Source organism: Oryzias latipes, chromosome 8 (genome assembly GCF_053564925.1).
Source record: "Oryzias latipes strain Hd-rR chromosome 8, Olatipes_Hd-rR_3.1".
In the NCBI taxonomy this organism is placed as follows: domain Eukaryota; kingdom Metazoa; phylum Chordata; class Actinopteri; order Beloniformes; family Adrianichthyidae; genus Oryzias; species Oryzias latipes.
This window is the reverse complement of record NC_136244.1, coordinates 3,005,182-3,111,491: the sequence shown is the minus strand read 5'-3', so window position 1 is coordinate 3,111,491 and position 106,310 is coordinate 3,005,182. Positions and strand designations below refer to the sequence as shown.

The window sequence follows — 106,310 nt, the reverse complement described above, 5'->3', positions numbered from 1 at the left end:
CCTGTACCTGAGTAGCATGGCCATCAGCGACCTGCTGATCCTCTTGCTCCTCCCCCTGGACCTGTATAAGGTAGGGATGGACGTTTGTTAGTGTTGGTGTGGCTGCAGCGGCAGGAAGTGGGCTGTTTGAAGGAGGGAAATGTTTGTTTCATGCTTGTTGTTCGGGGCAACAGGCGAGGCTAGCATTGCAGGTCTAAACAAGTTATCCCCTCCATCCCCTCAGGGGGGGTCCCTGCTTTCAAATCATGTTTTGTTGCATTAAAGGCTGAGTCGTACTCCACAGAGATCTCAATTCTCTCTTCTATCATTTCCTTTTCCTTTTAAACCCTTGTGAAACAACAATAAAAAGCTAAATTGAGGTTAAAAATTGAGATACGCTGATTTACTTTATTGGTGAAGACAGAAGAAAACAAATTCCTTCTAAAGATCAGACTTTGATTGGAATAAAAACAGAGGATTTGCCCCCTATGCAGCATGGAGGGGGAAGAAAATCACATTTATTTAACACAAAAACATCATATTAACTGCAAACAAACTATAGTTTTTTGCTCTGATGTCTTTTTAACTTGTTTTTGATCATCCAAATTTTTCTAACGTGGCTTTTTTCTGTACTTCAAGTTTTTCAAGGCATAAACCGACCAATCAGATGCCTCAATCAATAAAGGCGGTCAGAGTGTTAGAAACATTGGATTGACAAATTCTCCTGAGCCCGCTCTCGTGGTAGGTAAGGTGGCCTTCCAACAAGCTCCCTCCTGATTGGAGAGAGCAGTTGCCATAGGAACGATGAGTCAGACTGACTTGGATCAACATAATTGACTTTGGAGTAACCCATTTCCTCTGGATGACTCGATCCAGTTCTCAGATTCAGTCAACGGTGGGCTCACTTTTGACAAATATAGACTATAGTGCATAGCGTTAGAACCATTTGCCATACTTATCTTTATTTTTGATCATCCACATTTTCATCATCATAACACAGTGAATCCTTAAATAGTCCTTTAAATATATTTTTAGGTTTTTACCTCAGCATTATTAGTAGTGAGAGTGTCTCAAAACTGCATTAAAATCCAGAGTATTGGGTGCAAGACACGTTTACATTTAAGATACAACAACAACAAATCCCAGTACAAATGAACAAATACTGAAACACAACAATGAAAGCTGCTTCTAACAGAAAGGGACGTAATATAAAACCAATAGTGTATGATTTTTTTAAAATTATTTATTACTGTTTTCTTTATGTGGACATTATAAATACATGAAACGCTGACTTACCGCATGCAGCTCAACAGCAAATCACAGACGCTGTCGTAACGTCACTTCCTGTATGAAGGGTTTTCCCTTTCCGTCAGCAGCTGCCCGCTTTCCTTCGTTTTTTCTCCATCTACTCGTCGTGTTTTGCTTAACGGCTTAACGGAAAGGGAAACCCTCAATGCCGGAAGTGACCCAGAAACTTTACCTTGCTAAACATTGTTATTGTAGTAATACAATTTAAAAAAATGCTTTTGGACTCTCTCACATATTTAAAATGTCCACATAAAGAAAACAGTAATAAATAACTATAAAAAATCATAGACGATTGGTTTTATATTACGCTCCTTTCTGTTAGAAGCCGCTTTTGTTGTTGTGTTTCAGTGTTTGTTCATTTGTACTGGGATTTGCTGTTGTTGTATCTTAAATGTTAACGTGTCTTGGACCTCTCGGCCGCCGTAGGAAAGGGAATCTAGACACAGCGAATGTCTAGTAAATGAAGCGGAAAGTTTGAATTTCTAATATTTCATAAGATAACAGATTCCCAAAGCCCGTGTTTAACCGTGTTTGATCCCCAAATCCTTGTCTCCTCTCCAGCTGTGGAGGCCTCGACCTTGGCCTTTAGGGGATCTCGCCTGCAAACTGACCATGTTCCTGTCGGAGTGCTGCACCTTCTGCACCATCCTTCACATCACCTTCCTCTCCCTCGAGAGGTACGTGGCGGTCTGCTGGCCGATCACAGCCAAAACCCTGGTGACGCGGCGCAGAACCAGGGCCATCATCGGCTGCCTGTGGCTGGGAGCCGCCGTCAGCGCTGCACCGGTTCTGCTGATGGTGGGGGTGGAGGACATCGGAGGAGATGAGGTCGGATTCAACCAGTGGAGAGAAGAGGCGGGGTGGTCGGGGAGGGATGGGGAGCGTGCTGAATTAGTTATCAGCGAAAGGGAAGGAAGAAGCTCTCACCTGCTGGATACGGGGACCACGTTTGGGGAGAAACCGGGTCAAGGATGGAGAGACGGAGGACAGGAAGTCCAGTGGTTTGAAGACAAAGAGGAGAGTGATGTGAGAAATGAAACCCAACAAGAAGAAGTTTTAAAAGAAGAAGAAGAAAGAACCGAATTTAAAAGAGACCAGCGAAACAAAAAGAAGGAAGACGAAGGTGGGGGTGAAGGCGGGAGCTCTGAAGGAAGCCGTGAAGGAGAGGCTGACAGGAGGGAGTGCCGCTGCACGCAGTACGCCATCTCCTCCGGCCTGCTGTCCGCCATGATGATCCTCTCCAACTTGTACTTCCTGGTGCCGCTCAGCATCCTGGGGCTGGTGTACAGCCTGATTGGACGAACTCTTTGGCTCCGCCCAAAAAGCAGCCGGAAGGAGCAGGGTCACAGGAACACAGTAAAGATGCTAGGTGAGCTTCAGCACGCATCTGTCCACAAGTTCTAATAGACAATAAACTAAAAAATAAATAAATAAAAGCTCAAATATCGAGCTTTTAATCGGGGTCTGCCACAGACCCCAGAAGGTATCAAAGGACGGGTTTGTTCTCAAAGGTTGTAGTAGAGAATCGCATAATTAGGTGCATTTAAAACGTTGGCTAATCAATGGGGAATCATTAATCACTTCAAAAGATGCTGTTTTTGTTCTAACGGGTCAGACTATTTCGTTTATTTAGTGATATTTTCATGAAAGTTCCTCCTTTGCTGCAATCAGACCAAACTTTATCCTACAAGTTCTTTTTACAACTAAATATAATCTCCTTTCAATCATTTTTCAACAGAATTCTGTTGAAACCTGAACTTCCGAATAAAAATTGAAGTCATTCAGAACATGGATGGCAGTGATGTCCGCCTCCAGAACCATTCTGGAAAACCTGCAAAAGACCGTCAGAAGTCCCTCAGAGCAGACAGGGTCAGGAAACCTCTCCCTTCAGCCATCCAGCCTTTATTTTCTTTGGTAGAGTTCAGGAAGACCAAACAACAGATTAAAGTGGCTCCAGGAGTTCAGCTCTCCTTCTTGGTTCTTTACAGATGACACATCTTCCAAACATTTAGCGGCACAGCAGAGGTGAACCTGTGGGTGTCTCTTTCCAAAATGTAACTTGTAATTCTCCACCATTGCTAAATAGAGATCTACAGACAAAAATTCAGATGTTGGATGCAGAGCGTCCCTTCATGTTCCTCACAGAGTCACACACTGTTCTCTTTCTTCTGCTCCTCTTCCTCCTCCAGGAGTGATTGTCTTGGCCTTCGTCCTGTGCTGGCTGCCCTTCCATGTTGGCCGGACCATATTCTCCCTTTCCCTTGGCAGCGTTGGCGACAGGCAGGAATCAAACCCGAACGCAGACGTTCTTGCAGATGTCTTTGAACCGTCCAAAGCTCACTTCCATGAGCCGCTCTCCCAGCCCGGTGAGATGGCCGCACGCCCTCTGACGGACGACAGGCTCTGTGACAAATGTGCTCGGACCAAAGACAGAACCGGCCCTCAAACGGGCTCGGACCAACAAGCACGTCCCCGTGTCGTCACACAAACTGAACCGCCACGGGAGAACACACGAAGCACAGAGACACACACTAACCCAGCACAACGAGACACACACAGTGGCACAAACCTTCACCAAAGAAACACAACCCTCTCCATGCAAGACACAACTGCTGCTATGACGACACAAAACGCGAGCAAATCAGAGCAAAACACAACTTCACCCGCCAACGACACTCTTCTCCACGACCCGCTCTGGCCCTCTGACATGCACGGCTACTTTTTATACTACCTGTCCCAGTATTTTAACCTGGTGTCCTCTGTCCTCTTCTACCTCAGCGCCGCCATTAACCCTTTGCTCTACAACCTGATGTCTGCCAGATACAGACTGGCTGTGCGCAGCCTCGTGCGCGGGCCCTCGCAGACGCAGGCGCAGCACCTGCGCACGCTCACGGTCCGCCAGTCCACCACCACCGTGTGAGGGACAGTGGTCACATCTGAGCTCTTTGGTGGGAAAAGCGTCGACTCTATCAGAGAACTGGACTGAGCAGGTGTGACGTCACCCACAGCAAATAACTCACATTCCGGCTCCAACCACATGTAGGCAATTCAGGCGCCATTTTTTGGTGATACAGGCGGCATTTTGGAGCCAGAAGCAGTGATTGGTTCCAGTCGGTCTGAACCAACATTTTTTTTGGAACCAGCAGGTACTTCCTGTTAGGAATGCCAGGGGGGGAGGAGGAGTCACACACTCCAGTTCTCATTTACAGTCAATGGGCAATCTATTATCTGTTTTTGTAATGCTGTAGAAATTTTGATTTGAAGCAGCAAACTCTTTAGGGAACTCACAATCAGGTTTTAATGTCAGTGTCTGTCAATGTGATTGAAGGTCATGCACAGAATGAATGATATGTAAACTATAAGTATTAAGTTATTCCCATCAGGGATTTTCTGACAGCTTTTTTTCTTCCCATAACAGACTCTTCCTGGTTTCAGTAAACAAAAGCAAAAGAAACGGTGCGTTGGTTGGACCTGCTGCTCCTCAGCTTGATGTCATAAACAGGAAAATCAACCTTCTTTAAGGTTTCCTGGTGGAGCTCTAATTTCATGAAGTCATTCAAGTCATGTCTCTGAAATGTTGTGATAGTTTCAATGCTTCGAGTCTCACACATTTTTTAAAATGTTTTGGTGTCATTAGTCCACATTTATCTGGAAACGCTATTATCCCAAAGGGGAAAAACTGTTTGTTTTCTTTTGTGTCAAAAGTTTCTTTCAGCAGACCTTTTCTCATTTGGACAGCTATTGTCCTAAACTGGACCGTAGAATATTGGGAAACCTTGTCTGGTCTGATGAGTCTCCATTTCTGCTGCCACATTCGGATGCTAGGGTCAGAATTTGGCGTCAACAACATGAAAGCATGGATCCATCCTGTCTTGTATCAACAGTTCAGGCTGGTAGTGGTGGTGTCATGGTTAGTACCAGTCCAGTTGAACATGGTTCCAGTGCCACAGCCTACCTGTGTGTTGTTGCTGACCATGTCCGTCCCTTTCTGACCACACTGTACCATCTTCTGATGGCTACTTTAATAGCACATTCCAACTAATTTGACCATTACAAAAAATATGCATGAAAACACTAACAATACCCCCCCCCCCCCCAAACACACACGCATGCAATGTTTACCTAATGAGATGCAAAGTACAAATCTGGCTGTGTACCGAAGTGGGGAAACAGTATTTTGGGGACCTGTCCATACCAGTGACACTCCCCCCCCCACACACACACACACATACACACATGTTCACAGAAGACACTACCACAGGACCCCCCAGATCTAGGCAAAGAGTCAAACTGAGGAGATGCCACTGCAAAAAAAACCTTCACTGAGAAGGCTCAACCGTCTTGGTGAGTGAGGACAACATGTAAGGGTAAGTAAGGGTGAGGTAGGTGGGAGGCAGGAATGTTGTACAGGTTCCTGTGGACTCCCTGCATGCATGCAGCCTGACTGAGCTTGCAGGCACATCCTACAGGCGCCCTTTGTGCACTCACGTATCACCTGCACAACCTGTAAGGACCCAGTGAGCGCACCTTACTAATGACTAGAGTGTGGCATAAGGAACCCATTTGACAACATCCCCTGTACGCCATAAGTGCGTGTACTCATGAAATCCAAATACTTTGTGATATGCTTACCACACAAACGACGATGGTTTGTTCCATTTTCCTGGTTCAAGTTCTCAACCATCCAGCACTGTCTTTATTCCACCTGTCTATCCATCCGTCTGTCTGTCTGTCTGTCTATACTGTATATCTGTCTACCTGCTGGTCTTTACATGTACAGCACCAGCAGACATTTTACCAGCTGCGGATCATTTTGGAAAACGTTTCTGCTCCTTCTGCCTCTCCATCATGGGTGTTTGTTGTAGTCATCGTGAACGATGTGGTGCAGGTTTGGAGGTTGGGCTCTGCTGTTCATCTGCAGTGTGATGTGTTTTCTGTATCCCTTATTGCATTAGGCGTGACGCTCTCCAGTCCAGCTGTGGAAGTCTTTATTCGATTCGCATGCGCATGAACCTGTATTTCCTCCTCATCCAATGCCTTCCTCTCACGCCTGGAAGAAGCACACGGACGCTTCACGCGTGTGTGGCCCGAGGCAGAGAAACGGCTGATCTGATTGTTTTTTTTCTGTTTCTTACTCAGGTCATTTCTGAAGGGAGGTCTAAAATATGACCTGAATAAATCTCAGAGGTTTTCTCACATTAGGGGGGGCTGAACTCATGACTGTTACTGCTGCACCTTACTGTAGGAACCAGGGGGAGGACGGGCTTCTTTGGTTTGTTGTGTAACGTGTTCTGACGTAAACTTGTGTTTATGAAAACGTAGATTGATTTAAAAACGTGTGCTGCGCCAAAACACTGCACATTAATTGTTGATAAAGAGTAAAAGATTTTGAACAGATTCCACATTTGTGTTAATTTAAAAAATTTTCATTTTACTTGTTTTGATAAAATTGAGTAAAATCGCTTAACACTCAAAGCATTTCCTCAATTAACCAAAATTTAAATAAAAGTTCAAACAGCACAAAAATGAAAGATATTATGTCACAATTTTTCTTGAAATAAAAAAACAAGTTTAATAGGCTGCTGTTAAGAAGAGCAGGAATTTTTAAGTTTGAAGTATGTAGCGAATCAAATAAATCCTTTTGTACATTTGACCGATCGGATGGAGCCCTATATGCTAGATTCTCGCCTCCTATGTGGATGAGGTTTAACTCTTGTTTAAATGAAACTGCTGTAGTGAAATGGAAATGATGTTTTTGGTTGTTTTGCTGTTTGTTCATGTATCGCAAGTTATACAGTCATCACAACATTGAGTTTTCCTCATATCGTGCAGCTCCAGTCGCCGGTCATCCATGTTAGCACGTAGCTGCCAGTCCTCGGAAAATACATAACAGCAGTTTTATAACTTTACAAAGCCCTGCTAAAACAAAAAGCCAGACTTCGGATTGGGCTTTAGTTTGCTTACCGGTCTTTCAGGGAGTCCAAAGCTGCTGCCCCCTGCTGGACTGGAGAAGCAACACAGTGAATGAGGAATGAATGAAGTCCCAAAGGAATTTAGAGGAAGCAGCCATGTTACTTGAAACTGCTAGACATTCTTCTTTTTAAAGCTGAAATAATAGTTTTAATCATCTGGTTTTAAAAATACTGATGTAGCTTTTTGCTACACACCTCCTCAAAGCAGCTACTTTTACTTCAATTGGGCTTGAAAACAGTGACAGATTTTCTCAATCTGTATTTAAATAATACTAAAAGCAATGCGAATGTGTCACGGAATAGAAATAATGTGTTTTATTTCAATCTTCTGACAGACAGTGAAAGAAACTCTCCACCAGATGGCATCATTCTCCACCAGAAGGTGTCCTCAGGTTGATGCAGCTGAACATTTTCTCTTATCATTTAGCACAGTGATGCTGAATCTGTAAAAATAAAAACCAACACATTATTCTGATCTTTAAAAACCGCAATTGTGACAAGTGTGAGGTTATAGTGGCTGCCAGATATAGTTTTTAAAACTGTGTAAATGTTTTAAAAAAAAAGATTTTCTGAATTTATTGAATTATTCCCTGACTTTTGTGGGTTGTCATGCTTGGAGAGGGTAGTCACACCATTGTGGATCCATGGAAAATTTTGGAAAGTTTGGAAAATTCAAAACTAAAACAAGCTGAACAGGATTTCACTAAAACAACCACTTTTCAAAGATGTTCCACCAAAAGAATGGGCTCAAAACCTCCACAGCAACATCTGCAGGAAGCGCTCCAAGGTCCTCGGCTCCTCAAACTGTGCAGTTTCTCCATCTTTTTATGGACCCACTCTTCCTCTGAGTTTGCTTCCTTTGCACTGTTGTGGGCAGTTTCACATAGTTCAACAACGTACAGCGAAATAAGAGGCTATCCTAGAATTAACCCAATAATCCTGAGAGCAAAATCACACAAATGAATGCTTGTAATTAGTTGTTTATTTGGCCTCTGCGCTGTTTCCTGTCCAATTAAAGTCCGAGAGGGCTGAATAACAATTAAGAAAAACAATGTTTGTTTCAATGCGGTGATCCTAATCGGTGTGAAATGTTTACGCACATCCCTCCTCTTACAGACGTGCACCTGAGGTGCACCGTGCCGTCACCTTAACGTGTCTTTGTTTGCACAGACCCCAGACATTAAAGCGCGTCCATGCAGTAAACTCAAACGTCTGCCTGCAGAGCACGCAAACGTTTGCACTGCAGCCCGTGATTGAACGGTCTAATAATGAAGCTGGGAAAGCGTCCAGTCGGCTTTACGGCCTGGAATTCATTACCTGTGCAGGAGGAGGGATTTCAGCTGAGACCTTTAAACGTTTGAGCAAGATGCTGAGCTGAGTTTGGAGGTCAAACGTTGAAACTTTTGGGCCAACAGCCCTTCTTTTGCTGATTAAAGTCTACAGGCCAGATGATGTCTCTCACCCATAATAATTTACAGTGAAAAAGCTGAGTCTTAAAAAAAAAAGTCTGATTTTTACAAGAAAAAATAATCTTATTAAAAAGTTTTTCGAAAGTAAAATAATCTTAGTTGGAAAAACATGCCTTAGTGAGTAGAATTTTTTCTCAAAAAAATTTTTTCGGTCTCTTACCCTGTTGGCAGATTTTTATTTCTTTTCAAATGTGAAGAAATTTTGGCTTTTTTTCTAAGGAGCCTGTTTTTGCAGTGTACCTGTAAACCCGCAGGAGTCAAATTCAATTCAATTCAATTCAATTTCATTTGCATAGCCCAAATTCACAACAACAGTCGTCTCGATGGGCTTCGTATCGGTAATTGAAAAAGTGAAACATGAACTCAAAAGGATCATGAATACAATTCAGCATCATAGAAGGAATTTAACTCAACAAATGAACCCAAGCAGGAAAATTCAAGGTGAAAAAGAGAGAAAAGGAGAACCACGACATAATCCAGGCTCTGAAGCAGGAATGCCTCGAGGGCCGGCGTTCTGGTAGGTTTACAGAAACCCTGTCTTATCTGCTGCTGATCACCTGGATCAGGGGCGTTCAGCCAATAAAGAGCTTCATCAGATGGGATGGTTATAAAACACGTAGGATGCCAGCACTCGAGGCATCCCTGCTTTACAGGAAAAAGAGGGATTTTCAGAGGATCTTTCTCCAGATTCTCTCCAAAAGTGTCTTTATGCAAACTTCACAAAAACACGATAAACAAACCTGACAGATTTATGTCAGACGGCAGGATTTCTCTAAAACGGTCACAGAGAGATTGCTGTTTCCTGTCTGGACGACAATCTTCCTATTGGGGGGGAGGGGGGGGTGCTGTTTTTCTTCTTGTATTTTTCCAATGTGCCTGCAGCAGGCGTCCACCTGCAGGTGTCTCACACATGTCTGTGTGACGACGCCTCGTTGGAAGAGCTGGTGACGGTGGCTGAAGAAGATGGTTCAGACTTTATACAGGCAACGAATCAACAATTTTCCATCTAAAGTACGAAATAAAAAAACCTGCATCTCATCTAAAGTGAAAAGATGTATAAAATCTTAGCGGGTTGCCACTAAGAGCTCATTTATTCAGCAGAAAAGAATAAAAAGGCGCCTTGTTTCCACCAAGTACAGGAAATCTTTCATCCATCAAATCCAAACAATCCTTTTCTCAGTCTAAAGTTGTGTTTTGCAAACTTTACACGATCCATCAGTCCTAAACATAATTGAGGTTTTGAGTCCGTGGAAACAATGATCCGTCAGTTCTCCTGCAAAAACCCTCATTTCTAGGCGCTGTGGGTTGAAGCTAGAAGCTGAAACTGGAGATGAGCACAGACCCTCCCAGGCCACCGCACGGTGCAGATGCAGGGTCTTCTTTTCATTAGTCTGTGCTGACCTCTGCTCTGGGCGTCTGTCTGTTTGGGTCTGCGCCTGGATTGAGCGCCTCAACCGGGTCAGCAGAGACCCACGGATGAATGAAAGCGGATCTGCAGGCAGCAGAATGACTACACCTGCTTCCTGTCACCTTCTACACCCCGCACTGATGGGTTTTTATTTCAGCTCGGACCGCTCCTGACTCGTCTGAAAGGAGGCCACAAAACAGATTGTTTGTCCCCGGGTCACCCAGACCCATCAGTTTAATCTGATGCATGGCAGTTTTTTGAGGGGGGAGATGGCTGAGAACATCTGACTAAAGACGTCTGCTCGTTCCAAGTCTAAGTGTTGGAGCACCGTTCTTCTTCTTTAAGAGGAAGTTTAAACTTCCACAGACATTCAAGGTTCTCTCATCTGCAGGTGTTTCTCAGGATCAGTGATGAAAACACTTCACACACCTGAGCAGATTGCTCAGAACCCCCACGGCCCGGATCCCTTCACCTGGACTCTCCCTGACGCATTGTCTCTTCTGCCTTCGTTGAATCCTTGCTTGTTTTTATTGAACTGTTCTGATTGATGCAAAGATCAAGTTGTTTTGGTCCTGAGTTGCTCATTCTGGCCTTTCTTAATGAGTTTCAGTGAAATTCCCCACAGCCTCAGTATCAGTGATCCTTTTTGTTCAGGGAACTGGACTGAGTGACCCCTCCCCCCTGGCGTTTCAAACAGGAAGTACCAACTGTTACTATTTGTCCAAAGAACAATTCTTGCTCCGATACCTTTTTTTCTTTAGACATCTTCTTGATGATCTTCATTTTTTTCAAGTTATGAACGGACCAATCAGATGTCTCAATGAAAGCATGTGGTCTGGCATTGAAGCATTTGATTGACCACTTCTCCCGAGCCGGCTTTCAGTGGAAGGGGCGTGGCTTTCAGCGTGCTCACTCCTGATAGGTGAGAGTGGAATCCATAGAAATGAAGACTTAGACCGATTGGGACCGAGCGTGCAAGCGTGGATTCTCTCTGGCTTCCTCCCACCATCCAAAAACGTGCTTCATAGGTCAATTGGGAACTCTAAATTGTCCCTAGGTGTGAGCGTGAGTATGAATGGGTGTGTGATTGTGACCCTGCGACAGACTGTCCAGAGCGTACCCTGCCTTCGCCCACAAGTGGCCAGGATAGGCTCCAGCAGCCCCGTGACCCCAAAAGGGATAAAACGGCAGAAGATGAATGAATGAATGAAGTAAATAAACCTGCCAATGTGGTAAGAAAATTATCAAATCAAGAATTCTTATTTAAATTAATTTGCCATTAAAACTTTCTTGATAAGATTATTTTTCTTGCAAGACAGAAAATAGAACATTTACTCTTGAAGTAACATTCTCAACCTTAAATAACCATCTGTATCATATTTGATATACACATTTCTGAGACCCCCCCCATCTCACCAGCATGATCCAAACTAACCTTTTCCATGGAACCTGGTCCATGTTTTCTGCCCTGCAGTTCAGCATCATTCCACTAGGGGCAGCAGAGGGTCTTTTCCTGCTCAATGGCTTCTTCTATGAAATCTCAAAAACAAAAGCTTTTGTTAATTTTCAAACTTTACGCAAGACTAATACATCTATTGTCTTTCATGTTTTAAATGAAAGACTGGAAAATCTGTGACTAATTACTTTTTTACAATACAGTGACAGTAATGTTAAAAATGTGTGTCTCAAATTTGAGACAGTGAGTAAGTAAGGGGGTTTTTAACTGAACACTTTTGTCAAACTAACATTGTTTCGAACAGAAATGTGCCAAATCATCCAAAGTGTTATAATTGATAATTATTTAAAAGAAATATTGAAAAATATTGCACATTTTTTGTGGATTTCATCAAAGGATTTAAAAAACATCTTAATTCCAATTCCTGTCAATTCTTTGATGTCATGGAACTCACAAGGTTAGGATTCAGTTCTGGCCGTGAGTTTTTATATTTAAGCAAATATAAAGCAATAATAAAGTTGATATTTTAGCTGCCAGCTGTGTTCCTCTGTCCAGTAATTCAATTTCTTCTCCTTTCTTGTCAGTAAACCTCATGGATTTCTGTGTGGCCATCATAAGCGTGGCATCTGTGCTGAAATGACCTGTCGTCTGTTTAGCTGTGAGTCACAGAAGCATCACAGAGCGGGGATTAAATGTGACTGACATTTTTCTTTGGTTTGCAGTCATGCAGAGGTGCAGCGTTGCTGCAAGCTGCAGCAGAATGGAGTGTTTCCCAACAAAAATCAAAGGAAACGATGCTGATACACTGTAAAAGCAGGAAATAAGTCCAAAGTTATCTTACTCCACTGTAGGGGTGGGGGTATCGATCTGAGTATCGATAGTATCAATATAATGGTGAAGTATTGATACTAGCATGCTGAGATCAATACTTTTGTTGCAGTTTTTCTTCAATACGTACAGTAAAGAGCTTGAATTTACAAGTGCAAGTGCAGCGTCCGGACGGACAGACAGACAGACAGACATGCAGGCAGGCAGGCAGGCAGACAGACAGACAGACAGACAGACAGACAGACAGACAGACAGACAGGCAGGCAGGCAGGCAGACAGACAGACAGGCAGGCAGGCAGGCAGGCAGGCAGGCAGGCAGGCAGACAGACAGACAGACAGGCAGGCAGGCAGGCAGGCAGGCAGGCAGGCAGGCAGGCAGGCAGGCAGACAGACAGACAGACAGGCAGGCAGGCAGGCAGGCAGGCAGGCAGGCAGGCAGACAGACAGACAGACAGGCAGGCAGGCAGGCAGGCAGGCAGGCAGGCAGGCAGGCAGGCAGGCAGGCAGGCAGGCAGGCAGGCAGGCAGGCAGACAGACAGACAGGCAGGCAGGCAGGCAGGCAGGCAGGCAGGCAGGCAGGCAGGCAGGCAGACAGACAGACAGACAGACAGACAGACAGACAGACAGACAGGCAGGCAGACAGACAGACAGACAGACAGGCAGGCAGGCAGACAGACAGACAGACAGACAGGCAGGCAGGCAGGCAGACAGACAGACAGACAGACAGACAGACAGATAGCAAAACACACACAACCACACACAATAAAATGACAGTTCATAAAATAAAATATCAGTTCATATCTGGCAGGTTCATTAAACAGCCTGATAGCTGAAGGGACAAATGAGTTCTTTAAGCGTTCTGTCCTGCAGCGCAGTGAAAGGAGCCGTTTACTCTGTGTACTCCTCTGTGCAGACATCGTGTTATACAAAGGATGTCTGGGATTGTCCAGGATGCTTTGCGTTAAGGCCCTCATCCTCTTCTGCAGCACAGTTCCCATAGAGTCCACCCTCCTCCCGATCACAGATGCACACCTCTTTATCAGTTTGTCCAACCGATTGCATCCCCTTGAGGTCATACTGCCACCCCAGCATACAACCCTGTAGAAAACAGCACTCGCCACAACCGACTGATAAAAGAGGAGGGGCATGTCGGTACACACATCAAAGGACCTTAGCTTTCTCAGGAAGAACAGCCAAAATACGCACCCAGGGTTCTTATTACAGTGTTGCTTTCATTTTTTAATGCCCTTTTTAAAAATATTTGATTGTGGTGCTGTTATACTAACATTTCTGTTCGGTATCGGTATCGGCTATCGGGCCTGTAATTACTTGGTATCAGATCTGCCAACCATTGTCTTCAAAGAATTCTGGTTTAAGAAAATGCTCTGGTCACTAACACATTTTTTCAAACTGAGACCAGAGACTTTACTATAGAAAACTTTCTTAATAAGGTAATTTTGTTGCAAGACAGAAAATAAAACAATTTTTCATTAAACTAGAAGGATCTGCATTTCCAGAAGAAAATGGAGGGTTGAATGTTGTAATGCTGAGCGGACATGAAACTTAAAGTGTATTAATTATTAATTGGAAAAATAAATAAAAATAAAAAATAAAAAATGATCAAGGTTGATCATAAATAAAGTGAAAACAGCACAATAACAAAAAAGATATTTTTTTCTCCAGGAAAATTCTGAAAATCCTGGAATTTCTTGAAAAGTCCAAGGATTTAAAGGACCAAAAGTTATAGCTGGAAAAAGCTGAAAGAGCTGAACATTTTAATAATTGAACGGTTAAAATAGCTGAAGAATTGTAGGAGTAAAGCGCCAAAAAATGGCGGAAGATACTATAATAAAGAAAGAGGAACGGGAAAATAATGGATTGACGGCGTAAAAGCTTTGAACCAACAAGGATCTTTTTACTTTGTTAAAACAGTTTGCAGGGCAAAAACAACAAAAAATGTTCAAGTCTCTCACTAAACATTGATTCTCTCTTTTTTTTTTTTGAGAAATGTTTTCATGGAAATTATTTTAATTCAGAGTTTCAGAAGAATCCAAACAGAAACAGCCGATCCCTGGTCAGGCACGGCAGCGGAAGTGTTATGGTTTAAACTCAACGTGCTCAGTAGACAGTCGGGCCGGCTGTTTGACAGTTGAGATTGGATCAAGCGTCAAAATGTGTGACCCAGCAGAACCTTTTATTCTGAATTATCCTGCCTATTGTGTCCACACCGATCCTGACACAGGAGTCCACTGTTGATGGAAATGAGGCTTTCATATGGAGGTTTCCTCAGAGATCTTTTTAGTTTCCATCAGATAAACTTCTCACTTTTTCGTCATGTTTGTTGCTAAATGTTCAAACTTGTGACTCTGAGGACGGTTGTGGATTCTTTTTTGTGCGTTTCATTTGCATTGTTGATGAACGACAGACTTGTGGTGCTGAGGATACTGCTCTGGTCTTCAATGGACCTTAATTAATTGAAAAGAGGCTCGTTGCACCTGATAATTTTACCCAAGCTTCGACAAAAAGGGTGAAGGAGGCAGAGAAGAACCTGGACGTTTCCCATCAACGGCTGATTAACTGGAGTTTGATTGAGGGTCAGGTGCTGACCCCGAATGGGAAAGTTTCAACAAACAATAAAAAGCTAAAAAGAAATAGGAAAAAAAACAGAATCTGCAGTGTGGAGGCACGTTAATTTTTCTTATTTAACCTTTATTTATCCAGGCCAGACAGATTAAGAAAATACATTCTTATTTTCAAATGTGGCCTGGCAAAAGGCAAGACCTTTACAGAGACAAAAAGATAAAAAAAATTAATAACTAGTTATAGTTAAAATATGTGTTAAACATAACTTTATTAGAAATGTAGAGTCCTAATTTATTCAGTGAATGTGTGCAGCTATTCAGGGCATCTGATGGTGAAACAGGCTCACATTACATGAATATTTCTTTAAAAAAAAGCCAAGGTTATAAAAGAAGACAAATTGAAAAAGTTAAAAAGTGAGCTGGATTCTGTAAAAAAAAACTTGAAAGGTTTGTTTTTTTTCAAAGGTTTTGTTCATTAAATTTCATTTTAGTCAACGTCTGATGCATGAATCAAAGACCCGATTTGTTTTTACCACCACAGAGGAACATATGTTCGTGAGTATGGTGCACGGTGGTGTAGTGGTTAGCACTCTCACCTCACAGCAAGAAATAGAAAATGGCATTTACTGGTTATGCGCTTTTCTACCTTCCTCAAAGGCCCAAAAGCAGGAAGAATCTCCACATAAAGTGTTTGCTCTTTCCTTCTCTGAAATATTTTTTTGTTATTTTTTTTTTGTGGAAATATATATATTAAAAAGAATTGGAGATGCATTTTAAAAAAACGTTGACAGATCTTTTCTGTGTCTGGACATATCTGCACAGAAGTGCAGAACAAAAACGTTTTCTGCAAAGTTTGATGCTCCGATGGTCTCGTTCAAACGTGACCTTTCCACTCAGATGATGCCGTTTTTAGCCAGAATCCTCCAGGACACCGTTTCCTGCAGAGCGGCACGAGTCGTTGGGAAGTTCACCTCCGGGTTGAGGGCGGGAACGTTGGTGTGGAGTGAGTCCGCCCCCTTTTTTCATCATCTCCTTGTTTACACTCTCTTCTGCTAGCTTACAGCCGTCCTCCAACCTAACATCATTGGTGCAACAGAAAAGGTGAGCCATATTGGAGCTGTCCAGACATACAGTTCCGATCCAGATTCCAGATTCTGATCCAGACTCCTCAGACGAGCAAAATCAAGGACGTACATGTTTTGTCTGCAAGTGGATGCATCAGGATGAAGCGGAGCAGGAAGACTTTGGCATCCTGGTTGTAGTTTTTGTACATAACAACTACAAGCAACCCTGCCCCCCCCCCCCCCCCCCCCTCTTCTCCCCATTTCTGTACAATCTTTTTCCAACAGAAATACTCAGAAATGCAGTTTATAAAAACACCAAAAACACCATTTTCATGGTAGTGGATCTTTAAGCAGAAAAACCTGCAAAGATAAAAATCGTACTTTCCTGGCTTGAAGTTGAAAAAGTACTTTCAAACCTGCGGCTGAATTCAGAGATGTTCTGAAGGAGTCCTGTCCTTTTCCTCATTCATTTTCTACACTAATCCATCCTTGACAACATTAACTCAGTGCACATGATCAGACACCTTTCGTGGTATTATCTGCCTGACATATGCGTGCAAAGCGTATTAGTTTGTGTAATGAGGTATTAGTGAACAATCATTCTCCGTCTGATCCCCCGGAGTGAATTATCTTGTCTTCGTTTCTGCATTTTAAAGAGCTCGAGCACTCTCTTCCATCCTTCCCCAGGCTTGAGTTCTGACAGTAAGCCTGTCCACCTGGAGTCTAACCAGAACCTCGGCGTCCTTTGGAGAGGCCTGTCATCCTAAAGGTCGAGGGCAATCTGAGCTCTTAATCCTCAGAGTTTGAAACCAGATGAATGAGTTCACATGAAAAAACAACAGTGATGAGAATTGCATCATATTTAACCAACTAAAACCTAAGATAATGTTTGCAAACAGACGGTAAAACCAGGAATTCTGGTGGGGTTTGTACTCTGTGGCTTGATTCAGTATTCCTGTCAATTTACATTCATTCATTGACATGAAAGTCTGATGGATAACTTTCTTAATCTTAGTTTTTCTGGATCATTTAACACCAATAATTGTTCTGTTTCTGTGTTTCTGCTTTGGCGCATTTCCTGTGTCAAAGGGCTCACAATAAGCTAAAGATATAGTGAAAAACTCAGTGGATGTCGTAAACACAGTGTTTGTTTCACTTCCCAGATTTTCATAGGCTGTCAGGTAATTGTATTGGGGTGATAGACACACCTCATTGAATGTTTTCCACATGATGGTCTCACTGGGTTCAGTGTGTCTTACTGATTGGAGCCAAAACCAAATGTCAACATTCTGTGGGTCTAAAAAGCTGATTTTAACCGTCAGTCATTCCAAGTTCCTCATTCTAACAGCCATGAACACAAGACGTCACGGAACGGACGAGCGGCACCACACGACCACAGCGTCATCAGGTTAGTAGCAGACAGTCAGGTGTTGCAGGTGAACTTCTCTCCAAGTGTCATCAGCAGACTTGCATCAAGACTCTGAACTACCAACAGAGTTTGTGAACGACCCAGGAGTGGAGCCCCACCAGTGACAGACCACAACCATGACCAGAACCTCTGACCTCTGACCTCAGACATGGTTTAGCAAAACGCCACACAGCTGCAGGCCTGTTTACCAGATGTGAGGGGTAGTCGGGTCTCCAGACGAACCATTCGACTGCACCACTTTGACTGGGATGACAGACGACCGCTGCAGGTGACTCCGCCCACATCAAGACACTGCTGTGAACGTTTGCAGTGAAGACCATGGGACCTGGACGATGCAGCAACGGTCTACCGTCCTGTTCTCTGATGAGTGTCAGGTCACCGTGCAGAAACGATGGTCGTCAGCGTTGGTGAAGAAGGCGGGAATCAAGATGGTCCCCAGGAGTCTCTTTGGTGGAGGAGGTACAACCGATTTGGTTATTGTAGATGGTCCAGTCACTGCAGATTCTAACCTCTGAGGCATCATAGAACCATCATCATCCCCCAATTCCACCACCACACCCCCAACTTTCTGTTCATGGATGATAATGTCACCACACGCCCCTTACTCCGGCAGTAGGCAGCCTTTCCAGGTAACTGAACTGAATCATCTCACTTGTGTTGCAGTCCATTTAGCTGTTGCTGCTCAGTGCCTCTACAGCCAGAGTGGGAATCCCTGTTCTTGCCTGCCCAGACCTTGCTGCATTTGCTGTCTCTGTTGCCCCTCTGGTGAGACAGCGTTTCAGTGGACGTGGATCCCAAGACCTTCATATTCTTTTTTTTTTCTGTTTCTGAAGCTGAACTAATATTTTTCTTGGATTCCCCAGCTGTGTGTGTCTCCCTCTCACCTCCTCTGAGTGTTTTCAGGTGCGTTCATGTGAGTGAGTGACACTGACACTGATCCTCCATCTCTGTAAGGATATAATGGTTTGGTTTCCTTTGTCAGTCACTCCACTTTCAGGTTCAGGATCCCCAGCTGTTTTCAGTTCAGTTAATTACCCTCAGCCTATTTAAGTGTCTTGGTTTCTGTTCATCCTTGTCAGGTCATCTGCTCTGTTTTGTCACTGGTTTGTTTCTCCCCATAGTTTTGTCATGTTTCAGTTTGTTAAATGTTTTATTTCCTGTCACCAGGCTTGGTCTCCTGCATTTTGGGTCCTCCACCACCAGTTCCTGACAATCTCCTGGAATTAAACCTGTTCTCCATTTTCAGATCTTGACACTGCCTGGTGGAACAAAGAGTTATCACCCCAGACTCTCAAGGAACTTTTTGTCTTTTTAAATAAATACTGTTGTGTTGCCAGTTCTGAGCAGTGTACATCTCTGGGATCCAGTAATTCACAGACTGGGATGATCCAGCACATGGAGCTGGAATTGTCACAGCTGGACTTCAGGAAGTGGGAGTGGCTCATATGGTTTGGCCAGCATTGACCCCTGACCTGAGCCACATAGAGCACGTCTGAGACTGTGTGATCAGACCTCCAAGTGACCTGGCAGAACTGCATGTGGAAGAGTGGACTTCCTCAGAACATCATGAGGCCAGTGAAGAGCAGGAGACGGCGCTGTCATTGCAGCAAATGGAGGACAATTCTGCTATTGAAGTGGTCAATTTGTATTTTTTTGGGTCTATTTTTATAGTCTTAACTTTTAGGGTAATGTCAAAGTAATGAAAATTGTGTTTCATTAGAAATCAGACCAAATAGGAAAAGTGCTCATATCAATAACATCCATAACTTATTGTGAATAATGTATATGACACCGCTTCTCCTTTAGGGTCCCACTAGGCTTTGTTCTTGGCCATCTTCTCTTCTCAGCTTGTTACCATATCTCTGAGCTTCACTTTCCTTCTTTTTTCTTTTAAAACTTTTTTTTTCTTTGCCAAAGGCGCACAGTTCTTTCTGCCTTTTTCCCCAGAAGACACGACTGTGTCATCACACATCCCTGCTCAGATGAGAGAAAACGTCTTCACTCTCAGAGGCTGGAGTCTTGATCTTTCCTGCCAGCCCTTCCACACAGCAGAACTTCACCATCAACAGGCAGAATCCTGTAATGAACCAAAAAGCTGCTGCATGTCTCAGTTTTAATCAGCAAAAAATACAATTTTCCCCCAACTGTACTTCCCCTTGATGTCCTTCTCCAGGTCTGCAGAACCGCAAAAGATCAACTCCTCAGCTTTGCACAGCGGCTTGGCTGTGAGGATTGTGTAGTCCTTGTACTATCTTATGGGGTCCAGATGACCCCACCTTTTCATCGACGTGTTCTCCCTACCATAATAAAGGTGGAAAGATTTCATGTAATCCATGGACACCAGTGAAGATCACAAATCATTGAAGAAAAAAGGTTCAGTGCACTGTCTAGTGGGGTCCAGATGACCCCACATCCAACGTTAACGTGCCTTAAGGCTGTCTTTTTCCCCACAAGACAAGGTTAATAAGACAGGTTAAGACAAGTGTTAATTTGTGTTTTTGAGGTATGTTTTTTTTTTTTGGTTGTGTTTTGCTTTGTACTGAGCCCGTGTCCTGACATTAAGTCATAAAAATATATCTTGTTTCCACAGATTAATATCTTGTTCCCACAGGTTATTATGTCGTTCGCACGAAATACTATTCCGTTCCCACAAGATACTATTGCGTTCCCTCAAAATACTATTCCGTTCCCTCGAAATGATTAACTCGTGCGAACGCAATAATTATGTCGTTCGAACGCAATAATTAATCCGTTCGAACGCAGTAATTATTCACGTCATAAGTCATACACGCGGATATGCTCTCTGTACGCCGGCAAAATCCGCTTTCAGCGGTAACTTCCGTGTCTCTGTGACCCATATTCGTTCAAAAAAGGAACATGAAAAACAAAAATGATCACTTTATTACCGTCTCAATGAATATAAGAAAAATATCAATAGATTTATGATAACTAGGCTGCTTTGTCATACGATAGCTCCTGCTAGGCTCCTACTAGCGCCGCCGCAGAGCTCTTTGATGTATGCCGGCATTGTGGCAACTGGCTGGTCGGTTGACAGACAGCTGATATTGTAGTTTGGGGTCGAATAGGAATAATAATATTCAGGACTTGTCTTTTATTAACTTTAGCTGTCAGTCGCTTTACATTCGAAGGCTATTCAGGAATCAGGAATCAGGAATCAGGAAACTTTATTGTCATTTTATCATGATAAAACGAAATTAGGCTCTCTGGTCCCGGGCCAGCCGTTTACATTCAGACATAAATAATATATATCAATAATAATGTCAGTAAAATATCAGTCTGTTATGGTGTGGTTCCTGATGAGTATTGCACAGAAGTATTTTTCAAATTGCACAGTATTTTATGTTAAGTATTGCACAGCCCTGTGATATTGCACTTGGGAATTAGCTTCTTGTCCATAGAGGGGGGGGGGGGGGGGGTGCAGTGATCAACCGGAGTTAAGCAGTCTGACTGCTTCAGGAAAGAAACTGTTCCTCAGTCTGGTGGTCCTGCTCTTTATGCTCCTCAGTCTCCTGCCTGAGGGGAGCAGGGAGAACAGAGGGTGTGAGGGGTGGGTGGGGTCTTTCAGGATGCGAGAGGCCCGTTTCCTGCATCTGGTCGTATAGATGTCAGTGGTGGACGGCAGGCTGCAGCCCACAGTCCTCTGTGCAGCTTTGGTCACTCGTTGCAGAGCTTTCCTCTCTGCCGCAGAGCAGCTGCCGTGCCACACCGTGATGCAGGAGGTCATGACGCTCTCCACCACACACCTGTAGAAGGAGGTCAGGACTGGGATCCCCATCCCAGCTCGCTTGAGCCTCCTCAGGAAATAAAGGCGCTGGTGTGCCTTCTTGACCAGGCAGGAGGTGTTGGTGCTCCAGGTGAGGTCGCTGGAGATGTGCACGCCCAGATACCTGAAGCTGGAAACCACTTCCACCGCGTCCCCTCCGATGTGAATGGGGGGAGGGGGGCATCTGTCCTTCCTAAAATCCACGATCATCTCCTTGGTCTTCTTCCCATTGATGCAGAGGTTGTTGTCTCTGCACCAGCTCTCCAGATGTTCCACCTCCTGCCTGTAGTCAGACTCATCGTTGTTGGAGATGCGTCCAACCACAGCTGTGTCATCCGCAAACTTCACGATCAGACAGCTGGGGTGACTCGCTGTGCAGTCGTGCGTCAGCAGGGTGAACAGGAGGGGGCTCAGCACACAGCCCTGGGGGGAGCCCGTGCTGAGGGTGATCGGGGAGGAGGAGACGTTGCGGATTTTTACAGACTGTGGTCTGTCTGTCAGGAAGTCCAAGACCCAGTTGCACAGAGTGGGGCTCAGTCCAAGTGTGTGTAGTTTCTGGGTGAGGGTCTGCGGGATGATGGTGTTAAAAGCTGATGTGAAGTCCACGAAGAGCAGTCGAACGTACGCCTATTACGCCTATTAGGCTACATGCTAACTGACTAGCCGATCGATCATTTCCTGTTATTAATTTACGTCATAGATTTACAGCAGATACCTTCACATTTCTGTCTGTGTGTGTCTCATTACATTGCATTGAAGACACGGAGGATGTTTAGAGAACAGATTTATTTATTTCAAAAAGCACAAAAGCATCCATCGTATTGATTCACGTTCATTCACATGATCATCTGTACGCCCTCAGTCATCTTGCTGCAAAAGCCGCTTCCTGGGGGGGGAGGAGGCAAGATGGCGGAATGAACGAACGTACTTTGCGGGCTCCGGTGTAAGATTTTTTTTTCTGTCCTTGTTTGTGAGTTTTTTTGCATTCTATAACCAAGAACACTGCAAGTTTTTTCTTTTTTTCTATTCAAAGTTTGTGAGAGGAATCGCGGACTACCGTAAACTTAATTTTTTCTTCCTTTTGAAAATCGAAAGTAAGCTAACCAAAATGCAAATGGACGAGCACGACTATTATTCCCAGTCCGATATTCACGAGATGACAGAGGAAGCTATTGAAGTCACTTCAGGGGATGGAGAAAGGTCCAAAGAAAAGTTAGTGAACCTTGCACACACTCCAGTCAAAGCTCCTCATCCTAAAAAGCAAAAGAAAGGGAGCGGGCAGAACGTGCAGGATGAAAGTATGTTTGAAAGAATTATGGAAGCCGTGGCCGCCCTGACGGAGAAGGTCGACATGCAAACGACCAAAATGGATGAGCAGACAGCCCTACTGAAAAAGTTTGACGAAAGAATTGATGCCAACTCAGAAGCTATAAAAAAGAATAAGGGAGTTCTAGAACACCTGGAGAAAAGAGTGGCTGAACTTCAAGGAGACAACAAGCGGCTAAAGGAAGCGGTGGCTGAGCATGCCCGCTACAAACGGAGGTGGAATCTGCGGCTGAATGGTTTGGCTGAGAAGGATGGAGAAGACATCAGAGAAACCGTCATCGGCATCTTGACCAGGGTGGTTCCCATCGGCGCGGACCGCCTGCGAGAGGCGGTTGACACGGTCCATCGGTTGGGAAGAAAGGGGAGCGCGGCGACTTCCAACAATACGCCGCGGTCGATAATCCTGCAGTTTGTGTCCAGAGTGGTCCGGGATGACGTGTGGAAACGGTCAAGAGAGGCGAGAGTCTGCAAGGAAAAGCACATCCACTTCAAAGAAGATTTCTCCAAGGAGGACAGGGAGGCGAGAGCCAAGCTGTGGCCGCTGGTCCAAGAGGCGAGGAAGAGGGGTCAGAGAGCGTTCCTGAAGGAGGGGTACGCACTGATCGACAGTCGAAGAGTGGACCCTCAATAGGTTCCAGTCAGTGAGAGTTAGTGTTCTGTTAGTTCATGTTCTTGGTGAAGAATGCTCATTGAATTGTCTGGTAAGGACAATATTGTTCATTCCTGCACATCTTCTGCGGTTGCTGTGCTATTGGTAATCCCTAAATGTTTTCTTTCCTTTCTTTAAACACTAGGGGGCTTAAAAACAATGTTAAGCGAAAAGCTATTTTTTTATTTTGCAAGGAGCAAAAAGCAAAATGTGTTTTTTTGCAGGAAACCCATTCAGTTGAAGAAGATGTAAACTTCTGGAAATTACAGTGGGGTGATTCTATTTATGTCAGTCATGGGACCTCTCATTCAGCTGGTGTTATGATACTTTTAAACAAATTCCCGGGAAAAGTTATAAACCATTTTGGGGATACTTATGGCCATTGGTTGATATTAATATTTGAGTTTAATGGTGAAATGTTTATTTTGGTTTGTGTATATGGTTATAATGAAAGAGCTAAAAACAAAATACTCCTCTCAGACTTATGTAAACAAATTCTAGACCTTAAACGCGCTCATTTAACTGATAATGTCATAGTTGGAGGTGACTTTAACCTGGTGCCAGACCTTTGGTTAGACAGACATCCACCTAGAGCACAATGTCACAAGTTTGATGATCTGGTTGTTGAATTTATGAATGTTGTCAATTTGGTTGATTATTGGAGAATTCAGAACCCAGTGACCAGGCAATATACATGGTTTAATGCTGCAGGAAATGGACAATCTTCAAGGTTAGATTATTGGTTAATATCTTCATCATTAGTAAAATATATTGATAAATGTTCCATTTCTGCTTCGCCCTTAACAGACCACTGTGCTGTTTCCTTATCCCTTCAATGTAATAGGTCAGTAACTGATTTAATTCAAATTTGGAAATTTAACAATATGCTTTTGGAACAAGGTTAGAGAATTAATAACAGAAGTTGAGGCTTTGGACATGTCACCTGTGAGTAAATGGGAATGGTTTAAGTTTAAAATTAGAAGTCTTGCAATTGATTTTAGTAAAAGTGCCTTTAGATTGAAACGTCTAAAACAACAAAATATTTTAAGAAATATTAATGACCTATGTAAAAAGATGGATTTGTCGACTGAGGAATTATTAGAATTAAGTAAAGTACAAAGCGAGTTAGACATTTTGTATATTGAAAAAGCTAAAGGTGCATTTGTAAGATCCCGAGCTCGCTGGATTGAAGAGGGTGAAAAAAATACCACATATTTTTTTAATCTTGAAAAGCAAAGGCAATTAAGAAAGCAAATTAACAAATTATCAGTAAATAATTTTGTTTATGAAGACCAAGGGGAGATTAACAAAGAAATACACACATTTTACTCCAATTTATATAAGTCCTATCATTCCGAAGCTGACTGTGAAATTTTATTCGAAAGCATTGAAGGATTGAACCAAAACATTGATTTAGAATTTAAGCTTTTTATGGAAAACGATTTAGACATTGAGGAAATGGATGCTGCTGTACTAAAGATGTCCTCTGGGAAATCTCCTGGCTTGGATGGTTTAACAGCAGAATTTTATAAATTCTTTTGGTCAGATATAAGACGTTTGTTGCATGAAGCTTTTCTGGAATGTATCTCAGCAGGTAGCCTTTCTAACACAATGAGACAGGGGTTAATCACTTTAATCCCCAAACCTAACAAAAACACTTTATATTTGGATAATTGGAGACCAATTACTTTGTTATGCAATGACTATAAAATATTAGCTCATGTTTTTGCAGAGCGTCTAAACAGAGGACTGAAGGATTTAGTGGATGAGTGTCAGTCAGCATTTATTAAAGGAAGAAATATTCATAATCACATCAGGTTGGTGGTAGATTTGTTGGATTATTGTGACTTTGTTGACCCCGATAGTTTGATATTATTTCTAGATTTTTATAAAGCATTTGACACATTGGAGCATTCCTTTTTAATTAAAGCCCTGAAATTTTTAGGATTTGGTGATAAATTTTGTAATATTATTAAAATGTTTTATAATGATATTTATAGTTCAGTTTCCTTAAATCCAGGAATTACTCCCCGATTTGTAATTAAAAGGGGTATCCGACAAGGTTGCCCCATCTCACCCAAACTGTTTATATTAGCTACTCAGTTATTAACCATTCTCATAAAACACAGTCATGATATTCAAGGTATTTCTATTTTTGATAAGCAATACAAAATTAGTCAGTTTGCAGACGATACTGCTTTACTTCTAAAAAACGTTGCAGAGGTTGTTAAAGCTCTAAGTAGGATTCAGTTATTTTCCAAAGCATCAGGATTGAAGTTAAATATTTCCAAATGTGAAATTCTCCCCATTCACTCATGTCAGCACCAAACTATTGAAGCCATTAGGGTTGTTCATGAAGTGAAATATCTGGGTGTGTTATTGTCTAAAAACACAATAAGGAGGGAAGAAGTCAACATTACAAACCGATTGTTTGACATAAAGAAAAGTTTGAGTCGTTGGTTGACAAGAGATTTAACTATCTTTGGGAGAAATCTGTTAACCAAAGCAGAAGGCGTCTCTAAGATTATTTATCCCTGCTATTCCTTATACATATCCCCTCCAAACATCAAGAAAGTTAACTCTATTATTTTTCAATTCATATGGACAAACAAAACACATTATATCAAACGTTCCCAACTGGTCAAAAGTTATGATAATGGTGGCATCAGTGCTCTAGATTTTGAAGCTATGGTCGGTACTTTCAGAATTAATTTTTTAAAAGCTCTTCTGCTTGATAGTAACTCCATGTGGTTTCATATTCCAAGATCCATCTTTAAACATTTAGGAGGCATAGACTTCCTTTTGAAATGTGATTTTGAAGTAAATAAGATTCCATTCATTTTGTCCAACTTCCATAAACAGGTTCTTCAGTTTTGGAAAGTGATATTTAATCACAATTTTACCCCCCATGGATCAACATTATGGAATAACAGAACAGTATTAGTTGGTAGGAAATTTATATTCAAACAGGATTGGTTTGACAGGAACATTCTTTTTGTTACAGATTTAACTGACAGTGACGGTAATTTATTGACTTTTTCTTCGTTTATAGATAAATACCATCTCACCTGCAGCCTTAAAGAATTTAAAAAAGTATGTCGAGCTATTCCTGCTGCTTTGATTCATTTAATAAAGAACACTGTTTTTACTCCTCTTAGAACAATTATCTCATTACCAAAATTACAGATAAATGGATGTAATTTCTTAGATTTTAAACTAAATAACAATCTGTTGAACAACTGTTTAAAAGAAAGAATTTATCATGTCCATAATCGAGCCTCTTTTAGATCATTCTCTTATTCCAACAGCCAATCTCTGTCAGTTAAAGCACACTCAAAGTACATTAAATGGCCTGTTCTGCCCAAAATAAAAGAAACTCATTTCAAAATAATAAATAAATATTATCCTGTCTCCGATTTTCTTCAAAGCAGATTTAAATTTGATGTGGAATCTTGCATTTTTTGTAACTCCAATGTGGAAACGCTGGAACATTTGTTTTTTTCATGCGATTACTCCAAGGAATTCTGGACTCAAATAAGGAATTGGATTAATTTAAAACTGAACATTCCCCCTTTTGGTATTTCTGATGTCCTGCTGTTTATGGAAAATATTGAAGATTCTTTCTCAAATATCATTAATATCATCTTACTTTTAGGAAAATACCACATCCACTGTTGCAAGTGGAGAGGTTCCAAGCCCTCCTTCCCAGGTTTTATTAACGATTTTAAATTATATTATTCCTCAGTGAAAAGATTACAATCCTCAGTAGGTGTTAAAAAAATAGCGAAACAAATTTCCTTGTGGCTTTTATTCTAGTTTCCGTCCTGTGTTATCATTTGGCTCCTGTTATTTATTATTTTATTTTTTGCAAGTGTTTTTAACACTATATGTTAATGACTGAGAATATTTTCTACCCCCTTAGTGTTTTTGTATTTTGTGGTGTGTTCATCCTCTGCGAGAGTTTGTATTTTTGTCTTTGAAAAGTTCAATAAAAAAAAAAAAAACAAAAAAAAAAGATGACTGAGGGCGTACAGATGATCATGTGAATGAACGTGAATCAATACGATGGATGCTTTTGTGCTTTTTGAAATAAATAAATCTGTTCTCTAAACATCTTCCGTGTCTTCAATGCAATGTAATGAGACACACACAGACAGAAATGTGAAGGTATCTGCTGTAAATCTATGACGTAAATTAATAACAGGAAATGATCGATCGGCTAGTCAGTTAGCATGTAGCCTAATAGCCTTCGAATGTAAAGCGACTGACAGCTAAAGTTAATAAAAGACAAGTCCTGAATATTATTATTCCTATTCGACCCCAAACTACAATATCAGCTGTCTGTCAACCGACCAGCCAGTTGCCACAATGCCGGCATACATCAAAGAGCTCTGCGGCGGAGCTAGTAGTAGCCTAGCAGGAGCTATCGTATGACAAAGCAGCCTAGTTATCATAAATCTATTGATATTTTTCTTATATTCATTGAGCCGGTAATAAAGTGATCATTTTTGTTTTTCATGTTCCTTTTTTGAATATGGGTCACAGAGACACGGAAGTTACCGCTGAAAGCGGATTTTGCCTGCGTACAGAGAGCATATCCGCGTGTATGACTTATGACGTGAATAATTACTGCGTTCGAACGGATTAATTATTGCGTTCGAACGACATAATTATTGCGTTCGCACGAGTTAATCATTTCGAGGGAACGGAATAGTATTTTGAGGGAACGCAATAGTATCTTGTGGGAACGGAATAGTATTTCGTGCGAACGACATAATAACCTGTGGGAACAAGATATTAATCTGTGGAAACAAGATATATTTTTATGACTTAATGTCAGGACACGGGCTCCGTAGCTTTGGGTTAGTTACCTCCAGTGTATTCAATGATTTAGTTTTCAGTTCTTCATTGTCAGGTCACCGTTTTTGTTTCATGCTTAAGTTTATTTATTATTTTTGGGTCTGCATTTTGGGTCTTGATCCGCCAGTTCTTGACATTGACTCAACATTCCAACAGGATAAACTGACCGTTCATGTGGTTCCTTTTCACTCCAAGTTAATCTTTTCCCTTTATGGACCTCATTCCTAAATCTCTGCAAATGGAAACGATTCCTGAAGAGATGAATATGAACATCCATCCATCCATCCATCCATCCATCCATTTTCTAAACCCACTTTAGGCCTTTCGGGGTCACGGGAGCCAAACCTGGCTACTTTTGGGGGAAGACATCATTTCGAAAAAAAACTCCCACGTCTGACATCACCAGCCAACTAAACGCATCAATTTCTCTGCACTATACAGCGGACCCGTTTACAATGCACATCGTCAATGAATGGTCTATTACTGAACTTGTGTCATCTATAAGACACACCGAACCATGAGGATTAAGGAAGACAAAAGAGTCTGACACAAGTCTGTCCGTCAAGCTTTATTAACTGTGTTCACAGTAACTCTGGGACAGGGCTGCTCATTCCTGGTCCTGGAGTTCTACCACCCTGCCTGTTTTCCAGCTCTCCCTGCACTGCTTGCTGCTGATTACCTGGACCAGGTGTGTTCATTCAATAAGAATGTGGAGACATCTGATTGGACTAATCAGCAGCTAGCAGGACTTGGAGACCTGGACAACAGTCAGGTTGATCTCAAGGACCAGGAATGAGCAGCCCTGCTCTAGAACTTGTTTAAAACATGCTATATATGTTAGCCACATTAGGAGTGTTAGCCATTTTAGCGTATTCACAATTCCTGTAAACCCCCAACCTTGTTTGCAACTCATTAAAAAAGAAAAACAGACTGACATTTTCATAGAGTGCCTCTCAAAATCGCTTCAACATCAGAATTAATCTACGTACTGCTGATTATAAGATGCATCGTTGTTATTTCTTGAGAAAGCGTAAGACTTTTAGGTGGAAAATTTATTTTTTTCTAAAACTAGTTCAAGGCAAAGTACAAAACGCTCCCAGATTCATTCATTTAAAAAGCAAAAAGTTAATATACTTATTTACTGCAGATCTTGACACAAAAAGAACCACATGCAGATGTAAGGACACGCAACTGAGGATCACACAAGTCGGCTTTTCTTCTAAAACATCTCAGAAAAGTGTGAGAAGTGCACTAAACTGCAGGAATCGTGTCCTGAAAGCAGCTCGTTGGCTCTAGAAACAAACATTTTCATTATGAAAGTTCTGTAAATGAAGCTGAAGGCAGCAAAGCCAAATGTTTCAAACATGAATCGGTTTCAGGACGCTGGAGATTTTCCTGTGGAGGACATCAGGTGTCCAGGATGCGTCTTTAAATCAGGGACTCCTAAATAGAGCCTGATGGATTTGCCCTGTCATCAAACACACCAGGCAGATCCAACCAGATCAGGACGCTCCGGACCCAACCTCCAACATGCTTAATGTAATGTGTGAAGCAGACTGATGGAAAGACCGTGTCATCTCGGGATTATTAAGGGTGTAAATGATTCAGGTTGCCGTGGCACCACCTGCAGGCTCACAAACACATCGGGGCCGGTTAAATCACAGCCGGGTAATGAGATTGGAGCAGAAGCAGGAGGTGACATGACCACAGCATCTTCTGCTGCAAAGTTTGGAGGCAAAACTTGAAAGTCAAACAGCACCAGTGCAGAGACAGTGAAGTGGAGTCGCCTCCATCATGTCAGCAAACGCACCTCTCCTTCACAGTTTGACAGATTTACTTTCTGTCATGAGTCAGAGAGAGAAAGAGAGAGAGAGAATGAAAAAACCTGGTCTCATCAGGAGATTCATGGAGGGCTGAAGGGAGAAGAGGAGGAGCTGCAGGAGGAGTTTATAAGCGCCAGGAGGGAGCCTCACTGCAGGAGCAAAGTCAATAAAAGTCACAAGTTTCGTCTTTTCCTTTTCTTTTGAGCTGCCCCTGCATGCACCCACACCTCGGAGGCTTTCACTGCTGATCTGATCATGGAGCCCGTCAAGTTTGCGCTGCTGCTGCTGCTGGTTGCGTTTGCGCACATCGTCTGCGCGCTCGGCTCTCCGTTTTCCAGCGAGGACGACGGGGACCTGTGGACGGAGCCCACCTGGCAGGTAAACAGGACTTTAGATGAAACATGCAACAGGAAAAGAAAATGATCTGTTTTCTCTTCTTTTATCATCTGGAGCTGCTTTTGTCAGTGCAGACAGAAAGAACAAAGTAAAAAAATTCTGACCAAACTGCAGAATGAATCAGATTTCGGTTTCTCCGAACAGGTGAGGGAGTTTGCGAGCGACGCAGAGCTGAGTCCAGAAATCTTTTTTTTTTCATCAGAAGAACAAAACAAAATTGTCGTTTTTCGAGAAACGAAATCAGACAAAAAAACAGAAACATGAGGAGAAAAAGGTATTAATCCGCGCAAACTAATAATTTTTTTAATTGATTTTGTCAAAAAAATATTTCCCCCGTTTTTTTTATAAACTCTTTTCCTATATTGTAGCGCAAACCTTTTACTTTGAAAGGTCCGCCAGTCCAGTTAATTTTTGCCATAAATTCCGAAAGGTCATAAAGTCCGTTTGTAACGTTGATTTTGTGTTTGTTTATGCATAAATGATCTATTGAAACTCTTTAAGTGATAGTGTGCTGCATCGTGTGCAGATATAAGACCCACTAAATTAAAAAAAAAGCCTTTCATCATCAAATGGCTTCATAATTAAACCCAATTCTCACCAAAGTGTGTTTTTCTGTTGGTGATGAAGACATCAGGCTTCTTCATCCTCAGCTCCTTTCTTTTCTGCTTCCTGCTCTAATAAACCTGCTTGGCACAAACAGCGCCTGTAGTGCTTCATGTTCAGAGATGAGTTTCAAGTGCAGCATCCAGATACCCCCCCCCCCCCCCTTCCTATACAGGCGCTGGGGTCTGCATAGAGGCAAATCTGCTTGATGAATTGACTTAATTAGGCAGCTGAACAGCACTGAAAACAGTCTTAAATGGAAAAAAGTAACATAAGTAGAGTTGGTTCCAGATGCCCAGAGTGGTGATGAAGGGATCCGAGTGAGGAATGATACTGAGATGGGCTGGAATCTGCTCCAGATGTTTTAATGTTTGTTTTTAAGAGCAAAGCCTTTCGGTTTCAGCACCACGGACAGCACAGCAGCAAGGAGGGATGCCTGTTTACATGTCTGCCATGTGTGTGTGTGTGTGTGTGTGTGTGTGTGTGTGTGTGTGTGTGTGTGTGTGTGTGTGTGTGTGTGTGTTTAGGGTTACCCCATAGAAAGAGGAGTGACCCTCCGGCTGGCAGATCTGATCAAGCGCTCCAAATCTCAGCAGTTCCACGGGCTGATGGGAAGAAGTTCAGGTAAATCCACCAACAAAGTGAACCTGTTCTTTATGCAGAGCTCACGGTTCTGTGTTTAAACTGTTCTTCACGGTTACAAAACAGTCAAGGAACTCGATACTCTGCAGATTTTATTCTGTTGTCTCTGCCTCAGGTGCTCGTCTGCCGGTGAGACTGGGCAGGAAAAGTGAGATATTCTTCTTGGTATTTTTTGTTATCCATACCTCCTTGTTATCTTAAAAAAAGACATTTTGTATTCTTTGCTTTATCAGGAAATAATAATAATAACAACAAAGGGGAAATGTTTGTTGGACTGATGGGCAGAAGGAGTTCAGGAGGAGGTAACACGTCATTGATATTGATAAAATTGTCAGCGCCTCCTTAAATGAATTAACGCTGTGCTTTGTCTTACTCAGGCGTGGAGGATGAGTGGAACTCTGACTCCTACTGAAGATAAACCAAACAAACGCCTCAAAAACCCTCTTCAGAGCTCCACGTCAGAAAAATCCTTCCATTTGGTCCAGCGTTGTTCATCAGGATGGAGGCCGGCAGAGATGTTTGACATGAACTGAATCACTGTAAATCCTAAGCCTCTGCATGTTGTTACTGTCATTTGCTCACATTGAAACTGTGTGTTTGCTAGAATTTTGAATTTTAGGCTCTGGGAGTTGTCATTGTAAGACACGTTGGGTTGCTTCTGGAGAATCAGCTTTTTCCGAAGCTCCAGTCTGGTCATAACACGCAGTGATGATGTGATGTTGTTCATGAATAAAATCTTCTTTTGGTCACACGTATGTGAAATGTCACACACATGAAGAGCTGTCTGTTCCTCTCTACGCTGAGAGCTAATTGGTTAAAAAACAGATAAGGTTTGATTCCCCCAAATCTACCCAAAATGCAGTTCAGTGACCCATGATGTTAAGCTTTCAAGTTCTTATTGGGAGACACTGAGTTTTTGCCACAAGAAAAGCCCGAAAACCAAATAAATCCCACCTTTTTGTTCTGTGTTAACACATTTATATATTCTTTGAAGAAACAGAAACTTTATTTTCCATTTTTGAATGTGAAATAAAAAGCTTGAATGCTTTAGTTATCGATTCAATCATTCATATGAACATGCTAACACAAATGTATTTAAGCAGGCACTAACCAAAGTAATCAAAGACTGTGAATAAAACAATAGAACCCCACAAACCTTTTAGAATTCGGCCAGAAAGTTGGCATTTTCAAAATAAGACATTCTTGAATATGGATTTCTACGACTTAAACCAGGTTTTTAAAACATATGACGATTCAAAGTACTGAAAAGACACGTGGTCCACATTAGAACCTCACAACCCTCACCCTTGTGCAGACAGGACATTTACACGTGTGCAGAAATGTTTAATACTGAACATGTGTTTGGTCAGATGCATGTCTGCATACGTATGGGAGGATTCTGATAAACCTCCAGCAACTTGTTGCCTTCTTGTTTGTGATCCTACTCCCTCCTTTGTGTTTCTTTAATCCTTCTCCAACTCTTTTACCCACTTTTTTTTTACTTTCTTAGACTATTTAAATACTTAGAAATGCACATAAAAATATAGTTAATTACACAAGGGGGTTTATATGAATAAACCCCCTTGTGTATCCAAAGAAAGACACCATTGTGACAGTAAAGTCTGTCTAACACAAAAGGCCTTTAGCTCTCATCTGTTTGCTCGGCTGTTGGAAAGGACAGAATTCTTAAAAAGTTATGGTTAATTCAATTTCTTTCGTGATTTTTTTCTGTTAATCGTATAGTAAATCTAAAAATTGAGCACTAACTTTTGGAGTCAAATGTAAATTCAAAAACTTCCACATCATCAAGTCCACATCATCCACATATGGTGTAATATGATGGATCAAACACAGTGGAGGAACTGTGATGGTGTGGGACCAATTCTGAACGAATGGAGCCATTAACTTCAGAGTGACGTCAGGCTGAAGACCTCTTCAAAAAAAGGCAGCTGAGCCCCCCCCCACAGGTTGGTCGTCCTAAGGATAAACGTCTGGTCGTCTGTAAAAACAACAAAGGAGGCGTCTTTGTGGAGAAAAGGACAAATAAGCTGAGATTGTTAAACACGGTCTGTGGCGGGAGCCCTGAGGCGTTCACAGACATCATGACCACATGGGTCAAAACATTGACATTGACATTTCCAATGTTGTGTTCATAGTTGTCAAGTCCAAGATGCTGTTTGTTTGGTTATTTTTGTTTCAGATTGGAAACTATTTAATTAAAAAAGTTAAACAGAAAAACATAAAAGTTGTGTAAAAAGATATTTTCCAGTGAGAACGTGAGTGAATCCAGGGAGAAAATACTTTTACCAAAATCTGAAAAAGTTAAATTAGAAAGAAAATTGACATAATAATGGATAAAAAGTGTTTTTGTGATTTTTTTTCCAATTGTCTTGTCAAAATCCAGGTTGATTTTTAAGGCTCAAATCAACAGCGAGTGCTTTGAAATAAAAATCAAAAAATGGCAGCAAACGTATAGAGCTGTTTACGATATTGTAAAGAAAACGATACTATAAGGCAACATTTCTCCACACACAAGTAATAAACGGATACTGAACAATTTATTCAGGTACTTTCTGCAAAGCGTGTATTAAAAATGACAGGAAGCCTGCGGGTTGGTTATTTTATGCATTTTGGCTTTTGCTATAATTAACATTTTTTATTTTATTGCAATAAAAGTCCAAACTAAATGAAAGCAATTTAACTTTTGCAAATAACTGTAAACACAACATGTCACGTAAACAAACCTCTGAAAACAGCATAGATGTTAAGACACGCATGAAAAACACACATACATAACCATGCACACACATAAAAACACAAGCAAGCAAAGCACACGCATGGAAACAGACAAAACACACATGCTAACGCAAATGTAAAGACACGCATGAACACAAACGCATACACAAACACATGAAAACATGCAAACGCAGAATCAGGCATACATGCAAGTATAGGCACGCATGCACGCACACATGTATGCGCACATGCAGGCTAAAACACAAACACTTATGCGTAACAACACAAAGACAGGCATAATGGATGCAAACAAACCTTTGACTATATATGAAAACTTTACTGAGTGAGCGTGACGTCATTAATAGAAAATGGTTCACTTCCAGCTCCAACCAAATGAAGTCAATTCAGACGCCGTTTATTCAGGATACGGACGCCGCCATATTGGAACCAGACAACGTCAATAAGCAGCGATTGGTCTGAGTCGAGGTTTCTATGCCAACTACTCTGGTCAATAGGGAGTAAGCTTGTTGGAAGGCCATACCACCTGAAAGCACGCTTAGAAGAATCTGTCAATCATTTTGAATGTTGGACGTTTGGGGGTCAGCAAGCTCCGCCTACTTTCATTGAGACATCTGATTGGCCAGTTTATAACTTCAATAATTTGCAATAAAATATATATATTAAAAAAAAAGAATGTCAAGAAGATCTTAGAAAAAGGTAACAGAGCCAGAATGGTTGTTCTGACCCATAGAATGACTACGTAACAGCTGTTTATTTCTCCGTAGACGTCTCTGGGATTCTGCAGGTACTTCCTGTTTGGAACGCCAGGGGGGAGGGGTCACTCAGTCCAGTCCTCATATACAGTCAATGATGCACACATGCATAAAAAAACAAGAATAAAAACACAGATTCAGACACTTGCATGCTACAGCACAGATGGAAATTGTTTTATTCAAACACAGATATAAAGTGTAAAGGCACACATAAAAACTCACGCATGCAAAAACACATCTAGATACACACATGCATGCAAACACACAGACAAAATGTAAGAAGTTGGTCTAAAAGAAAATAAGTTGTTGTGTATTAACGTTAACCACATTTGGTGGACCTGTTCATCTCAAGAACCACAGCAGCCAAACTCCCATGTCACTCAGTATTTATTGTAGAGGAGGGCAGGAGAAGAAGCAAACACTCAGTCGAGCTACATGTGGACGCCACGCCGCGGTTGTGCGTCTCTGCTTGAGCAAGGCAGCAGTACAGCAGGTGGCTAAAGGAAGGCAAAGCTTAGTAAGTCATCCAACGGAGGAGGGCGAGGAACCAGCAGCTGCTCTGGTAGTGTCGGTCTATGGCTGCCATCGGCACAGGAAAGAAGGAAAGACGCAACCGAGAACCACAATGACAGGAAAGACAAAAAAATAAGGTATGACGTATTAAAAGAAACACACTTAAGTGGATGCTTGAACAAAAAAAAGACATGATTAATGCTTTCCAACATAGAGTTAGTTATTTCTGGTTTGATTGAGCATTTTTAACAAATAAGAACATTAAATACTGGATTATTTTAACTTGAGGGACATAATCTACTTATGATGCACTGCAGTCTAAATGGCTTCTAAACATTGTTAAAAACTAAAAGGAAAGATGAAGATGTACTCATCCTCACACTGGAGTGGCAGACGACATACTGGCATGAAAAAACTCAAATGAAAAGAAAAAAAAAAAGAGGCTGTTTTGTTTAAAAAAAAAAAAAGCCAGGAGTGCACGTTGGGATGGATCTTTGCCTCTTTAAGGTTTTTCCAAAAACTAAGTGCACTTTCCCGTTTATGTGAAATTTGGCAATAACTAAAACTACAGTGAGCCCCATCAACAGCTCCACAGAACGACGCAGAGGGAAAGCTGGGGGGAATCATAGCAACAACCCGCCCCCCCTCCAGTAAAAAGCAACTTCCACCCCGACATACTGCAAAGGCTGCAACACATGGCACAAAAGGAAAAAAAATAACAGTCTGGACGGGGAAAAACATCCATTTATAGAGGAAATCGGAAAAAAACAAAAGCATGGGTCCCTTTGATTGACTGACTGCATTTTCACACAGAACTTCTAACAATAAATGTGAAAAAGTGTTTCTGCTGCTTTGATTGATCAGTCCTTCAGTCAGGTTTCAGCAGCGGTTCTGGAAAAAGGCGGGACTGCGCTGAGACTCAAACTCTGCAGACTCCAGACGGGAGGTTAGTCCGGTGAAGCTGCGGTTTGTTTAACCAGATGGTTAACAAGTTACTGGATTGGACCTTTTGGGAAGATTGCAAAAAAGATTAACCTGAACGCCTGAAAGACCCTCTCGAAAAAAAAAAAAGATATTTTTAACATGTTTTTGTGATACATTTTCTGATTCTGGAAGACATAAAGAAAATGAAGCTTAAATAGAATTTCTGGGTATTTCTTTATTCAAATCAATGTAAATCAGGAACAGACAAAAAAAAAAAAGAAGTTCGACGAGGATCGTGTTTGTTATGTACAAAATATGGTGGGCGGGGCCACAAGCTCCCTGCTCCGCCCCATTCTGATGCGTTCACTTGCAGACGAATAGATCCGTGTGCTTCTAAACTGGAATCCGGATCAAAACTATATGATCGGATTGCAGTGATGTCAGGAGGGTTGTTCTGCATCGTCAGCCCCGCCCACGACTCAGAGGTGAATTTCAGATGCGGCTCTGCAGAAACTATGTCCTAGAAAATGACACCAGGTTTTTGATTTTGGCTAAAAACTAAAAAACAGTATCATCATGATTAAAACCGGGAACAAAAGATGATGGGAGCGCGACTTTAATGAGCGTCTTCTCCGTAGTTTAGTCCTGGTGACGGATTTCAGTTCACTTTAGCGTTACCAAACTAAACCAAACTGTCCTCATGTGTTACTTCTCCATGATTCAAAAGTCCTCTTTAAGGTCATTTCAGTTTGAATAAAGACCCGTTTGTTTTAGAAAACATACGTATTCCATCACAGATACTTGGAGGCATCTTTCCCAACATCTTTAACCCCCCCTCCGATCATCTTTTTATGTTTTCTAAAAGCGTTCCCACTGGTCTCATAATGGGAATTATGTCGTTTTAAGTCAAATTCATAAAACCTGTGTCGTTTTCTAGGACATAGTTTCTGCAGATCGGCAGGAGTTCATCTTAACTTCACTTTTGAGTTGTGAGCGCGACTGATGATGCAGAGCAACCCCGCCCCCACTTCCCGTCATCCATGTGTTGACATGCTCTTCCCTCACAACCCCAACCTAACACCACCGGTGCAGAAAAGACGGTGAGCGATGTCGGAGCCGTGCATTTTAGACGAGGAAAACACGGATCTGTTCGTCTGCAAGCGGACGCATCAGAATGGAGCGGAGCAGGGAGCTCGTCTGTCATAGGTCCGTCTGCTCCAGACTCACCACCATTTCAATAAAGAAACACTCAGAAATACCATTTTACTCTTCCTTTTCTTTATAGACATAGTTCCTCCATCATCAGAATGTCTAAAACATTATTTTTATCCGAGTGCGTTTCTAATGACTCGTCACGACTTAAAGCCAAACAGCTTAAACAAAGAAAAGCCGCTCTAAATGTGCAGAAACAGACGGTGCTTTAGCACGTTTCAGGCGCCATCGATGCTCTGAAATGAAGCTTCCTGTACCTTTTCTACAACTTTGACACATTTACATCCACAAACCCTGTTTAAGATAAATACATTTCCAAAGGAAGACCTTTACATGCTCAACACATTTTAAAGAATATAAATAGTAGGCTTTAAAAATGTTTAAAAAAAACAACAAAAGAACCACTCCAAGAAGAAAAAGAAGAAGAGCAACTAAACACAGAGAGGAAAAGGAAAAGCTTCTCCCAGGCTGCTCCAGCTTTGTGTTATATCAGTGGTAAAACCTCAGAGGTAGAAGAGCATCAAACGGAACTCCAACAAAACCAAAGTGACCAGTTTTCCCACAATGGAGAAGATGAGAAAAGACAACCCAAACACACAGAAGAAGCTCAAATGTGAGGCATAAATGCAGGTCGCCCCCTCCCAGGGGCAGCTATAGTTTGTCTGCCTCACTCATCCACGGCTGCAGGTTTCCAGGGGTTCAAACAGATGTTCCTGTTTCATAACAATCAGACCTGGCCCCCCTCCACAAAGTGCGCTGAAGCCGCTGTGGCGTCTGACAGGAGCAGCGAGGACAGGGGAGTTGGCTTTTTTTATTTATTTGTTTATTTTCCTGTTGGAGCTGCGCTGGTTTTTGTCAGCATGACAGCTGTGAGGAGCACGCCGGCGGGCTGCGCTCCGTCCAACGCCTCCGCGCCGGTTCGATGCGGGGACAGGATGAGCGGGCGCCTGCCGCCCGTTACTAACGCAGTTTCACTCTACTGGAGAGATGGATGGAGAAACATCAGCCGCAGATGTGGCTCCTCCCTCAACCTCAGAATAAATAGTAGAGTTCAATTTTAAAAGGAAAACTTACAGTATTTTTATATAAATAAATCTAACTCTCCTAAATACAGTTCAGGGACAAAGTGTCTTTGTAAAGGGGGCGTGGCTAAAAGGTCAGAGGCCACTGATATGAGAAATGATGTCTAAACAGGAAGTGTGCAGCACAGCTCAGCCTTAAAAACAATAAAGAAACCTCTGCTACATAAATATTTAGTTGTTTTAACGTCCTACATCCATAAATCTCTCAAGAAGGCGTCCGGAGGGGGGTGGGGGTGGGGTTAGTGCTGAATAAAGCCTAGCGCCTGTTTGAACCATCAGAAACCCAGACCTCAGTAGTTTTAAGTGCTGCAGCTGCAAAGATTGAAGCTCGGGGCAAAGGAGCATGCCAGTGAAAGACAGGGGGCTTTTATGTCCCTTTAGGGGGGGTCCATTTTAAGGCTGTGGGGTCTATGGTCTTGCCGTTACCCCGTTTGGTCTCCTTCGCCTTCCAGTCATCGATTAGGTCCTTCAGGAAGAAAGAAAACAGTTAACAGCCGATAAGAGTAAATCAAAATAAAAAGTATTGTTTTTCTTGGTCCCACCTGTCGTTTCAGGACCAGGTGCTTCCCCTTCCAGTATTTCAGCATCTGGAGCGCCTGCAGCGTGCTGACGATGTCCACCGGGTTCACCGCCGTCTCCTGGCTGATCTCTGCAGGAGCAGCCAGAGCTGAAGGTGAGCAGAAACTCATCACACCCCACTAAACTGTGAACGTGAAACGTTTCACTCCCCCCCCCCCCATCCTGCTAAGGAGCCGCCGCTGGCGATAATGAAACACATTTTGAATCCCAGTTGTGGCTTTTTTTTCTGCGGGTCTGCAGGAGACGGAGTGTTGAACACTGAGGAAAGTCAGACTCCATCAAAGCATAACTTTGTGCATGGATGAGAAACATTATGGTGCGGGATCGCTGCACTGTTGTAGACTTTTTTTTGCATTTCAGCCATTGTTCCAGGAAAATAAGAAACTATCACTTAAGCTTCTCAAGCATTCATGCAGATTCCACCACAGTGCAGATGCTGTTTCGGCCTGAAGTCTCACTCCACTCATCCTTTGGTCTATTGCAGCGTCTGTGGTCTTTTACTTGTGCCGTTTTATGTCCAAATCAAAAATGACCTCATTTTTCTAAAACATAGTTTCTGCAGAGCAGCGTGAGTTCTGTAGAGATTCACCTCCCAAGTATCGATAACAGCCTATTTTTGCATAATTTCAGTTTAAATTATGGTCTGAGGGCTTTCAGATATGTTGTTATGAACGTTTTAAAGTGATACTTGTTCCTTTGAGATCCTTTACTGGATGTTAAAAAGGTCAATCTGATTGTTTAGTAAAGGAAAAGTTGTGCATTTCTGATAAAGAGACAAAAAGGAAAAATCTCAACTTTGTGTTACTGTAGACCAGGGGTCGGGAACCTATGGCTCGCGAGCCATATATGGCTCTTTTGATGGTCACATGTGGCTCGCAGACAAATCTTTAATTATAGTTTTTTTTTTTCATTAGACCAGTCCTTGTCGGGCGCGATGCGATGCCAGAGGCGCGCAGTAGTAGCGGTGCTTAGAGAGAGAAATCTGCGCCAGCGCTATCAGTTACTATTATCTATTATTTCACAGAGTTTGTACCAGCTGGAAACTTGTGAATTGACGTACCTAAAACTGCACGCTCCCGTCTCTGAGAAAGAGCGCGCAGATGCGGGGACGGGATGTGTGAGGGAGAAAGCAGAGGGTGGGGGTGAGGGGTTGTGGGGACAGGCAGCAGGTGAATCGCGCAGGGATTGTAAAAACGTAAAACCCGCTGCCTGTCACTCTCACTGTGGCGTGTGAGTGTGTGTTTGGCTCCCCGTCTGCATGTGAGCAGTCTTTGTCACATCTACAGAACATTCAGACCTACGATCACGTTTAAAGTCTCAACGCCTGAACGAAGCAGAAACTCACCACGTATCAACCAGACTAGACCATCAGCAAAACTACCACGAGAAATACTCATCATTTATTAGCAACAGAATAACAATGTTATTAAAAAAGAATCCACAGACTTATTGTACTTTAAAAATGTTGAAATTAAATCAAATGCACACATTCATTTGTATATTTAGTTTTAAACAAATTGTCGCGGACTGAGTTGGATGGCTGTTGGGCCGCGTTAAAAGTTCTGGAGTTCATTGAACGCGTCAAGCAGAGATCTGATTGGCTCTCAGTTCTGTCGCTCAGCCTGTTGTTAGGTAGTTTGGACCAATGGGGTTCAGCTATGGGCCGAATAAGGGAAATGGGAGGGCTGCAGCGGGAGCAGGGGAATATAAAGTTGGGAGAAGCGCTCTCGTGTCGGCGGGAGAGATTCAGGAGTTGCTGAATGAATTGAACGGCGTTTGTTGCGGTCTGCAGTAATCGGAATAAAGAACTTTAAAAGAGGTTAAGTCTCCGTGCCTCAGTGTGGGGAAGGGACACTACATTATTGTATGGCTCTTTCAAAATTACATTTCAAAATATGTGGCGTTTATGGCTCTCTTGGCCAAAAAGGTTCCCGACCCCTGCTGTAGACACTTAAGTATCGGCCAGAGTTGCAGGGGAAACATCGGTTATCGGTTGGATCCCATCATCCATGTGTTTACTCTCTCTCCTGTCACGTACAGCCCTCACACCCCCCAACCTAACATTACCGGTGCAACAAACATGGCAGCCGTATCAGAGCTGACCATCCGTCCAGTTCTGATCCAGATTCCAGCTCAGACGAGGAAAACAAAGACGCTCACGGATCCGTTTGTCTGCAGGTGGATGATCAGAATGGAGCGGAGCAGCGAGACTGTGGCCCCGCCCAGCATCGTTACCATGTCATCTTTTTGCTTCGTCTGCTCCAGATTCACAAATGTTTCAATAAAGAAATACTCAGAAATACCATTTTAGGCGTAATTTTCTTCATAAATGTCCTCCTTTATCAAAAAAAACGTCTCAAGAACGCGATAAAAACACCAAAAACAGAATTTTCATCAACGTGGGTCTTTAACTTTGTGCATTGATGGATGGATGATTAGATTTCACATGCCAATCTCCCAAATGTGTTTCAGGTTTTACCCAAGAGCGGACACTCCTTACAAATTTAGTGTAAAATGGGACAAAAACAGAAGAGAAAGCTGCTCCATTCTTAGACGGGTGGCATCAATGTTCCTACAGATTCAAGTCTTTCAATACAAAGCTTCAAAACAAGAAAAATTAGTTCAAAAAGCAGCAATTTTAGTTGACACGAATCCCAAAAATTCCTCTGGGGTCTAAAAAAAGTGGAAACAAAAGACGACATTTTAACAGGCGGATCGACTAAACCTGAACCTGAACGACAAACGACAAGAGGTTCAGGATGAAAAACAGAAATGACGTCCCAGCAGAAACGTGATGAACAATTGGCTCAGAAAACACTGAAGAAAGTCCACAAAGAGTTTTAAAAAGCAGCTCCTTTGTTTGCAAAGCAGTCCGTGACATGGTAAGCTTTATGTGAAAAGGAGAAAACACAATGTGGTCCAGTTCCAGCGGACGATACAGAGCTGCTGAGTCACAGAGAGCAGGACGAGACATTTTCCCTTTTTTAGCCGGCTAAAACCATCGACACAAATGAAAACTCACAGAGACAAAAGACAGAGACTCTTTCATTCAGTCTGATCCGGGTTTGATGCCTTTGTTGTGTCTTTTTCAGTGGGACAAACGTTTGAAACAGAGAGGAGCGAATAAAAAGCACATTTATCTGGAATCTGGATCCTCAACACAATATTTGGAGGTTTTTAATGACAGACTTTCATTTTTATTCTAAAACGTCAGCGTTAAAAAAGTTATGACGTGCCAGAAGAAGAGAAAAAATTCAGGATAATGTTTAGTATTTAGTAATCTGTGTGGAGCGGCATGTGAGTGAATTCTATGTGATAAAAAAACAGATTGTAAATTAAAAGAAAAGCTTAAACGTAAAAGTACACGTAGTAAACTTGTAAGAAATATAGAAAATTTGAAAAATAAATTAAAATTTGGAAGAAAACTTGAGTAAAAACTATGAACTGTTACCAAAGGGAAACAAATGTTTATTTGTACCAAACTTTGGGAAAACATTATCACTGCTGTTCGTACATCAGAAGAGCGACATCAGACACTGTTCTGGAGCGTAAATGACGCCACGGCAACCTGTCAATCATGGGCTCAAAGCCCCCCCCCCCCCCCCCCCTTGTAAATTTAGTAGGAACTCTGAAAATGAAAATCCAGAACTGAAACTGTGAATTCAGCACCAAAAGGCAAGAGGAGTAAAATAAAATAAAAACAGCAGCTTTTATGTTATTTTTACTCAAGTTTTCCTTTACTGAAACAATAAATTCTAGTCGAGTCTTTTTCTCACATTACAGACTTCCGTCATGACCGCCGTCTGTGGAGAGTCAGACCTTTAATGGAGATCTCCTTGCCCTGAAAGTTGTTCATGTAGCGCAGCAGAACGTCTTTCCAGTAACTCCTGTAGCTGATCAGGCCCAGGTCCGACAGGGGGCGCTCTGGAGAGCCCACCTTCTCCTCCACCTTGGATAACAGGTAACCTGGTGGGACAAATATCGGGTTTGCTCTCTTTCTGGGGGCGGGCAGTTGAGCGGGCGGGCGGGCGCGTGCACTCACTGAAGTCGATGAGCATCTTGCCGTAACCCTGCCGCATGTACTGAGGCATGGTGAGAATGCAGGACACGTTGTAGTTCAGGAAGGAGTTCTTCTCCTGCGCAGAGAGAAAAGCTGCGTTCAAAGACGCCGCTGCCTGCGTCAAACCCCGCCCAAAGTTTCCCCGCCAACACTTTACCTTAGAGAAGTAGCCAACCAAGTGACAGCCCGTGTTGTCGGCTTCGGCCATGACGTAAAAGAGGAAGGGTTCGACGTCGTAGTACAGAGTCTTGTGGTCCAGAAAGAGTTTGGCCAGCAGGCACAGATTCTGACAGTAGATCTGAAAGAAGTCGCCAGCTCAGACGTTCAGAAACATTTAGATTGAAGCACAAATGTTGGAAAAAAGACTCCAGTCATGTTTTCTGACTGTTCTTTTCCCTCCCAAATATCAAGAAATGCAAAATCTTGTATTTATTTTATGATGAGAAATGCACGAAGAGGCTCTATTTTGTCTAAATGGTTTCAGAAAACTAACAATGTGGGTTAATTTATGTGACTAGAGAAGCAGCACTCCCACCTCCTCTTTCATAACCCTTGTGCTGTCTTGTGGGGTCCAGATGACCCCACCCTTACATTGACGTGTTCTCCCTACCATGACAAAGGTGGATAGAGGTGGAAAGATTTCATGGACACCAGTGAAGATCACAAATCATTGAAGAAAAAAGGTTCAGCGCACTGTCTAGTGGGTCTAGATGACGCCACTCCCAATGTTAACGTGCATTGGGAGTGGGGTCGTCTAGACCCCACAAGATAGGACAAGGGATAAACAAAGAAAACTGGAGTCAGTTCCACGGTCACACTGAAGCACTTCAGTTCTGAAACAAAAAAGTGTTCAGGTCCAGGAAAACGGTTTTATTTACCAAATTAGTTTTTTATATTTGAGACTGAAATTGCACTCAAATGTGGGCGTGGCCTCATGACTGACAGGGTGGCCCTACTGGCCGTGTTGTACTTAGCTGAACTAAATTATTCAAATTTTCTGCCAAAATGAGGACAAAAAGGAATAAACCCCCGGATGGGAAGGAGGCCGTGTTTTTGAAATCCCCCCCAGAATCAACAGCTGAGGGGTTTTAGAGAACTGCAGATGTCCACCGATTTGACTTATTCTGGTCAGTGACGCGTGGTGGACTCACCTTGTTCTTCTTTCCATCCACTTCGAAGACAGAGATGTTGGTCTTCCTGTAGATCTCATCTCCTGGCGGATGCTTCCACACACATTTGGCCTTCCGTCACAAACAAGAGGGAGAATCAAAGCCTCGTTTCTAATCACACTAGACAGCAAAACTTAACAAAAAAAAAAAGAATCGGAGGAGCAGAAATTGACATTAAATGAAAGGCCACCTGTAACAGAACGGGTCCTGCAGACAAAACGTGATGTGTTGAAGATCCTTCAGCGATTATGATTTGATGATTTGCTGAGTCATGCTACAGATTCAGCGTTTAATATTTATGCAATCACAAAAGCTTGCAGGGACAGCGGCACGTTTGATTGCAAATCAAGGGATTTAGTTCTGTTTCCTGGTGTTTTGAAAAACATCATCTTCATCGTTAAAGAGCCACTCTGATAACATCTGTCAACATGTTCATGAAGAAAATTAGGCTCAAAATAGAATTTTTTCAAATCGTTGTGAATCAGGAGCAGATGAAAAAATGTCCTTTTGGGCGGGGCCACAGTCTTCCTGCTCCGCCCCATTCTGACGCATCCACTTAAGTAGATCCACGAACGTCTTTGACGTTGCTGTACGGCTGGAACGCGCAAATATTGCTCCGCCTTTTTGTCGGGCGGTTGGGGGTGTGGGGGGCCGTAAGCTTGCGGGCCGCTCTGCAGAAACTACGTCCTAAAAACAACAGGTTTTTTTATTTTGGCGTAATTTCGTAATTAAAAGACCACTGGGAACGCTTTGATCAAAAAGGAGATCAGAGAAGGTCTTTGCTGTACATTGCAGGTTTTATGAACCTATGCATGACTTTTTACATAAATCTGTGTTTCTATGGCGATTGGAGGAGCTTTAACCTCTGTGAAAACGCTCATTATGTCTTCAGACGAGTGAAATCTCACTTTTTTTTTCAAAGATTCTGAAAATTCTGCCTTAGGTTTTGAAGAGATGGCAATCAGAGGTGATGCAACATCAGGGTTACATTTACTCGAGTAACTTTTTGTCCGAATGGTAATAGTAGGAGTAGTTCAGTATCCATCCATTTCGTTTCTTTGTTTGACTCAGTTTGTTCTGAAGCGGAATAATAGCTGCACACAGACTGGGAGGTTGCAGGTTCAAATCCATGGTTGGGTTATACCAAAAACTCTAAAAATAGGGCCCAATTCCTCCCTGCTTGACACTCAGCACTACGAGGTTGAGGGGTTTAAACCACCAGATTGTTCACTGCTCCCCCATGGCAGGGGTCAAATGTGGAGAACAACTGATGGGACTTTCACTTTATCTGCTAGAATAAATTGTTCAACTTTTATAATAATAATAATACATTTTATTTAAAAGCGCCTTTCAAAACACCCAAGGTCACTGTACTTTTGTCTTTCTTTTTTTTACCTTGATGACAGCGTCATGTCAGGATGGTAAAATGTAATGAATCTAAGAGACTAACAATAAAACAGATGTTTGCTCAGAAGGCAGACCTTTCTGTTCCAAATTTGACACAAGGAAGAAACCAAAGCTGCAGTTCCTCCACAGACCACTAGAGGGTGCAGAGCGGGAGCAATGTCCCATGCGTCAGATTTTACATTAAAAAAAATAAAACCAAGTACAGTTTGGTTTATGAAGAATTGTTAAGGTTTTTAAAAAAAACAGCCGTTTTAGTTGCAATCACATTTTGGGATACTCGGGGGTGTGAGTTTTTGATTGGCAGGTGGGTGAACCAACAGGGCTTCAACTTTGGAACTGTGACGTCTGATTGACATGTTGATGTACAGGAAACGTCAGAAATTATTGGTCCAATGCACGAATGTGGAGGAAGAAATCAATGTGTATATTAAGTAAATGATAAATTAATGAAGTCAAAGATTGAGTCAACATGTGCTTGAAGATATTGGATATGTGCTTAATTCAAAATTGTGAAACCTCAGTTCGTTTCGACCATCAGTGAAATCCAAGTTGCTGCCACGAATATTGTAAATAAATGGATTTTTTTAAAATTTGTTTACAAATTTTACATTTCTGAAAATACCAAAAATTGTAAAGGAAAAAAAGAAGATTTCTGTTTTCATTAGGTTTGGAAAATAAATGCCGTGTTCCCATAGACTGTATATGAGAACTGGACTGACTGAATGTGAAGTGGATGATAGAACCAGACATCGTCAGTACGCAGTGACCGGTCTGAGCCGGTTTAAGTCATTGCTTCTATGGCCACCACTAGCGCCAATCAGGAATGAGCTTGTTGGAAGGCCACACCCCTACCACTGAAAGCACGCTACACCAAATCTGTCAATCAAACATTTCAAACGTTTACGTTAAAACCACTGACTTATATTCAGGCGCCTGATTGGTCAGTTTATAACGTGTACCAAATATAAACAAATGAGGATTGTCAAGAAGATGGTTCTTCTGACCAATAAAACGTCTAACAGCTGTTTATTTCATGGGATTTTTCCAAGGTAGGTTGGTGGAGGGGGGAGGAGTCACTCAGTCCAGTTTTCATGTACAGTCAATGTGTGTTTCATGTAGTAAAGTGATGTTAGCGAACAAATAGAATCTTTTGAACGGGAATGATGGGAATCGACTCGTGGTCGGCTAGGAACTGTTCTTTATTTCGTTTTCTTTCCTCCGTTCTATGAGTTTTATACAATAAAACGAGCTCATCCTCTCACTTCAGAAACAAACATCACGTGAATGTGAACGCCCCATTCATGGGAAGACTTCTCATCATGAGGAGAAGTTGTTTGGTTTTTTAAAAATGTTCTTGTGTTAAAATGTTTCACCGGACGTTCTTTGCATGGGGCCATAAAGTAGCCTGATTTGTTTCTTATTGGGCATCAATTATGGGTTTATTAGTTCCATTTTGTCATTTAGGCTTCGTTTTTTCAATGAAGTGATCTTATAAGAGTAAAAAAAAAATTGTTTTTTAACCACTCCTGACATGACACCAAATGAAGAGGCCTTATGTGTTTTATCGATCCTCCAAAACACTGACGTCAGATAAATAACGATGATTCAATCTATTGTCAGAAGTGTTTATTATTAGATTAGGTTTGAAAAACACGTCCTTATCTTCTGCCGCACAGCAGCGCCTGGTTTCTGTTCTTAAAAGAGAGAACTGCATAATAATAAATGCAAGGAAATGCACTGCTTCAGGAAAATCTTCTGAATTCTGAACGGAACGTGAATGTGCTGCAGTCAGATTCAAATTAATCAAAATTGTTTTATAGCCTATTGAAAAATTTAATACTGCTATAGTTGAAATATTGTAAACATGTAAAGCTACATGTTGTAAATAAATGGCCACAAAAAGTGTATTTTTGTATTGAGATTTTGCTTCTCTAACTCAGTTTTGTTAGTAAAAACTGGACCCAAGGTTCTTTTACAGGTTGCAGACCCTGGTTTAGTATTAATAACATAACATTAATAATTAATAATAATTAATAATATAAATCAAAGTACCCATGATGAATCCAGATCAGACTAACATCTTGTCCACACATGTCAAATGAAGCTAAAATCTATATTTCAGAAATAACTTCAACTCAATTTGGTGGAAAATCTGAATTTCAAATATTCTGATCCAGATCTCCTCCCATCAATCCTCCCTGTGATTATTATATCTTTTGAACGGCACTTTAAAAATGAACTGATCCAGAAGATTCGGCTCCCTGCAAAGAGCCATTAATCCAATGCTTAGTTTCACGTGTTCCTCCATACATAAGCAGTTTTTTTGTCCTTTTAAAGTCTATTTATTAATGCATGTGTGTTACACTGAAGTCATAATCTGGTATTCTTCTTCTCCATTTTCTAAATAACGTCATTTTCCTCGATGAGAGGATGTGTGAGCTCTGAAGGAACCCATTTGCAGGATGTTCCTTAAATCATTCTCCCGGTGCAGACGTGTCAGAGGACGCTCGAAACGCACCATGTGTCTGCGCAGGATGGTCTGACTCTTCATGTACTTGAGGCAGAACTCGCACATGTACAGCCTCCCCAGGCGGGCGTACTCCTCCGGGTACGGGGAGTGGTACCAGGTGTCCAGCTCGTAGCGGCCGAACACGATGGTTTTGATCATGTTGCTGCCCTCCGACACCTGACCCGCCAGACGGAGCTTCTCCTGCACGACCATGAGGGGGAGGGGGGGAGGCCGGGGAGGGAGGGGAGGGGGGGTGGAGAGCAGGACAACCAATCAGGAAAGAGATTTCTGAAGATCTGAGGAAAAACCAGCTGCAGAACAGAAAAGAAAAACCCAGAAAAGAAAAACGGACATGAAATGAGTGAAGTTTGACGGATTGACAGACTGTCTTTAAGCTGATAAGATTATATTCTAACAAATCAATAATCAATGTAAAGCAGAACTCTTTGATTCAAAAAAGCAGCTGCTTCGCCACATTTGGAAAAACCTGTGAAAGCGTTTGCTGTTCTGGTTGAGTTTAAATATTTTAGCTGTGGGGGAAAAATGACACAAGTAATCTGACCTCTGCAGAAATAAATATCTGCTAATAAATAAAAATGAAAATAAAAGAGGACTTGAAAATATGCAGATTAAGGTTTGTGAGTAAGTTCACTCTGGTTCACAGAGGGAGTCAGAACTGCCAAAAATCAGAGTCTGAGACGCCTCCTGTGGCTGTGGAGGAGCGTCCGCAGACTGAAACAGAGAAAAAGAGGCACAAGGGGGGATAACACAGAGAGATAAGGGGCAAAAGAGGTGGAGATGAGGATGAATTTTCTCTCTTACAAGGTCGTCCGAGGCACGTGCCTGCGCTTTCCTGAACAGCTCCAGGTCGTAGTCGCTGGTGATGTTCTCCAACAGGGGCTCCCGGCTCGTCCCGTGGCTTTGCCGGTGCTCCTGAGGGAAAAACGTCACCAGTGAAACATGTCGCTCACATCCACATGGCCTCTGCCATCCTTTTTCCCACCATGTACTTGTCCTTCTGCTCTTTATTCAGGCCGGAGTCCCTCTTCCTCCTCAGGTCCGTCACCTTCTCCTTGTAGCGCAGCTGACGATCGCTCGGCGCCTGACAGATTGTTGCTTCAGTCATTTAGTCCAAACAGGAACACGTCTTTCAAATCTAGCTCAGATTTCAGACCATGATTTTACACATTCTAGAGATTTTACCGGGTTGGAAGCCGTTTTAATCTCTCTTTGCTCTACACCTTTACAAGCTTTTCTCTAAATCAACACATTCTTTTGTCTCAATAACAGCTAGAATCTAGAAATAAAGACGCTCTTATCAAAATCAGAGTCAAAATCCGTTTGCTCCAAACTCTTGACACTAGAAAAACCTAGTTTTAGGAAATGATTATGAGAATTATTAACATTTTGAAATGGGGACATTTTATTTATATTTTGAAGAAGCTTTTTGGTTCAATTTTTAGGACGTCTTTTAAAAGTTCACTAAATGTTGACAAGTTGGACTGGCATTGATTGTCATCATGTTGGAAACTAAATTTTACATTTAAGTTTAAAGAATACGGGCTAGTTTTTTATTTTCATGACAGGGTGGGCAGACTGTGGTCTGGGGGGGGGCCACAGGCGGCCAAACTGGACTGAATTACATCGAAAAACCTCAACAGTGGTTTATTTTCTGGTGCGTCTCCATGGATGGTTTACTGCAAAGCTCTTTAGGTGCAGAAAATGAGTCGGACGGTAATCGTTTCAACCGTTCCAAAAGCACATGAATGCAACATTTCTCTCATTTAAACACAGTTATGAAAAATAAAAACTCAGTTTAAAGATATTTAAATGTATCTTTAAAATAAAAAAAACGGCCCACGCTCTTTGTCCAGCGCCTCTGTCAACTTTTCCGTCTAAAAGTGTGCTCAACCCAGTTTTACAAGGATTTATCATACTCTCATTTTGTTCTATAATGAGTCACTTCCCATTATTACACTAGTTTTCTGTCACTGTAATCAAAATGAATCACAATTTGGTTCATAAAAGCTCAAAAATACAAACCATTTGCTTAGAACTAGCAAAAAATATGTATTATTGGGCAGTATAACATTCAATTTGAGGAAATTCTAGCTAACAGTTGACTTTTTTTCCTCTTTTTGAATGCTTGTGTGGAAGTCTCTGTTTTTCTACATTTTGATTTCTTGTGAAGTGACGGTTACTTTCTGAACCAACCGATGGTTTTACTACTTTCTAGTGATTTTGGATTTTCTACATAAGACTAGTTTTCTGTTCCTAGCTTCAGGCCACCTCTGTTTTTCAGAGTAGAAAATAAAGAAAAAGAACTCATGAAAAGGGAGCAAAGGGATACAAACTTCCATCATTTGCGGTCTTTTCTTCATCATTTTATCTCATTGGTCATTGATACAAATAAAAAAACAGGAAATAGTGACATTTTTGCACCCGGGATTCCAATCATACCACCCTGAAGCAGTTGGAACGCTAAAATAAAATGTTTGTCATTTTGAAAACCTGAAGTGATTAAAACCCCGATAACAACTAAACCCTCAGACTTGAGCTGCAGGAGGTTAAGTCTCCTCTTCCGGATCAAATTGATGCTCTGGGCTGCACACAGGATCCCAGCAGAGCCGTCACAAATCTCCAGAATCGTAGATTTCTGACCGTCTCTTTAACATTTCCACATGTTGATGAACTCCAAACTCCAAAACTGCTGCTTCAGAGTGACTCTGAGGAGAGCAGGTGAAGCTGCAGAAGGGTGGCCGCTTCCCCGGCTTCACCTGCTTTCCTCAGCTGACAGACGGAATCAGAAGGGCGGCGTGCGGCGTGTGCGTCCTGCGGCGCGGCGCTTTCCCCCCGTCAGACGTCACCTGGTTTCTGGTGGAGTGTCTGTTCTCGTCGTGCCGGTGCGACAGCGTCCTCTCCTCAGCCAGCTTGTCGCGCGTTGATGCTTTGCCCTGAAGAAACATCAGCGCTGTCTGCAGTCAACAACTCCCAGCCAGCCCCGCAGCCCCCGCTGGCTGCAACACCTCCGTCTCTTAGCACCCTGACAGAATCCATTTGGTTCACATTCACACAGTCGTGAGGGACGAGCAGAAACGTGATGACTGAGGAAAAGGCTGAAACAATAGGAACCGCAGGCAGCTTCCTTCCCTGCTCTGTTTTTACACTCATTTAACAATTACTGCTAAAGAAGCAGAATCTTTTTATTGTTTACGTTTCTTTTCAAATCCTTTTTTTAATATAAGAACATGGTTCATAGAAATTGTGGTTTAAACTCAACAAAGGTGGAACTTTCCTCCCTACATTTATGAATTCTAACATTAAAAACGTACTGAAAGCTGCAAGTTTGCCCGAAATAATACATAAAAATCACATTCGATTCATGGATTTAATGAAAAAAAGATTGATTTGGTATCAATGATGATCAGTTTAAATGAAAGATTTTTTAAATGAAGATTTTTGTCATAAGCAGAACTTCAATTTAAGGAAACCCCAGACACAACAACACATGGTCTTTTACAACATGTCATACTGGCAGAAATAACCATCAAATCCTTCTCGTCAGTTTTTGGTTGTTGTGAAGGTTTGCAGGCGTTTGCCGTCACGACAGAACCGGTCTGACAGGAGACTTCTGTCACTTTTCTGCTGTTGGATTTAGGATTATTGTGCTAGATTAGCAGATCGTGAAGGAACTACCCCCTGTTTGCCCCTCAGTTTCTGGATCAGGGTGTGTCCCAGGGTCAGGGACCATTGACCACGGTTTGAACCATTGACTATATATGAGAACTGGACTGGGTGACCCCTCAAACAGGAAGTACCCGCCGGCTCCAAAAAGCCAAAATCCCATAGACTTGTGAAGAGAAATAACCAGCTGTTACTCAGTCATTCTATTGGTCAGAAGAATCATTCTGGACCTGATACATTTATTTATCGTCTTCTTAATAATTCTCAAAGTAGTTCAAGTTATAAACTCACCAATCAGATGCCTCAATATAAGTAAGGAGTTTCATAGTGAACGGTTGAAGGGTTTGATTGACAGATTCTCCCAAGCCTGCTTTCTATTGGTAGAGGTGTGGACTTCCAACAAGATCCCTCCTGATTGGCGAGTGGTTGCCATAGAAAACCTAGTCGGACCAATCACTGCTTACTGACAATATCTGGTTCCAACATGGCAACATCGCAAAAAAATGGCAATGTCATATTTCTATGGGTGACGTCACGCTCGCTCGGTCCAGTTCTCTTATACAGTCAATGGTTTGGACAGAACCAGGGCGTCTGCCCTTTGGGGATTGACTGACACAATGGACGGCTTTTGGACGGATATTTTTGTCTTTATCTCAAGTTATTCAAGTGGTTAACTGACCACCGCTGGTCCCACTGCGAGCGTTTGATTGACAGCTTCTCCTGGGCCTGATTTCGGTTGAAGGGGTACGGTCTTCCAACGAGCTCACACGTGACTTTTTTTCAAAATGGTTCCAAAATGGCGGCGCAAGTATCAGAAAACAACAGTGACTGATTTGGCCTGATTGTCTATGGGTGACGTCACGCCTCACATTGTCTATAGTTTCTACAGTTAGTGAGTGTAAACCCCCCCCCCCTTTTGCTCAAATGCTTGGAACATGACAGCTGTAACTTATAAATGCTTTAAATGGTTTTTGAAACGTGTTGTTGTTTTTGAATGCTTGTACGGCTGTCTGGGCCAGCACTCCCTTGAAAAGTAGATTTCTCGTATCAAGCATTCTGGTTAAATAAAGGTTATTGAAGTCAAATGAAATGTTCATCGCTCCACCAATATGTCCGACAGTCTCTGCTTTTATTTCAAAATATGGCGAGGGACATTATGGAGAAACAAGTCCACTACAGACCGGAGGACAAAGTTTAGCATTTTATGTTTTGTTGTTTGCTATTTTAGACCAATAGGATCACATTCTGCTTTCTGTCTGTTGTTGCTTCCCTAACATTCTATGCCCTGCAGCGTTTCTGTGTTTTACCTTGCATTCGTCTGCAGAGAGGTTGTGGTAGAGCGGGCATCCAGAAATGGAGAAGTGTCTCTCGTGTCTTCCTGTCAGATGTCCTGAGACAGAAATAAAGGGAATAAATGTTTGTACACAGTCAGCCTCAGACCAGGGCATCCGCGTTTGGGCGCTCACCCAGTGAGTTGCATCCAGGTGTGGGACACTTCATGTTGAAGTTGTAACTTTCGTGGAATCGGCGTCGTTTGGGGCGGTGGGAGAGGTCGTGGGCAGCCGCCTCCTTCAGCGACAGCTCTTTGGCCAGCCTCTCGTCCTCCTCCTGAGAAACGATGATGTCGTTGGACGTCACCGTCTCGTTGTTTGAGCTGGAGACCTCGAGGTCCGACTCTGAAGAAGAGGCGTTGCCTGTCGGGGTCCGGGGAGGAGTCTCGTCCCGGTCCGCCCCGTGCTTCCCGTCTGTGTGGTCAAATGAGGCAAAGGATAAAAGTAAACATAAAATCCAGCCTTTGATGGACTGTCATTGACTTTTAGCCCCCTGAGTGTCACGGTAACGGATGAAGCAGATCAATCCACAAGTGAAAAATGGTGATGAAGCGGAAAAGGGAACTCGGACAAACCAAAGGTTGGATTTTATCCCGGCGCTTTGACCTTCAAACTGGTTTATTCCACTTAGAAGTCATAAACATGCGAAAGTGCTGTTTCTGGTTTTTAATGTTGAGCCGTTCATGCAAAAGAAAAAAAAAGAAAAAACAAAGAAATTCTGTTCTTAATAGATTGAACAATAAAAAACTTGAAATCTTTCTTCACTTTGTTCTTCAGGTAGACACCTTTTTCAAAATCTTTCTTGGGACATGAAGGGGAAAAAATTGAGTAAGATTTACATAACAATTCACTCATCTGGCACATATGGAACATAAGGAACATACAGGATATACGGAGCATTTGGGATAATATGTTAAACACTGGGAACAATTAAGAAATAAGGGAAGAAACAATACATGCTGAACATAAGGATGACAGACGGAACATCCGGATCATTCAGGACACATCGAACATCACAGACATATGGGACACAACGGATGTAAGGAACATACGGAACAAACCAAACAGTCGGATCAATTAAGGTATAGGAGACATATGGGACATACAGAACATGTGAAACATAGGGGATATACAGGACAGTTAAAACAACAGAGACATGCAGAAGATTCAGGACATTCGGAACATTGAGACATCAGGAACACATTGGACAGACTAAGCATGCCGACATTTCCTACATCCGGAACATATAGGACATACAAAACATACAACATATATCAAACATTCGGAACAAATAAGACATACGAGACATATGGAACATAAAGGATATGTGGGGCATATGGAACAAAGGGGACATAAGGGAGAAACGGAACTCACTGGACGTGAACCACAGGGATTTTGGTGCTGGTAGCAACAATTATATACTTTGTATTATAGTGGGGCAAAAAGTATTCAGTGAGCCGCAAGTTTACCCACTTAAAAAGATGAAAGAGGCCTGTATTTTTTTTAATAAAAGGTAACTATGAGAGACAAAATGAGTAAAAAAATATCCAGAAAATCACTTTTTTTTTCAACTTTTCCCCAGAGCCTGTTGATCTGCAGGACATAAAAGCTGTTTGCCTCCTATAGCTTGTGTGTTGCGTGCAACATTCCTGCATAAAAAGACTGAGAGGAACCACGGTTCAACTGGAATGTAAAGATCCATACTGATGATCAATTTCACTTTCAGTCACAGTCATTTTACAGTTTTTAAGTCACACCATGTTAAGCTAGGACGCATAAATGAGAAGATAAAGATGACTAACTTTATAGAAAATGTGAAAACATTCTCTTAATCCTCTAATAACTCACAGAAACATCTTAAAGGACCTGAAACTGGCCGTTTTTAAACTCACTGTCATTTAAGGATAGCAAAAAAAGTCTGAAAGTTTCTCCTGAACTCCTCTGACATCACACAGGAGCTGGATCCACCTGAGGCTTGTGAGGTCTGAGTGAACAGGAACACTCTGTGATACAGACGGGCTCCATGACATCAGCCTCTCATTTCCACTTTCTACAAAGATTTTTCTGCATCTTCTGTGATGTTGCAGATTTATTTCTCACTCTTCTAGTTCTTCTGCGTCTTTCTTCCCTCTGATGGCGTCATTTACAGCTACATTCAGCCCCAGCGATGGGAAGGAACACACGACAGCCGCTGAACCACAGCTTCAGTCTCACCGTTAGCTTCAGTATCCGAGCCTGATGAGCGGCTTTGTCGCAGCGGGTACTTTTTGGCCGTGGTGCTGCTCGCCCCCTGCTGGCTGCGCGTGATCCTGCGGCCGGAGGAGAAGACGGAGGCCGGTGCTGCTGAGTCTGCGGACACGTCTGGGCCGTCGTCTCGAGCCGCCGCAGCAGAGGACAGGCGGCGAGCTGGTCTACAGTTTTCTAGAAAAACAGAAGATGAGACAATCAGAAATAAATCTGCATGTGTTCCACCAAAGTCTACTGTCTGAAGAATAAAAATTAAAACAAACAACTTTTGGCAAAAACCTTTTGCTTAAAGGTTGAAGCCACAACATTTTTTCCAGAAGAAGCATGATCACTTACAAAAAAAAAGTACTTTTACTTTGGAAATTGCTTCTTTAAACCTGTTTTAAAACCAAACACCAGAGTTGAGCAGGATGCCGGAGAAGAAACTAGACCTACTTGTTGCAAAGGGCTGCAGGACTTACCAAGAACCGATCCGGCCCCAGCAGGAAACCAGAACCTGCAATCAGCTTCGTTTGCATAAGACTAAAGTCTGACGGCGGAGCAAACTTCTCTCAGGAACAAAAAGCAAAATGAAGCGCTGCTGCCTCCCTGCCTCAGCGGCAAATCCCTGTCTGGCAGCAGAAGGGGGTCAAACCTGGGGTGGTGGTGTGTGTGTGTGTGTGTGTGTGTGTGGCGTGGGGGGAGGTTTGGCTGTCTCAGTCCATTCATGCTTTATGGCTGCCCATATACAATAGACTGGCTAAAGTGAGGGGGTCTGGAAAGTCTCTGTAGTTTCCAGACAAGCAAGTGAAGAAGAGATTAAAATACCAAAACATGGAGGTTAAGACTTCCTTTTATTTCAAAAATAGTTTGTTTATGAAGACTCTCATTCATCAGGTTGGTTCCATCATGGTAGAAGGTTTAAGGGATGTCATCTGGACTTGGTTTTAAAGTTAGAAGACGTAACACCTCTTATCCAAGAGGCTTTGTCAATTCTGAATTAGCTGGTAAAAGAACTGGTATATTTACGCTCATGGGGGAGGAGTCAGACCCATGTAGGCCAAGTTGACAGGTCTGAAACTGATCAAAAATATCACGTTGGGTTGGAATTAACATGATAATACATTTAAAAGCTCAAAAAGGGGATTTTTCATTAAATCTACAATTTTTCTTTTTATTCTAGTTTTTTTTTATTCTGCAACAAAAATGTAACAACTACCTGATTTTCTGCTCCTCAGTTCTTTTTTTAGTAGTGTTAAAGTTGGAATGAGTGAGTCCCACTGTGAGCATCAGTGCACAACTACCTTGTGAGCTCTGGCTGAGGCGCAGGGAGGAGCGGGTCAGGCGAGCGCTGCTCCGCCTCCGGCCGTTATCGGAAGCATCGGCGTGCTCAAGGTCGGCGGAAAAATCGGAATCCTCGGTCCCGTCTGAGCTGCTCCCGGCCGTTCTCTGGGAAAAGGGAGAAGCTTTCATTTGACGCGGCTGCTTTCAGGTGTGAACAAAAGAATAACTAGATCGATCACAAGTACAGGATTAGACGTGATTAAATATCTCATTTTTGTTTTCCATCCCAAATTCAAAATACTTCCGTTAAGAAAAAACATTTTTAACAAAAACAGAACAGTGATGATGATGAAATGATAACGTCTCGCTAAACTGCAATGCCTTCCTACAGGCCTTAAAAACACAACTCTAACAGATGAATAATGTGTTTTTAAAAGTGACAAGCGATTCATCCTGCATCATTTAGCTCCCTTCCCTGCGATTTTCTCTGACTTTAACTCTTTTTTTGTTTCCAGTTCAGCAGCAACGTGTCACAACTGTGTGATCTATAAAATCAAACCCAATCACTAACACCCCCCCCTCAGAAAAGCCCCCATGGACCCATCCTGTGTGAGAACTTCACAATAAAACCTTCACATCTAAAAATTATTTAATGCCACAAAAAAAAGGGTTTAGCACACATTTGTTAATAAATAAAGCAGAGTACAGGTGCGATGCTTTCAAATCAATCCTTGGATATCCCTCTATAGCATGACCTTCTCATCTTGGGAGCAAAATGTAAATCACCCTATTTTTAGGCAGCTTTGGGTCCCTAATATAATATCACTCCTAAAACTGATCACTCCCCCCAACCAGATTTTGGTTTGTTGCTTCAACCAGACAATCATCAATTGTTTTGTACTTGAATTTTACAAAACAGCAAACATTAGGGACCAAACACACAGCAAATAAATTATGTTAATATTTCATAGAACATCAAAACAATCAAATATATCCAAAATCCTGTATTTATGAAATTTCTTGAGGGTTCATCACCTTAACGCGGTGTGGAATTTCAGGACACAGTTGAAACCGGCGTGTAAAACAGAGGTGTAAATGGCTTTTTATGCTAAAAAAGAAAAAAAAGAAAAATGTATTCGAGAGAAATAATGGCTATATGACCAGTATGCATGCAGGGACACACATTTACTGTTCCAACTGATCCCTGGCTGAACCCTGAGCTCATAACTGTCCCTCAAACCTGATTCATAAATCTCCACTTCCTCCCCGTTTTAATGAAACTTCGCTGTCATCACTTTCTGAGCGAGTCTCCCTCACTAAAAGTTCCAGAGGTCTCCTTCCATAAAAGGGTTTTAGGTCAATTTCCTGTGACGGTGAGTAGATTTTGAAGTTAAAAAACCATCGACTATGATCACACATGCTAATACACTGGGTTACCTGAAACGCACAGCGTTGACTCGAGGCAACAAATGAAAATGAGCCGTTTTACTGTATGAATATTTTTTTTGAAGTAGAAAAAATACTATTAAAGGTACTTCTTCACATCCACATTCACACATTTTTTAAATTACATTTACATCAATATAAACATGTAAAAAAGTTATCTTCAGCTTATTATGATGATGACGTCTCTCTTGTAACTTACAGAAAAGACCCCCTCCATCCATAATAAAAGTCCCCCCACTTTAAACTCATCATTTTATTGAACAGTAAATATATATATATATATATATATATATATATATATATATATATATATATATATATATATATATATAGTTTTTTTTAATCAAAATTGGAAATCGTGAGACTTTTGGCAACACTATGCAGTAGAGCCCAGCTACTGTTTTTAATAAAATTGACAACTGAGAAAATATTCTAACCTCTGGAAAACAAGAAGAATGAGGTGTATGTTTAAAAAAAAGAAAAAGTTGCCACAGAACTTTTTATTTTCTCATTTTGGTCACCCCCCCCCCCCCCCCCCCCAACACACACACACACATAAACAGCATAATTAAAAGGTTTTTAATGTCTTAATTTGCGTGATTTCTTTTCAAACGGACTCGCTGCAGCGCTTCAGGTGCACATCTGACAGCCTCAAAACATGAGCTGATGAGCTTCATTTGCATACCGCCAATTAAACTCAAAAAAAGGCGGGATCTCAGGAACCAGCCAATAGGCGCACAGCAGAGTTTGACTTTGACCAATCACAGCGTTGTTTTGGACCAGACAGCCTGTTCCCTTGTTTTAAGACAAGCAACCGTTATCGCAGCTTCCCAACGGTTGCCAGTCTTCCCCCTTATTCTCCCTTTTTCAGTCAAATCTCAAAAAGCAGGGCATTGAAACAGCATCGAACTGAGTTCCACATAAGAAAAAAAAAATACCCGAAAAGCTAAAAAAGAACACACCAGCTAGCGTTCAGTATTTATAATCCCACAGACCATCATTTAAACATCTGCAAACTGAAATGCACAAAGCTAGATGCCCCCCCAGCCCTTGAACACGACAGGCGTGTATTTTTACCTCTGCGCGGCTAACATTAGCTATGACGTGATGCTGTCCCACCTTTCTCCGCGGCATTTTCAACGATGTGGCGTCTCTGTAAGGGCAGCTTATTATCCAGATCTCTGAGGCCGCTTCGTTTACGGTTCCATTTATTTCAGCAACAAGCCGCGGCTGGAAAGGTTTTCCGCTGGTCAATGGAAAGTATAAATGTCTGCACTTCCCTGTGCTCACGGCGCGATCTCCGCTGCCTCTTGATGGTACGCTGTCAAAATAGCTCCGGGTGCACGTGTCCGTCCATTAATTCATTCCCCACCCTTCAATTTAGAAAACATAAAATGTGTCCGGGGTAAATAAAAATACATAAATGAAAAAAAACTGTAATAATTAAGACTTAATATTCCCACAAAACAAGTTAAGAAAACAATACAATTAAATAAAAGTAGGAAAATTACAAAATAGCTTAGACGGACAAAAAATGATTCAGAAATTTTCCCCAAAACACGGGAAGAATCCAACTTTATAGAATTCCCAAGATCCTTAAATGACATTTTCAGAGAATGTAAATAAGCAAGGAGTCAGTAAAGCATAGGTATAAGTGACAAACATGGCTTTAACAGAAGCCAGTAGAGAAGTTGTTTTTGCATCCACTTTGTGTATTTCTGTAAATAATAACATATACAGAAACATATTAAATGATGTATGCATGTAGAAAACTACATATTGTATCTAACATGATACATTAATATGCATTAAATGTCGTTTAAAACATGGCTTTGAGTTTCACCATTACATCTCTTAAAATGTTCTTAGTCCTGTGCACATTGTTGAAGCCCTGATCAAACAAACAAACAAACAAACAAACAAACAAACAAACAAACAAACAAACAAGTAATCCAAAAATTTAAAGAAATTCAAGACTTTTATCTTTAGTCTTTCTTTGTTTGAATAGAACCAACCACACGATGGAAGTCATTGACCTAAAGATATCCTCGGCAGTTTATGAGGGGCGGCACTAGAGGGAGATATGATCACAAAGTCATCAGTTAAGACTAGAGTATCAAAAACTATTCACCTGAATTTAAATTTTATTAAAGGTTTAACAGTGCAGTTGACAAAATGCAACCCTGACATGACCCTCTGACCACAGGTGGAAGAAATATACTTTCTCCACAGGAAGGTTTGAAAAAAAAAGGTGCTCGGCCAGTTCTTAATACCATTGAGCTTGTTCAATATTCTTTAAGTCCTACTGATAGATTTAATCCAATAACTTTGTAAAGAACACTGAAGAAATAAACAAGACATTTTTAAGTACCGGTAATAGGAATTAAAGCAACAGATTCCAACAAAAACAACGATATTTCTGTTATGCAGTTTATAGGATCATTGAACATTTAACCTCATCGCTGCCTCATTGAGTTATATAAGGTGTACTTCCATCTAGTTTTAGCCATTTTTTTAACATCGTGAGTTTTTTCTGGTTCTTCCTCAAGGCTCAAACCATTAGGCACCAGGACAAACACGTAAAATTAGGCCCTGGTTATTATTGATATATTATTGATATATTGATAGAGACATTCAGAGACAGTACTGTAAACTCTATGCTCAGGCAAATATGCTGATGAGAAAATTCAGTGCATGTTCTCTTCAAGTGAAGTGTTCGCTGTTCAGATCTTACTGCACTCCTCTGTATACGGCCCCTCTTTGGTGGAACTATGGACGTGGGACATTCCACAAATTCTTAGTGGCCTATAATGATGCTTTTAGGCTTCTGCTACAGGTGCCCAGGTGGTACAGAGCCAGTCAGCTGTTTGTGGACGCTCACATCCCCACCTGTGAAGCTCTACTGCGTAAGCTTACATACAGCCTCATGGAACGCCTGGACAAATCTAAGAACTCAATTATCATGTCTCTGACTGATCCCAAAAGAAGCTCATGCCGCTACACTTCTGCCCTAAGGAAACACTGGATACAGCGATTATACTCTTTTTAAGTTATATCTTTTTACTTTTTATTATAAATACTGTATTTGTATCTTATGTTTTATTTTATTCTCTTTTCTTCCTATGGACCACCTGAGTCTGAAATAAAAGTTTGATATTATTATTATTTATTTTTTTCTATGTTGAAGGTTTTATACTAACACTATGTCACATTAGCGTTTTCCACAAACACAGAAGGCGCTGACTTTCATGGGCTTGGGCATCTTGGGTTTCTCTGCAGCCTTTTGGTTCCAATTTTAACCGTTGTGTTATCCTAGACACTGTAACATTGGGAGTTGGGTCATCTAGACCCACTAGACAGTGCGCTGAACCTTTTTTCTTCTATGATTTGCAATCTTCACTGGTTTCCATGGATTACATGAAATCCTTTCCACCTTTATCCACCTTTGTCATGGTAGGGAGAACACGTCAATGGTCATCTTGACCCCATAGGATAGCACAAGGGTTAAAGGGTCCCCCCCTGGGGAGATGGAGGAAGTGGCTGGGGAGAGGGAAGTCGGGGCATCTTTGCTTCAACTGCTGCCCACGCGGCCCTGTCCCAGATGGGCGGAGGAGGATGGATAGATACATTTTAACAGTTATGGGTGAAGTTTTCCAAAATTATATTACAAAAAGGCAAAACAAATAAAGTTAAACAAAATTTTAGGTGCAACTAAGGAAGATTGAGCATAACTAAACAGAGCAAAAACAGAAGATGAACACTTCCCTGTTCATACGACACACTCAAAGACTTCATGTTATGAACTGTGACAACTGATCATCATTCTTTTAAACTCATAAAGTCTTTCAAATGAACCAAAAGAAATTACTGATAGAAAATTACATTCAAATAATTAACCGGTGCAATTTAATCGATGCTCCAATTAGAATATGATCTGCCCAAATCTTAAGTTAAATACAAAATATCAGTGATAAAAAATAAAAACTTTGTGTAATTAAAGAGAATAACTTCAAACCAGAAGATACATTTTTTCATAGATCCAGTAGGACTCTATCCAAAAAAGCTTGTACATATTAGTAGCAAGGTTAAAATTATATTTTATTATAATATATTAGGTATATCATATTTGGTAGCTAGTTAGTTAGTTAGTTTATTCAGCAAAATTGGCTGAAATGTTTCACACTGTGGTAAAAAAAAATTTATAACGTGTGTCCTAACATTAATAAGTGTTACTGTTTAAATTATCGACCGGAAGAATATCAACCTTCTTGCGGTGGTCAGTCACTGAATTAAAAACGTCATTTAATAATAAACATAAATAAAAAGTCATTTAAGTGGGTGTTAACCCAACTGCTGGGTGCATCGACAAACGCCATGGTGTCGCACTGCATGAAGCGTGTGAGACGGACCGGAAGTTGGTGGGAGGAGCTTAGAATCTGGCGCAGGGAAGCTAGCATCTTGTAGTCCATGTGACATCTCAGGAGTGCTCCTGCTAAAAAAAATATCTGTATGTCAAACGTGACAACAGTTTTATTTATTGTTGACATTTTTAAAAATCTGAGTAGCACCTCAAACCGGCGAGTTGCCTCGTGCTCCACTCGGACTAGTCCTCTGTAGTATGGCCGGTCCAACCACCGAGACAGTATTCAACATTTTCCGAAGCATGGAGAGCGGACCCGCTGCCCCTTCCTCCGCAGCCACCGCACAGGTAAAGTGTCAAACAACCCGCTAAAGTACGTTTTCCTCCCGGGAGTCTTAAGTTAGACCCGCCTGAACACGCGACGTTTCAGCTGACAGTCACCCACGAGTGGAGCATGTGTTTCAACTTAACGTTACTTCATGTTTTTCTAAAACATTTATTGAGTTTTTAACTTTGAACCCTTTTATTGTCCTTTTATTTTATTTTTTACAACATAGTAAAATAAAGTCACTCTAGTTATTGGTTTGAACTGGAACCTTTTTTGACAGCTTTGGATTGTTGCAGAGATGAGGTTTTAACGTTTATTGCAGACTTGTGTGTTTTTTCTTTCTTTCCTGAAATCGGTATGGAATGATGCATTATGGGTACACACATGTAAGTAATAAGTGCACAAATTTAAATTTATACAATGTGAGGAAAACCCTTTAAACCAAACGGAATCCTTGAAAATCCCTCTGAGATACACTGCTGATGCTTTTTACAGATGTATCTGTACAAATAGTTATCTATACATTACTTTTATATAATAATTGTAACCATGAGTCTGTCGTTTGTATTACGACCAGCATATAAAGTCTCATCAGTTACTATTAAATTCATGTTAGATAAATACAACTGATTGCAGGTTCGTCTTTTTTTACTTGTAGTTTTTCACTGCAAATGTTGAGTTCTGCACTTTGCTCTTCTTGCTTGTAAATTTTTAACAGATTCCACCAAAAAAGCACCAATGCAGGGGGCAGCATCCAGCCCACCAATGAATTTGGGCTCGAGTTTTGATTTATGTCTCCTTTCTATAGTCTTATCAGCCTGTTCATCTGCTCTATGTTACACAATTTGATCCAAAAAATAAAATTAGATCTGTCTTGTTTGCACCTGGTAGAATATCTAATAATAGTTAAAGTTGCACCATTCCTTCATAATAATAGTCTTGAATTCAACACATCAACATGGTTAATTCAGCTGACTCAGATGCGACTGCAAAAACATATTTAATACAGAATGTGGAAGCCACTTTCATTCTAAAGAGTTAGCAGAAATATGAACATATCACATACAGTAAATGTGACCAAACTAATTCAAAGACGTAATTCCATAACATCTCTAACATGAATATTAAATGAACTGACTGTAAAACTATAGTATTGTTAAATGCATCAAACTTTTGATTAAAGGCCCACTCTGATCATCTGATCATCTTTTTAGTGTCGCTTTCCAGGACATAGTTTCTGCAGAGCGGCAGTAGTTGATTAGAAATTTTGAGGGCGGGTCCATTGGTGTGGAGCAACCCCGCCCCCCCATTCCCCTCCCCGTTGCTGTTTTTTTCATCTGCTCCTGATTCACCATGATTTGAGTAAAGAAATACTCAGACATGCAATTTTAAGTTTCTTTTTTTTTATGTAAGTCCTCCATCATGAGACCATTACTAAAAAAATGTTGGTCTTTTAAGTGTTTTTTTCTTCTTATTTTTTTATTTGAGGTTATCTTTTTACGGTGACAAACAAAAAATGCATCGGTTGGTTTGATTTGAAAATTGTGTTTAATTGTATTTAAATGTAATTTTTTCTGTATAATCATAAACATATGGAGTCGTTCTTTTGCGATTTCAATACTAAATGGCTGACTTAGTTTTGAGTGTGATTACAGAGAAACATAATCCTAGATGAGGACAGATATTGGGACAGATTACAGCTCCTCTGAGTTCATGTTTTGGATGAATGAGACAGTAGGAGGGATCCCAACAAGCTTTTGTCCTCTGTACTTCCTGATCAGGCCTGGCTGGATCATCATTCCCGCTCTCTGGGCTTCTTCATTGATGGGAAGTTTGTTCATTTGGCAGAAAGGAGGAGCCTCTCCGTTCTCGACTCTAAAGGTGAGCGCCGACCGATGAACAGAAACCTGTTAGTGGTTTTTTGGCGGCCATAGGAAACTCCTCCTCCTAAACCCACCAGGCGGTCAGGTGTGCGGCGTGCTGTGTGCCGAAGAGGCCGACGTTTCCCAGTGCGCCGCCTCTGCTGTCAGCGCATTCAAGTCCTGGAGCCTCCTGAGCTGCTACCAGAGAGCCAAAGTGCTGCTCAGGTCTGTCCAACGCCGTTCCACGGAGCTGCTCCGTGTGGACCGCTCGTCTCACGACCTTCCTGTCCTCTGCTGTCAGGCTGGTGGGCGTCCTGGGGCTGCACGGTCAGTGCTTGTCGGAGCTGTCCCAGCTCTGTGCGATGGCGTGCTCGCCTCCGTCCCTGATCAGGCTCCTGCAGTTCTACAGCAGCTGGGCTCAGCTCCGGGACACGCTCCTCTCCGGCTGGACGCCTCTTGGTGAGTCTTTGTGGTTTTTTTTTACCGTGGTTTACGGCGCTCTGACACACCTTCGTTGTCGTCTTTTCCAGGTGTGGTGGCCGTTGTCACCTCTGATGACTCTTCTGTCTACTCTCTGATGCTGAAAGTCGTACCAGCGCTCGCCATGGGTGAGTCCCAGGCGCCTACATGCCCCGCTCCCTTCGCCTTCGGCGTTACAGACTCCTGCTCTCTCTCATTTCCAGGTAACGCTGTGATTGTTGTTCCTGGGCGGAGCGTTGCCCCTCCAGCTCTCCTCTTGGCGCAGCTTTTCTCAGGGGCGGGACTTCCTGCTGGGGTTCTCAACGTTCTAACAGGAAGTGACGTCACGCTCGGCGTCAACGTGGCCCAGAATCCCAGCATCTGCTACGTCACTTACAGCGGCAGCAAGCCAGTGTGTGACATTTCAAAGCCGGGGGGTAATGGAGCTGACTTTACAGTCTAACGGGTGTTTCTGTGCTCCAGGACGGGCTGGCGCTGGTTCAGGCTTCAGCAGGGATGGGGGTTCCCGTCTCCGTGTCCCCCTGCGTTGGGGCCACGTGTCCCTTCATCATCTTTGAGTCGGCGGACATAAACAGCGCTGTGGACGAAGTGATAGAGGCAGCCTTTAAGAAGAAGAGTGAGGTGATGCAGCAAAGGATGGGATGTTCGCCTGATTCCAGCTGCAGTCTGCTCCAGAGTCCTCTCTGCGCTCTTCCCTCAGGTGCACTGGGTGTTGTGCGTGCAGGAGAGCGTGTGCGACAACGTTGTGGATCGTCTGAAGCTGCGCTTGGCCGGGTTAAAGTGCGTTTCCCTTCAAAGTGAGGCTGACCGCAGCCTGGTGGACACCGCAGTGCAGGAAGCTCAACAGCAGGGGGCGACGGTGAGTCAGGAACCTTTAGACATGTCCGAGGTGCGGCCCAAGCATTGGTGCTGTCCGGATTCCCACCCTAACCCCTAACTACTAAAAAACTATATAGTGTGGGACTATGTAGTGCACTGAATTTGAAAAAGCAATGATCAATACCTTTTTAACGGTGGATATGACGTCATCAATTTCACGAAGTTAAAATCTAATTAATATGAGCGTTTTATGATGATTATTTATGAGTCCACTGTCTTCTGAAGATAAAAACGTTGATGTTTTATTTAAAAAAAAAATACATTTAAATGCATTTTTTGGGCAAAACTTGTTCAGACGCAATGCATTGTGGTCTAAATTCACCGATCTAGTGAGCATTGATGCACACTGGTTTTTGGCAGAGACTTCTGGGAAATTTCTAGGGCATACGATTTTGGAATTGTAGATTCGCACAGAACTGCAGAACGGCAAACGCGCTACATAGTGCACTATGTGGTGAGCAGGGAATGAATTTGGACACAAGCATGGACTGTATAAAGGAACTGGAGTGAGTGAGTGAGTGTGGCGCTATCAATGGGAAATGATTTACTTCCAGCTCGGTTCATTCTGCATTTTTTCATGATACTGATGCCGCCGTGTTGGAGCCAGACGTCGTCAGTAATTGATCTGAATCGGTCTGTGTCACCGTTTCTATGGCAACCATTCTCGACAAACAGGAGGGAGCTTGTTGGAAGTCCACAACCCTACCAATGAAAGCTCGGGAGAATCTGATAATCAAACGTTTCGAACGTCATACGTGAGACCACTTACTTTTACTGAGGCATCTGATCTGCTAGTTTATAATTTGAATAACTTGTGTTACTGATTTTTTTTATATATTCATATAATCAAGAACATGTAAATAAAAGGTATCAGATCTACTTATTCTGACCAATAGAATGGATGAGCAATTGCTGTTTATTTCTCTATAGAAGTCTATGGGGTTCTGGTTTCTTGGAACCAGCAGGTACTTCCTGTTGGGAACGCCAAACAGGAGGAGGGGCCACTCAGTCCAGTTCTCATGTACCGTCTACATGCCCACATGTGGGCAATGATTAACTTAAATCTACCCTGGACCTGTATTCTTTTACTGTAGTTGCACCAGCTCAGTGGCCTTGTGGTAGGGTGTCCAACCTGTGACTGGAAGGTCGTGAGTTCAAATCCAGGCCAAGGACTCATACCCAAGACTCTAAAAATGGGACCCAATGCCTCCCTGGTTGGCACTCAGCATTGAGAGGTTGGATTTGGGGGGGTTAATAATCCAGATCTGCAGCTCACCGGTCAATTTGGAAAAATAACATTCATGTTAAGTAGAAAAAAGTAAAAAATTGTTATAGTTCTCCATTTCCCCCAAGATGTTCAGTTAATGAAAATTATAGAACTGCGGTTGAAAACCGGGCTCTCAAGCGTTCACCCTGCCAGATCTGACTGTCTTTGGACCCCCCCTATTGCTTTAAACTCTGTTTATACAAATCAGCAACGTTTAATGATTGTATTGACTTCTTTTGTTGTTTCTTTGTAGTTAATCCAGTCGTGCTCCGCCCCCCCGTCGGGGCCTCTGTATCCTCCCACGGTGCTGTGCGGGGCGGCCCCCGCCTCGCCGTGTGTAGTCAGCCCGGCCCCTGGACCTCTGCTGCCGCTCATGACCTTCAGATGTCACAAAGAGGCAGTAGCTGTGGGTAAGGACGCCGCACCGCCGCCACCGCCGCCACCGCCGCTCTGGACTTTGCTCCAAACGTTACATAAAACAGAACCGCAGAATTGCAGCTTCTCAGAAATGTGTGCCGGTTTTGACAGATTCAGAAATCAGTGTAGATACTTTTAATCTAATAATAAATGCTGTAAAAATATATTAAACATGTTAATTACCCCAAATTTCAAGGTTAGTATTTAGTTCTTCATATATGTGGTATATTTCAAAGTAATTATACAGCATTCTTTTCATTTTTAAGTCTATTTCTCTTCAGTTTGTTTGAGTTTTTTCCATCTAGATTTCTCCTTTTATCTTTTTGTGTAAGCACAAATCGATTGAAAAGATGTTTTTTAATTCCTTTTTCCCCCCCATTATTTTTCCTTACTGTGGTTCAACCTGTAAAGTTTTACTGTATATGTACTTACATATTAGGATTTGTGAGTAAATTTTCCCCAAAAAATCTATTTGTGGTTCAAAAAATCTGAACCTCTTAGCCAGTGCTGTGTTTTTTTTTTGTTTTTTTCAAAATAGTTTTTATTGGATTTTAGTGCAGCAATATTGAATAATAAGTGATACGGAACAATGTATGCATTTTCCCCTCCTTTTCCCACACATTGAAACAAAAAAAGGGAAGGAACCCCAAACAAAAGGGCGGTACACATCCAGCCAGTGCAGTGTTTTTAAACCAGTGAAAGATGGTCATTGCTTGGATATCAGCTCTGAGTTCATCCAACCAGAACCAAGTTTTACTCTGAGTAATGAATACAGAATAAAGAGTTTTTTTTAGTACACTTTTGGTTTGTGTTCTTCTTTTTTAAATCAAGTGAAAAATACACTTGGGCTCAAAAACTGTTTAGAAACAGTTTAAAAACACTGAGCTACTGTAACGATTTAATGATTGACCTGTAGGGGGCAGTATATGTCCTGGAGTCATTATTCATTTTTTAAAGGGCCCTGTATCATGCTTTGAAGCTTTTCAGATATTGGGCCTAAAAAAGGAAAGCGTTTAGCTGATCACCGCTAGCTCGACGGAGAAAGTGGGTGTGTGTGTTAGCCTGGGGGCGGGGCTAGCCGCGCAGACTCTTCCTGGAAGGGGCGGGTACTCACTTTATGACATCACAATGTTTTCATGGATTGGGAGGGGCTGGTGCTCAAAGGATGGATCAAAATACCACTTTGGGGTCGGGGAAGGGACATGATAATACTCTATAGAGTTGATTTAGCACGATATCGGCCCTTTCCAAGTACAGTTTTACGCTGAGTTTTAAAGGCGGCGATCCAAAGTCGTGCAGCCTGACTTCTGTTTGGCTTAAATTGAAAAGGCAGAACAGGCTGTGGGTTTACCTGTGGACCTCTGTGGTGTTTAGGGAACCACAGTCCTCACGGCCTGGCAGCTTCCATCTGGACTGAAGACCTGACTCTGGCTCTGGAGACCGCCAAGAAGTAAACGCTAAACCCTGATTCCTTTCCCTCTTTTCTTCATTTTGTGTCCAACTGTCCCTTTTTCTGCTTCATAATTTATAAACGTTCTTTTCTGTTTCTCGCTCTCGCTTTTTACTTGGATGTTGTCTGAAAGGTTGTTCTCAGCTCCCATAATTCAGCTCTGCAAGGAGCCTGAAAGAGGCTGACTCAGAAACCTGCAGGGCGGAGCTGGGAAGTGTGTGTGTGTTAGCTGCCACGCTCTTCACACCTTTGCTGTCCTCCTCAGTCTGTCGGTGGGCTCGGTGTGGGTGAATTCCCACTCGGTGGTGGATCCGTGTCTGCCCGTCTGCGCTCACAAAGACGGCGGCAGCTGCACAGACGGAGGACAGGAGGTGAGCCGCGGTGGACGGATCGGAGCTCTGACGTGAGCTAAGCCCACGTTCAGAGTTGAACTGTTGTTGAAAAGCAGAGGAGATGCATGAAATGAGACTGAAGATGTGCTTTTGAGTCTTTAAAGACGCACTCCCATCATCTTTTGAGCTCTTCCAAAACTCTCCCAGTGGTTTTTAATTATGAGTCTACCGTTTTTAGCCAAAATCCAAAAACATGTGTCGTTTTCCATGGCATAGTTTCTGCACAGCTCACGTTGGTTATAAACTCATGTCTGAGTTTGGGCGGGACTGTTGACCCCCTTCCTCTTCCTGTTGCTGAGAGCCCTTTGTTTACATGCTGTCTCGCTAACATACAGCTAGGGCTGCAGCTATCGATTCTTTTTGTAATCGATTAATCTAGCACTTAATCGATCGATTAAGCGAGTAATCGGATAAAACGACTTGTGTGTGTTTTTGAACGACCAAAACAAATAATGCATAACAAAAATGATGTGGTTGTAAAATGAACAAGCATTTGATTTTAAAGATCCGCTTTGATGCAAATGTTACTTTGGTGTTTTTAAGTTGGTCTTGAGAAGTGGCGGAGCTAGAACATTTTGTATGGGGGGCAGAAGACTTTGAAAGGGTGGCACAACACCAAAATGGAAGGCCATTAAAAATAAAAGAATCAGAAAAACATATTTGATCATTATCATTGTTTATATTTTGTGTAAAAATAATGCTTTTGTTATTTTTGCAATGCTTAAAGAAGCCTCGCGGTCCGCTGACAGGCGAGCTACCGCCTGTCCCAGCCCCTGCCTCTCGGCGCCCCCTCCATGCTCTTAGCTGAGTGTCCCGCGGGGTCCGAAGCGTTTACTTTGAAAAAATTAGAGTATTCAAAGCAGGCCCGGTCGCCTGAATACCGCAGCTAGGGGCCCTCGCCGCCCGCCGATGCGGCCCGCGCTGGTCGCCGCGGAGCGGCTGACACCGCCCCTCGCTCGCTGCCGGAGCCACGCGCCGGTCCCGCGCCTAAGGCGTCGGGGTTCCAGCGGTCACGCAGATGTCTTCTGTTCAGATGCTGAATCATGGAAGATGTGCTGTTGTGGTATGCCAGCTCTATTTTGCAGTAGAGACACTGCACCTTGTTCTCTTCTTTATGAAGTGTGTAATGATCCCACACTTAAGACAATTTCTGCCGTTAATTTATAGATCTATTCTCTGCCATCGCGCCAACTAAATTTAAAAGGTCCGTGTGAATAAACGGTCCGTGTGACTCAATCAAATCCCTGCGCCGCGCGTATAGTGCGCGTCATAGGAATTTAACGAGGCTTCGAGGCAGAGTTTTTGCCTCGAGGAATTTTTGTAATCGAGTAACTCGAGGAATCGTTTCAGCCCTACATACAGCCCTGCACAGCCCTAAGCTACTCAAACTCTGTTTACTTCAACAGTAAGATCTCTGTAGAAAACACAGTCGTCTGCTTTCTGCTGGATCCTGTTTGATTCACATCATGTCTTTTCCGTCAGGGTCTGTACCAGTTCCTGCGTCCGTCCGTCTCCTCTCTTCCTATTCGTTCATCCGCGGTCCCCTTGGATTACTCAAAGTTTGGGACAGAAGAGTCACCAGCAGTCATTCCTGACCCGGCCAGGTAAAAGCTTCTTACTAATCAGTCTGTTCATCCTACAACAGCCCAGGGACAAGTTGAAATGACTCTGCTTTGTGTTTGTCTTAGCTCTCCTCCGTCCTACCTGCAGTTTGTTGGGGGCAAAGCCTGTAAATCAGTGTCTGGCTGCAGTGTTGCTGTGCAATCACCAGGGGGCGGCGGCGGCGTGCTGGGGCTCTGTCCAGAGGGAGGCCGGAAAGATGTCCGAAACGCCGTGGAGGCAGCGCTCAAAGTCCAGCCCGGGTGAGAGAAACCTCCCAGCAGGACGATCTACCGTGATCCTGCTCTGAGGACAGGGCTGCTACATTCATTATTCTGTAAAGATGATCTGCATTTAAACCTAAATATGATCCAATTAAATTTAAACAGTTTCCTAAAAGTTTCAGTGCTGAAGATCTGAACGTCTAAAAACGTCTGAATTGTTCTGAGTTGTTCTGCGTTTCTGGTCGATGTCCTCAAAGGCTAACATGAAGAGTCCTGCCATCGGTCTTCCAGAAAAGTCCTACAGAAGTTGCCGAGATTAACACCTTTTTCTTGTGTCAGCGGTTTTCCCTCAAAGCCACGCCCCTGTTTGTTTTTAGCTGAATTTGCACTTTCAAATGTCGGATTTTATTTGTAGAAGTGTTGAAGTCTTTGCTGCTCTGTTTCTCAGAGTGGGTCCTCCATGCTGCCTGTTAACTGTTTTCTGAGTGTTGGTGGATCAGCTGAACCAGGTGTGCTCAGGCAGGTGAGCGCTGAGCTCAGCAAACACCAGCCTAACCTTTGACCCTGGACGGTCCAACCATATCACTGTAGATAAGTGGTTTGGTAACGTTTAATCCCGACTGATTTGGTATTTCTCACGTCGGTTTGTATGAAAAAATTCAAAATTATCTTTAAAAAAACAAAACAAAAAAAAACTTAAAATGAACCTTAATACGGCCAAGTTTAAAGACATCTGAAGCAACCTGAGGTTTCCATGGAAACGTGTCCTTCTCAGAGCTTTAGAACAGAACAAACAGTCCTTCGATCCTCTGATGGTTCTCAGGTTTAAACCTATAAATGTCACTCATTTCTAAATAAATCAACTCAGAAGTGACACCGTTTTAGCTTTTCCCAGGCTTTGGAGTTTCTTAGAAAATATCTGTTGTTTTCGAATGTTTTTTTTTTGGATCTTGTGCCAAAGTCCTGTTCAGAGGGGAGGGTTATGCCGAGTTCTTTCTCAGCTACGCAGTAAATTATTGATGTGACCTGATAAAGTTCTGTTCCTGGGACGGTCCCTCATGTAGCAAAGCAGCTTTATGTGTTTTATTTGTGTACAAAGACAATTCAAAGGTCTTTACACCAAACTAGAAACATTTGACAGAAATATTAAAGGAGTGATGATAAAAATAAAGTTAAAAAAAACTGGATTGAATCAAATGCAGCTGGAGAACAGGTGGTTTTTTATCCTGGATTTAAATAAACTGTTTCTGCTCATCTGAAGCTTCCTGGAAGTCTGTTCCAGATCTGTAGAGCATAGAAACTGAACGCAGCTTCTCCGTGTTTGGTTTGACTCTAGGAACAGACAGCAGACCGGATCCAGATGAGCACAGACATTTGGCCGATACAGACTGGGTCAGGTGGTCAGTCTTGTATTTTGGTGCTAAACCATTCAAAGGTTTATAAACCAGCAACAGAACTTTAACGTCTCTCCTCTGGCAGACATGCAGACCGTGTCAAGACCTCAGAACCAGACTGATGTGGTTCTACTTTTTTGGTCCATATGAGAACACGAGCAGCAGAGTTCTGAATTTTTATTGACCTGTAAAAACACTGTTTAGTTCCCCCCCCCCCCCCCCCCACAATGTGTCAAAAGTAACAAATCCCCTGTCTCTGATGTGTTTACGGAGAGCCATGCGTCGCTATGGTAACCAATGACGCTGTTCTTAGCATGTAGTTGTTGAATAGAAGTAGCCTAAGGAGGGAGCCTTGGGGAACTCCAAATGTAATTTATGTTGGGTCAGGTGTGAAATTACCAATCGACACAAAATTCTTCCTGTTTGCCATGTGGAACTCGAGTTCCACACGCTTTAAACATCCGTTCAAATTTCCGACAGTTTAAAAGATCTGTATCCTTATAGATGGTTTTTGGATGGTCCTGCTGTGTTTGGGCATTTCTCCTGTTTGGTAACGGTGACCTCTGACAGCTGGTCGGTCAGGCGGTGGTTGCACACAGTGAGACATCGCTGTGGGTCAGACCGCCACGTTTGCACATCACTTCAGCTGAGGGTGGAGCGTCAGTTTTGACTCACCTGTTCTTTCATAACCTGAACAAAATCCAGGTGGATTCCTCACGCCTGGAGGGAAAACATTTGTCTGAACATTCCACTCTCCCTCCAGCTGGCAGAAGAAGACTCCTTCTGCACGTGCGCTGTCGCTGCACGCTCTGGTGAAGGGCGTGGAGGCAAAGAGGCAAGATCTCGCAACATCACTACACACCCAGACTGGTGTGTCCATGGACGAGGCTGAAAAGGAGGTGGAGCTAAGCATCACCAGGCTCGCTCTGTGGGCGGCTTACTGTGACAAAGTGCAAGGAGGATCTCTGGTGAGGAATCGTGAAGGTGGTCTCAGCTGACTGTCAGGTGGGACCATAAAATCATCTCAGTGTTCCCTCTCCATGGGTCCTTATTTCCCTCGCCGTCCTCTTTTTCAGCCCATGCCAAAATCGGGCTCCGCCCTCTCCTTCCCAGAAGCCCTGGGGGTTGTTGGGGTTGTCCTGCCCGATGAAAGCCCCCTCCTCTCTATGGTGACGCTTCTTGGAGCAGCGATTGCCTCGGGAAACGCTGTCGTCATGGTTCCCAGCCAGAAGCATCCACTGCCCACCATAGCTTTCATTCAGGTAAACGGCCAACTGTTATCCAGGGCAGGGCAGGGCAGGGCAGGGGCAGGGGCAGGGCAGGGGCAGAGCAGGGCAGGGGCAGGGGCAGGGCAGGGTAAGGTATTTCCAATATACCTAAAATTTTATTTAATTCACAAACAGCTGGTCTTTATTAAACAGATTTTGGCATTAACTAGAAAAAGTGCTTTCATAACAATATTGCACAAGAAAAATAGGCCAAAGTTGAAATATTATTGCAACTTTGAACCAAAAAGTACTACGTTTTCGGTATGTCAGCACTAGGATTAGAGACGTCAGAACAAAATACCATTGCAAGAACTTCACAACCATGGAAAAAAAGAGCCAATTTTGGCTTTTTTCGTCTTTTGTTACATTATGAGACAGGGCCTGAGTAATTTTATTTACGTTTTTTTTAATTGCGTTTAAATCTAAATGTTTTTCCTCTTTATTTCCGTTTGCTAATCATAGTAATGTACATTTTCAGCAGTTGGACAGCGTCATTATTCATAAACGTGTGCAGTTCTCAGATGCGGTTTTCCCACTCACGTTCACGTTCCATCCACAGACACTCGCTCATATCGTCCCGCCTATCATCTCATCGACTCATTATTACGTTCTCGTTTCACTGAGGCAAACTTTTTTTTCCCCTTACGGTGCGCATTAATTTAAATCGCCTGTTCATGAAGCCTGACATGGTAAGTCATGTATGTTCTGGGAAACCATAAAGTTTTATTAAGTCTGATTTCTTTTTGTTTTGTTGTTTTTTTTTGGTCACACCTCTGCGTGCCGCTGTCTTCCTCCCTGCACGCCGATGGTGGACGACCCCTGGAATAGAACATGCTTTCATGGTCACTGAAACATGCTACATGTACATGTTAGTGTTAATCAGTTCAGAGCCATAGACATTTAACCAATTTAAACAATAAAAATCAGAATCACCTTTATTGGCCAAGTACAGTGCACGTACAAGGAATTTGGCTTCGGTGTCTTGTGCTCCCGTGCAAACTAGAAAGATATAAAAAAAAGTTTAAAGGAGTTAGACAAGAGAGGATTAATAATAAAAAGAAAGTACTATGAGGTAGATATAGGAATATTTAAACATAACTAAATAAAAATGCAACAGTAGTTCTGGTGTGACAGTCTAAAAAGTAATAAATATGACTATTCCCAAGAACCTGCAATCTTCTGCTCTCTGTCATCAGTCCCTGTTGATGGAAAATGTCTATTTTTATCCTCCTGTGGTCCGTGATTAGATCCTTTGTATTTGTGGAGTGCAGCAGCAGGTTGTTCCCCAAGAGCTGCTCTACCTCGTCCCTCTATTGTGACCCCCCCCCCCCCCAGCAATAAATACTGGCGCCCGAATACCTAGAAATAATGTTAGTGTTAGGGCAGGAGCTCGCAGCCCTGTGGTTAGCTGGCGCTGACGAAAGCTGCAGATGGACTGTGGGAAACCCAGGTTCTGGAGTTTCTGTGGGAGATCCAGGTGGAAGGTCAGCCTGCATGGCTGTGTCCTCTGTTGGTGCTTCAACACATGAAGGCATGAACCAGCTTTTCAAACCTCCTCATCACCAGTGGAGTGAGGGCAGTAGTCACTGATGTGGGACTTCATTGGTGGAGGGTTGTAGACTCAGTGGACCCAACAAAGTCTGATACAGAATCTTTTGTTATCCATCCTGGAACACCATTTGTCAGACCCGCTTCAGTTGATGGAGACCTCAACGAGCGTCTGACCCAATCCTATGGGCCTTGAGGGCCATGGGGTGTTGCATAGCAGTCTCTGGTGACTCCAAAAGTTTGAGCACCTCTGCCAGCCTGTTTTCACTATTGGCTACTTTCTGGTTGGTCCCACAGTTGAACCGAACGCAGCTGCAGTTACCAGGCCCTCTGATCAATGTGCCCACAAAGGCTGGACATCTTCAGTCATCAGATTTGTACAACTGGCTATGTGAAAAAAATTGGTCAACATTTTAAAGTCCATGGTCTGATTTGGAGAACGTTTTCAGTCAGTGACGGGACTCTGCGGGTCTGTTCTTGGTAAATATGGAAACACTGACATTCCTAGTGTTCGCTTTGCTAACCCAGAGCTAGCACATCTGCAAAGTTTCTGCTTACAGTCTGCCAGAAGGAAACCGTGACTGCTTTGCATGTGTGAGGCTGCCGTGGTCCCACATCTTCCTGTTGCTTTGTTTTAAAGCCCCACTCAAGTCATCTTTGATTTATAGTCAAAGTGTTTCCAGTGGTCTTTTAATTATGACTGTGCCGTTGTTAGCCAAAATCAAAATAAACCTTTGTTGTTTTCTAGGAGATAGTTTCTGCAGAGCGGCAGGGATTCATTTGAAAGTCACCTCTGAGTTGTGGGCGGGACTGTAGGTGTAGAGTAGGCCCAGCCCCCCCTTCCCCTCCCTAATGTTGAGAGCTCTTTGTTTACATTCTCTCCTGCTAGCTTACAGCCCCAACCTAACATTAGCGGTGCAACAATAAATATTGGAGCCACGCAGCCGTGGAGCTAAAGAAAACAAAGACGTACGTCTATTTATCTGCAAGTGGATGATCAGAATGGAGCGGAGCAAGGAGCTTTTACTATACTATAAATGTGCTTTTTTTTCAAACGCCAATTTTTCTTCTGCTTTTCTTACGATTTTAATAAAGAAATACTCAGAAATGCAATTTTTACTTGTTGTTTTCCTTCATCAGAAAAATGCCACAGGAACATGTTAAAAACTATTTTCGTCAGAGTGAATCTTCAACCATTGTTTTCCTGTTTCTTTTTGTTTATTATACAGTGATGAAAGTCTTCCGGGAATTCCCGGAAATCCGGGTTTTTGAGCAAACCGAACGTATTTTCCGGGAAATAAAGACCTGATCTTTACGGACAAATCGCTTTCCGGATTAGAAAATGGTCTGAAATCGGCGAATTTTAGCTTTATTTTCTGTATTTCTCCGCGGATCGCTTCCTCTATGGTCGTGGCCATCTCTCGTCTTCCCGGCCTAATTGACCAATGACGGGATGTTTTAGTTGCTTTCGGATGCGTCGACGGGTCTGATTGGCTCTGTCTGCACCACGTGGTCAGCGTGACTCGCTTCCCTAGAGACCAAAACTGGCGGACCCACGCTAAACTTTCACAAACACATCTGAAGAGTTTGCGATCAAATTTGTGTTAAAATAATGGCAGGCATCGTCATTATTGAGCGTGGTCACGACCTCAGTTGTGAGAAGACGATAAAAAACAAATTGAAGTGGTCTTGGCTGGAAAAAAAAGATTTTTAAGGTAGTGTAGGTCAAATACTTTTTGTGTAAAATAATCTCAAAACCAGAAATAATTTCAGTTTTAGTTTTGAGTTTCAGTTTTTATTTTGAATACATTTATCTATCTAATTTATTTGTATTTCCTAATTACCATGATTTAGTTCAGTATAGTTGACATTAATTATAAGTATTTGATGGTTTGGACCCGCACTCCCTTAAAAAATAATGTTTACAATGTTTAGCTTAATTTGTATGTTTGTTTTGATATTTCCCAGATTACTTAGTATTGGTGTTAAAGAATTGATGTATTATGTTATAGAATTATAGTTTAAAGCAGATCCCATATTTTGATGTAATTATAGTTTGAGAAAACAGTGCAAGTGGATGTTGTACATCAGTCATTTCTAAAGCAGAAATAATGTATAAATAACTGAGGTATTTTCATAGAATATCATAGTTACTGGTGTTCTTTTTGCCATTTGGGGCTTTGATGTTACTATATTTTAGCAATTGTATGTTTTGCAGCTTTAAGGAAAAGCGTAGATTGTAGGATTGTGTTACTTTGAGCAATTTTCCAAATTCTTTTTTAGGACCAGCAAGTCCTTAATGGAGAGTCAAACTAGGGGTTTGAATGACAAATGATGATGCTCCCATTAGTCTTAGTTTCTTGATTAAGAAGTGAATAACGAGCTGCCAGAATGCACCAGAATGCATCTAAGACTATGTATTTTTCAAAAATTTCTCTCTGCGTCGCCATATCGCTCAAAGAAAAGTTCAGGGATTTTTTCCTTGCCTGACTTTCATCACTGATTATAGCATCTTTTGCCATTTTTTCGGCGCTTAACTCTTACAATATTTCAGCTATTTTAACCATATAACTATCAAAATGTTCAGTTCTTTCAGCTTTTTCCAGCTATGACTTTTGGTCCTTCAAATCCCTGAACTTTTCAAGATATTCCAGGATTTCCAGGATTTCTGCCTCCATTGAAATCCATGAGGAATCCTTGGTGCAGAAACTCGCTGGTTCGATACCCGGCGCTGGCATTTTTCACAAACATCTTTTTTGTTATTGTGCTGCTTTCACTTTATGATCAACTTTGATCATTTCTTTATTTTCAATTATTAACCTTTAAGTTTTATTCTCGTTATTCTGCGTTTTCTTCTGGAGATGCAGCTCCTTCTAGTTAGGTTAGTTTTGATCAGAAACACACGCCTCTGCTCGTCCCCTCAGGTACTGCAGTCCTCTGACCTACCAGCAGGGCTTGTTAACGTCGTGACAGGAAGGCGAGACCAGCTGACGGTGGCTCTTGCTAATCACAGCGTCATCAGGTCTATCTGGTACTGGGGGAGCGCTGAGGTGAGAACAGGACACCTGCTGGATAATTAAAGAGAGCCGGAAAGGCCTTCCTGGATCGAGTTCTCTTCTCGACAAATCCAGAGCGTTCTCTCGTTTCTAATTGTCACTCCTGTCTGCGTTCCTGCCACAGGGATGCCGGTACCTTCAGTACACGTGCACCCGCCCCCTGAAAACCCTGAGGCTGGTGAGCCAGGAAGGCCAGGACGAAGGTGTGGACTGGACTCAGGCCAGTCCATCGTTCTTGGAGGACCTGTGGAGGAACGCCGTCCAGTGGAAGAGCGTGTGGATCCCCACTGCATAATGTGACAGTCGAAAAGAGGTCAAAGGTCAAGAAGCCACAAGACGGCAACTGTAGACGAAGAAGCGTGATAACGTTTAGGAAAGATGAACAAAATCCACAGAATAAGTGATTTTTCTATCCATATATATATTTATATATATATATGGCAAACAAAGCAGGGATGCCTTCTCTGTCCACACAAGAAGTTGTGAAAACCCAAATGACTTTGACCTTTTTACAGATTCAGTTTAAAGTGCTGCAGTCCACTTACTGTAGATGGAAAGCTTCCATTTTTAGGTTTTCTTTCAGTATTCATTCCTTTTTGTTTACCTTTTGCCTCTTGATGCATTGAATCTTCCAGTGTTAAGATTTTCTGTTCAGTTCACTCAGAACTGAGTTGTTTTGATCCATTTTTAATCTAAAATACTTGTCCTGGTGTTATGGATATCTGGATTATCAGTGTTTTCTTTGATCTGTTGTGCACAGATATACTAGTCCAGTAGAACTGTGTGAATGACCACAAAAAAGATTTGCATAAACTCAACTGAAACTCTGACATCTGTAGCACAGAAATATGTCTTATTATTGTGCTGATGATTTATCATGACTTGAAAACCGGAAGCTTTACCTTCACTTTGGGAATTTTATTTTTAATCAACGGGTTCCGGATTCTGTGCACTTCTCCATCACAAGGGCCTGAATAAAAACACTTTATGAAGGACCACATTTTTTTAAATTCTCAGAGTTTATCACTTGTTTTCAAAGATTCGTTTAGTTGACCGGAGTTTCTTGTTTCACTCAAAGTGGCATAAAAAACAGTAAATGTTTTGCCTGAAATGTTCTCCTTCTGTTCCTTCAGTTGCATTTTTGGTGCAGTAGATGAAACCAAAGATTTAGTGAGGTCGTTCACTAAGCTTCTATTAAAATACACTGTAGATAGCTTTATGTAATCTGATTACAACCATCTTGAATTTGAGCAGACGGCTTTCCTCAGATATATTTCAGCTGGAAAACTGCTCCAGCTTAGAGATGCTGCAATCAAAGATTAGATAGATAGATGGATAGATAGATAGATAAACTTGTAGTCCATGGTACAAAACCTACAACTAAGAACAGACGGATTGTTATCCTTTCAGTAAACGGTCATATCAACGTTTCCACAGCTGTCATGTATATCGTCTGGCACTATATGCAATGTTGGTAAGTAATAAATATTTACAGTAGCATTCAGGCGACATACATTTATACATTGTATTTCTTAAAACAGCCTGCAGTTTCCTGATGCGGGACAACACGAACGGATCACAATCACTGGTCCCTCTGGGCGTTTTTAGCAAAAGTCTAAAAGTATCATCGTGAGCCACTTTTAGTCCCCGAAGGCTAACTTTTTTTTATAGTTTCACCAAAGATGTGCAGTGTACAGTGGTGTGTAGTGTTCTCTAGATGTCTCACGTCAACAGAACAAGAACCAAATTTCCTTAAGCGTTTATTAGCATGGACATGTAACATTCAGCACCGACTATACATATCATCACCTGAGAAACAGTCGGTGATCACATCACCTACCTATTTCCTGTTATGACAGACACTTAAGATATTATCAGACAGTTTAAAGTATGAAAATGTCGTATTTTTGTCTTTTTTTAAGGCCGATAATTATTAAACACGTTTTGATGCATTGTATTTTACATCATGTTGTTCACCATACTCTGAATACACAGGTAGCTGTTGGAGTCCAGCTGATCTGGGGCTAAAGACCAAGTCATCAGCGTACATCAGATGATTTAACACTGTACCCTCCATCTGTGCAGCCAGTTCTACACCTGTGACTTTTTAGATCAAGAAGACAACAAAAGGTCAAGCTGTAGGAAACTGTTAGGTGTGGCTGGAAGCGCCGCTCAGACAAACGTCAACACACCTGAAACATAAACACCGTTTAACTTTAGGAAATACCGGGATGCAGCTGAACATGAACATGCAGACAAACTTGACAGGAACCAGAGCCTTACCAGAGTTAGTTAAAGGTGTGTCAAAGCTGTGTCACTGTGAGAATCATTTACTCGATACAGCGAGACATAAAATGTCTGTAAATGTAATAAACGGTTACTCGTTACAAAAGACTCTGTGGTTCAGCTTCATTTGTGTGTCCTTTTTTTGTGTCCAAACCGGTTCCAGCCAGCACTTTGCTGAGATAAACATTTCTGCGGTCACACGCCTCCTCCCTGCTGCTCCTCCACAGAGGAGCAGAATCATGCACGAAACGCTGAGTCATGCTGGGACCCAGGAGACCCATTTGAAGCTTAAAGGTGACCGTGTGATGTATGACAAAGCAAAAATAAATAAACAAATGTGGGGATGTGACCAAATGAAAAATCTTAGGTTCCAGTTTGTTGTTTTGCTCTTCTGTGAGCAGCCTTTTGGAAGGAGAAGTGTGCAAAAGGAGACGGACAGGAAGTGAAGCAGACGCAGACAAATGAGATGCTTCGCATAACCTTTTTAACAGCGGGGCCTGTTTTTCAAGCTGAGCCTGATGTGTTTTGATGAGGACTGCAGTGAACCCTCCCTAGTGAGACGATACCTGGAAGCGGTTGGACCGAGGAGCATCACTACATGGAATTGGACCTGCATGGGGGAGGAATCGGGTGTATAAATGATTCAGACATGAGCTGTGTGTCTCCTCAGGGATCACTTCCTCAAACAGACCCCATGTTTTCACCTCACACCAGCAGAAGGAGCGGCTTTTTCCATTTCAGTCTGTCATCATAAAAGCATGTGAGGATGTTTGCCACGCAATCAAGATAAAATCACATAAAGAATGCTGATCACACATCAGGTTCCTAAGAACAAAAGATCAGCTTTCAGGGTAAAATATGGTTTTGTTTGCCCCAGTATGTGTACACCAACAACTGTTAAGCTGTGAAGGACATTTAAAAGCACACAACAATGCTTTTTACAGAAAATAAGGTTTCTAAAAGGTTATTGGGAAGCTAATAAACCTTTACTGGTAACTACACACAATGCATGACAAAAAAAGGCCAAGTCATTTTGTTTTTAACATTGAAGCTGCCATATTTTAACATTTTGGAGTCATTTTAGATCTTTTTGGCTTAATGTCACGAGAAAAGTACCTTTGTTTTTGTAAAAAAAAAAAAAAAAGAACAGAATTAAAACACGATATAAGACCAGAAGAATTGTAATCATAATCCAAAAATTGATACATGTGGCTTAAAATTAAATGCATCTAAACAGCTACAGGCACACTGCAAAAAGAGGCCCACTAGAAATAAGACAAAAAGAATATTATTTAGCCAATGGGGTGAGAAAAATGGTCTTAGCCAGAATTGTAATTTTAAGAAAAAAAATCAGAAAACAAAGTAATCACACTACTAGCTTTCTTGATTGGATTATTTTCTTGCAATAATAAGACATAATCATCATAAGACATTTTTTTCATGGAACAAGAATCTTTATATTTTCTTAAGATTCAGATTTTGCAGCGTAAGTTAAAAAAGTAAAATGACATAAAGTGTTCATAGTTGACAGATCTGACTGACTAAACATTTAGTTGTTTTTTTGTTGAAAACTGTAAAGCTGGTTTAAATTGAAAAGACAAAGAAACTAAAAGATGTTTTAGCTTTAAATCACAAAGTTACAATGTTACTAAACGCAAAATAGTTTAAGTAAAAATGCTTTGTCATTGTAACGTGGTATCAACAGTTTAAACATCGCTGAGTCATAAGGGGAAAAAAAGTTATTTGCGTCAAAGCTGTTGTTTTCTTTGTCGTTTCTCTCTGGAGCTCGGTGATTGGTCAAGATTTAAACATGACGTAATGTTGGTCACGAGATCAGCTCAGGGTATAAATACAGCGAGCAGCTCTCCTTCCGCTTCACACTCGGGGAGAATCTCAAAGAAGTTCTTGCTTCAACAGTGTTTGAACGGAACTTCCTCCGCGTCGTCTATCTCGAACATTTTGCCTTCCAGCTGCTTCAACCCTGCTGTACTTGAACGCTGCCTAAAGGAAGTTTATTTTTCTACCGCCTTTGTTAATAAAAGCGAGGAAAAACCAACCAGCTAAGATGGAGTCCCAGGTGCGCCAGAACTACCACCGCGACTGTGAGGCCGCCATCAACAGGATGGTCAACATGGAGCTGTTTGCTTCTTACACCTACACCTCTATGGTAAGACTTGAAGGCTATTAAACAATTTTAAATTAATTGTATTTGCGGTTTTTATTCGGTTTTCTGCACCGCTAGTAGTTGTGTTAGGCCCCGCGTGCTCACAAGCGCTCGGTACGCTATGCTAGCTTTTCCTTGTTTACATGTTCATAACTGTTCTTTTAAATTATTTGAAAGAACTTTTAATGTAAAATTAAAAGGTTGTCTGGTTTATCCTGACGTCTGGTTGTGTCCCGTCTCTCCCTCAGGCCTTCTACTTCGACCGTGACGATGTGGCCCTTCCAGGTTTCTCCCATTTCTTCAAGGAGAACAGCCACGAGGAGAAGGAGCACGCGGACAAACTGCTGTCCTTCCAGAACAAGAGAGGAGGACGCATCTTCCTGCAGGACGTCAAGGTCTGAACACGGACTCTGGTTTCCTACAGACTAAATGTTTCTTCATTTGGAGTTCTGAATGACTCATGTTGGTATCATGTCTGCTCCCACAGAAACCAGAGCGTGATGAGTGGGGCAGTGGGCTGGAAGCCATGCAGTGCGCCCTGCAGCTGGAGAAGAACGTCAACCAGGCTCTGCTGGACCTGCACAAGGTGGCCTCTGACCACAAAGACCCTCATGTAGGTTATTTTGACTCCTTCCACCGCTTTAAACGTATATCTGAAGTATTTTACTAAATATTTTTTGTTTTCAGCTGTGTGACTTCCTGGAGACCCACTACCTGAACGAACAGGTAGAGTCCATCAAGAAGATTGGTGACCACATCACCAACCTCACCCGCATGGATGCTCACACCAACAAGATGGCAGAGTACCTGTTTGACAAGCACACCCTGGGCAGCCAAAGCTAAAGGAACAACTGGAGGAACCTTCCAGATGCAGGCCTCAAACCGTCCTGCTCCACCTGCTGAAAAATGTCTTGAATCCGTTGGCTTTTGTCATGTGACTCTTGCCCATCTTGATGGGTTTGTCTGAAGTGTCTTTGAACCTGAATAAACATTTTGAGCTGGATTCTTGTCATTGTTCTTATAGCTTGAATTTTATAAGCAGTTTCCTCTAAACCAGTTGGTCTACTTGACAATTTTCTGAGTGGACTGTTAAGAACTGAAACTAAGTTAAAATGCTACAGGTCCTAGATTACATTCTACTTGAATCATCCTGTGTGGCAGACAAATGAACTGAAAAGCTCTTTGAGACGAGTTCGGCCATCTGGAGGATGTAGTTGAGAATTACTCAAGGAAAATTTTCAACTGGCTCATTTGGAGTCATGGTTTTGAGGATGAAATGAGCTGTAAAGGTCTTTACACTGAAAGAACTTGACCTAAAATATTTCCCCCACCAGGGCAGCTAGGAAATTTAAAAAACCTGGGCAGCTGAAGAGATCAGAAATGAAAATACGCCCAAGTTTTTGGAACTGGTTTTACAAGATTTTTTTTTTTAATGGTTCTTTGAAAAGATTTGTCATGAGATAAAAATGCCACTGCTGCTTAGGTGGAAAAATCCAGTGGAATTTTGAAAAACCAGTAGCCTGACTCCGACCTACAAAAAACCTTGCTGAATTCAGGAAACGCCAGCCTTTTCAACCGACACCTCTGGGATGGAAAGAGTCAGCAGCACCAGGTTCATGTAGTCCCCCGAGTCATCTCCGAGCTGAGATGTTAGTGGTTTGACTTCTGGTTTTGTGAAATGACACATTCAAGTGTCCTTGGGCAAGACCCTGAACCCTTTGGTTTGTTTTGGGAGGTCAACAGAAGTACAGCTGTTCCCTCAATCTGAGTGTAAGTCAGAGCGGATGGATGAGAAGCAGTGTGACAAACATTGACTGTAGATGTGAACTGGACAGAGTGGCCCCTCCCCTCAGGAGTTCCAAACAGGAAGTACCTGCTGGCTTTTTTTTTTTAAACATCTTCTTGACAATCTTCTTTTTTGACCAATCAATAAAGGTATGCACTGCCTGCTGGCTGCCACATAAAACGTTTGACAGATTTTTGTGTCGCCTGCTTTAAGTGGTAGGGGTGTGGACTTTCAACAAGCTCCATCCTGATTGGCCAGAGTGTTTGCCGTAGTAATGTTGACCCAGACAGACATAATGTTTTGCTTCCATCACATCTGTGTTGTCCGCTGTGATGGCATTGGGTCATATAGTAAAATAAACCTACTGAACCTTAATTAATGGTATTTTCCAAAATCGACAACATTTGATTCATTTCACCATAAAAGGATTTTATAGTGGTTTGGGTCGATTTGATTATCAGTTTGCCTCAGACAGGAGGAATACGAATTGATTCATTGGTTAAGTCGATTAATTGTTAGACCCCTAGTACCAACCTGTAACCACAGCAGCAATGTCGGGTTGAGTGTCTTGCCTAAGGACACTTCAACAACCAAATCTGCAGACTTCCCACAATCCCATCCAGAACTCTGCTGAAAAAAACGGCGTCTGATTACTGCTCTAAACATCACCACAAAGCTCTGCCCCTCTCAGCCGATCTCAGTCGGCTCTCGTAGAGTTTCTGTCCTCTGATGAACTCAACATGAGTCTCCTCCCTTCTTGTTCAAATGAGCAGTGAGACTCTTACACGGATCATTGTTTATGGGTTTTCTGTTGAAGTTTTAATTCATTAGTTTTAGTTTGTATGCACAAGTATGTGTGTGTGAACTGAATTTTATTGTGTACATGTTCACATTCTTGTATGTGTAGAAATTTGGAGGTCACAGGTATGTTTGTGAAATTTGAATGTGTGTGGAAAGGCCCCGCCCTTTTGAACTAACATTTACACGTGACAGTAATGATGATGAACCTCCAGCAACGTCTTGCTCTGTGATTCTACCCCCCTCCCCTACTTCCTATTAATTCTCCAACCTCTTTAGCCCCCTTATATCTCCCCTATTTGTACCCTTATCCCCCATCTGTAACATCCCACCCTCTTCTTCTTTCTTCCCTTATTCTGTTTGATCCAACACAAAATATAAACAAAAATTATTAATATAAATAAAGTTTAGCCTCAAGTCCACAGGGGGTTTATTTAAATATAAACCTCGTGTGTCAGAAGATTTATGACCCCATGTTATAACAGTAAAATCTCTCCAACACAAGAGGCCTACAGCTCTCATCTGTTTGCTCAGCTGCTGGACAGGACCAGTAAAAAAAAAAAAAAAAAAACTGAAACACACATCTATAGTGGTTATTAGTGGTTATTAGTGGTTATTATAGCGGTTATTAGAGGGAAACAACCTCTGTGATCCTCTTTATGTTTATGAAATAATCACATATAAATCATACCCCCAGCCAAACTCTGCAAAACTGCAACATCTGCTCCAGAAAAATATGGTGGGCCTACTTGGGAAAAAATGTTGGAATTTAAAGTTGTAGATCTTGAACGCTGTTTGCATGCAGAGCTTGCAAAAGTGGATTTACTCTGCTGCTTGCATATTTTTTACTGGAATATTGTGAAAATTTAAAACACGGATCCTTGCCTCAAGTTGAAACAAAACCATATAACATGCAATAATACTATAATGGAATTGTGGGCGCGGTTAACAAATAACCTGTGTTGCCAAGGAAAATAAGATGTTTACATTTGCAGATTCTTCTAAAAATGACTTAGACCTGATCGTCTCCCCCAGGCGATCAAAGCATAAAATGGTTGCTATGGAGACAAAACTAACAGAAAAGCTGTCATTTTGAAAAAAGTGAAGGTCCTAATGTGGTTATTCAGCAGGTAAAAATGGTGGCAGTTGTGGGGGGCAAGAGTGTCCCCCCACAACTGCCACCTGTCAGGAGTACCGATTGCAGCAGCCAAAATGCCAGAAGCAGAAGTCGATGGTCAAGGGCGGGTAGCACCTTCAGGCCCCCATCATACAATGCTGCTCATGGCTTTCATTTTTCTGTCATTCTTGAGGTGAAAAAAAGTTTCTAAAATAATCTGTGACAACAGTCACACTGGATTGGGTTTTTGTCTTGAGGAAATTCCGATTGGAGGATCAGACTAAAGAAATGAACAAATTCTATCACGCAATAATAAATGAGAAACCTGAGAGGGGTGTCTGAGACAGGTCCATGAACAAAGACTGCACCGGCACTCTTCTCTTTGTCTTTCTCCAAAAAATAGGAATAATTTATAAGCACCGCAAACCTCTTTGTGAGCATCTCTAACCAGGACTATCGGCTTCAGCAGCCGCAACGTAGATCAAGAGTCTTTGCAGAGATTAAAGAAACGTTCATGCAATATTCATATTTACTCATATGTATCTTTTATACTTTTGTAGTCTAATTTTACTTTATTTTTTATTATTTGCCCTTTCTTCATTTACCGTGATATGAGAGATGAATTCTGATGTACTGCATGTGCAAAGGCCAAAAAAAATGTCTAATTTTACACTTTGAAATTTTTTAGATGTTAGACTGAGTTTAAGTCCATAGCATGTAAATTGTCAGAAAACTTTATTGGACTCACAGTATTCAAATAAATATTTATCAGGTTAACCTCTTAGAAAATGTAGAGCCAAAACTAAAACATATTCTTTACTGGAACTCTAAAGTGGAAAAAAAATGTAAACAAAAATTTTTATTTTTCTGACAGTAAATTTCACTTTCTAGATTAAAATACAATTTATTTATTTATTTTTTTAGAAAATTGCTCTTAAGTAAACTGTACATGTTGCTGTTTTTTCTTTTTTTGAAAAGTTTATTTTACAATCTGCTCTCTGGAGTTGTGTTTCTTTCTCCAGCACTTTCAAATCTCAAATCTTCTCACCCACATTTGACACGGGTCATTTTTGTTGTACTCAAAACCCCTTAATCAGTCCGTCCTTAAGCTGCGAAGATGACTGATAAGAGCAGCATGAGGGGCAGAGAAAACACAAGTTTTATCATGCTATTTGTTGTAAATCATGTCTTGTCTAAACCATCTGGAAAACACAAACCTGTGCAGCAAAAGTCTAAAACCACAAAAAGGGAAAGACGTTTTTAATACAAACAAATATCAAATGTACCTTTATTAATGCAAAAAAAGGAATGAAAAATAATTTTGTATGATAAGTCAAAAAGATTGAAAATATAGCTACCATACCTGATCGCACACTGCTTTAACTCACCTCACAAACATTTTTTTAACAGTAAGATGTTGTCTCTCCGTCAACTGGTTCTTGGAAAAACCAAATGTGCATCAACATTATTTTCTCCCAAAGGTGGCCAGGTGTTAAAAAAAATCCCTGCGTCATTCTAACCTAAGGGGAAAAAGGGTAATTGGAGATGAGGCTGCTGCTGCCACAGAGGTTGCTGTTTCAACATCTTCACATCTGAGCTCACTGATTGGTCATAAGGTGAGAGAGCCGTAACGTCAGCCACACCATCGGAGCTCCGTATAAATACAGGGAGCAGCTCTCCTCCTCCTTCACACTAGGGGAGAAAGCTGAAAGGAGTTTTTGCTTCAACAGTGATTGAACAGAACTTCACTTTCTCGATCACTCCTTGTGTTTTACATTCCAAACTTCATTTTATTTTCCTACCGCCTTTTGTTAATAAAGCGAGAAAAACCAACCAGCTAAAATGGAGTCCCAGGTGCGCCAGAACTACCACCGCGACTGTGAGGCCGCTATCAACAGGATGGTCAACATGGAGCTGTTTGCTTCTTACACCTACACCTCTATGGTAAGACTTCCAGCTGTCTTAAAATGTTTACTAGTTACAGGCAGTTTAGTTATTGGTTATTACTTTGTGACTATGCAGCTGTGTTTTAGTCAGAAATCAATGACTGAATGGTCCAACGTCTGGTTGTGTCCCGTCTCTCCCTCAGGCCTTCTACTTCGACCGTGACGATGTGGCCCTTCCAGGGTTCTCCCATTTCTTCAAGGAGAACAGCCACGAGGAGAAGGAGCACGCGGACAAACTGCTGTCCTTCCAGAACAAGAGAGGAGGACGCATCTTCCTGCAGGACGTCAAGGTCTGAAAACGGACTCTGAAAAAATAAATGGGTTCTTTAAAAAGTACCCTACATCCACATGAAGGCAGTGTTTTGCTATCCGGTCCCAACAGAAACCTGATCGCAATGAGTGGGGCAGTGGGCTGGAAGCCATGCAGTGTGCCCTGCAGCTGGAGAAGAACGTCAACCAGGCTCTGCTGGACCTGCACAAGGTGGCGTCCGACCACAAAGACCCTCATGTAGGTTACATTTGGAGTCACTAACATTTCATTTTAGACATTTTCATGAAATATTCTGTTTTTGCTTCCAGATGTGTGACTTCCTGGAGACCCACTACCTGAACGAACAGGTGGAATCCATCAAGAAGATTGGTGACCACATCACCAACCTCACCCGCATGGATGCTCACACCAACAAGATGGCAGAGTATCTGTTTGACAAGCACACCCTGGGCAGCAAAAGCTAAAGGAAGAACTGGAGAAACCTTCCAGATGCAGGCCTCAAACCGTCCTGCTCTGCCTGCTGAAAAATGTCTTCAGTCTGTTTGATTCTCATGTGACTCTGATTTAAACTGAATAAACCTAAATAAATATCTACATCTGAATTCTTGTCCTGTTTGATTTTTTTTTAAGTCCACACAATCCTGTTGAACCGGAACCCTTAAAGTAACCATTGAAGCTGTTATTCCGATTATTTGAAGGTACGTGGAACACCTTCAATCATCTCCCCATGGCTGCAGACAGAGGGCTTGCTTCTGAAATTGTTTTCTTAGACCAGCATGCCAAACAATTACATCTGAACGCTGACACGCAGGTACTGGAACATGCCTTTGGTAAAACAGGAACTGTATTTAAAACTGTTTAAAACGTATTAATGACAGATTTCCTTTATTACATAAAATCTAAAATCGTCTCACCACAAACTTCCTGATCAACTATACTCTGATGCATCTGCTTACAGAGAACTCAATCCACGTACGTTTTTGTTTTCCTTCTCCGAGCTGCAATGCTGGCTCAAACTGAACGACTGAATAGTTTTACTATTGCTCGCCATTTTAGTTGCGCCAGTGTAAGCCTTTTAACTTGCAAGAAGCAGCGGTGTCTACATCTGTACAGATCTTACAGTAAAGGAATCCAAGATTTTAGGTTTAATATGTAAATTTGTAGGAGAAAAACTCCTTCAATTTTAATAAGAGCACCAACTCTCATATTCTGATTCAAAGAACAATACGTAAGGGTTAATGGCAGACGAAGTGTGCGTTATTACTTTTTAACGCACGCCATGGAAGCCTGAACCGTCCGACATGAAGCGGAGGACGGTGCGTTAAAAGTAATAACGCACACTTCAAAGGCCATTAACCCGCTTATACCATGGTCACTTACAAATGCAATACATATTAACCAGTTTTAGTCCTTAATTCTTGTTTTTTTTCCGATTTGGCTCGCTTTTCCAACAAAATGCGTCGCATCGCGTAACAAATAGTCCGCGTCACGCCGCACCACCGCTGCAGTCAAGATTCAGCCATATATAAGGAAAAAAAAGAGGAAAAAAAAGAGAAAAACAAAAAACAAAAAAAAGATTCAGCCATATATATATGCTGATCTTTCCGATGTGTTGAATAAAGCACCATTTCAGAGAGAAAGTTCTCCTCTTACTCCTTGTTTTTGTCCAAATGATGAAGCAAAAGGTTGTTTTAAAGAAGCCGGCGTAGTGATACAAAACATTTAAGCTAGGTGACCGGAACTTCTTTTTTCACCGTGCAGTTATCAGGTTTTAACGGACACCCAGCACCCAATCAGAATCGAGTATTCGCCCGGACCATGGTATAAATACACTTATTTTGACAACTTGTGTTTACATAAAAATCGTCTCTCTGTCGGTATTGTATTGTAAATAAGTTCTCTTTTTGCCTCGTCTTGTGTCAGGCCTGACCAGAATAAAACCCAGGTCTCTGAGATCCCAGAATAAAATAAAATAGAAATAATAAAGGGAATTATCACAACCAAATCCAAACTGCTCTCTCTGGGAAAGTTGGGCTGAATCCAGTCTGTGTGGATGATCCAACATTGCAAAAAACAGCCAGGATGTTCATGAAAAACAAAATGTTCATGAACAACTTATCTGATATCTATCTGTTCCGGAATCATGCTGGTCTAAACAGTGTGCTGCTCGGTGTCTTAAAAAACGTGCAACGACTTTTTCTTTCTCTGCTTCAATGGAAGGCTACTGGCAGGGGTGTGGTGCGTTTGAGTACCATCAGCAAAAACAGATTCTGGCCACAGGTTACAACCTCCCCCTCTAAAACGCAAGAGACATTGGGAAGGCAAATATGTCTGAAAGAAGGAACTAGATGCCAAAGTTAATGGCTTTTTAAGGTCATCATAAGTCAAGTTTTGAGGTGGACGTCTCTCTATCATACCGCCGTAAACCCACGGAGTCAGCGTCAGAAGCAGCCGAGTAGGGCATAGCAGCTCTTTCTGCTGAATGATTGGTTTGAGTGAGTTCTTTGTCAGTTGTGTCAAACACCAAACTGGGTTCTGGAATCCCAATTACAACATTCAATGCCAGAAAGTGTGACCTCATCTGCATTGTTTGGTCTCAAGACTTCATGTCGCATTTTTGCAACAGCTTTGTCAATGGTGTGTGTAGATGACTGCAGTACACATGTATCAGGAACAGGTACAGGTGAGTGTTGATTTCTGAGCGTCTCATGGCTGTTAGGGGCCACATCTGTCTGAATATAAGGGCCCCTAGTGCTAACATGTGACTTCTATGTGTCAACTCACAGCTCCTCTTCATCACTTAGATCATTACAACTGCTCTAGCTTTTTTGTTGAATCATATTTTGTTCTTTTCACCCATTTTCATTGTAGATGTGTAGGTGTACTTATCCTGTAGGTGCTGATGAAGGGTTTTGACATTCTCCAAATAAGACTTATGGTTGCTTTTTCTTGGGTGTATACCAACAACAAGATCAATAGGCAGTCTTGGTTGTCTGCCAAACATGTTCATAAGGGGAATACGGCAGGGTTTGACAAAGTCTCTCCAGTGGTGTTTTTCTCTCTCTTCCAGTGTACCAGACATGTCTAATATTGTCCTATAAAACTGCTCTACTGGGTTTCTCCTAAGATGATAGGGAGTGGTACAAAACCATAGGTATGATGAGGGACTCCCACGAAGCTCTGGCTACAGTTCTGGCTTTTTGTGTCACGGTTTGAGTTTCTTTGTTTTTTTTTGTTTTGTTCTGTCATGTGTTGAGTTGTGTTTCCTGTTTTATTTTGAAAGTTTTCCTAGTTGTGTCAGTTTCGAGTTTAACTTCCTGGTACCCATCTGTCCTGATTGTTCTTACCTGTGTCTTGTCAGTTCTGTGTCTATTTAAGTCCTGTCTTTGCCTTCCTCCTGTGCTGGTCCATACATTCTGATTCTCTGTTTGTAAGTCTGCACTAGTTTGTTAGTTCCCTGTCTGTATTTTTGCTCCTAGAGTTCATTAGTTTGGCTTTTTCTGCTCAGCAGTGGATTTAGTTTTTTTCCGAGTAATAAAAGACTTTGTCGCCTTGGTACCTCCTGCCTCATCCTCTCTGCGCCTGGGTCGTCCTCAAACCCCCCCCCCCCCCCCCCCCCCCCCCCCCCCAATGTGACATTTTGGTCTTTGGTTGGAAAAGCGATTGCAAATTCTGTGAATGATCAGTAAATACTAGAAGCTTTCTAGTGTCACGATTTTCTGATTCAGTGATAGTCTATGGACTCAAGTTCAAAGGGAGACGTTGCAAAAATGTTCTCCACTGGGGGAGCTTTTTGAGGAACAGCCTTCTTTCTGAAAGCAATTTATGCCAAAGCTTTGAAGTTTGACTGTTTGTGTTTTTTCTGTCAGGCCCAATGTTCTGTTCAGTCCTTGTTGAGTTTGATTGAGGGGATAGAAATGTTCTGTAGTAATTCCCATTTGTCTGTATCTGTCTGTGTCCATTAAGTCCCCTGACATTGAAAGATAGAACCATCTTTGTCATTGTCAGAGGTAGATTATAATTAAAAATATTGTAATATTTTTATTGTCAAATTGTGTAGTCTTAAGCTTTGTTCTACATTTGTTGAAAAATGTGAAACCAATACGTACATTTAATTTTTATACTTTATGCAATAATGTTTTTCTTTTCTTTTAACTCGTCCTGTCCAACAGCTGGGAAAACAGATGAGAGCTGAAGGCCTCTTGTGTTGGACATATTTTACTTTAGCAACACATGTTAGGAATCTTCTGACAAACCAGAGGTATGTCTGAATAAACTCCTTTTATAATCGAGGCCAAACCTCAAATCTTTGGTGTTGAACAGGACGGAAAAGGAAAGGAGGGAAGAAGAGAGAGAGGGATGTTAGAGAGGGGGGATAGGAGGGTGATTATAAAAAGGGGGGGGGGGGGGGGGGGGTAAAACCATGAAGCAGCATAAAGCCACAAGTTGCTGAATGGTTATACTCATTACAGTGAGGTTCAGATGTAATACAAGTCTATAAGGGCGGGGCCTGTCTGCACACACCAAAATGCCATAAACATACCTGTTGGCTCCAAAAAATTTTCATAAGTCAAGATGTACACAATACAGATAATGTTCACACACATACCTATGCATTCAAACCAACTAGTGAGAAACATTTCATTCAATCACGCAAAATATTTGTGCAAAGGTGAGCTAACACCTGTGCTCAAGTGAGTGTTTATGTTCCTCTAAAATGGATGGTGCAATGTGTAAAGAAGGAGGGAGAGTGCCCAGCCACCCCCAAACAAAAACCCCTGCCGCAGCAGCACCAGCAGCCAGAACCCCCCAACACCCACACAGCAGCAGATAGAGAACAACCGGCCCCCGGGCGATCACATCCGCCACCCAGGCCAGGGCCAGCAGGACCGCCACGGGGCCCCCAGAGCCAGAGAGCCGGGATGCAAGGGGGGGACAGAGAGTGCAAGCTCCACCCCAACTAGGAGAGCAGCCCCCCCCCCCTTCGCCGGGAGGGCTCAATGCGGGACCCCGCCCCAGAAGAGCGCCTACAGCCCCAGACAAACACCTCATCACCAGGAGTTCTGGGCATCCCCCCACCCTAACCCCAGGTATGAGCCGGGACCCCCCAAGGGAGACCCACCCCACACTCCAGGCAGCCACCCACCCAGTCCACGGTTGGTCCAGGAGAGAGCAAGGCAGGGGCCAGCCCTCCCCGCCCAGGAGGAGGGCACCCAGGGGAAGAGGGGGTCCATATGCAGTATTGTAAACATAGTCCGACCAGGCTTGCCCACAGTTGGAAATTTGGCGAGACCCAGCGCTCAGGGGCAACGACCAGAACCCACACCACAGGGACACGGACACCCCAGGCTCAGATGTGATGTGATCCCCGGCTCTTGGTCTTGCCAGAGAGATCAGGGATCCCTTTCCCTGCGTGGAGAGAGGACTCAGGAGAATCGTGTGTCTGAGCAGAGCTCCGACTTCCAGCTCACACACACTTGGGGCGGTGTGTGTGAGCTTTTCAAAGCAGAAATGTTGCTCAGTCCTTAGAAAACGTTCAAACAATCACATAGTTTTGTGTTTCCAGTCGTGTCCCGACAAAATAAAGGCTGATGTTATTCCCACATATTTCCCTGCAACCAAGATGCAGATTGCACCATTTCCCACATGGATTTTATGATCATCAGACAAGGCTAATGTTGTTGTTAGCGCGTGTTAGTCTTCTCCTGACACTGGCTTCTTCCAGCTCCATTCTTCCACACAAAAAAGGCACTGATCACACGCATTAAAAATAAAATGATGAGCGGACAGGCACTTCATAATGTTCATAATATTAAAAAAAGCACATTTAGAAGATCATCTTGTATATTACCGAGCTGCTGCACAAATGTCTATGGCAGCTCACTTTGTTTACAACGGGATTCATTTCCTCTGCTGGTATTTTCTTTTCCGGTATTTTCAACACTACTGTGCATGTCCAAATGATTTATTCCGACCGAAAGTGTGACCATGTGAACGTTCGCTGTAATCGGAAAAAGTTTTTCTGGGCCCATGAACACGGTTGGATTGTAATCCGACCATTGTTCCGATCAAGATATTAATGTAACCGCGGCTAGTGATGTCCAAGCGCCCGCCCTACCAAGGGTCCCACATGTCTAAGGTGCAATTAAAACCGAGGGGGGTGGCTATTCCATATGGCAACCATTGGAGGGGGAACACTGCCAAGTAGCTCCTCCCCCCAGGGTGCATCACAGGCTGAAACCCCCACCCCCATCACCCTGATAAGAGATTATGCCCCCTCCCGCAGCATAGGACACAGGTCCCCTCAGCCCAGGGATCCCATCCCCTGCAGCGGCGACCCTCCAGGCCCCACCTCACACAGCGAGAGAGGAGCCAGAAAGCCCCCCTTTGGAGAGCTCTGGTCAGGCCTCTATGGGACAGAGGCAACCAAAAAGCTTGGGCGACCGCTGATTGCCTCAGCAGAGACCCCGATCCGTCAGACCTCCAAGGTCCCATACCGATAGTGGACCCTCCGCTTCATGGAGTTAGCTATGGGAGACCAGAGAGACTGAATTGTTTCAAAATTACTTGAACTTTGGGCTGACATTTTTTCCAAGCCGATTTTTTTGTCAAACAGCGATTTCTGTATTAACTTACATTAATATTTTTTTTGTTTTTCCAGTTTATTAAAATTGTTTTTTTAGCAATACAAAGAGATATGAAAATGGTAGATACTAATTCTCCTGCACCAAGCACATTTAGTGACGGTGAAGCCGTGATTGAAACCTTAAGCCAGACTGATAGATCGGCACATACCTGCTGCCAGAGAGCCTGGACAGGCGTGCAGAACCATAGTGCATGCATGTAACTGTCGGGTAGATTACTGTCACAGTGCTCACAAATGTCTGAGTTACTGAGACCCATCTTGAACGTCCTCTGTCCAATGTAATAAATAATAAAAAGTTTTGAATTTGGACTTTTTGTCAGTTTAAAGGTGTTTAGACAAAGTTCTGACCAGAAGCTTTCATCTGTGCTGATGCTCAAATCTGCATCCCATTTTGTTATCAGAAGTGAAATATTATTATCTAGGTTGCATACGAGTTTGTATATTTTGGAGAGAGTTTTATTCATTGAAAAATTGATCAGAGAGGTAACTACTTCTGGTGGCTTTAAATCGTTGTCTTTGTATTTAAACTTTTTTCTAATAATAGATTTAAGTTGCTGATATTCCAAGAAGTTATTTATTCCATGTTTGTCTTTTACTTCCTGGGGAGTTATGAATCTTCTATCAATAATTAGGTGCTCTAGTTGTTTTACGCCCCCTAATTGCCAAGCTGGGAAGTGTATAATTTTTTTGTTTATAAGGATGTCCGGGTTGTTCCAGATGGGTGTCATTTTGCACGGTTGAATTGATGATTTTGATATTTTGAGAAATTCCCACCAGGCTGTTAAATTGGCGTTTATATTAATACTTTGAAAACAATCCTGTTTTTTTAACTGTTTGGCTAATAAATGGTAGATCTGACAGGTTGATCTTTCCACATAAGGCCTGTTCCAAGTCCAACCATGAGTTGGTTTCTGGATTATTTTTAACCATTTTAAGATGTATTGTAATCTATTTGCAAGAAAATATGTGTGGAAGTTAGGTAATTCTAAGCCTCCACAGCTTTTTGCAGATTTTAAAGTTTTTAGACTTATTCTTGCAGGTTTATTGTTCTATAAAAAGCTTGATATGGATGAGTCTAATGTTTTGAACCATTTTAGTGGCGGTTGTGTGGGGATCATCGAGAAGAGATAATAAACTTTTGGTAAGATTTTCATTTTAACCGTGGCTACCTTGCCCATAAGGGACAGAGGCAGGTTGACCCAGCGGGTTAGATCGTCCTGTATGCTTTTCAGTAATTGGGTGTAGTTCAGCTGCATCAGTTCTGATAATTTGGGAGAAAAATAAATACCTAGATATTTGACATTGTCTGATTTGACTGGTATAGAGAAACTTTGCTCCGCATTACTATTTAGTAATAATAAAACAGATTTATTCCAATTAATTGATTTATCTGATATGGAGGAGAATTCATTAATGCTGTTGCTGTTTCACTTACAGACCGTGAATTGTTTAAAAACAGAAATATGTCATTTGCATAGAAACTAATTTAATTAAGGCTGTGTTTGGTTTGAATTCCTTTAATGGTCTCATTCTGTCTTATTGCCAGCTGTTCCCAAAATTCTTTATAAACAACTTTATGTAATAATTAATGACACCGTCTTTGTGTACACATTTTGACAATCAGTGTGAGTGGAGATAACAATCAATTATTGAACAGAATGAGGCTGTATTTCAGTCTGCTGTTTCTTGGAAAAAGCAAAAAGTGCATTGTCATTTCAGCAGAGAGTCAGCACTTCAAACCAAATCCCTGAGTCATTCTCACTTGGTGGAAAAAGTCCTGTGCATCATCCATGACCATGGTTGAAGCTGTTCTCAATGTCTTATTTCAGTGATTGGTCAAAAGGTGAAAGTGACGTCATTTTGGTCACGAGATCAGCTCTGGGTATAAATACAGGGAGCAGCTCTCCTCCTCCTTCACACTCGGGGAGAAAGCTGAAAGGAGTTCTTGCTTCAACAGTGTTTGAACGGAGCTTCTTCTTCAACTGCTTCAATCCTGCTCTACTTGAACGCTGCCTAAAGAAGTTTATTTTTCTACCGCCTTTTGTTAATAAAGCGAGAAAACCAACCAGCTGAAATGGAGTCCCAGGTGCGTCAGAACTACCACCGTGACTGTGAGGCCGCCATCAACAGGATGGTCAACATGGAGCTGTTTGCTTCTTACACCTACACCTCTATGGTAAGACTTCTGGCTGTCTTAAAATGTTTCCTATCTATAGTTACAGGAAATCTAGTTATTGGTTTTTACTTTGTGACTATGCAGCTGTGTTTTAGTCAGAAATCAATGACTGAATGGTCCAACGTCTGGTTGTGTCCCGTCTCTCCCTCACAGGCCTTCTACTTCGACCGTGACGATGTGGCCCTTCCAGGTTTCTCCCATTTCTTCAAGGAGAACAGCCACGAGGAGAAGGAGCACGCGGACAAACTGCTGTCCTTCCAGAACAAGAGAGGAGGACGCATCTTCCTGCAGGACGTCAAGGTCTGAACACGGACTCTGCTCCCTAGAAGCTAAATGTTTCTTCATTTGGAGTTCTGAATGACTCATGTTGGTATCATGTCTGCTCCCACAGAAACCAGAGCGTGATGAGTGGGGCAGTGGGCTGGAAGCCATGCAGTGTGCCCTGCAGCTGGAGAAGAACGTCAACCAGGCTCTGCTGGACCTGCACAAGGTGGCCTCTGACCACAAAGACCCTCATGTAGGTTATTTTGACTCCTTCACCCACTCTAAACTTGAATCTGAAGTAACTTTATTACATTTTTTTTTTCCAGATGTGTGACTTCCTGGAGACCCACTACCTGAACGAACAGGTGGAGTCCATCAAGAAGATTGGTGACCACATCACCAACCTCACCCGCATGGATGCTCACACCAACAAGATGGCAGAGTACCTGTTTGACAAGCACACCCTGGGCAGCAAAAGCTAAAGGAAGAACTGGAGGAACCTTCCAGATGCAGGCCTTAGCTCCACCTGCTGAAAGACTGGAAAATGTCTGAAATCTGTTTGATTCTCAGCTGTCATGTGACTCTGATTCACTTTAATGCCTCAAACTGATTAAACCTGAATAAATATTTAGAGCTGAGTTTTTGTCCTGTTTTTTTTTAAAGTATCTACACTCCTGTTGAATTGGAAGCCATTTTGAAAGTAACCAGTAAGTTCAATATAACTGCATTCAGATAGATGAAGATGTGCCGAGGGTTTTCAATCATCTGCTCATGGCTGCAGACAGAGGACTTGTTTCTCTGATTGTTCTCTAGGACCTCCGCTCCAAAGTTGACACAATAGAGGGTGATATTTTCACACAGGAACTGTATTCAAGATGATTTCAAACTCTTCAGCAACTTGTCTCTTTGGCTACGTTCACACTTCAGGCTGAAACGACCCAATTCCAAAAATTATTTGCCCCTATGCAACCCAATTCCGAGCTTTTTATGACAGTCTGAACGACACAGATCCGATCATTACAATTGCGACCCAGGCCACTTGGGTATGCCGTCCTGATTCCGAAACGTATCGGATCTTTTCAGTTGCAACCGCCGTCTGACCGGCCAGGCGGCTTGATTCCGAACCGTACGTCATCGATACGCAACAAACGTCATCATTTTGCATTGAAGTAGGCGTGAACGAGAACATAAACAACAACCATGGCGGACGATGCTGCTGAGACCAGTCAGTGGAAGGGAAGCGATGTCCCCGATTGGATTAATATTTGGGGTGATCGCTCTATTCAGGCCAAACTCCAGGGCTCTTATCGCAACCGTGCGGTTTTTGGAAAAATTTCCAGCTAAATGGCCGAGTGTGGTGTTGAACCTTTCCCGCAATGACTTTTTTTTCTTTCTCCCCTTTCCGACCGTGATCAGAAGCGCGGGGGACCCAAGGCGGATCCTCCTCCTCCTCCCTGTTCTGAGCCTTAGATTCTCCAGGATTCTCCAGAGCGGGTTAATAAAGAATCAATAGCATTTATTCTGGGGGAAACTTTCTTCTATTACCGTTCTCCTTCTTCCGTAACACACAACATGAATGCGCACCCACACTGCCCCCCCCCCCAATTCTCCACCGCTGCACGCGGGGCCCAAACACATACACATCCTCATTCTACTACAGTGGGTACAGACGATTCTGACTCCATTGCCTTCTTAAAATGAGAAGATTGTAATTGTGCTGCTCCTTCGTGAAAAGAAATGTAATATTGCAAAAAGAGCTCCACTGTTGACAACGCTGTTGTTGACATCCATTGTTCACGTTGGCTCCGCAAACAACGAGTGACGTCGTTCACCATTGAGTACTCTTCTGCGCATGCGGGTCAGTTTTGGGTCATCTCACGGTCACACTGGAGACCACAAACGTTCGGATATACTTGGAAATGTGAACGGTCTTGCAAAAAATCCGAATTGAGCATTAAGCCCTGCAGTGTGAACTTAGCCTTTGTGATTCAACCCCGTCCTACTTTTTATTCATTTTCCAACTTCTTTAACCCCATTTTTTCTCCCCTTTCTAGTTAAAGTTAGTTAAAGTCCCACTATCTGTCACACACCTAGGTGTGCGAAATATTTTCTCCGCATTTGACCCTTCCCCTGGGGGAGCAATGAGCTGCAGACACAGCCATGCTCGGGAACCATTTGGTGGCTTAACCCCCCAATCCAACCCCTTAATGCTGTGTGTCAAGCAGGGAGACATTGGGTCCCATTTTTAAAGTTTTTGGTATGACTCGGCCGGGGTTTGAAGCCACGACCTTCCAGTTACACTTTAACCACAAGGCCAGTGAGCTTATCTCCCATCTCTAACATCTCACTCTCTCCTCCCCCCTTTTTTTTATGTCATGTACAACAGGAAATGTAAAAAAAAACACAATTACTATCAAATAATGGTAGAATCAAATTCAAAAGGGGTTTATTCAAATATACATCTCGTGTGTCAGAAGATCCATAAACCACTATTGTAAAAGTAAAATATGTCCAAGACAAGACGCCTTTTGTGCCGATCTGTTTGCTCAGCTGTTGGACAGGACAAGTTAGAAACAACTTATTATAGATTTCCATTTTTGTCTGTAAAAGATTAGCTTTTAATCACACAACAGAGTCGTTCATGGTATACCACAGGGCTTTGTGCTTGGTCAAAAGCAGGTCTAGCGTCCTTAAGATAACATTCAAGGCAGCACCCATTTCTTTAGGCAGTGTATTTCAGCCGTTGTGCCACAGCACACTAGATGGTCAGGTGTACCTTGGGAAATTAGCCATTTTAACTGATCTAAAAACATTTCCCATCTCCAGGATATCAGCTCGTTGTTCATCCAAACGGGCCCTGATAAAACACTGAGTAGTTAGGAATAAGAAAGATCATAAAATACTTTTCTTTGTTTATTTGATTCTATTAAAGACACTTTGATAAGAATGGCGGTACCGCCATTTAGCAGCAGCTTCAACTCTGTTTTCAGAAAAGTCCCGTCCCTTTAACTGTCTCCACCAATCATTCTTGGAGGCTTAATCACACGTCATCAGTCTGACCAATCAGAAGTGGTTCAAGTCTTCACTTCCTTGTTCTGATTCCGCTCATAAAGTCTCTCAGTTCCAACAAAATTAAATCAATTAGAGATGCAAAAGAAAGAGAAGAAAAAACATGATGGAAAAAATGGACCAAATGCAGAAGTCATTAAATCATTGGTTATTCAGAGATTTAATCATTTTTGGAAGAAGCTTGTTGTCCAAATCAGAACTAATTTTCTAAATCAATATATCCATGCCAATCTCTCTACATTAACCTGAAGAATGTCAAAAAATTAACTCAATTATTTATCAATTTATTTGGAGAAATAAGACCCATTACATCAGAAAATCTCAACTAATTAAGGAATATAATTCGGGAGGTATAAAGACAATTGATTTTGAATCAATGGTAGGAACCTTTAGAATAAAAAGGTTAAAACACTTTATGGCTAACCCTGACTTAATAAGGTTTCACATTCCCAAAAACATCTTTAAAAATGTAGGTCGATTCGATTTTTTACGGATATGTGACTTTGAAATTTCCAAACTTCCTATAAAGATTTCAGAATTTCACAAACAAGTACTTTTCCACTGGAAAGTGATATTTAGTCACAATTTCACTCCTCACTGCGCCACCCTGTGGAACAACAAAGTAATTACCCCAAACTGGAAGACAATGTTTCATCAGAATTGGTTTGACCACAATATTATTTTTGTACGCAAAATTCTTGATTTGAATGGAGAAATTCTTCAATAAACAACTTTAAAAGCAAAAATGATATCAAATGTTCAACCAAGGAATTTCAGAAAACCTGCAGATCAATTCTAATTCCTCCAATACATAAAAAAAATACAATATTTTCTTCCAATATTCAAATTATACTACCAAACTTAGTAATAGCTGAAATAAAACTTAATAAAAAAACGTGATAATAAATACCTAAACAAATCCTTTAAAGGTAAATTCGTTATGACTCGTGACCGAAGGAACCCAAACGCAGGAAGGAAGAACTCAAAACTCAAGTAGACTGTCACAGATTTACCCGAATTCTCAAAGAAGACAAACATCCAGTTGTACAAACAAACAGGACTCTGCGACACTGAAAACAACAAGGACAGAAACTTAAATACCAAACCACATAATCAGGAAACTGAAAACAGCTGAGAGAAACAGGTGAACACATAGAAGGGAGAGGAGGAGGGTGCAGCTGCCAGCTGACCCATGACAAAATTATACCGTGACTTTAACAGAAAAGTGAAATATAAAACCACTGAGAAACCTGTGACATCATGGAGCTCAATATGGAAAGTCATAAAATGGCCAGTGGTCCCCAGACTTAAACAAATGCAGTTCAAAATGATAAACAATTATTACCCATCGGCAGAGGCATTTAGGAGTATTTGGCTTTGAGGTTGATCCGTGGGATTTCTGTCATGTAGCCCCAGAAACAACCAGACAGCTGATTTTTTCATGTCCAGTATCTTAAGATTCTGACAAGATGTTCATAATTGACTTAGTCAAAGAATGAACATCATTCATTTCACAGAAAAATATAATTATTCTAACAGGAAGTTGTCAAAAGAGACAAGAAAATCAGTGAACATCCTCCTGATTTTGGGAAAATATCATTTTCATAAAAAAAAGTGGAAAAAAGAATGGTGGAATTTCATGTGTTTTAAAAATGAAGTCAGACTGTATTGTTGAGTTTGATTGAGGTGATAGAAATGTTCTGTAGTCATTCCCATTTGTTTGTATCTGTCTGTGTCTGTTAAGTCCCCTGACAATGATAGATAGAACAATCTTTATTTGTCATTGTCACAGGAACAAAGAAACTAAAAGATGTGTAATATTTTGTTCAGCTGTAGAAAACTTTGTGTTGTTCCACATTTGTTTAAAAATATTAAACCAATGAGCACATTTCATTTTTTAGTCTTTTTTTTTAAATAATTAATGACGTCTGCTTTGAATATTTAAGTGCACATCTCTCAGTGAAAAGAAATTACTGCCTCTGCATTTTCCTCTTTTGGGTCTTCTGTCTAAAAATCTGAAATGTTTACATCTGCAAGTTTAACAGATTAGATGAAGAGTCCAGACTGAACCAAATTCCAGACTTCTGTACGTTGCCGGTGATGCCTGTCAGCATTTTTCTGCTTTGGTCCTGAATGTGGAATTGGATTGTAGACCATCAGTGTGAGTGGAGATAACAATCAATTATTGAACAGAATGAGGCTGTATTTCAGTCTGCTGTTTCTTGGAAAAAGCAAAAAGTGCATTGTCATTTCAGCAGAGAGTCAGCACTTCAAACCAAATCCCTGAGTCATTCTCACTTGGTGGAAAAAGTCCTGTGCATCATCCATGACCATGGTTGAAGCTGTTCTCAATGTCTTATTTCAGTGATTGGTCAAAAGGTGAAAGTGACGTCATTTTGGTCACGAGATCAGCTCTGGGTATAAATACAGGGAGCAGCTCTCCTCCTCCTTCACACTCGTGGAGAAAGCTGAAAGGAGTTCTTGCTTCAACAGTGTTTGAACGGAGCTTCTTCTTCAACTGCTTCAATCCTGCTCTACTTGAACGCTGCCTAAAGAAGTTTATTTTTCTACCGCCTTTTGTTAATAAAGCGAGAAAACCAACCAGCTGAAATGGAGTCCCAGGTGCGTCAGAACTACCACCGTGACTGTGAGGCCGCCATCAACAGGATGGTCAACATGGAGCTGTTTGCTTCTTACACCTACACCTCTATGGTAAGACTTCTGGCTGTCTTAAAATGTTTTCTATCTATAGTTACAGGAAATCTAGTTATTGGTTTTTACTTTGTGACTATGCAGCTGTGTTTTAGTCAGAAATCAATGACTGAATGGTCCAACGTCTGGTTGTGTCCCGTCTCTCCCTCACAGGCCTTCTACTTCGACCGTGACGATGTGGCCCTTCCAGGTTTCTCCCATTTCTTCAAGGAGAACAGCCACGAGGAGAAGGAGCACGCGGACAAACTGCTGTCCTTCCAGAACAAGAGAGGAGGACGCATCTTCCTGCAGGACGTCAAGGTCTGAACACGGACTCTGGTCTCCTACAAGCTAAATGTTTCTTCATTTGGGGTTCTGAATGACTCATGTTGGTATCATGTCTGCTCCCACAGAAACCAGAGCGTGATGAGTGGGGCAGTGGGCTGGAAGCCATGCAGTGCGCCCTACAGCTGGAGAAGAACGTCAACCAGGCTCTGCTGGACCTGCACAAGGTGGCCTCTGACCGCAATGACCCTCATGTAGGTTACATTCAACTCCTTCCACCAATTAAACTTGAATCTGAAGTAACTTTATTAAATATATGTATTTTTTCCAGCTGTGTGACTTCCTGGAGACTCACTACCTGAACGAACAGGTGGAGTCCATCAAGAAGATTGGTGACCACATCACCAACCTCACCCGCATGGATGCTCACACCAACAAGATGGCAGAGTACCTGTTTGACAAGCACACCCTGGGCAGCAAAAGCTAAAGGAAGAACTGGAGGAACCTTCCAGATGCAGGCCTCAAACCGTCCTGCTCCGCCTGCTGAAAGACTGGAAAATGTATTAAATCTGTTTTCTGTGACTTTAGTATATCTTATCAATTTAACTTTACCATCAATAAACATTTGAGCTGGAGTCCTATCTTATGATTTTATTTAAACATGGTTGTCTCACTGCAGAAGCAAAAGTTTGAATGTAGTTTTAGTACTTTAGATATTTTAACAGTTTTGCCCGTTATGGCCATGATTATTTATTCCAACCAAAAGATGGCAGCAAAACTTTAGTAGTAACCACTATTGTACCTTTTGTTGAACAGTTGTGGTAGAGGGAAACAGCTGATGAGCAAGGGATGGAGAAGTTTGTTGTAGCGTGTAAAGGGGTCAAAGTCAATGTCTTGTTAAGGGGCACCACCTTCTTTAATGGACAAATTGCTCAATTTTGTATATGTATCAAAATTATATGAAAAACAGTTTAAAAGAGGAATCTTCAAAATCAATCTCAAGACTTTAAGAAGTAAATTCTCTTTTGAAGGGATCTAATCACAAAGAACAAGATGAATGATGGATGCCTTTTTGACATTTCTTAGATTAGCATTAAAAAGATAAACGCTAATAAATAAACAGGCAGAATTCAATAATTTGAATGTGTGTGTGTCTGTATAAAGGTGACTTGGACTCGACTTTCAGACAGAGGTGGTTCTCCTGAGGCAGATGAGATGGACGAAAGCAGCAGCACCAGCTTTGGAATGAGGTTTAGGAGAAAAGTCCAAGTCTCTTATGGAACTTACCACAAAATGCGGCTGAAGTTCTGGTGGTCCGCCGGGTTAACAAAGCCAAAAAGAGCTGATTGTTGAAGCCAGATCCTCAAACATCTTGATAAAATCTCCCAAAAGAGTTTTATGGCCTTGAAGCGACTAAGCCTTAGAATGTTTTCCTGATCATAGTTGTCAGAACTCTGTCTCTCCCTCTCTGGTCACCAGTGGGAACCATCTCCAGAGCACCGAATGCACTTCATCTCCCAGCAACCCCAGCGAACACTCCTGAATGCCGCACACCTGACTCTCATTCACTCAACCACTCACAGTTTACGTAAGCACTGCACTGAGCCACACTCAGTGCAAAGTATTGTTTGTGCCACTCTGCCTCCTAAATTTGTGCTTTTTTAAATAGCAGATTTAATTGACTAAAGTTTTCAGCACAACAGGAAAAAGAGTGAGTTTTGTTTATGTCTGTGTGGAGAAACGTGCTGCATCTGCGTTAGATTTGTCCCTGATG

At 42.1% G+C, this 106,310-nt stretch overlaps 8 protein-coding genes across 11 annotated transcripts in view; 7 read left to right on the top strand and 1 right to left on the bottom strand.

The window, feature by feature from the left end:
* The window catches only part of LOC101165559 (uncharacterized), a 6,651-nt gene extending 2,317 nt beyond the window's left edge, over positions 1–4,334 (top strand). The window contains exons 2-4 of the mRNA XM_020705528.2: positions 1–70; positions 1,849–2,656; positions 3,477–4,334. The exon at positions 1–70 is cut by the window's left edge and continues 106 nt beyond it. Coding sequence (XP_020561187.2) covers positions 1–70; positions 1,849–2,656; positions 3,477–4,207 — 1,609 coding nt within the window. The 3' untranslated portion in view covers positions 4,208–4,334. The remainder of the gene's footprint in view (positions 71–1,848; positions 2,657–3,476) is intronic.
* Positions 4,335–30,075: 25,741 nt separating this feature from the next.
* On the top strand, positions 30,076–32,333 carry LOC110015528 (uncharacterized). The gene is made up of 5 exons (XM_020705530.3): positions 30,076–30,315; positions 31,464–31,560; positions 31,694–31,726; positions 31,812–31,880; positions 31,956–32,333. The coding sequence occupies exons 1-5, from the start codon at positions 30,193–30,195 to the stop codon at positions 31,988–31,990; spliced, it is 357 nt and encodes a 118-aa protein (XP_020561189.1). The 5' UTR covers positions 30,076–30,192; the 3' UTR covers positions 31,991–32,333.
* Positions 32,334–35,456: 3,123 nt separating this feature from the next.
* On the bottom strand, positions 35,457–59,861 carry LOC101165809 (histone acetyltransferase KAT7). Of its 4 annotated transcripts, none has more exons than XM_023957775.2 (15): positions 59,591–59,861; positions 57,088–57,232; positions 55,772–55,978; positions 53,693–53,971; positions 53,534–53,616; positions 51,410–51,496; positions 49,546–49,644; positions 49,365–49,475; positions 48,552–48,743; positions 44,609–44,698; positions 43,615–43,755; positions 43,440–43,533; positions 43,217–43,363; positions 39,361–39,467; positions 35,457–39,284 (listed from the first exon to the last, which is right to left on the bottom strand). In XM_023957775.2, exons 1-15 carry the CDS (start codon positions 59,645–59,647, stop codon positions 39,186–39,188), a joined length of 1,938 nt encoding a protein of 645 aa, XP_023813543.1. In that variant the 5' UTR covers positions 59,648–59,861; the 3' UTR covers positions 35,457–39,185. The 4 variants fall into 4 exon arrangements, with proteins under 4 accessions (XP_023813543.1, XP_078807247.1, XP_023813546.1 ...); XM_078951121.1 differs by having other exon boundaries at positions 49,386–49,475; positions 59,633–59,854; XM_023957778.2 differs by having other exon boundaries at positions 59,633–59,844.
* A 3,043-nt stretch (positions 59,862–62,904) lies between these two features.
* On the top strand, positions 62,905–80,037 carry aldh16a1 (aldehyde dehydrogenase 16 family, member A1). The gene is made up of 17 exons (XM_020705532.3): positions 62,905–63,221; positions 64,983–65,082; positions 65,162–65,288; positions 65,365–65,522; positions 65,594–65,671; positions 65,747–65,934; positions 66,006–66,164; positions 66,244–66,402; positions 67,943–68,099; positions 69,481–69,556; positions 69,822–69,927; positions 71,431–71,552; positions 71,637–71,810; positions 73,929–74,133; positions 74,242–74,427; positions 78,906–79,031; positions 79,162–80,037. The coding sequence occupies exons 1-17, from the start codon at positions 63,132–63,134 to the stop codon at positions 79,330–79,332; spliced, it is 2,382 nt and encodes a 793-aa protein (XP_020561191.2). The 5' UTR covers positions 62,905–63,131; the 3' UTR covers positions 79,333–80,037.
* A 3,217-nt stretch (positions 80,038–83,254) lies between these two features.
* LOC101170845 (ferritin, middle subunit) lies at positions 83,255–84,490 on the top strand. The gene is made up of 4 exons (XM_004071859.4): positions 83,255–83,490; positions 83,736–83,882; positions 83,975–84,100; positions 84,175–84,490. The coding sequence occupies exons 1-4, from the start codon at positions 83,389–83,391 to the stop codon at positions 84,328–84,330; spliced, it is 531 nt and encodes a 176-aa protein (XP_004071907.1). The 5' UTR covers positions 83,255–83,388; the 3' UTR covers positions 84,331–84,490.
* A 4,503-nt stretch (positions 84,491–88,993) lies between these two features.
* Positions 88,994–90,007, top strand: LOC101171335 (ferritin, middle subunit). The gene is made up of 4 exons (XM_004071861.5): positions 88,994–89,132; positions 89,278–89,424; positions 89,517–89,642; positions 89,714–90,007. Exons 1-4 carry the CDS (start codon positions 89,031–89,033, stop codon positions 89,867–89,869), a joined length of 531 nt encoding a protein of 176 aa, XP_004071909.1. The 5' UTR covers positions 88,994–89,030; the 3' UTR covers positions 89,870–90,007.
* Positions 90,008–97,963: 7,956 nt separating this feature from the next.
* Positions 97,964–99,129, top strand: LOC144981269 (ferritin, middle subunit-like). Its single transcript, XM_023957781.2, has 4 exons — positions 97,964–98,227; positions 98,381–98,527; positions 98,619–98,744; positions 98,818–99,129. The coding sequence occupies exons 1-4, from the start codon at positions 98,126–98,128 to the stop codon at positions 98,971–98,973; spliced, it is 531 nt and encodes a 176-aa protein (XP_023813549.1). The 5' UTR covers positions 97,964–98,125; the 3' UTR covers positions 98,974–99,129.
* Positions 99,130–104,008: 4,879 nt separating this feature from the next.
* LOC101171084 (ferritin, middle subunit) lies at positions 104,009–105,171 on the top strand. Its single transcript, XM_023957779.2, has 4 exons — positions 104,009–104,272; positions 104,426–104,572; positions 104,665–104,790; positions 104,868–105,171. The coding sequence occupies exons 1-4, from the start codon at positions 104,171–104,173 to the stop codon at positions 105,021–105,023; spliced, it is 531 nt and encodes a 176-aa protein (XP_023813547.1). The 5' UTR covers positions 104,009–104,170; the 3' UTR covers positions 105,024–105,171.
* The last annotated feature ends 1,139 nt before the right edge of the window (positions 105,172–106,310 follow it).

Coding starts and splice junctions, on each gene's coding strand:
- LOC110015528 (XM_020705530.3), top strand. CDS start 30,193: ATGGAGCCCGTCAAGTTTGCGCTGCTGCTGCTGCTGGTTGCGTTTGCG. Junction 31,561..31,693: donor GCTGATGGGAAGAAGTTCAG/GTAAATCCACCA, acceptor TCTCTGCCTCAG/GTGCTCGTCTGCCGGTGAGA. Junction 31,727..31,811: donor GGTGAGACTGGGCAGGAAAA/GTGAGATATTCT, acceptor TTGCTTTATCAG/GAAATAATAATAATAACAAC.
- LOC101165809 (XM_023957775.2), bottom strand. CDS start 59,647: ATGCCGCGGAGAAAGGTGGGACAGCATCACGTCATAGCTAATGTTAGC. Junction 49,645..51,409: donor GACACTCCACCAGAAACCAG/GTGACGTCTGAC, acceptor ACAATCTGTCAG/GCGCCGAGCGATCGTCAGCT. Junction 44,699..48,551: donor CCATCCTGCGCAGACACATG/GTGCGTTTCGAG, acceptor TTGTGACGGAAG/GCCAAATGTGTGTGGAAGCA.
- aldh16a1 (XM_020705532.3), top strand. CDS start 63,132: ATGGCCGGTCCAACCACCGAGACAGTATTCAACATTTTCCGAAGCATG. Junction 66,165..66,243: donor CCTTTAAGAAGAAGAGTGAG/GTGATGCAGCAA, acceptor CTCTTCCCTCAG/GTGCACTGGGTGTTGTGCGT. Junction 68,100..69,480: donor CAAAGAGGCAGTAGCTGTGG/GTAAGGACGCCG, acceptor TGTGGTGTTTAG/GGAACCACAGTCCTCACGGC.
- LOC101170845 (XM_004071859.4), top strand. CDS start 83,389: ATGGAGTCCCAGGTGCGCCAGAACTACCACCGCGACTGTGAGGCCGCC. Junction 83,491..83,735: donor CTTACACCTACACCTCTATG/GTAAGACTTGAA, acceptor TCTCTCCCTCAG/GCCTTCTACTTCGACCGTGA. Junction 83,883..83,974: donor TCTTCCTGCAGGACGTCAAG/GTCTGAACACGG, acceptor CTGCTCCCACAG/AAACCAGAGCGTGATGAGTG.
- LOC101171335 (XM_004071861.5), top strand. CDS start 89,031: ATGGAGTCCCAGGTGCGCCAGAACTACCACCGCGACTGTGAGGCCGCT. Junction 89,133..89,277: donor CTTACACCTACACCTCTATG/GTAAGACTTCCA, acceptor TCTCTCCCTCAG/GCCTTCTACTTCGACCGTGA. Junction 89,643..89,713: donor CCGACCACAAAGACCCTCAT/GTAGGTTACATT, acceptor TTTTGCTTCCAG/ATGTGTGACTTCCTGGAGAC.
- LOC144981269 (XM_023957781.2), top strand. CDS start 98,126: ATGGAGTCCCAGGTGCGTCAGAACTACCACCGTGACTGTGAGGCCGCC. Junction 98,528..98,618: donor TCTTCCTGCAGGACGTCAAG/GTCTGAACACGG, acceptor CTGCTCCCACAG/AAACCAGAGCGTGATGAGTG. Junction 98,745..98,817: donor CTGACCACAAAGACCCTCAT/GTAGGTTATTTT, acceptor TTTTTTTTCCAG/ATGTGTGACTTCCTGGAGAC.
- LOC101171084 (XM_023957779.2), top strand. CDS start 104,171: ATGGAGTCCCAGGTGCGTCAGAACTACCACCGTGACTGTGAGGCCGCC. Junction 104,573..104,664: donor TCTTCCTGCAGGACGTCAAG/GTCTGAACACGG, acceptor CTGCTCCCACAG/AAACCAGAGCGTGATGAGTG. Junction 104,791..104,867: donor CTGACCGCAATGACCCTCAT/GTAGGTTACATT, acceptor TATTTTTTCCAG/CTGTGTGACTTCCTGGAGAC.